At 43.3% G+C, this 125,991-nt stretch overlaps 4 protein-coding genes, 1 long non-coding RNA gene and 1 pseudogene across 7 annotated transcripts; 1 reads left to right on the forward strand and 5 right to left on the reverse strand.

Moving 5' to 3' along the window:
* Positions 1-5,468: 5,468 nt before the first annotated feature.
* On the reverse strand, positions 5,469-49,273 carry LOC115143011 (transforming acidic coiled-coil-containing protein 1-like). 3 transcript variants are annotated; one of them, XM_029682966.2, is made up of 13 exons: positions 49,124-49,273; positions 24,708-24,811; positions 17,643-19,014; positions 16,020-16,080; positions 15,198-15,390; positions 12,048-12,100; positions 10,902-11,042; positions 10,481-10,557; positions 10,284-10,327; positions 9,896-10,062; positions 9,070-9,176; positions 7,893-8,013; positions 5,469-7,626 (listed from the first exon to the last, which is right to left on the reverse strand). In XM_029682966.2, exons 3-13 carry the CDS (start codon positions 18,983-18,985, stop codon positions 7,558-7,560), a joined length of 2,376 nt encoding a protein of 791 aa, XP_029538826.1. In that variant the 5' UTR covers positions 18,986-19,014; positions 24,708-24,811; positions 49,124-49,273; the 3' UTR covers positions 5,469-7,557. The 3 variants fall into 3 exon arrangements, with proteins under 3 accessions (XP_029538826.1, XP_029538825.1, XP_029538824.1); XM_029682965.2 differs by lacking the exon at positions 49,124-49,273 and adding an exon at positions 36,024-36,320; XM_029682964.2 differs by lacking the exon at positions 49,124-49,273 and adding an exon at positions 27,566-28,175.
* A 349-nt stretch (positions 49,274-49,622) lies between these two features.
* On the reverse strand, positions 49,623-55,565 carry LOC115143675 (phospholipase DDHD2-like). Its single transcript, XM_029684150.2, has 15 exons — positions 55,374-55,565; positions 54,881-54,970; positions 54,589-54,712; positions 54,228-54,317; positions 53,855-53,996; positions 53,485-53,693; positions 53,141-53,202; positions 52,900-53,028; positions 52,726-52,815; positions 52,310-52,456; positions 51,697-51,852; positions 51,486-51,591; positions 51,093-51,251; positions 50,345-50,504; positions 49,623-50,238 (listed from the first exon to the last, which is right to left on the reverse strand). The coding sequence occupies exons 1-15, from the start codon at positions 55,545-55,547 to the stop codon at positions 50,172-50,174; spliced, it is 1,905 nt and encodes a 634-aa protein (XP_029540010.1). The 5' UTR covers positions 55,548-55,565; the 3' UTR covers positions 49,623-50,171.
* Positions 55,566-55,922: 357 nt separating this feature from the next.
* Positions 55,923-56,824, reverse strand: LOC115143676 (uncharacterized). The gene is made up of 3 exons (XR_003865692.2): positions 56,588-56,824; positions 56,202-56,282; positions 55,923-56,075 (listed from the first exon to the last, which is right to left on the reverse strand). It is a non-coding gene; the product is annotated as an uncharacterized LOC115143676 (long non-coding RNA).
* A 5,166-nt stretch (positions 56,825-61,990) lies between these two features.
* On the forward strand, positions 61,991-75,276 carry LOC135560222 (LETM1 domain-containing protein LETM2, mitochondrial-like; annotated as a pseudogene).
* A 13,753-nt stretch (positions 75,277-89,029) lies between these two features.
* On the reverse strand, positions 89,030-99,698 carry LOC115143012 (voltage-gated hydrogen channel 1-like). The gene is made up of 6 exons (XM_029682967.2): positions 99,295-99,698; positions 92,682-92,907; positions 92,313-92,417; positions 91,758-91,989; positions 91,438-91,550; positions 89,030-91,295 (listed from the first exon to the last, which is right to left on the reverse strand). The coding sequence occupies exons 2-6, from the start codon at positions 92,856-92,858 to the stop codon at positions 91,239-91,241; spliced, it is 684 nt and encodes a 227-aa protein (XP_029538827.2). The 5' UTR covers positions 92,859-92,907; positions 99,295-99,698; the 3' UTR covers positions 89,030-91,238.
* A 20,248-nt stretch (positions 99,699-119,946) lies between these two features.
* LOC115143678 (beta-crystallin B3-like) lies at positions 119,947-124,050 on the reverse strand. Its single transcript, XM_029684151.2, has 6 exons — positions 123,924-124,050; positions 123,509-123,590; positions 122,804-122,922; positions 121,209-121,341; positions 120,561-120,703; positions 119,947-120,400 (listed from the first exon to the last, which is right to left on the reverse strand). Exons 2-6 carry the CDS (start codon positions 123,581-123,583, stop codon positions 120,103-120,105), a joined length of 768 nt encoding a protein of 255 aa, XP_029540011.2. The 5' UTR covers positions 123,584-123,590; positions 123,924-124,050; the 3' UTR covers positions 119,947-120,102.
* Positions 124,051-125,991: the final 1,941 nt, after the last annotated feature.

Genomic DNA, 125,991 nt, shown 5'->3' on the forward strand with positions numbered 1-125,991 from the left:
TTGCTCAGGGGCAGAACAACAGATTTTTACCTTGTCAGCTCAGGGATACGATCCAGCAACCTTTCGGTTACTGGCCCGGACACTGCCTCTGATGAGTCTCTGTGGGGTTGAGAGAAGACGGGGCACTGCCTCTAAGATGAATCTCTCAGGGGAACATGACACTAACACAAAAGCTAAAAGGTGGGAGGAAAGGGAGAGAGTGAGTGAGTGCGTGCATGCATGCATGGGTGGGTGCATGCATGGGTGGGTGCATGCGTGAGTACACTGTAGCATTAATGCTCCGAGAGTGTATATTACATCATCATTAGACAGAATAGACTAGAGACTGAAGGTCTGACTCTGTTGTGTTGAAGCCCAATCCGGCTGGAAAGACGAGACTCCCCTCTACCCAGCTGTGCTCCCATGAAGAGTAACCAGTCTATGAAACTTCCATTTAAATTCAGCAAGAAAGACATATCTACCAAACAGAGGTACAATAACTATATCTTAAAATACAGGACATGATCATAGGCACATATGATATTTATTTACCTGTGTGTGTGTGTGTCCAGGTACTGTATGTACAGAGTAAGATGTATAATCTCATGTTTTTTCCACAGAGACCAACAGCAGAGATCAGAGTCAGATATTCCCAGTGGTCGGTCTGCCCAGCATCACACACACCTGGCCTTTATATAGTAAGAGTGAGATGATGTATATTGGTCTTGATTACCTCAGTTCTACAATATGTTGAAATAACTTGTGTTCCTTCGATCTGAACTTTTACATTTTGTGTGTTCAGTCACTTGGAGAGAATGTCATCACATTTGCGAGGAATGAGCTGAGTTCAGATCACCCAGAATTATTTTGAAGTCAGAGAGAGAACGAGGAAATGGTGGACGCTGATGATGAGAAGCAGACTTTTGTGAAGACTTTCAGCTTGAAATCCTGAATTACAGTACATAAAATCTCTGGTAACGGATGTCCTCTACATTGTTTGAATCCCAGCCCAGATATGTTCTTGCTATTGCTTTAATTCCTTGATGTTAGTAATGTAAATATTTCCCTTTGTTGAACATTTATTTGTCAAATGTCGATACAGTATGAGTGAACTCATTTAAACTAAGTAGACTTTACATCACAGATGTAGCTTAAACATGCACACTAATTCGTCTAATTAAAAATAAACATTTATCACAGGTTCAATTCATCCCAAAGGTGTGTGAAGGGGTTGAGGTCATGGCTCTGTGCAGGCCAGTCAAGTTCTTCCACACTGATCTCGACAAACCATTTCTGTATGGACCTCGCTTTGTGCCCGGGGGCATTGTCATGCTGAAACAGGAAAAGTCCTTCCCGAAACTGTTGCCACAAGGTTGGAAGCACAGAATCATCTAGAATGTCAGTGTCTGGTTTAGCGTTGAGATTTCCCTTCACTGGAACTAAGGGGCCTAGCCCGAACCATGAAAAACAGCCCCAGACCATTATTCTTCATCCACCAAACGTTACAATTGGCACTATGCATTGGGGCAGGTAGCATTCCCCTGGCATCCGCCAAACTCAGATTTGTCCGTCGGATGGTGCCAGATGGGCACAGGGAGGGGCACAGGGAGGTAAAAGTGGAGGGTTCTTTTGTGGTGATGCAGGGGAGGGTTATAGGGCTGGATGTCACGATAAGGGATTGTACATTTAGATTAGTGGTGGTGTATGGGCCACAGGTGGTGGTAGACAGGAGGGAGATGGTGGACTGTCTGACGCCCCTGTGTGTCACAAATAGGAAATTAGTGATAGGGGGGGATTTTAATACAGATTTAGGAATAGGGGGGGATAGCAGTGCAGGCGCCATCACCGGGCTAATGGCTTGCCATGGTCTGGTTGATGGTGGCCTGCACACTACTCCGAAAATGGCCGGTCCTACATGGCGCAACTCCAGGGGGGTTGCGCGGAGGCTCGACTATATTTTTGTACCCAGGTCTTTGGGTAAGTTGTCTGGGCGGCTGTTGCCTGTTTTCTTTTCGGATCATGACGGGGTGCTCCTGCAGGTGGGGTCGCCAGTCTGCCTCTTTGGTAGGGGGTACTGGAAGTTAGATCGGGATGTGCTGGAGGAGCAGGCTTTTGTTGACAGGTTTTATGGTTTCTTTTGGAGGCTTGAAGGCCTCCGGTCCATGTGCGAGGGGGTGTTAGAGTGGTGGGAATTAGTTAAGGTGAGGATTAGGGCTTTTATAATAGGGTATTGCAAGAGGAAAAAAAGGGAGGAGAGGAGGGAGGTGGATCGTAACCAAAGGTTAATTGAACTCGAGTACGAGGCAGGCAACCTCGGCGGGTCGTTTCACTGGGAGAGATCCGCAACCCTAAAGGCGCAGCTCAGGGAGTTGCAGGAGCGGAAGGCTCGAGTTTTCCTGGAGCGTGCGCATAGTGGCTTTCTAGAACACAATGAGACTTGTTCTGCTATGTTCTTTAAGTCGGTTAGGGCCAGACAGAGTAGGAAGGTAATGCATGGCGTTAGGGAAGAAAATGGTAGTATAGTTAGAAAACCAGAGGAAATGGTCAGGGTGACAACTGATCATTTCCAAGGTTTATTTAAGGAAAGGGAAATAGATGTAGAGCAGGGAAATGTGTTTTCAGAACACTTGTCCAGGCGGTTGCCGGAGGACATTAGAGAAGTGATGGAGGCCCAGATGTCACTAGAAGAGGTTGAGAGCGCTCTTAGGAGGATGGGAAAAGGGAAGGTGCCTGGGATGGATGGGCTGCCGGCTGAGTTTTATCTCAAGTTTTGGGGTATACTTGGACCAGTGGTCCTCAAAGTCTTGAAGGCCATCCTTGAGACGGGGGTCCCGGTCTCATCAATGGCTGTTGGTGTGCTGTCACTTTTATATAAGAAGGGGGAAGTAACAGACCTTGGCAACTGGCGGCCGTTGACCATGCTGTGTGTAGATTACAAGCTACTTGCAAAGGTTTTAGCAGACCGGTTGTGCACAGCCCTTCCCTACGTCGTCCATGAGGATCAGACGTGCGGGGTAGAGGGCCGCTCTATTAGATGGAACCTACAGTTAATCAGGGACTCCATCGCTTGGGTTGAAGATAGAGGACTGCCTTTAATGGTAGCAGCGCTAGATAAGGCAAAAGCCTTTGATCGCGTGAATAGATATTTTCTATTCAGAGTGTTAGGTCGATTAGGATTTGGGGAGAAGTTCATAGGATGGATTCGTACATTATATGTCGGAGCGGGGTGCCGAGTTAGTGTAAATAGTCACTTGGGTGACGTTTTTGACCTCTCGTCTGGGGTCAGGCAGGGGTGCCCACTCTCGGCTCTCCTCTTCGTTCTGTACATGGAGCCTCTGGGGGCTGCCATTAGGGCAGACACAGGGGTGGAAGGCTTGTTGATCCCTGGAAGTGGTGGGCTGCGTGTTAAGATGACGCAGTACGCCGACGACACTTCCTTGCTGCTGTGCAAGGACTCGTGCCTGACAAGGTCCCTTGCCATCATTGGGGATTTCACCCGAGCGTCGGGAGCGGTTCTGAACCATGCAAAGTCTTCCGTTAAGTTTTTCGGAAGATGGCGCGGTAGAACGGATGTGCCCGGGGGGTTATCTCTCTGTGAGGGGGCCCTGAGGATTCGCAGGGTCCATTTTGAGACCTCCGGCTCAGCGACGCTAAACTGGAACATGGGTATCGCAGTGGTACAGAGGAAGCTAGCGATGTGGAAGGCTAGGTATTTGTCTTTTATGGGCAAGGTCCTGGTCCTAAAGGTGGATGTGTTGCCGTCTCTTTTATATTTGGCGTACATCTACCCATTGCCGGATTGTCTGAGGAGGCCTCTAGTGAGGCTTGTGTTTCAGTTCATGTGGGGTGGCAGGTACGAGTGGGTCGCAAGGGAACGCATGCTCTGTCCCATCGGGGAGGGAGGTAGGGGGGTACCACATCTCCCCCTCAAGCTGGACGCAATTTTTGTTTCTTTCTTGTTAACGGAGCTTGCTCATCCAGTGATACACCCATCCGGTTACCTCCTGCGGGTGTTCTTCTCGTATCAGGCGAGAAGCGTAATGGTGTGGTCTAACACGGGTCCTCAGGCGGAACAGCTGCCGTGGCACTTTGGCCATGCGGCCAAGTGGCTGCATGCGCACCCTGAGGTTGAAGTTGCCCGAGTAGGTTTAGATCACAGGCACCTGTAGGAGGAGGTCAGACAGGCAGGGAGTCCGGCGCCTGTAGTGGGCATCTCGGCAGTGGTCTGGGAGGGAGTGCAGGCGCGGGGTCTGGACAACAGGCTCAAGGACCTGAATTGGTTGAGCCTCCACAAGTGCTTGCTGGTACGTTCCATCATGTACCGGCATAGTTTGGCGCAATCCCCCACCTGTCCAAGATCCTCTTGTGGCAGGGAGGAGACTGTGCGCCATGCCTTTTGGGACTGTGCCGTTGCCGGAGTAGTATGGGCTAGAGGCACAGGTGTTGTTAGGTTTGGTAAGGGGGGATTTTGTATTGATGTGGGCCAGGTTAGAGAGAGGTGTAGGGAGAGCGAGAGGGACGGATAGGGACAGGTTTCTGCTCTGGCTTCTCATGAGTCTCTTTAAACGGGGGCTGTGGGAAGCAAGGCAGAACATGGTGAAGACAGGGAGAGATTGGGGGGTGGAAGGGATAGTGAGGAGGGTGGAAGGAGATTTGAGGGGGAGGATGAAGAGGGAGGAGAGGAAGTGGGGGCAGCATGCTGCCCGGGAGAGGTGGAAGGGGGGTTTAGGGCTGGGTGTCATTAAGATTTGTAAGGGGATAGATTAGGGACAGGGAGATAGGGAAAGGTAGTTTGTAGGATGACAGGGAGGGAAGATGCTCCCCTGAGGTTTTGTTTGGGGTTTTTGTTTAGTTAAATTAAAATACCATTATTGGAGTATGAATGAAAATTATGAGTTGTAAAGAATGAATGGTATTGAATGTAATAAATTATTTTTTCTTTACTGTGAATGTGTCACGCCCTGGTCTTAGTATTCTGTGTTCTCTTTATTATTTTGGTTAGGCCAGGGTGTGACATGGGTGATTTATGTGGTTTCTTTTGTCTAGAGGTTTTGTAGTTTATGGGATTGTGTTTAGTTAAGTATTCTAGGTAAGTCTATGGTTGCCTGGAGTGGTTCTCAATCAGAGGCAGGTGGTTATCGTTGTCTCTGATTGGGAACCATATTTAGGCAGCCATATTCTTTAGGTCTCTTGTGGGTGATTGTTCCTGTCTCTGTGTTTTGCACCAGTTAGGACTGTTTTCGGTTTTCCACGGTTTCTTGTTTTGTATAAGTATATTGTTCACGTTATCATCTTTATTAAAGATGTTTATAAATAACCATGCTGTATTTTGGTCCTCCTCTCTTTCACCAGAAGAAAACCGTAACAGAATGTGATCTCGATGAACGTCAGGGAAATTGCCTTTAGGCACATCGGCTGTGCAGTGCGCTACTCAATAGAGTGCCTCGAATTGAAATCCCAGCCTAAAAGTTTTACTGAAGTAAAACAAGTTCACAATAATGATCACTTTTATTCAGGAAATGCCTTCTGCACAAAATATATATATATCAATCAGTAAACATCATAGAATCTGTGCACGTATCGTTCCTCCACTTTACAAATACTGTATGAACAATCCAATAAAATTATATTATTTTCATACAATATAAAATGTACACATACTGCAGTGATAGAATGACAAGCAACTTCAAAGTCAGACCTTTAAGTCATGATACCTCCTCCTGAAGCCCCTTTATTTGGCACAATAATAACATTTGGCAGTTGAAGGTACTGATGAGGATGATGATGATGATTCATGAAACAGGTAGGATAAGGCAATGGCTCCCAAACTATGACTCAGGTAGGTAGCACCTAAGTGGGCTTGGGGACAGTTCCTTGTCCACATACTGTACTGTAGGTCCTTGTAGACCTAAAGGTTGAAATGAACCAGTCCGATACATTGCCATAACATTAAAGGAACTAGTCGTTGTGCTGTTTAGCCACCAGCTAGCTTTTTGTTCGCTCTGAGAACATCTGAACAAGAATCCACATCTGCATTAGTATATAGTTTACACATATGTCATAATCTGTCATAATATTTAGCGTTTTCTGGAAATGTTATTCTCAGAGCCTACAACATTAACAGTGATGGGCTTTGAGGGCAAGGGAATGATTTGGCAACTCTAGTATTATGGAGATGGTAGAAAATATTTGTCCTGTTTTCCAAAGGTCTTGTAGAGTAACTGTGGCTGCACTGTAGAAAGCCAAGCTTACAACCACAGCTCCCTATGCTGTGTGTAGCTAAAGGAAAGATGAAAACAAAACATGTCAGTTTCAAACGATTCTTAAACCGAGCAAAAGTCCAATTATAAACAGGATATGTCACTACTCCGTTGATGGATTTGTTAAGATATTCTTGTCATAGTGCTCTTTTGTTCAGCTACATGAGCTAAGGGGTAAGACACAAGGAATATGGATTAAAGCCTATATTGTCGATATAACAAAACATATTTGTTCAAACAACAAATACAGTAACAAGAGTTTTTCCAAATAATGTTGCATTGTTAATACAGAAAACCAAGCACCTCCTCCAGACATGTGGTGATAACAGACATGCGCAAACAAAGATACTTTAACATATGCTGTACACATGAAACACGTGTGCTTTGCCTTCAAACTATAATAATAATGAATAGGGGTATATAGAGTATATCTCATGGAGCTACATAAAAGATCTAGAGCATCGACCACAAACTGCAGTTTGAAGTTGATATCAAATAACAAGAAGCTACATAGTTATTCAAATAAATGTGCAATCCCTTGATCTATAAAAAAAAAAAAAAAAGGTATACTAGCATACCGCTATAAGCATGTCCTACCTAAAGAAAGGTACAAAACAATAGAAGATAAAAATGAGAGTAGATCGAAACGGTAACTCTATAAAACGAAAAATGGATCGCTCTCCATCTCTAGTAGTTACTAGAATAGCAGCAGAATGATTGTGTAAAGTCTAAACCCGTGGAACGAGAGCCACCAACTGATTGATTGTTGATCTCTTTCCCTGTATCAGCAGAAGAATGTCCCCCAAACCCTTCCTGGATCACACGTCTCTGTCTCTTTCTTCAAAACTGATAATCCATGATGTGGAACATACTTTACAAACACACCCCACAGTACGCAACGCAACAGGTTACAAGCAGATCCCTCACATAGCCCCACGACAGGGAGAAATCGACAGTAATGTCCATACTATGCTTTATTTATGCAAAAGTTACGATTTGGCACTACATGCCTATAACAGCTGCACATGCACATTACAATTTGCCACATCAATACTTCAATTGATCATAACAAACATATACTCATAGCTGTTTCGCAGTTTATTTGTTCCATTCGAGAGACAACGGGTGAATACTGACGTCACTCCCTGTGTGTGTGTATAAGTAATAATAGCAGAGACGGGTTCAGATTGTGTTGATGTGTGGACAGTCGTTTACTAGTGGTGGGGATGGTTAGGCCTTGGCTGCAAAGGTAAGGCAGAGCGGAGAGATGTTGGTGGAACAGTACATCCAAGAACTCCAAAGTTCCTGATATCAGGTATCAGTCTAATGTTCCGAGCTTTGCTATTAGTTCGTCGCAGATTTTCGTGAGTTCCTCAATTTCTTGGTTCTGTGAAGAATAGAGAGATAGGCAGAGATTGTTCAATCAAAGATTCAGCATTTGAATAGTTTTTTTGTGACTAACAAATGCGACATCATGAAACACTTCCTGGTCGAAATGCGCCATCTTGTGCCTCTCATTGGGAGCCATTGATAACAAACAGAATTCTTGTATCCAATTATTATTTTACTATCAATGATTCCTACTGACACATTATCCCTTAGGGATAAAGTCAAGCCAAGTCAAGTCAATTTAACTAATGTCAAGTCAAGTACCTTCTGATGGAGGGCTCTCTCCAAAGAGTCCACCTTCATCTGCTCCTTCCTCAGGCTGGCATGAAGAGCCACACTCTCTGAGTCGGCCCTGGAGCGCACTTGGGCGATATCTTCATTTGCTCTGCAACACAGCAGAGAGTGGAACATTAAAGAAAGAAAAGAAAGAAAAATAGAAGACCTCACAAAGAAATGAGAGAGTGAACCATTGAAAGAGAGCAGAGCGCTAAGAACCTTGGCGTGATCCTGGACAACACCCTGTCGTTCTCAACTAACATCAAGGCGGTGGCCCGTTCTTGTAGGTTCATGCTCTACAACATCCGCAGAGTACGACCCTGCCTCACACAGGAAGCAGCGCAGGTCCTAATCCAGGCACTTGTCATCTCCCGTCTGGATTACTGCAACTCGCTGTTGGCTGGGCTCCCTGCCTGTGCCATTAAACCCCTACAACTCATCCAGAACGCCGCAGCCCGTCTGGTGTTCAACCTTCCCAAGTTCTCTCACGTCACCCCGCTCCTCCGCTCTCTCCACTGGCTTCCAGTTGAAGCTCGCATCCGCTACAAGACCATGGTGCTTGCCTACGGAGCTGTGAGGGGAACGGCACCTCAGTACCTCCAGGCTCTGATCAGGCCCTACACCCAAACAAGGGCACTGCGTTCATCCACCTCTGGCCTGCTCGCCTCCCTACCACTGAGGAAGTACAGTTCCCGCGCAGCCCAGTCAAAACTGTTCGCTGCTCTGGCCCCCCAATGGTGGAACAAACTCCCTCACGACGCCAGGACAGCGGAGTCAATCACCACCTTCCGGAGACACCTGAAACCCCACCTCTTTCAGGAATACCTAGGATAGGATAAAGTAATCCTTCTCACCCCCTTAAAAGATTTAGATGCACTATTGTAAAGTGGCTGTTCCACTGGATGTCTTAAGGTGAACGCACCAATTTGTAAGTCGCTCTGGATAAGAGCGTCTGCTAAATGACTTAAATGTAATGTAAATGTAAAGATAATGTCGCTCGCCTCAAAAGTACATAGTAGCCAAATGAACAATAGACTAGATAAAGTGATATATTTATATTTAACATGATCAGATATTTAACATTGAGACATTTACCGTCTCAATCCCTAGAGTCAAGACTCAAATCAAAGCAGTCTAGATACAAGAAATACTGAACTATCGTTACTTGTCTAGTTTTTCCTCTGCGTGGATCTTGAGTGTGTGGTATCTCTGTTCTTCCTGTCTGACGCGGACCAGGTACTCCTGGGCACACTTCTTCAGCACCTCTTCATTCTGCACACAGACAGACAGACAGACAGACAGACAGACAGACAGACAGACAGACAGACAGACAGACAGACAGACAGACAGACAGACAGACAGACAGACAGACAGACAGACAGACAGACAGACAGACAGACAGACAGACAGACAGACAGACAGACAGACAGACAAACAGACAGACAGAAAAAAAAACGGAGAATTTAATAACATTGTATCTCCATTACAGATAGTAATTTTGTTCGCAACAGTCCGATACAGAAAAAACAGTGACGCTAATAATACCATTTCATCCCATTAATAAGTGCTTTTCCAAACATAAAAGGACTCTGCACATCATAACATCAACAAAAGAATAAAAACAGGAAGTACAAAAGGTTAAGTACAACGTCTAGTTTTGATTTACATTTGGTTGCGTTGTCATCTAACGCGATTCAATGTGAAATCAACAACAAAACATTGCCATGTCATTGGATTTAAGTTAAAAGGTTGGACGAAAAAAATATGAAATTCCCTTACGTTGAATACTTTTAGAAAATCCACTTAGTTTCCAAGGTTGATTCAATGTCATCACATCATTTTTGGGGGTTGAAATGACGTGAAAACAACATTAATTAAACCAGTTTTTGCCCAATGGGTCACTTCTTCAACAGAACCTCTCTAGTCTTAATCTAACCTTACACTCACATTCTTTAACCTTCTCTCTAGTCTAGTGTTAACACGTAGCCTACCTTCTTAAAGCCTTCCAGGACGGTCTTCATGTTCTCGTAGCGTCTGAAGAGGTCAGAGAGTGAGCGCTCCACGGAGTTGAGGTCAGCCAGGGCCTGGTCCCGCTCCAGGATCACCTGCTGGACGCTCTTCTGGGAGCCCAGGACACTCCTCTTGTGCTGCTCGTCCTCTGTAAAGGTCACAGGTCAGACAGTTGAGGGACATCCAAACAAGGGTGTGTCTCAAAAGTCTAAATCGGCTTGTTATTATCATCTAGTTCCATGGATTTGCACTGATGTGGAATTAAATGGGCTGGTGAAAGCCATAAGCTGGTAGACATCCACCATATTGCTTTCACCTCTCCCATGATTTCATATCAGTGCAGATAAAATGAACTCCTCAAGAACTTACCAATCATCTGTGCAACGGTTTTCTCGTACTCTGCCACTATTTTCCTACAAGAGACAGATAAACACAGGAGAGATATAAATAAAAATGAAAAGGTTTCTTTTCAGTCTAAAAGGTTTCTTGTGAGTTTGTCTCTGCTATATTCTAAATATGATTATCTTTGAATTATGGCAAACTAAAGCAACAGCGCCATATAATACCTCATCTCTAACACCTCTATGTGGCTTTCTTCATACTTTCTCTTCCATTCATTGGCTTCTATCTCTTTAGTAATTATCTGTTGGGGAGAAAACACTCTGGGGTTAGAAGAGGCTTGACAGCCAGGCATCCATTTGCTTGCTACTTGTTGATTATTTAAGCATGTTTACTATTGTATAATTTAACAGAAGCACTGTAGTGTGTGTTCAGTGTTACAGTGACAGTCTGCGATCAAGGAACTAAGCCTTTAGCTCAAAGGACTAGCTTGGTGTTAGCTAGGTTGTGTTCATTAGGGCAGGCAACGAAAAATGTTTGTTTTTTTAACAAAAAATGTGTGTTTTATTATTAGTCAAAGTAGTCCCTCTCTATTTCCGTTTGGTGCCTAATGATCACGACCCAGGTTTAATCAGTCAGTTACTGTACCTCCTCTCTGATCAAGGTGAGCACTGCTGCTTTGTCCATCTCACTTTGCGATATGGTCTCCAGGGAGGAAGGACTGCCTTTATCATCATGACCCTCACAGCCAATCAACTTTGGCTCTGGGGTGATTGACAGCTCTTCACTCTGTAGATACCAAGGACAAAACATGTCAGTCTGAGCTCTAATGCAAACTGGCTTCTATTGACAAATGATGACAACTAACAAATCAAAAGACCTAAGCCAGGGATGGGTAACTGTCTGCCCGTGTACCGCATAGGCCCTCTTTTTAAGGCACACGGATCAATTTCCAAAAATGGGGCCCTCGACCACAATGTATTTTGGGGTAGAGGTCTCAACTTACTGTTGAGAGTTAAAATAGTAGAATACCAAAGGTGCAAATTCGAAATTTGGTTGTGCATCAGCAGTTTTTCTCTTGTTATGTTAGTCACTGACAGTCACTCAATTAGCCTTGTCAGCTAACAATTTTTAGATTGGTAAGTTAGTCTAGACAGCTTTCTAAAATAGTAATCATGGCCAAATGCTGACCGGGCATGCAGGGCACGTGCCCAGGGGCCCTGACCTTGGGGGGCTCCCCATTGATTTTGCAAGTCACTCTCACTCAGATATCATACTGACATGGCATAAGTCATGGCAAAATGTGTAGAATTAGTTTTATCTCTACCTCGTGGAAAAAGTATTATAATTGCATGAAATTTGTTAAAACAGTTCCAAATGTTCTCTCTGTCCCATGGGAAAATGTGTTGAATTGCAGAAAATGTGTTTTAAAACGACAAAATGTTCTTTACACCCCATGGCAAACTATGTAGAATTGAAAGAAATGCTACATTTCTCTCCGTCGTCAAGAAGAGGCCCAGTAAAATGATTTGTCGGCTAGCTGGGAGGACCCCCCCAACCAAATCTTGCTTAGGGCCCCCAAAAGGCTTAGAACCGTCCTTGGCTATTGGTATAATGCATTTAGTTAGGAGAGTTAAGTAGTTTAAATGCACAAATGGATTGATTGCATTGTATGTCTGGGTATGGATGAGGGTACGCTGACCCACGAGCCACTACGGCCCCTCATGACGAGTTCAAATTCTTTGTGGCCTCACCCCCATCAAAGGTGGCCAGCCCTGATCTAAGCCTACTTACCGAAGTGCAAATGTCTTTCTCATCCATACAGTGTGTTATCCTCGCCTGTGGACCTGAGGGGGAAAAAATAAATATTGAATCAGGGGATGGAGATGGAAAGTCATTTTACTCAACACTTGATTTTCAATGGCCAATAGGTGGCAGTAAAACCTAATGTGAGATTCAACAATCCAAGAGGCTCTCCAGAAGCTGCTTTTAGGCTTTGTCTAGGACTGCTTCTTGCATTTAGCTGTTTGTTTTCTTTCCCCTTTAAGCATAGTCCCTTTGACTATGACTATTGGATACTTTGACTACTGATTATTGGATAAATCTAAAACCGGGATTCACAAGCTTTTCACTCATGTCCCCCTTCCATCGTTGGGGAACATCGTGTACATCTTATATGTGTTCATGTGATATCTGAGTGACTCAAACATTACAACAAAATCAATGGGCAAAAAAAAACTAGCTAAAAAATGGGCTAGTTGATCTGGACAAGTTCAAAATACTGTAGCTCTCTAAGGTCTGCAATGACTAACACGACAAGAGGAAAACTGCTTATGTACTACCCAGTTTCGAAATTGCACCTAGTGCATTTTACTATTATAACGTTCAAGAGTAAGTTGAAAGCCCGAATGAGTTCCTTAAAAAAGGAACTCAGCTAATAATATAACTAAACTCAATCACTGTTAGCGAAACAGACAGTTCTGAACAACGCATGCCTGAGCGGGCAGACTTTTAGGGTCTCACGGCTACACATATACTGCAATGTAAACTTGCGAACTTGTCAAGCCTCGAGCGCTACCTTCAGAGGGAGCGCACAACACCCGGCCTACAGTTGCCCCCCTTTAAGCAGGGCTGTGTAAACAGAATTGTCTCGTTGAGCCAACACTCTTACAGTGATAGCATAGCAATGTTTTTGAAACAGCTAAAAATGTACAGACATTTTCCTTAATTTTGAGACTTTGAACCTGTTTATTTTCTGCTTGACTGCACTGAGCTACTGAGGTCCAAACAAGAAGTAACTCTCCGGGGAATTATCAGCATTTTCACAATTTGCTTGGATCTCACAATGACTTCCATGATATTGATAAAATGAAACCTGGTTTGTTCTGAGATAACTTTAATACGGTACCTAGTGTAAGCCAAAGAGCTCACATCTAGCAATGGTTCAGCTAAACGTCAGCTACAGCTAGCACGTTTAAGTGAGGATGCAGAACATATTTTGTTTCGCTAACTGGCTAGCTAATGTTACCTTGCTGTGTAGCCTATATTATAATAGCATATGCATGACACTGTATGATAGCTTTACTGTACTTTTCTATTCGTATGGGTGGGTAGCTGAGGAACCCCCGACTCTGTTCTCTTATATTGAGGTGGGGTTGAGTTTTGATAACTGGTCGTGGGATTTGCTAGCAACAAAATTGAGTCACAATCAGTAGATTTCTGTTTTTAAAAAACAATACATTCTGAATACGCTTCACTGAACTTATGTTTGTCCTGTACAACTTGCAGTCCTTCCGCGGCGTGCTGAAATTCATATTTCTAATCAAAATCATTTAACGAATACAACCACCGACTTTTTAATCGTTGCTCGTGCTACGTAAATGACCCTAACTATTAACCTTAATCATAACCCTACCATAACCATTACCTAACCTCAACCCTTACATTAACCATTTAACATTTCAACTTCAATGGGGTAGGGACATCCCAAGGACCCAATTGAATCTTAGTTTACGTAGTACGCGCAATGAGGAAAAAGCGCTAAAAGCTTTTAAGAATTGACTGATGGTGACTCAAATGTTGTTGATAACAAATCCCACGACCATAAGAGAACGGAGTTGATGGTTCCTCAGCTAGGGAGGGGTAAACATTCATTATTTGATGCGAATTTAATGTGTATGGATGAGAAAATAAACCCCTTGATTGTCTGCACCTGCTTGTGGATTGTCACATTATTCAATATTGTAGCCTAATGTGTTTTAGAAGAAAAATTGCTTGGATTGTTAAATCGTTTGTGCTTCCTGGCTTCTGTGATATTTACGGTCAATTTGCGCTGCGGACCAAGAATGTCACGTTGCCAGCGACAACGAAAGGTAAGGCAAATGTGAAATATGAAGTGAAAATTGGAAATCTCTTTCGCCAATCTGGTCCTCAGACTCTCCTTAATCTCGTAATGTGAATAGAGCCTATAGAGTAAACCCAATCAGCTATGTTTCTTCTTTCTTTGCGCTGGAAAAATGCAATTCTACTACACTTTATATGACTTGAATGCAAAAAAATCTACAGCCTACGAAAAGGGGAGACACAAATTGTACAATATGACGTCTATCTAGCCTAGAGGAGGACATTATTGTCCCCCCCCAAAACATTCCAGTGGTACTGATCCAATGATAAAGACAGTGAATATGCTTGCACTCGGGGGGATATGGCCAATGATCTTCACTGGTGCCAATAAATTGTGTTGCTCAATTGGGAGTTGAGAATTTTGATACCCAGAGACCGATTCGTCTATTCTTTGTCTTCTCTTTTCAGCAATAGCCATTTGCTTTTTAAACTGTTTTTCCTATTTTGAAATATTGCGATAGGCCAGGGTCTATTTAATTGCTTTTCTGACAGCTGCAACTCAACAATCAGCTATTTGCTGCGCGCTTAAAATGATTCACAGCTCATTTTAAAAAGAAGCTAATGATTCTCTGTGGCCAAATCATGCTCTCTGGTGTAGTATTTTCAAAGTTTGCATTTATTTCTGTATAGGCACGAGTAATTATATCGCTAATTTGGGCAGATTTAAATCCATTTACTTTAATGGAAGCTTATCTTCCCCTAGGCTATTGGACGTGTCACCTGTGCCGACATCAATGTGAAAGTGACCTGTGCATAAAACAGCTGGCCTCGAGGCTTACAAGGCCAAGTTCAACGCTGACTGACAAAGCAAACTGTCTCTGGTTTCTAAAAGTAAGAGAAATGCATGCAGGCTGGCAGCTTCTCTCCGAACGATGCTCTTGCATGGTCCTAAGGCCATCTAATATGCTAAACAGCCTTTACATTTTAATCGGGACTGGAATGATTTGCGTCTACTTATGTGTAGCCTACTTGTACATTTTTTTTGGTCTTGAGCTAGCCATACCCAACTGACGCCCCTGCCTGAGAGCAAAACAAATTTACCATCCAGCAGCGCCTGGCTTTTGACATTGGATGGGTTGGCTGGGCCTTTGGCACATGCTGAGTCTTCCTCCACCTCGGCCTCCTTCTTGGCTTTCTGGCCCATGATGCCACTGCAAGCCAACTTTTCCTCATCGGTGGCATGGCGAACACGGCGGGGCATTCCTTGAACCTGGGACACCACCGCATCCTCTTCCTGTAAACAAGAGAATGCAGTGCCAGCGTGCTGTCAGTCTAGAAGACTCTATAGAGGAAGATAGAACACTGATGTGATGGTACTAACTGTCATTACCGTATTCAATTCAATGTATTCCATCTGATAGGCGGTGAAGATCATTCTATAATTAAATCCATAATCTGTAAAATGTGCATACTGTACCCTCGGAGAATAAGTCCACCAACAAAAAAATCAAACAATGCAGCAATATTCCAAGGTGCATTCTATATGCATTTCAACATGCAAATAGTACTTGATTTCTCTGATATTATATATTTTTTTGTTTTGTTTTTCAAAGCGTTACATTTGGGGGTCACTTGAAGTAGTTTTGATAGTCTATTGAAGTACAATGGAGGTCAAAAGACTTGATGGCACACGGCCTCTATAAACAGTGCTGAGAGATGGGTAATGCTTCTGTCAACGCGCCAGGGTTGTACTGCAGTGCTAGAGACACACTGATGAGTGTGTGAGAAAGGGAAAGGCACTGGTCAGCATGAGAGAGAGAAGTGTATGTGTGTGTAAATGAGATGAGGTAACCTACTGAGTAATAACAATTGCAGTGACACTGCAGCAAGGTTATATTCAGCTGATATTGCACACACACACACCTGATTGCAGACATCCAGGACCAGGGACTGGTTTTCATACTTCTTCACCTTACAAGAATTCCTATAGGAAGAACACAGGCAGAGGATTTGTGAATAAAAAATATAGCATTGGTTATTGGGGCAATCAGCCAAGATGACATGTTTACTTGACATGTAATTGTTCAGGACAGGTATCTAATAAATAGCTGTTGTCTAAATATGGATTATACTGTAAACACTACAGGTCCCATTGGTCTTGTCAGTGATGCACACCACAACACTGTTAAAAATCCTATGCTGATTGAAATCTGCTATTTAACTTTGCAAAGAGTAACAAGGCAACCGTTCAGGAAATAGCCAACTAGCTAATTAATCTTTGTTTTTCAAGGAGGGTTTCACGTGCCAACAAGCAGGAGTGCAAGTCACTAAAAGCATCTTCATTGAGCTCTCATCATGACAACACTGAGCTCTCATCATGACAACACTGAGCTCTCATCATGACAACATTGAGCTCTCATCATAACAACACTGAGCTCTCATCATAACAACACTGAGCTCTCATCATGACAACACTGAGCTCTCATCATGACAACACTGAGCTCTCATCATGACAACACTGAGCTCTCATCATGACAACACTGAGCTCTCATCATGACAACACTGAGCTCTCATCATGACAACACTGAGCTCTCATCATAACAACACTGAGCTCTCATCATGACAACACTGAGCTCTCATCATGACAACACTGAGCTCTCATCATGACAACACTGAGCTCTCATCATGACAACACTGAGCTCTCATCATGACAACACTGAGCTCTCATCATGACAACACTGAGCTCTCATCATAACAACACTGAGCTCTCATCATAACAACACTGAGCTCTCATCATGACAACACTGAGCTCTCATCATGACAACACTGAGCTCTCATCATGACAACACTGAGCTCTCATCATGACAACACTGAGCTCTCATCATAACAACACATGCAATGGGACAGAAAGCAAAGACGGCATACCAAGCGAGAGATTGAGTGGTGGAAGAGCGAGTACTACTTACAATAGAAAACAGAGAAACTTCACTTGTTCAGTGGTCCTGAGGCGAACAAACACAAGGTGGAAGGAGAAGCAGAGAAGGGGTGCATGATAGACAGACAGTAGAGGTTGGTTGGGTAGATGGGAGGGAGGGAGGGGGTACAGCGGTGGCACAGAGAGCATTTTGGGAATGAAGGATGAAAGAGAGAGAGAAGGAGGAGTGAGTAGAGGTGTTCTGCTCAGCATTAGAGATGGAGTTAGGTTTCTAGGGGGCTGGCTAGAGGGCTGAGGGTTTGGCAGCGGGCGACTGACCCAAACATTAGGATGCCAGTGACTTCGCAAAAGGCAAAAAAAAAAAAGAGATCCAGTAACTGCAGCACCATCTAAAACTAGTTTAAACTAGTGTGAAAACCACAAAGGAAGGCTTGATATCACATACTGTAGGATAACGACAAGGACGACAATTTCATGTTTTTCTTCTTGCTAGGACAAAACACATTTCTGGATACAGAATTACCCTGAAGAAGGCTACACTAGTGGTGGAACACAACGCATGGTTTGGGTTGACGTGCTGAAACGCCAAGCTGTGGGTGTAGCAGACTTACTTGATGATCCTGTCCTTGCTTTTCTTTGGAGGCTGGCGCGTTTTCTTCTCCTCCTCCAGGGGGCGATCCAGCTTTGGTTTCACTGCTTCCTCTGCTGGCCTCTCAGGGGTATCCTGAGAAGTTGGGTTTTCACTGCCCAGGGCTTTAGATGGCTTAAAGGGTTCAGCTGAGTCGTCAAAGTTCTGAGGATCAAAGCTGTAGGATTCTTTAGGAAGAACTGAGGAACTGCTCATTTTGCAACCACCAGCCCCAAAGGGGTTAAAATTAGGGTCATCCCACTGGTTGGGGTCATACTTATAAGTTGACTTGGGAATTGGAACGTCATCCAAACTTAAGGAGGCACCTGGCACGGAAAGCAGTTCAGAAGCGGTTTCTGAAACTGGCTCTGCTACCGGTTCAGCTACAACTGGTTCGGGTGTCGGCATCGGGGCAGGTGCAGTCGTTGTTGCTTTGGCCTTTGGTTTCTTGGTGGCGAGCTTGCTGCCAGGCTTTTTACCCAGCCTCCTTGGCTGTGTTTTTGTTACCTCGCCTGCCTCGTCTAACCCAAACTCCATCTTCACAGGCTTGGGCTCTTTGACCTCCTCAACCTCCATTTTAAGTGAGGAACTAGTCCCACAAAGCGGTGGAGAAGAGCTACGTACAGGTAAAGGCTCCAGTTTGGGAAAGGAGCTACTTAAAGGTAGCGTCTCAAGTGTGGGCAGGGCATCAGCTGCAAAAGCTGGGGGGGAGTTCTGTATCTTGGAGCCTCCAGTGGCGAACGGGTTAAAGCTGTCGTCAAACTGGTCCGGGTCGAAGTTGTAGCTAGCCTTAGGGATTGTGATGATGTCAATGTCCCCGTCCCCCTGTGTGCTAGCATCGCTCAGGGCTCCCTTTATCTTCAGGGAAGGGGGCTTGGTTTTAGTGGTTTTAGGGATTTTAGTGAGTTTGGCCTGCGGTTCAGAGATGGTCTCAATGGGGTGTCCATTACAAACTGGCTCTGTGCTGCTGGACAGTGGCCTCTCTTCCTCGGGTTGACCTAGGTCCAGAGAAGTAGCCAGTGGCTTCTCCTCAGGTAGGCCTAAGTCCAGAGAGGTAGCATTTGGCCTCTCATCGGGTAGACCTAAGTTCAGAGCAGGACTGGTCATTGCTTCTCCATTGGCATGTGCTGGTGGGTCTGCTGTGGAGGGTTGAACCTCGGTAGTGTCTGTGTTGGGAAGCATTTGGGGCCCTTTTTTAGGGTCCATGGGGGCCTCTTCCTTAGGGTTCACGGGGGCCTCCTCCTCAGGAGCCAAGGGGGGCTCAGCCTGGCCCATGTTCTGGTTAAAGAGGCTATGAACTGGATCCCCGGCTAGGCCAGACACCATCAGCTGTTCATCCTCCTCCTCCAGGGTATCTGGTGAAAGCAGGAGAGAGGATACAAAAAGTTGACTCAAAAACCAGTAGTAGCTGCCAGAAAAATATATATTTTTAAACGTAGCCACAAATGCAAAAGACGACGATCAAAAATGTAATTTGGAGTGTGATGTAATTTCAACAAAAAAGCCTTCTCAAGGCAGGTTGCAACAAATATTAAGAGATGATAATATTCCTTGGTTGCTACCAATCTCACAGTAACATAAAGTTGCATCTATTTCCATGGTTACGCTTTTTTTTAAAGGCCTAATAACATAACGATACATTTGCTTGTACTAGGAAAATGTAATAAGGGAATATGGAAAAGCCTTAACAGGTCAGATTGAGAGTGTATGTCTTGAGGGAGCTGTTGCTGTTGTTGATTTTGCAACACTGCCCAGAGGAATGTACAAATGTTTCCTGATGGCCGTCATCATCACAGTTTTCATGCAACAGTCTGTTGCTAAGAGACAGGGGGCAGCAAAGGCCCTAGTTTATTTATATTCAGTGGAGTGGAAGAATTAATATGCTACAGTGTTTAATGCAGCGTTGATTCTCTTATTCAAAATATTTAGAGCTAATCATCACTAAGCAAAGTCAAATCTTTCCATCAGTATGCTTATGTACATGTGAATGGGTGTGGTGTGTGTGTGTGTGTGTGTGGACAGAGAGAACAAGAGAGGGCCGCAGAGAGAGGTACAGTATATAGGATCTTGATTTGAGCCAGTTTGCTACAGTAGGAAAATAATCCTGCAGCAACAGGAAATGTGAATTATTATGTAGATTATAAATAATGGACATTATTGAAGGGGTTGATACATTTTTCATAAGGCAAAATTAAGTCTGAAAAGTGGAAAATGAAATGAAGATCCTACATCTGTACAGCTTGGACAGAGCAGATCTGATTAACTGCTCCATAGTCAGTTCATCAAAGTTCAGATCCCTGTACCCAGGAATTCAAGGTTAAGTTATTTAATCCATATTTAGTGGAGATGGTGAACATGGCTATATTGCTATATTATCAAGAGAGAACACCTATTTCTGATAAGAAGATTTTCTGTAGTGTCATCACTTTTCAGTCTCTATTAGGCCATTATTAAGTTCGGTCCTGATACTGCAATAATACTAAGACTAACTCTCACTGGACAGAAGTACTTTTGTACTCATTTGATACAAATACTCATAGTATAAAGGAAAATACAGTCATATATTTGATAATATACGTTATACTTATTGTCGGCACTAGGGTTTTTAGTTCAACCCTAAAACAATATAGCAGTCGCTTCTTTTCCTGCAGTAGCCAAATGCAGCACTAAGGACCTAAAGTAGAACAAGACTAGACAGTAGGGCAAGACAATACATTCCCCAAGTTAAGAGTTGTTATATAAGCTCTCTCACCAGGTCTGAACACTGGCAATCAACTTTCTCTTATTTAAGACCAAACAAAAGCTGGTTTTATCGGTAAGGCAGTGGGTTATGGCATGAATTTTGACAGCCTATCCAGTCGTGATGCATGGAACAACAGTAGCCTAATGTGCTTTTGGTGCCTGTATACTTTGTATTTAGAAACATAAAAAACGAATGAATGCGATCTGATTTGTAAGATGGTTCCGGTATGTTCATAAAACATAGGCCTATTTGGGAGCAGTACAACGTGAGTGGACATTTCTCTTTACATTGGATCTTTGTCCTGCTACTGTGAAAAGTTTGGATGTGTGTAAAACCCTCCATAGTCTGCCCTGTTTTAATATTATATGCCCACAGGGAGAAATGATGGTGCTTGTAAATTTACAGTAGGCCTAGCCCCTATATCAGAGCGAATGCTTGTGCATTCATCAAAACCCAGTCCTTTCGCAAGTGCGCCGATAATTATGATAGGGAAAATAGCAGAAATATTCCTGACACACCCCTGCTTAGATTAGCCGTTACGTTAGGTTGTTAAAATAGAGCCCATACCGTTTTTAGTTTGAAAGAAAATGTCCTGCAATTTTTAGCATTTTGCCATTGGGCGGAGAGAACATTTAGCAATTTTATAACTCATTTCATGCAATTTGACTTGTTTTGCCATGGGGCGGAGAAAAATGTGCAGTTTACAACTAACCACATTCTTAAATTGCACCACATTTTTAAATTGCACCACTCCTGGGAGGAGTGTGGGATTTATAGATGTATAGACATTATTTCTGTCTATAAACCCTACAACATTCTTTTACTTGACTTATTGCCAGAGATAGTTAAGTATTCAGAGAGTAGGACAAACAACAAGGTTATTTTTGTGTACACTACTAAACGTCTCTAAAAGTACCTGCAGCTTCATCCTAGCCTGTTGCCAGGTCTGTTTGTGCTGTCTTGCCAACTCATATGGTCTTTATTGGAAAGACAGCACAAACAGATCTGGGACCATTAGCAAAGCAGCACAAACAAATCCTGGAACAGGCTAGCTTCATGCTGCCAAGAACAGTCCCTTCAAAACGGGCCAGTGAGCTAGAGTTCAATCTTCTCCACAGCTGGCTGCGTGAGGAAGAGGAAGAGTGAGGAAACATCAGGAGAATGTTTGTGGTTGTGGAATAGAACTGAAGACAACTCCCTCGGTGCGTGCTGCCAGCGAATGCAGCCTTCTCAGACTCCGCGGCTCACGAACGACACTTTCACTACCCCAGGCCTGAGCAAACAAAGATAGCCTGGACACATACTAGGCTGTGCTACGCAATCCCACTCAAAGCAATTTGAGACCCCTTGCTTTTACAGTCCCATATCAAAACACAGTGGAGTGAACCGAAACAAAGCTCTCAGAGACGAAGAAATACTTATTAAAAGTAACTTTGACAGAGTGAAAAGCAGCACGGCTGTCCAACTAAACTACGCCTCCTCAAATACTTCCAAACCAGCCTGAAATCCAACGGGTATGTGGTTGCATTGCATGCACTCTCTATGAGTTTTGAGACCATCTAAATTATCGCCAACATATACTGGACATCATACAATAACAGGGTTTGAAATGAAGTGTTTCAAGTATATTCAAGTAGGTTCCTTCAAAATATTGGGACTGGGAGTAATATGGAAACCACTGTTGCTTCACTGAGTTGTAATGGGGCTCATAGATCCAAACCGGATCAATATATTGGAGATATTTCTAGATCCCTCACAGGGTAAGTCACTCTCATGACTTGAAACCCCTCCCACAGACAATTGAAAACAAAGAGGAGCAACTGCTTTTGTTCACGGCTGACCTCCCGAATTCCATAGTCCAAAGTAGAGGTCGACCGATTATGATTTTTCAACGCCGATACCGATTATTGGAGGACCAAAAAAGCAGATACCGATTAATCAGCTGATTTTTAAAAAACATTTATTTGTAATAATGACAATTACAACAATACTGAATGAACACTTATTTTCAATTTAGCCTCAAAGAAATAATGAAACATTTTCAATTTGGTTTAAATAATGCAAAAACAAAGTGTTGGAGAAGAAAGTAAAAGTGCAATATGTGCAATGTAAGAAAGCTAACGTTTAAGTTCCTTGCGCAGAACATGAGAACATATGAAAGCTGGTGGTTCCTTTTAACACGAGTCTTCAATATTCCCAGGTAAGAAGTTTTAGGTTGTAGTTATTATAGGAATTATAGGACTATTTCCCTCTATACAGGAACTTTAGTATTGCCAGTGTAACAGTATAGCTTCTGTCCCTCGCCTCAAACCAGGAACACAATGACAAGAGCCACCCTCGAAGCAGCGTTAACCATGCAGAGCAAGGGAAACAACCACCCCAAGGCTCAGAGCGAGTGACGTTTGAAACCCTATTAGCACGCGCTAACTAGCCAGCCATTTCACTTCGGTTACACCAGCCTCATCTCGGGAGTTGATAGGCTTGAAGTCATAAACAGCGCAATGCTTGACGCACAACGAAGAGCTGCTGGCAAAACTCATGAAAGTGCTGTTTGAATGAATGTTTACGCCTGCTTCTGCCCACCACCGCCCAGTCAGATACTTAGATACTTGTATGCTTGTATGCTTGTATGCTCAGTCAGATTATATGCAACCCAGGACACGCTAGATAATATCTAGTAATATCATCAACCATGTGTAGTTAACTAGTGATTATGATTGATTGATTGTTTTTTATAAGATAAGTTTAATGCTAGCTAGCAACTTACCTTGGCTTACTGCATTCGCGTAACAGGCAGTCAGTCTCCTTGTGGAGTGCAACGGTCGTTATTGCGTTGGACTTGTTAACCGTAAGTTTGCAAGATTGTATCCCCCGAGCTGACAAGGTGAAAATCTGTCGTTCTGCCCCTGAATGAGGCAGTTAACCCACCGTTCCTAGGCCGTCATTGAAAATAAGAATGTGTTCTTAACTGACTTGCCTAGTTAAATAAAGATGAAATAAAGGTGTAAAAAAATGACTGATTTCCGATTATTATGAAAACTTGAAATCGGCCGTAATTAATCAGCCATTCCGATTAATCGGTCGACCTCTAGTCCAAAGCAAATTCTTATGCAGGCCGTGATCCAGTTCTCTACCCTTCTCCAATGTTAACATTTCATTTGAGCCACACATGCTATTGTTTTGGAGTGGCCTACCTAAGATTGACCTGAATGGCAAATATAAGTCCTGTATTCAGCCGATGACTTCCCACTGGGCACAGACGTCAATTCACAGTCTATTCTGCGTTGGTTCAAGGTAAAGTGATTGAAATTATGTGGCAACAACGTTGATTCAACCAGTGGGTGCCCAGTGGGTTCTCTCTCACAACTAGCGTTAATTGTTGGTGTGAATAAGGTAATTGTGTAGTTTAATATCAAGCTTTAAGTGCTGTGTAACTTTAATGGTCTTTGTGAATGTCTAACAGTCCGATGCATACCTAGAGAAGTACGGTAGGCAAACAAAGCACATCTGTCTTCAGTTACAGCGGCAAGGTACACTTCCCTCCGTTTGGCCACATGTCAGACGGAACATAGTTAAAATAGCTTTACAGTAGGCGCAGTTTAATCTAATGCAGTAGCAATCCTTTGAGAGCAAATGCAATCTGCAGTTTCAGTTGAGAAAACATTATTGATCGACATCAAAAGGTCTGAAGGACTAATCTACTTGATTCCACCAAACACTGTATTTTGTTTAATGAAAACAGCATATTGAAAACCACGTCTGAGGTGACTGTTAAAAGTTGAAGCACCACGATAGCGCGCGCGCACACAAACACGCCACACACACACACACACACACACACGGTTCCCCACAGGAAGTGCAAGACAGAGAGACACAATCTCTCTTGTTGCCATGGAAACTCCAAAGGAAGCCAGCCAGCTAATGCATTCTCTACACGTGAGTGTCAGTCAGTGGTGCGTGGGTGTGGGAGTGAACTGAAGTGGTGGTTGGGGTGTGTGGTAGGCCATGCCATGTACTGTAGATGTTGTGAGGGACAATTTGTGCTATAATATCCCAACAATATCCCTTACTGTGAAGCTGCTCTGTGTGGTATGTCATTATGATATAGTTGTATGATGTCATGTTGCTGTTTTTGTTGCTGACTCACATGCCAAAAGTAATTGCCCTTTGGGGATAGATAATATTCATTCATTTTAATTTTGTTGTTGACCTTAATGAAATACGTGCAAGTTATTTTCAGCATGTTTTGTGCCTACTTCTCTCTTTCTGTCCTTGTGTGTTGAAGGCAAGCAGCAGTGCTCTCACCTGCTCTGTCAGTGGCAAGGTTCTCCAGCTCTCCTGGGACACTGAGTGGAGCGTGGACAGGACTCTGAGCCTCTGGGGTCGCAAAGTGGCCCTCTGAGTCCGAACTGGAAGAGAGAAAGAGAGAGAGAAACATAAAGAGAGAGGTAGATGAGTTTGGTCATACCACTAGAATATCTGGAAATACAAACTATTGTGAAAATATCATTCTAGTATGTGTACTAATGTAGATGTTCTAGTATGTGTACTAGTGTAGATGTTCTAGTATGTGTACTAGTGCAGATGTTCCAGTGTAGATGTTCTAGTATGTGTACTAGTGCAGATGTTCTAGTGTGTGTACTAGTGCAGATGTTCTAGTGTGTGTACTAGTGCAGATGTTCTAGTGTGTGTACTAGTACAGATGTTCTAGTATGTGTAGATGTTCTAGTATGTGTACTAGTGTAGATGTTCTAGTATGTGTAGATGTTCAGGTATGTGTACTAGTGTAGATATTCTAGTATGTGTACTAGTGCAGATGTTCTACTTGCACATTCATCTTCTGCACATCTACCATTCCAGTGTTTAATTGCTATATTGTAATTACTTCGCCACCATGGCCTATGTATTGCCTTTACCTCCCTTATCCTACCTCATTTGCACATGCTGTTTATAGATTTTTTTCTACTGTATTATTGACGGTATGTTTGTTTATTCCATGTGTAACTCTGTGTTGTATGTGTCGAACTGCTTTGCTTTATCTTGGCCAGGTCGCAGTTGCAAATGAGAACTTGTTCTCAACTAGCCTACCTGGTTAAATAAAGGTGATTAAAATGTGTACTAGTGCAGATGTTCTAGTATGTGTACTAGTGCAGATGTTCTAGTATGTGTACTAGTGCAGATGTTCTAGTATGTGTACTAGTGCAGATGTCCTAGTATGTGTACTAGTGCAGATGTCCTAGTATGTGTACTAGTGCAGATGTCCTAGTATGTGTACTAGTGCAGATGTCCTAGTATGTGTACTAGTGCAGATGTCCTAGTATGTGTAGATGTTCTAGTATGTGTACTAGTGCAGATGTTCTAGTATGTGTACTAGTGCAGATGTCCTAGTATGTGTACTAGTGCAGATGTCCTAGTATGTGTACTAGTGCAGATGTCCTAGTATGTGTACTAGTGCAGATGTCCTAATATGTGTACTACTGTAGACGTCCTAGTATGTGTACTACTGTAGATGTTCTAGTATGTGTACTAGTGTAGATGTTCTAGTATGTGTACTAGTGCAGATGTTCTTGTATGTGTACTAGTGTAGATGTTCTAGTGTAGATGTTCTAGTATGTGTAGATGTTGTAGTATGTGTACTAGTGTATATGTTCTAGGATGCGTACTAGTGCAGATGTCCTAGTATGTGTACTAGTGCAGATGTCCTAGTATGTGTACTAGTGCAGATGTCCTAGTATGTGTACTAGTGCAGATGTCCTAGTATGTGTACTAGTGCAGATGTCCTAGTATGTGTACTAGTGCAGATGTCCTAGTATGTGTACTAGTGCAGATGTCCTAGTATGTGTACTAGTGCAGATGTCCTAGTATGTGCAGATGTTCTTGTATGTGTACTAGTGTAGATGTTCTAGTGTAGATGTTGTAGTATGTGTAGATGTTGTAGTATGTGTACTAGTGCAGATGTCCTAGTATGCATACTAGTGCAGATGTCCTAGTATGTGTACTAGTGCAGATGTCCTAGTATGTGTACTAGTGCAGATGTCCTAGTATGTGTACTAGTGCAGATGTCCTAGTATGTGTACTAGTGCAGATGTTCTAGTATGTGTACTAGTGTAGATGTTCTAGTATGTGTACTAGTGCAGATGTTCTAGTATGTGTACTCATTCAATGCAATGCGTTTGCATATCTGTCATGTGCAAAAACCAGTTGGCTACAACTGATAAACAACCCACAGTAGTATCTGTGAGATCCAATGTTGTGCTATAGGTATAGCAATTAAACACTGCTATAAAAACATATATTGCACGATCATCTCTCTCCATCGGTATCACAAAGTCGTGAGTGATAACACAATCATCAAAGGCAGGATAGTGTTTTGCCCCAACAAGGAACAGGAGACAGAGGGCACATTGTGTGCTATACATCACTTGTTGTACCTGTCTGCGGTGCTGGGGAATAACAAAGTACCTGAGGCATTGTGAAATACTTCCAACAAACGTCACACACGCACACATTAACCAGTAAGCCTCTAAAACAACAACAGGCATGTCTGTTTGGAAGAACCACATAGTAGAACAAAATGGTGTAATGGTCAAATGCATTCTCTCTCTCTCTCTCTCTCTCTCTCATTCCCCCTTTACGCTTTGATCACAGCGTCATTGCATTTTGGTACGCCAGAAGTACATTTATTTCCAATGAAACGCTGTGTTTTCCTTGCAGCATCGTGTTGCAGTGTGTTCGTTGTGGTGTATACGTTGGATTTATCGAACGTATGTGTCAAACTGTATGCGTAGGCGTCATTACAGAAATGAACTTTTGTTGCACACATATCCAGATGATGCTGCCTACCATTTTGCGCCACAACACTGTTGGTGTGATTGAAACATTAGAACAACACCGACTCACAAACCCCACAGGTGGAAAGGCAAAGCAGGTGCCACTCTCCCCCTCCTTCCCCCATATGACACCCCCGCTCCTCCTCCTTCCCCCATATGACACCCCCCCTCCCCCTCCTTCCCCCATATGACACCCCCTCTCACCCTCCTTCCCCAATATGACACTCCCTCACCCCATCCTTCCCCCATATGACGCCCCTCTCCCCTCCAGCTGCATTGTGGGTCTCACTTGGAATGCTTCAAGGCTCCAATGTAGCCAGCAAACACACTCGCCTGCACCCTTGAGATCCATCTTCCTCCTCTTCCTCTCGCTTCCCTCCAAGGGGCAGCCGTCCATCCTCCTCCTTCACCCCCTGGCCCTCCTCCTCTTCACTGTCCTCTCCCTCCCCTGCTCCCCGGACTGCCGTCCACGTCCACTTGGCCCAAGACACGGGCGACAGCCAAGACATCCTCCTTGGCACTGTTTTCGGCTTCCTCCCTTGGTCTGAATAGCGTAGACACTATCTTCTTGTGTTGTGTCTAGATAGACAAAATCCGTTCTGTAGTGTCTGAATAGACCCTTGTTTCTATCTTCTTCTCTCCCTCTTAAAGATGGCAAAATAAACCACCAGTTGTTCTTCACATCTTAGTAGTAGCTCCTCCTGGCTGTTCTCTTCTTCATGTTAGTCAGTTTCCCCTGAAGGCGTTCCTTCCACTCGGCTGTTGATGTTCTGTTTGGCAACCTTTTCTCAGAGGCTTCCAGTGCTCTAGTCTTCTCTTGCTCCGTCTCACCCTCTCTCTTACTGTCTGTCACGCTCCCTCTCTCTCTGCCTCTGTGGCAGTCAGAATACCACAGCAATGATCTGCTGGCTTCCAGAGTGCTGCCTAGCTCGCACTCTCACTCTCCCCCATGCTGTCTACATCAGGGCCAGTCCACTGTGAAAGAACATGGGGGAGAAAGGAAGCTTGCATCTTCAAAAGATTGCTGTGCTCCCTGGGCCAGTGAGTGTGGCGGCCCCTGTGGTGACAGAGTGGTAGCTCCCAGTCAGGCAGCTGTTCCACTCATGCAAAAAGCAGAAGAGGGAAAACGAACTGGGGCTGAGGAGAGTCTGGTGTTGCAGAGTGGTGGAGTCGGTGGAGCTTCACGTTTTACAGCGCAGAGGGTTTTGGAATGTGGTCTCCCAAGCTCCCCGCCATCAGGCTGTTTAACCGTTAACCGTTTCCCTCCTCCTCTGACCCGACAAGGCGGCAACAGCCAGCCATGCATGACTGGACCAGACCGGGGAAACCTGTTCTTTCTCATAGCCCCCAGTTCCTCCCTGGTTCACAGACTCAATGGCCCCCTTGCCACTCTCTGGCTCATTGTCCCAATAGTCACCGATTCTCTTCTTTTCCTCATTTCCTTTGAATGCTATTTTCCTTTCCTAATTTCCCTAGGAAATGTTCCTGTCCTTCATGAACGCTGACATGAAAAGGTCTTCATTGGCAAAATAAATCGGCCGAATTCTGACCCTATCTTTTCTTAGCCTATCGGTAATGAGCGTTGGGCCAGTAACCAAAATGTCGCTGGTTCGAATCCACGAGCCGGCAATGTGCAAAAATCTGCCGTTCTGCCCTTGAGCAAGGTAGTGAACAACAACTGTTCCCTAGGAGCCGATGACGTGGAAGTCGATTAAGGCAGCCCCTCCGCACCTCTCTGATTCAGAGGGGTTGGGTTAAATGAGGAAGACACATTTCGGTTGAATGCATTTAGTTGTGCAACTGACTAGGTATCCTCTTTCCCTTCCCTTCCCTCAAGCCAATCAATTGTCACCAAGAAAAGGAGACGAAGCCATTTTAAATGATTGGGACACAACCTCACTGATACCACTGATGGCTGCTTGAAGAGCCTGGGGATGCTAGCTGTTTGTTCCCCTCCAGTGATTTATGCTCAAGCTGACATCAATCATTATGCTTCAGTTAAAGAACCACGAGAGCGCAGCCTGTCCATTGTAGAAGAGAAAAACTTGTTTACCCAGAATTCTTTCCACCATGGAGAGGGTGAAGGCTCTCTCTAGTTGAGGTTTTTGCCGTCTGGTTTGAAGATGTGCTTGAGAAAGGGAGCTCCAACTTCTAACTCAGAATAAAACAATTGATAATATATATCATTCTATTGTGTTTTCCTACATTGGAGAGTTATTGGTGATTCTATCAATGTTGTATTTCTGATCAGTTTTCCAGGTATTTTCCATTGTTGTTACATTAAAAGACTAATAAGCCTTAGCAAACTCTCAAAAGTGTTTGTTGTCTGAAATACCCGTCTTGACAACATGCTGTCTCCTACCGACTACTACTGCAGTGAGGAAATGAGGTGAGGGGGGTGTAAGAACAGTTCAACCCAAAAAGCAGGAACAGGTCAAAGTGATCCAGAGAGAGTTGTGACACATGGTGACCCAGGTTTGTACAGCATTCAGATACATGTACCGCTCACGGCCACCAGAGATCCACATTATCGCCTAATCTACACCAGTCAATGAGATTCAGTCAAAACTGCCCAACTGAACAGCCTGTCCAAAGCGTTGAACTAAATTTAGCGATAAATCATATACATATTAGCATACCTCTAATCATACTATTCCTTCAATAACGTTCATCAGCATCAAAGCAAAAAATAATTGAGGTTAACCGCATACACGTCACACATGGCCACTTCACTGCTTTATTACGAAACATCAAAAACGGATCGTTTGATTGAAATGCTAAGGCTGTGCTTGTTCATTCTAGTATAAAGACGACAGCCATACACATCAATGAAAATGGTGAGGCAATGGTCTGCGGGGCACATGGGCCCCGTTCCAAACAGGATGCTACCCAGTCTTGTAAGGTATGCTGCTGTTACCTGCTTGTCCACTACTGCTGCTCAGGAGGATCTGAGACTGACGTTCTGTTATGAAACCCGACGAGAGCTACATAGACATGCTTCCTATTTCAAACACACACCGAAAGTTATGAAGCTGAGGAAAACAGAAACCACACGCCACTGAAATGAGCAGTTACGAAATCATGTCCCACTTTAAACGAACAATATCTGTTGAGGCTTAAGGAAGCTGTCGTAAAGCTTTCATAAAGCCTGTAGAATAACTAAGGACTGCTGACAGTGGCAATTAGATTAGAGATTAGAAAACTTTTATTGTCCATTTAAGTTTACACTAAATGGAAAATTGTATTTGGTGTTCTGGCTCACATTAAAAGGAATTGAAGTAGTAATCTGAAGATTGCGGCTGGTGTCTGTTCACAGCTACCATCTACTGTTGTGCCCTTGAGCAAAGCACTTCATCCCAAAGTTGGGAAAGACAGATGATACACTTGGAGACAAAGTACTAGTCTAATATATTCAAGAAACCTGTTTAAAAAAACACAACTTTCCTCAACTTTTTGGGGGATTTCTAAACTATTCAAAGAAGGGAGTGTAGTGTGTGTGTGTGTGTGTGTTTGTTGTGTGTGTGTTTGTTGTGTATCTAATTGGCTGAAGGGTGTTTCCAGTGGAGCAGACCAGACCCTAGCTATTAAAGCTCCAGACAGGTTCCACCCAGCCTGCAGCCACTGGCCTGGCTTCATCTGTTAGATCCCTTTGTTGCTGTTGGGGAGGCAGGGGAATAAAGGTGGACGCTTCTATATGTGAGGAATTTCAACAAGCCAGTTTCAATGGGGGAGTGGCCTGACTACCGTCTGACTCCAGATGTATGGGTGAAAGGGATCCTCTCTGAGACAACAGTGAGCCAAATACAGACAGACAGACAGACAGTGTAAAGAAGACAGCAAAGGAATATAACACATCCCCTAACACGTTGTCTCACTGTCTCACCAAGGCACGTCCTCACTGACCTCAGCAACATCTCACTTGTTTCTGCTTTTCTCATCACAGATGTCACCAACAAAAACCCATCTATGTTGAGTCTTGATGTCAGTCTTACTGAACATCCAATAACAACAACAACCTGGTATAGCAGGCCTTGCACAACAGCCCAGCCTGTTAACATCGTGTCTCCAGTGAGCCCAGATGGGAGGAACATTAACAAGCGTTCAGAAGTCCTCTTTGGCTGCATGCCCTCGTGTGCTACTTCCTTTGTCCTCTTTTACCAAACAGGTCGGGAACTTAGATTGAGATGTCCGTTAGTTAGGGAGGTGAATACATCTGCAACACAGATAACACTCGTTCGTTAACACATACACACAGGCATGTTTGGGAGACGCCCAACTCTCTCTTTCTCTGATCTTGCCACCCACTCAAACAGGTTCACTCACTCTTTCATTTACACACACAAACAATGCTTGCATTCGTAGTGGGGTTTTGTATTAGGCCGCCCCTCTGTCTGCCCTCACTGGTGCTATTTCTGTCTCCAGGCAGAGGGAAGGTCTGTTATGTAAGGCAGGGCCCTTATTTCCCACTTCTCCACTGCAGTCACAGTCATGTCCTCCACTTTACTAAGTCTTTTTTTCTCTCCAAACTTCTCATGATGGGAACTTTGTAGCTGCTTGGTGTGATTCACGGTATTCATAAGGGGATGTGACCTCTCTCTGTCTCTGAGAAAGAGTGAGAACAAGAGAGAGGGAGAGACAGGATAATAATATGTAACACATTTTATATGTATTTTATTAGTTTATACCAGCACCTGCTGGCTGTTGTAAGCCCCTATTTTGCATAGGCATATGGGGAAGTGACTCTATTTTGAGCGCAGTGATAATGATGATTATTCTTTTCTCCCACAGCACATGATGCACCTGTCCAAAAACCTGGCAGGGAAAATCACCACCCACTGCACAACACAGGCCTCAGAACACAACATCTTATAACAGTTATCTCAGGTGTCTGTATCAAAACATTTGCCTACTAGTTTTCTTTTCTTCATATATTGTTAGAGAGTTGTAAAAAAAAAATGGGTGAAATGTAGGTCGTTTTTCTAGTCTACACAGTTTGAGGAAGTGGAGGAGACCACATCCGCCTACAGACATGACTATGTGTGTGTTGACATCTAAACTGCTATCCAATCATGACTTGAGGCAGACCAACCACCTTTCCGGTTTATGCCTCCGTCTGTTCTATCAGCCATGTGTCTACCTAGTATGTAAGGTTACATTTAGCCTGGTCCCAGATCTGTTTCTGTCGTCTTCCAACTCAAAATCAAATCAAATTTGATTTGTCACGTGCACCGAATACAGCTGTTTGTACCATGTTTTGTGCTGCTACCATGTTGTGTTGCTACCATGCTGTGTTGTCATGTGTTGCTGCCTTGCTCTGTTGTAGTGTGGTTTGTCCTATATTTACAATGTTATTTAAAATATATATATTATTTAATCCCAGCCCCCGTCCCCGCAGGACTTTTGGTAGGCCGCCATTGTAAATAAGAATTTGTTCTTAACTGACTTGTCTAGTTAAATAAAGGTTAAATCAAATTAAAAATTAAAAACTGGTGTAGACTTTACCGTGAAATGCTGCTAGGGTCATTGTCACACCAGCACAAACTGATCTGGGACAAGCCATGCTATGGGCCCTGGTGGTCAAAAGTAGTGAACTACAGGTATATAGGGAATGGGGTGCCATTTTGGATGAAACCTAAATACGATAAGCCTTGTACAGTCTCCCCATGGAAAATCACCTTCGTGTGATGAGAGAGCCATCTGGTGGCAGAAACAGTTCTGATTCTGCTCCAGTGGCCTCTACCCCAATTCTGTGGCTGACCTGAATTGCATTTCTGTTTACCTCTTTAATAATATACAGCTATATGGAATCATATCTATGATACTGTATGTGAATGTGGTAAATCATACAACAGTCTCAAATAAGGTTGTTTTTGGTTTCACGCTGTCGCACTTCACTAGTCTTGTGATGTATCCACTCAGCTATTTGGAACAAAATTGAGAACGGAGGTGGTTATCAAGTGTTGCACTTGAGAAATACATTTGCTAAATCACCACAGTGAGTCCTGTAAGAACCAGGCCGTGGGTGTGCTTGTATGGATATTGGAACATAGCCAAGGTCTTGAGCACCTATATGCAGTGTGACTGGTGTTATCCCAGCCAGCCCTGCCCAATCCAGGACACTGTGTGTGGCAAATGCTGAGAGGACAAAGTCCTATCTGATGTGACAGCACACACAGATACTTCCTGTCTGATGTGACCCATGTTTGCAATGCTTTTATAGTGGGAGCCGATGCATTTTTTTTTTTTACCTGAGTAAACACCAGGGAATCAAATGATAGGCATATCCTGTTTTAGAAGGATAGTTCAGCTCACCCAGGGTAACATCTGACTTGTTGTATAAATTGGGTCAACTATCCATGTAGTAAAGCCTTTTAGATGATACAGCAATAAGTCACCACAGCTTGAGTTTAGTAAAGTATTAGCGGCTATCTTTATGTATTGGTGATTGGTCAAAAAAAATAAATACAGTTACATATCACAATATTATTTTTGGCAGATATTATATCAATATTTGACTCGATTTGTAAAACAATATATACTCTACATTTTTAATTTTTTTGTTGCTACTGTAGTTAGCGTTAGCTAGCGCTAGTCGGCTGTACCTGCGCCCAAACGCCGAAATTGTTCATCCTATAAGCTTGTATCTGCATTTTATTTTTTAAATTGTAAGCCAACATGCTTTCAGCACTTTTATTTCCCAGACTGACCTAAACTCGTTGTCTCATGCTCTCTCTTGTCTCTCTAAAGCAGACATATAGCGAGCAATCTGTTTGGAACATCAAGTCGCAATAGAATCGCAGTATCGAATCGCAATACGATATAGAATCGTGAGGATCGTGAGAATCGCAATACATACCGCATCTGCACCTAAGCATAGTGATTAATATCATATCGTGAGGTCTCTGGCAGTTCCCAGCCCCGCAACAGTATTTATAAGATTGACCGTAGAAAGTGGAAGAACCTGACACACAGCAGGAACATAAGGTCCCCTGTGGCAGAAGATTCAGAAGGAAAGGTCCACCTTTTCTCAATGTCCCCCCCCCCCTTCAGAGCCTGAATTAGATCAGCTAACCGGGTTTACAGGACTTTCTATAGTAGAACTTCTGTTGATACACAAATTACTTATTTTAATCAAGAGTGATCGACACTAAACTTCCAACTGCCACATTCATCACATGCAATTAGCTGAGCACCTTATGGATTCAACACTGTGATCGGATATGGATCTATCTAACCTAGTCAATCAGTAACAGCTTACCACAATATTGATCTATGGTAGCCCACTGAACTAAAGCCTTGGGAGCCAACACAACTCTTCGGGTCTCAGGCAAGGTTTATTCATAAAACGAGCAAGGTTCCCAGACACCTCCATTACACAAACAGTAATGCAGCATGTATTTATCTTCTAGTGTGAGGTACAGTTTACTGTATTGGTAAAAGCATGAGGGTCAAATGCACCCATTACGTTCGCTGTCTCATCTACTATTGAGACGGCATAGCCATAGAAATAGAATTACAGTACATTGACTTGAATGTGGGATTCTCTATTCTATTAATTCTATTTCTGTGGGTATAACCTGCAGGGGGCAGAGTGGTCCCCTTTAAGAGGGACAACTCCTCATATAAACATTGATAGTACCGGGGGGACTAGAGGAAACCCGGAAGCTACTGAAGCTAAATGTTCCTTTCGTCAACAAAACATGACGAGACAACTGAGGGTCTCTGTTTCAATCAACAACCGTAAAATGACAAATCTCAGTTCTTGGAGATGAGTACATGCGCACGCATGCACACACACACACACACACACACACAAACAAACACAAACAGGCAAGGATTTACTAGAGGGTACAGTAGACAAACATGCTTGACACTGTACATTTCCAGGCTGTTTGAAGCCTTATCATTGAGTGAGTGAGGGTGTGTGAATATTTGCATGTGTGTGCAAGAGCTTGTCTGAACAGAACATTCATTCACACTAGTATTAAACACATGGAGGTGACAACTCACTGCATACACTGACTGTTTGCTTATAGTTTAAGCTTATAATACACAGTATAACTCTTATAATACACAGTGTAACTCTTATAATACACAGTATAACTTGTATAATAAACAGTATAACTCGTATAATACACAGCAAAACTCCTATATTACACAGCATAACTCCTATATTACACAGCATAACTCCTATATTACACAGCATAACTCCTATATTACACAGCATAACAAGCAACTGATCGCCATCCATTTCCCACAGCTACCTTGTCATTATATGTATCAATCGATTTGAATAATAAGACACATAACTAGCAAAGACTGTATCGTTACGTTACACTATCAATCCGTAAAATATAGCATAGTGACGATATTGTTATACTGTAATAGTTTAAATGTAGACATTGATTAGCTAAAGTCTCCCCGACACAAAGAATATACTATGTTTTAAGATACTTCCTTTGTGGTCAACAAACACTGTGACAGGTCACAAATGCATCATAGCCTATTCATAGCTTCTTCCCTCGTCAGGCCACAACAAAGTTGACAAACCAGAACATCCAAGTACACCGTCAATTCCGCCTACAAGACGCCACAACTTCTGACAAACAATAGCTCCTGAAACATTCAGCATGAATATCATTGACCCAATAGCTCATCTAAAATAGTCCACTCCACAACTGAGTGAGGCCATTTTGACACGCCTCTGTAGAAGTACTGTTATTAGACAGTTGTCAAACTTCCATTGCTGTTACTGTATGTACAGGTATTAGAGAACAATTACTTCACTCACATGTTACTTGTCTTCCTCTTGGTTGAGTTTGCTGCCCCTCCAGTCTTCTTCTGTTGGGACTGAGAGCCCCCCATGTTGACAGCAGCTTTCTTTACCCCTCTGAGGGAACTGGGTCTTTACCTGTCTGTCTGTAAGTCTATACAAGTGCGTGCTCCTTTTAAGTGTGCACGTGTGTGGGTGTGGGTCATCCCAGGTCAAGTTAGCCAGCGTACTGTCCCATCCGTGTTTCTCTCACTACTGCTGCAGTGAATGACGCTGCAATGTCCATCTGAAACAGCCCTGATATCCTGCCAGGCTCTCTCTTCTGGCCTAAGCCTCCTCCCTCCCACAGACTTATTGCTCCCTCATTCCCTCCCTTTACTTCTTTCTTTTTCTCCCTGTCCCCTCCTCCTTCACCTCACGCACACACACACACGCAAACACCAGGGAACAGACTGTGGTAAACATTCGACTGGGAGTTATTGCACACTATACTAAATCCAGGTGGGGACAATCAAGGAAGGAGGCTAGAAGGTACAGTACGTAAACCAGGTCAAGTTTCTTCGTCATAAAGTGATGTCATGTGGGGATAACCCAGATTGCGTCCTAAATGGCACCCCATTCCCTATACTATAGTGTACTACTACTATAGTGTCCTATCCATATGGCTCTGTTCAAAATTAGAAGACCATATTAAGGAATAGGGGTTCCATTTGGGACTCAGCCCCAGATAGCAGGCACACAACAACTCATTAGAGCAAACAGGACTCTGCTTGATGTCACGACATGGTGTTACTTGCTCAACAGGTTGAACCAGAAGTAAGGATGGATGGTTCCATGTTTAGACTCAAATCTAAATGTCAACAGCAGTCCAGTCATTCAAAGCATTACAGTTAGGGAGTGAATGGAATTTATTACATGGAGAAAATCGGACTTCTCTGAAATGAAAATGGATGACCCTACCTTGAGAAAAACATACAAATATATTTGACCTAAACCCTCCCTGAACGCTTGAAAAAAAATACAATCGACCCATCCCCTATACCCAAAATAATCATTAGAAACCAAGTGGATAGCAGAGGAGATGTATACCGTTTACCCTCACTTCCGGGACAGACCAGAGCTTTAGATATGCAGTTTTAGAAACTGTTCTCCGTCCTGTAAACATTCCATGGCAACGCAGACATTTTAATAGCACACAGGGCTGCAGGCCAGAAGGTTGTGGGTTCGTAGACCACCGTGGACAAGAGCAGGGGTGGAAAGATCTCCTTTATATTAAGAGCATTGCATGAATCTATCATTGTATTTGCAGGTCAATCGGGGGAAAAAAAACTTTTATAAACATTTCATGCAATTCTACACAATTGTACATATTAGCAGAATATGTTTTTAATACCCCACAAATTACCAAAATTACAGGTTAAGAATGGACAGAGAGATAGGCCTGTGTTCATCTTATCTTATTTCTCCAATGCTAAATCAGTGTGTATTGTTTGCAAACGAAATTGTCCCTGTTTGGAAATAATTAAATCTGAGACGTCATTATGAATCTGAGCATGGTACATTCAAGAGTTAGGCCTACCTTTCCACTCCAGACAGAGTAGGCCTACCTTTCCACTCCAGACAGAGTAGGCATACCTTTCCACTCCAGACAGAGTAGGCCTACCTTTCCACTCCAGACAGTATACCTACCTTTCCACTCCAGACAGTAGGCCTACTTTTCCACCCCAGACAGAGTAGGCCTACTTTCCACTCCAGACAGTATACCGACCTTTCCACTCCAGACAGTAGGCCTACCTTTCCACTCCAGACAGAGTAGGCCTACCTTTCCACTCCAGACAGTAGGCCTACCTTTCCACCCCAGACAGAGTAGGCCAACCTTTTCCACTCCAGACAGTATACCTACCTTTCCACTCCAGACAGTATACCTACCTTTCCACTCCAGACAGTAGGCCTACTTTTCCACTACAGACAGAGAAGGCCTACCTTTCCACTCCAGACAGAGTAGGACTACCTTTCCACTCCAGACAGAGTAGGCCTACCTTTCCACTCCAGACAGAGTAGGCATACCTGTCCACTACAGACAGAGAAGGCCTACCTTTCCACTCCAGACAGAGTAGGACTACCTTTCCACTCCAGACAGAGTAGGCCTACCTTTCCACTCCAGACAGTAGGCCTACCTTTCCACCCCAGACAGAGTAGGCCTACCTTTCCACTCCAGACAGTAGGCCTACCTTTCCACTCCAGACAGATACCTACCTTTCCACTCCAGACAGAGATGGCCTACCTTTCCACTCCAGACAGAGAAGGCCTACCTTTCCACTCCAGACAGTATACCTACCTTTCCACTCCAGACAGTAGGCCTACCTTTCCACTCCAGACAGAGTAGGCCTACCTTTCCACTCCAGACAGAGTAGGCCTACCTTTCCACTCCAGACAGAGTAGGCATACCTGTCCACTACAGACAGAGAAGGCCTACCTTTCCACTCCAGACAGAGTAGGACTACCTTTCCACTCCAGACAGAGTAGGCCTACCTTTCCACTCCAGACAGAGTAGGCATACCTGTCCACTCCAGACAGAGTAGGCCTACCTTTCCACTGCAGACAGAGTAGGCCTACCTTTCCACTCCAGACAGAGAAGGCCTACCTTTCCACTCCAGACAGAGATGGCCTACCTTTCCACTCCAGACAGAGAAGGCCTACCTTTCCACTCCAGACAGTATACCTACCTTTCCACTCCAGACAGTAGGCCTACCTTTCCACTCCAGACAGAGTAGGCCTACCTTTCCACTCCAGACAGTAGGCCTACCTTTCCACCCCAGACAGAGTAGGCCTACCTTTTCCACTCCAGACAGTATACCTACCTTTCCACTCCAGACAGTATACCTACCGTTCCACTCCAGACAGTATACCTACCTTTCCACTCCAGACAGTAGGCCTACTTTTCCACCCCAGACAGAGTAGGCCTACCTTTCCACTCCAGACAGAGAAGGCCTACCTTTCCACTTCAGACAGAGAAGGCCTACCTTTCCACTCCAGACAGAGTAGGCCTACCTTTCCACTCCAGACAGAGTAGGCCTACCTTTCCACTCCAGACAGTAGGCCTACCTTTCCACCCCAGACAGAGTAGGCCTACCTTTTCCACTCCAGACAGTATACCTACCTTTCCACTCCAGACAGTAGGCCTACTTTTCCACCCCAGACAGAGTAGGCCTACCTTTCCACTCCAGACAGAGAAGGCCTACCTTTCCACTCCAAACAGAGAAGGCCTACCTTTCCACTACAGACAGAGAAGGCCTACCTTTCCACTCCAGACAGAGAAGGCCTACCTTTCCACTCCAGACAGAGTAGGCCTACCTTTCCACTCCAGACAGAGTAGGCCTACCTTTCCACTCCAGACAGAGTAGGCATACCTGTCCACTCCAGACAGAGTAGGCCTACCTTTCTACTCCAGACAGAGTAGGCCTACCTTTCCACTCCAGACAGAGAAGGCCTACCTTTCCACTCCAGACACAGATGACCTACCTTTCCACTCCAGACAGAGAAGGCCTACCTTTCCACTCCAGACAGAGTAGGCCTACCTTTCCACTCCAGAGAGTAGGTCTACCTTTCCACTCCAGACAGTAGGCCTACCTTTCCACCCCAGACAGAGTAGGCCTACCTTTTCCACTCCAGACAGTATACCTACCTTTCCACTCCAGACAGTATACCTACCTTTCCACTCCAGACAGTAGGCCTACTTTTCCACCCCAGACAGAGTAGGCCTACCTTTCCACTCCAGACAGAGAAGGCCTACCTTTCCACTTCAGACAGAGAAGGCCTACCTTTCCACTCCAGACAGAGAAGGCCTACCTTTCCATTCCAGACAGAGTAGGCCTACCTTTCCATTCCAGACAGAGTAGGCCTACCTTTCCACTCCAGACAGAGTAGGCCTACCTTTCCACTCCAGACAGAGATGGCCTACCTTTCCACTCCAGACAGAGAAGGCCTACCTTTCCACTCCAGACAGAGTAGGCCTACCCTTCCACTCCAGACAGAGTAGGACTACCTTTCCACTCCAGACAGAGTAGGCCTACCTTTCCGTAGGCCTACCTTTCCACTCCAGACAGAGTAGGCCTACCCTTCCACTCCAGACAGAGTAGGACTACCTTTCCACACCAGACAGAGTATGACTACCTTTCCACTCCAGACAGAGAAGGCCTACCTTTCCACTCCAGACAGAGTAGGCCTACCTTTCCACTCCAGACAGAGTAGGCATACCTGTCCACTCCAGACAGAGTAGGCCTACCTTTCTACTCCAGACAGAGTAGGCCTACCTTTCCACTCCAGACAGAGAAGGCCTACCTTTCCACTCCAGACAGAGTAGGCCTACCTTTCCACTCCAGAGAGTAGGTCTACCTTTCCACTCCAGACAGTAGGCCTACCTTTCCACCCCAGACAGAGTAGGCCTACCTTTTCCACTCCAGACAGTATACCTACCTTTCCACTCCAGACAGTATACCTACCTTTCCACTCCAGACAGTAGGCCTACTTTTCCACCCCAGACAGAGTAGGCCTACCTTTCCACTCCAGACAGAGAAGGCCTACCTTTCCACTTCAGACAGAGAAGGCCTACCTTTCCACTCCAGACAGAGAAGGCCTACCTTTCCACTACAGACAGAGAAGGCCTACCTTTCCACTCCAGACAGAGTAGGACTACCTTTCCACACCAGACAGAGTATGACTACCTTTCCACTCCAGACAGAGAAGGCCTACCTTTCCAATCCAGACAGAGAAGGCCTACCTTTCCACTACAGACAGAGAAGGCCTACCTTTCCACTCCAGACAGAGTAGGACTACCTTTCCACTCCAGACAGTGTAGGCCTACCTTTCCACTCCAGACAGAGTAGGCATACCTGTCCACTCCAGACAGAGTAGGCCTACCTTTCCACTCCAGACAGAGTAGGCCTACCTTTCCACTCCAGACAGAGTAGGCATACCTGTCCACTCCAGACAGAGTAGGCCTACCTTTCCACTCCAGACAGAGAAGGCCTACCTTTCCACTCCAGACAGAGATGGCCTACCTTTCCACTCCAGACAGAGAAGGCCTACCTTTCCACTCCAGACAGAGAAGGCCTACCTTTCCACTCCAGACAGAGAAGGCCTACCTTTCCACTCCAGACAGAGTAGGCCTACCTTTCCACTCCAGCCAGAGTAGGCCTACCTTTCCACTCCAGACAGAGTAGGCCTACCTTTCCACTCCAGACAGAGTAGGCCTACCTGTCCACTCCAGACAGAGTAGGCCTACCTTTCCACTCCAGACAGAGTAGGCCTACCTTTCCACTCCAGATAGAGTAGGCCTACCTTTCCACACCAGACAGAGTAGGTCTACCTTTCCACACCAGACAGAGTAGGCCTACCTTTCCACTACAGACAGAGAAGGCCTACCTTTCCACTCCAGACAGAGAAGGCCTACCTTTCCACTCCAGACAGAGTAGGCCTACCTTTCCACTCCAGCCAGAGTAGGCCTACCTTTCCACTCCAGACAGAGTAGGCCTACCTTTCCACTCCAGACAGAGTAGGCCTACCTTTCCACTCCAGACAGAGTAGGCCTACCTGTCCACTCCAGACAGAGTAGGCCTACCTTTCCACTCCAGACAGAGTAGGCCTACCTTTCCACTCCAGATAGAGTAGGCCTACCTTTCCACACCAGACAGAGTAGGTCTACCTTTCCACACCAGACAGAGTAGGCCTACCTTTCCACTCCAGACAGAGTAGGCCTACCTTTCCACTCCAGACAGAGTAGGCCTACCTTTCCACTCCAGACAGTAGGCCTACCTTTCCACCTCAGACAGAGTAGGCCTACCTTTCCACCCCAGACAGAGTAGGCCTACCTTTCCACTCCAGACAGTAGAGCTACCTTTCCACCCCAGACAGAGTAGGCCTACCTTTCCACTCCAGACAGTAAGCCTACCTTTCCACCCCAGACAGAGTAGGCCTTACCAATGCAGAAAAATGCCAACTTTAACTGCTGGCTACTCTTCTTCCATGGCTTAACCCAACGAGAGGTCACAAGTGTTTCACTGAAAGCTGTCTGTGTTTAAACATCTTCTACTGAGCAGAAAGTGAATAGCTTAATCAATTGATAGTGACAGAATTAGATTACCTCCCAAGCCAAGTCATGTTTTTGTCTCCTTGGCTATAGAAGGTTGTAGCTCAGCCTCTGAATGAAAAGAAAGGAAACAACGATATCCCCATATGCATCGGAGTGACATCTTACGTGGGTATTTTACAGCTTGTTTCTAGCATAAAGCATCACGGACCAACGCGCTGTTATAGATCACTTTATATCATCAGATCTGTTTTATTTTCTTCACAAGCTAACAAGGGATAGGCCTGTGCTTTTAGCCATTTTCTTAGGCCTAAGCCATACCAGCTCAATTCGAGTCTTGATTTTAACATAACAGCCCTACACTGACATGGAGCCAGGCTATTTCAAGACTACATGGTGGATGGAGGAATTGACCGACAAATCCATGGATATAGCAGCCTATAGCCTAATGAAGACGATGAACTGAATTATACCTACTCGATTTTGCCTACTTGCAGCACCATGAGCTGTCCATTTCCTATTGATTGTGCCATGGCTACCGCTTCAAGTTTCAGCACCACAATGTAAGTTACTTGAATCTGGCTTATTGCAAGGTCAGTAACTCTGATGAATAGATCATGGGCAAGAAACATGTTGTTTTTAATCAAATCAATTGTAGCAAGCTATCAAAGTTGACCTCTGGTCCTCCTTCGCAACTTCACGCTCCCCTTCTCAAACTGAAGAGAAAATAGGCCATAGGCTAGTCTGCGCACAAGGTCTAATCATTTAAAAGAAAATCGAAAGAGACCTTTGACTCTTCTCCTGAACTGCCACTGTAGCCCTACACAGCACAGCTATAGGTTAAGCAGCACACAAAAACGTTTTTGATTAGCAAGAGCAGAGCAGGCCGGGGCTCAGGGTTGGAATATCCAGTGCCGTGTGTAATGCAACCTACTTTAATTTACACCATCCCAGCAGCTATCTTAGAAATGGAACCTTGCTCTGTGCTTCTCCCAGCATGCACTTCGTAGCCTATAGGCTATGGGATCATTTGATTGTGACCACACTAAATAGCCTATAGTCGCTGATATATAGCCTAATAAGCAACTAATTCTAAAACACTGAGAAATATTGAAATGTCATCAATCACAAATGACATGACCCTCCCCTGGACTAGTTTGTTTTTTAAATACCCAAACCCTCCCCTTGATTGAAATTGAAAAGGCATGACCCTCCCCCGTTTCCCTCCATTTTCCTCCATGTCCATTTCGATCCATCCCTTATCAGGGAGTGATTATCTGACCAAAATGCATCGCATGCAATTCCTGCAATGCGATTGCGAGTTGTGGTACTTAGAACCCCGTTGGAATAGATGCTTTTCCCATCTATTTCAAATGTTACGGTACTTTTTTGCACAGATATGTGCTCTTTAGCGTGAACAAAAAATACGTGTTAGCATACAGTAAGACAAACGACGCAACTTGGTGTGACAAGGAGAAGACATATGTAACACAAGATGTACTTCCTTTCTTACAGTTATGAACCCACACTGGATCAATGGCATGAATAAAACCAATACCTCATATCTGTTTGTCAAAGAACCATGGGAAAACTTTAAGGCAACTTTGTTTCAGGATTCAAGCTCACACGAGCCAGCAAAAACAGGTTCCGCTGCACACACTGACTAATCCTTTCAGTTGCTTTTAATTTACCACAGCATAATGCTTCATTTCAGATTAACAGTCTATCTGGCAGGGTTGGGCAGACAAATCCTGTTGAACACAATCAGTTTAGAAAGTGAATTAATTCTATTAATTCATGAAGAGCCCTTGTGGGAACAATGGGTAGTGTTAATTCAATCAATTCATGAATTCATCAGTAGTTTCAAGTGTCAGAAAATACAAAACACAGGGTTTGAGATTAAGGGGTGCCCTATTGCCTGAGGCGAGTGACCTGAGTGGTCACGCAAGTTGAGACTGCTCCGTGTTTGCCCCATTGGGTCTGTGATTTTTTGTTTACTGATAACAACCAAGATGAAGTAAGTCTGGTCGTCTTCCAGCTACTTTGTATTTTCGTGCAAACGATCATAATCATCGGGCAACCCAAAAATGACCTTTCAGACCTTAATGTCAATCCCTGAAAACATTAGCACGATTTCCTTAGCACTGTAACAACATTGCCACAATGCTGCTCCGGTGACCTGTGCATAATAACAAAGGTCAAAGTGAGGTCACTGTCACATTGTAGTCATAAATACCAGACACCTCTCTATCACACACACACGCACACACGCACGCACACACACACCTAGCCATCTCTACTGTACGGATTGCATACTAGAGATGCATAGCTAGCCATTAAAGGTAAAAAATCTCTGCTACAGACATACCTAACCATGTTTCCTATAGACACTACCTATCAGAGATACAGTAAGAAGAAGAACGCATCTTCATTGACCAATAATAGCACCATGGTAGGAGGACTATTTGTCTGTGCAGTTCGTCCCAATACCGATGACAAAGATAGCCTTTTAGCACACGGCAAGGCATTGCCACCTCGCCACCTTGCTTTCACAGAACAATTAGAATTATTTTCAAAGAAGCTCAATGATCTTCATAGATCATATTCACGTTCAGTTACATGTTTAAGAACATCAAATCAAACACTGCTTGAAATGAATTTGCTTAAACTTTTTATCCATCCATCCATTTGAGAATCGATTTAGTGAAACGTTATTTTACTGTAATCAGTTCGGGACTGTGTTATTACATATAGCGGCATTAAACAGGTTGACAAGAAATGTCAGCAAAGACTACGTATGAATGAACAGCCTGACATCTAGTGGTAAACTAAGATAAATGGCATTGTTTTTTAGGTCTATATACAGTTATGGACACAGTCTATTTTACAATCGTTTTATTTTGTTTGTTTTTAACTCTTGTCTTTCCTCTACCCCTCCCATATATTTATGATGTCCATCCATTTTGATTTCTATTTGTCATATCTTTCAAACTGTGCTCTTTCAAAAAAGTTCAGAACCTATGTACTTTTTTACAGACACCGTATGTTTTACATTAGTTATCTTGTTGTTATTAGCCCCAACCTTCAGCTCCGTTCAAACATTGTTGGTAGTTGTTACAGGCATGACATGATTTCCCAAGGTTTGTCATCAAGATCTTCAACATCTTAATTACAGAACGTTTTTTACACTTTATAGTGTACTTGCTTTTAGGGACGTTGACTCCCCTCCTCATACAGTCGGCCTATTTGCCACGATGGAACTAATAATGACCACTAGTGTGGGTCTAGTGTGACATCATGTTAAAGGGATCCAAATCCATTCCGTACGTGTTTAAAGGTGTTATGATGGGGAGGTTACTAGGCAACCTCACACACAGACCAGACACATCTGGTGTAGGCCTACAGTACATCCTGGCCAGGGGCAGTGACAGTGCAGTCTTACTCAGCATTTCCATTGCGAGGCAGGGGACCATGAGCAATGCGTGGATGTGAAACAGCACAGTGTTGATTCAACGTCTCCCTAGCACTTCCTACTCAACAAATGATAACTCACCCACATCAGCGCAGCCAAACTGCTAGGGGAAACACTTAAAAACAACACGCTCCTGAAGTCCCTTCCACAACCACAAGTCTATAAATGGCAGGGTCATGGTAGTCTGGGAATCTCTCCCTGTAGCTCCCTTTTCTAATAGTGCCTGCTCACATATTACAATGATTCTTTTATAATACTGATCACATAATCCATTGTTATCCCCTAGTGTTACTCAACAGGGTAGGCCTCATGAGCTCAATATAAATGGATTACATTAAATGGGATTCCTTCACCTCCCAAGATAACTTCTACATTCCAGTTCTCCAAAATGGGAACATTTGTGGGAATTTCTTTTGATTCCCAGAAACCGCAGCTTGCTTCCATTCCACATGTGAAAGAGCGGACTGGGGCTGTACCTAAAACTATTATGTGCCGTCAAATCCTTACTTCCTCCAGCCATGTTTCCTCAATTCCTCTCAAAGCCCATTGGAGGAGAGGATCCCCCCTCTGACCTCCTTCAATGAGCTTTGATAGGAATTCAGAAAGAAAATGACGGAGGAAGAAAAGCTTTGGCATTTAGTAACATTTTCAGACACAGCCATATGTTGGCTGCTCCTGCCCATTTAACCCCCACTTCCTGTTCAGCTGAGCCTCAGCCTCTGCCTGGGGTGTGTCTGAGAGTGACCTCATCTTCCTTCCAGCTCTGAGGGCCTCAGAAATGCCAAAAACACTACAGCACATGATGCAATGTGAATGCAAGTTCGAGGCAACCAGTAAGCCAAAATGTATTGTTTCTATGAGTTCCTCACCCGTATGTATTCATTCAGTCATGTAACTGAAAGAAAACACATGGAAGGAAATGAACGTTCCAGCACGCTGGTTGTCAGTTTTTGACCCTCCGTCTGAGCTGTGCTCTTTCTGGGATATACGCTGTTTTTGTGAGCGTTGAAGGAGGATTGTGTGTGTGTGTGTCAGTGTATGTGAGTGTGTGTGAGCGTGTGTAAGCCCTGAGTAGCACCCTGTTCACTTCAGACAGACTTTACATTGCCTTATGTATAGTGCTGTGTGTGTACGGTTGAGCCTTGCCTTGTGTTGGCTACTGGAACGTTGGTCATTGGTCAACAAGTGGAAAATCTGTGGAAAGAATTTCCTGTTGATAGACAATATCCACAATAAATCGAATGATTAATCAAACTATGTGAGAATCACATTTTGAGAAAAGCAAATACACTGTTGTGTTGTGTGTGCGTGTATGTGTACACGCGAAAGTGAAATCCTTGACCAAAACCCAGGTTTAGAACCCCTCTACATTGTTCAGATAGAGTGATAATGTCACTCTATCCCCCAGTCCTCTTATTAGCTCCCATACTTCAAAGAATCTCAAGCTAACTGCCCTTACATGAAGTCACCTTTCAGTCAGATGGGTTTTTCTTACTAGCAGGATTGAAACAGTGCAGCCTGGCTGTGTTAGCCTAGAATTCAATCAAACCTGTCATGCAGAAACCTAAGCCACTGCACTCAAACATGAACTAATGGTGTTAGGTAAATAATGGGCTGCCCCCACAAAAAGCTGGTTCAGACTTTTTCATTTCACAGCTTTCCTTTTTCATCCAAATAAAGGAAAGCATTTCAAGTGTGTTTAATTAGAGCAGGGATGAATTATCCCGTGGTTGAAAAAGACTTACATAAACACAATACAAACACGTGTTAGAAAAGTCGAAAACAACAGGCTTACGGGCATGAAAAAGTACAAACTAGCAGTGCTCACACATGATCCACGACACCGGCTGTGGTGTCAGCTCAGCTAGTTGTTTCCAGAGTTAAAGAGCTTTATAACATAGCCAGACTCTCACACTGTAAGAGTGAAAGAAAGTCATTAAAAGGATAAATGCTTGAATAGTAATATCCTCCCTTGCCAGAACCCCCATCTAGACAGTTATAATGCAGAGTTTTGGAAAATTATGAATTACATGTGATTCAAGCAGAATGGACAGGCTACAAAAAGAAGAATGATTCAGTGGAAGACATATTTTGCTCTCATTGAGGCTCATTCCTCGGGGACTACTGATAACCTATATATTATAGAAATAACAAGATATTTGCATGTGAAAATGTAACGTGATGCATTTGCTCCATTGATTCCCCTATGTGGTTGCACTTTACTTGAACCTATGTTATATGGGCTACAAAAAAACTGTTATGATCATGACACAACAAATGAACAGTCATGACTGGCCAACTTGTGTGATCTTATGCTAACTGACTTTACATGGTCATAATAGCCTACTTTCAATAAAACACAACTATATATCCAACAATAAACTACAGGGCCTGTGTGAGTCCATGTATGATTCATAGGAAACTTGAACAGATTAGACTATGGTTTCAAATCACGTTTTAAAAATGAATTGCTCTCATGGAACGTTACTCTATAAGTGGATATTGCGATTAACGTAAACTCACCCCATTCCGTACAAATGATGCAACCGCAACATTCAAACGAGGCTACAAAGAAAACTAATGGGACTGTAGCGACTGTGTTGACTTCAAAATCGGGGGTGTGAACTAGGTTTCTATTCCAAGCGTTGATCGACATGGTAATGGCTCTATAGTATTGGAGAAAAGTTGAAAAATCTGACCCTCCGTTACATTGTGACGTGTCATGTCGTAACGTACAGCACGCATAAAGCAACTATCTCTGTCTTACAATCTCTCTCCACCAGGTGTGGCACTTCTCTCATCCTTTAAAAACAAGAAATGGACAGTGACGGGGGTAAGGGGGGAATACCTAGTCATTTTTTGCGTCATCACTGCAAGCGATCATCATTCTACAAGCTGCTGTTTACTTCTAAGGTCACTTTAGCATCCTCAAATTCGACACAAACCTTCAAATAGGTATGTAATGACACATTATATAAACTCTTTATAGTGTTTTATTTACATTTTAGAGGCGATAAGGTGATAAGTTGGACAGATCGAGTGAAAAAAAGCAATTTTCCCACACAACATCTCTCCTTCTCACTATCACGCATTAGTTTCTCTTCACCACCCGCCATTTTTAAAAAGACCCGATGGGGCTCATTGCCTGCTTGAATTATGCAGAAACGGGCAGCGTTTAGGTCATGTAATTGATTCTGTTGGAAAGGGGAGAAATTGTGCTTTACAATGCTATTGACAATACAGTTGATCTGGAAGTATTACGTTTTTGGGGCGCTAAAATAAGGGCAATTGTACGGACCAAGGCGATGTACGAGTTTACGTTATAGCCTAGTCTTTGGTGTTAAATAACTTTTAAAGCAAAATTATACTTCAAAATGTAATATAATTAATATTCCAAATTTGTTATGTGATCTTACATTTTAGTAGATACCATCACGATACATAACACAACGGTATCACTATCGATCTAACAGTATAGCGCGTTACATTTTTACAGGCAAAAACAGTCAACACAGAGCTGGCGATTATAGCCAATAGTCCAAAAGTTAAATGTCCTACCTTTCCCGTGAATTTGCCGGATAAATCCGCAACCCAACTTTCAAGAGACGTCAAAGATGGTGTTATGAAGTTATTTTCTTCACTATGAAAACGTTCCTTGCAAAGCACGATGTGATGGGCAGTCCAATGTCCCAACGCGTTCTTCCAAGAGAACTGCCCTGTGGCGTATATTCCACGCGGTGGGTGACGCGGATAAATGGGAAATTAACTTTCTGGCGGCTATGTGCCAGGAATGTGACTTAAAGACACAGTCGGTTAATGTACGACATGAATCTTACAGATAGGAACACAATGCGTGGTCACCTCTCTTGGGAGAGCAAGGCTAAATAGGCAACAGTGTGGCATGGAGTCTACAGTAGCTATTAGATAAGCCTATTGGCTGCAGAAAACAGTCAAATCCTTGCAGGATGTATTTCTGTTGTTCATAATTTGCTGAAAGTAAACAGACACACACACGTGCTAAATTGCAACTAGGACATGGTCCAGCAAAAAGTGTGAATAAGCAGAATAGCAGCTTTAATTAAAAGTTGGTCACAGTTTCCATATTTGTAAACAAATTAGAACAAGCCCATAATCCTACAGTACATTTTAAATGCATTATTATGCAAACAGTTCATTAGGTATCTACCAAAAATAACAGTTTATGTAAATTTGCCATCTCCAGATCAAATCACAATTCAGATTAAAAATCACCATTTATTCAAAGTGCATTTACCAGAAGCCTCAATACACTTGACAGAAAAATAAATACAAATGAAGCCATAAAAATGTGATGCATCCAGAGTCTCCTCTAGTAGATACACAACTCAAAAGATCCATCCTTTACATCAGGGATGGGCAACTCCAGTCCTCCTGGGCCTGATTGGCCTCACACTTTTTCTCCATCCCTAGCAAACACAGCTGACTAATCAAATTGCATTCTAAACCGAATATCATGATTAGGTGTTTATTGGAGTCAGGTGTGTTAGCTGGGGCAAAACTGTGACACTGATCAGGCCCCCGAGGACTGGAATTGCCCACCCCTGCTTTACATGGACATTCGGAGAAGCTAGAGAAGGATTCCCTTCCCCTCATAGATTTCTCTCAAAAGCAGCAACACGGTATCCTCAGAATCCCTGAAACACACAAGAAAACATGAGATACTGCAGAAAGCTAAAGAAAACATGTAAGCTTGTTCAATACAGCATGAGTCAGAGTCAACACTAGCTCAGTTGTTATTACCAGTAGCAGAGATGGCTCTGGATGGCAAACAGATACTCATTGAAGCTCTCTAGGGGTTTCTCTTGAAGGACGTAATCAAACCGACGTCCACCATTCAACATTCCAAAACTGATATTCTTCATCTCTGTAGGTGAGACGGTACCGTTTTGGGCCCTACTATCTGGAAAAGAGTATTGATGGAACATTCCGCTAACACCGTTCAAATGTTATTGTCTCCTTTTTGTCTTTAGGACAGCTGTTTTTAGTCAAGACTTTTGTGTTTTTAACGTAATATGTAATTGTTGTGCTGTATGTGTGTTTATAGTTTTGTTTAACATTGTGTTAGTGTATGTAAGTTGTTTTGTCTGAAACATTGTTCCCCCTGCTGCTATTGGACCAGGTCTCTCTTGGAAAAGAGATGTTATCTCAATGAGAAAAACCTGTATTAATAAAAGGTCAAATAAAAAATAAAGGGACATTTGGTTGCAGGCAGTGGTAACATGATAATACTCATAGTACATACAAAAAACATGTCACACAAAGGACAAATTACACCGAAAAAATAATTATATTACATTAAGTTGCTTTTAAAGGCCTACCTGTTTAGTAATGCTGTAATTACTAGAGTAACAACAGTGGAATTTGTTTTAGGGAATATGAAGAATAAAGTAATGCATGTATGGAAAACCATTGCACATGGTTCCTAATAAATGAGTGAATAAATTAATGAGCGAACTAAAGTAATAAATAAATGAGACCAGTCTCTCACCTTCTGACTCCTGAGGTGGCAGTGCAGCTGTGGTTCCTACACTGGCCACTGGGGGCAGTGTGTTGACTGGTAGCGTGGTGAGGGTCTGCCACACGTCACGCAGAGTACTGATGGAGAGCAGCAGATCTGAGCTGACTCGCTTCAAGCTGTCTTTCAGCTCTGGGGGACACAATGTCAACACAGGGTCACTGCATGGGAGCACAAGGTGAATGAAAGTTTCCACACGCTCATTGGATAGCAACGATGTAGGTCAGTGTTTTAAATGATCAGGCAGGTCAGAGCTTTAGTAATGCTCGCTTAGGGTCTTAACAAAAAGCTCATGACATATGGGGCTACCATATCTTGAAATGTTTCTGTAATGTTCAGATCAAAGCTTCACGCCTCAGGTCTCACCGAGATGCATCCTCTTCCTGCCCTTGTGATGTGGGATTAGCATTGGGGGCAGGTCCACCCCTGGAGTCACCACCATGGGCTCAATCCTGAAGGCCACCGGGTCAAACTGCAAGGAGGAAAAACACATTGTCAGGTCATTATGAATATTCATGGCTTTGATTGACTTTAGCTCCAATAAGCATTTTTACTAACATATGATCCATAAACATACTGGATGGAAGATGTTGTAGAAGCTCTTGCAGGTGGGGAGGCTGTATTTGGGGTCGATCCTCTTCAGGCCGCGCACCGTTAGGAACATCCCTATAGGAGAACCCAAGGCAAAGAAGGCCTGCGGCTGGAAGGCCAGCTGAGGGTACACAATGGACACCTGGGCAGGAAGGGCAGGGGTACATGATTAATACTAATTCAGTATGCTCCATGTATAAATTCTGATATATTTCTTCACTTTCTGGAACTAAGCATGGATATCAAAACTCACCAACATTTTACAATTTTATTTAATTCCTTTAGATTTTCAGTTGTAATAACTGCATCAAGACATTCTATTAAATATATTCTCTTTAATCCATAATTTGGCTTAGAGTGCTATTTTTGTGTTGTTTGTTGTTTAAATCATCTGTTCACTGGGTTTTGTACACAAAATAATGTATACTTTTTAGCCAGTAATTCTGAAAGTTGTGCTCACGAGCCATAAGAGGTCCCCAAAGATGGTGTACTACTTCACAAATGTGCAGATATGTGCACCATGGCATTGCTCTCTCTCGCTCCACTGTATGTGCATGTGTACATGTTACAGTATGCAGTCACTGCTGTTGTTTGTTTACCTGGCCAATGCCAATGTCAAAGTACTTGTAATCCACTGGGCTGGTGGAGGGGGCGTCTGAGAGGAGCGTTGGTTGTTCTTGGACCTGGGAATACACACCTGGAACGCCAGGAACTGGCTGGGACGTTCCTGTCCTGGATTCCTGCTTCTGGGCCGAAGGATGGATGTATAGATTAGATAGCTCCAATAACAATCTAAACAATATAACTTCATCAGGCTGCTGGTTTCAGCTTGCAGCCCATTTACAAACAGTTAGGATGGAATATCGTCAGGGTTAAGACTACAGATGGATAGGAAGCTACGCACAATAGATCCAATAGACTGGAATGTCAGATCAAAGAAGCTTGGGGAAAATTTCACATGATGGCTATGTTTGACAATGAATGGTACCATTTGGAAGTGGATAGGATTTCATACCTCTCTCCATCTCTTCAACAAGCACATGATCTTCTTGCGAGGCCCCAAGGGTATTCCCAAGTCCTTCAAGTCTGTCTCCGAACAGAGAGTCTAGTCAATAGACAGAGGACACACACAGAGTTAGAAAGTCACAGACACACACACACACACACACACACACACACACACACTTACCAGTGATTCTAAGTCCATTTGCTCCTTTGTAAGCATTTGGAAAAACTTGCCCAATCCGAAATTCCTAAGTGTTTCCTCAAAGCTCTCAAAGTTAATGGAGGTTGCTTCACTTGGGCTGCTGACGCTACTCTGAAGCAGAAGAAATATAGGATCAACATTGAGCTAATCAGAATAAATATGCTGGTGGTTGTGGCCATGGCCAAAATGTAGCTGTACATTTTGTCAGTTGCCTACTACTTACTATCTTTTCATCTGTGTTATGTATTTCTTGATTTGTCAGAAGGTCAAAGAGGATCAGAGAACCTAGAACATTCATATTAATAAAGAATATGAATTATTATAATGGTTATTAATACTACACTCCTAGAAAAAAAGGTACTATCTGGAACCAAAAAGGGTTCTTCAGCTCTACCCATAGGAGAACCCTTTGAAGAACCCTTTTTGGTTCCAGGTAGAACCCTTTACAGAGGGTTCTACACATATCCCAAAAGAGTTCTACGTGGTAACCAAAAAGGGTTCCCCTATGGGGACAGCTGAAGAGTGCAGTCAGAAGAAAGAGTTAGAAGAGGTCTATGAGGTACTGACCCAGACTGTGTCCAGTCAGTGACACTGCACCAGTGAATTGTGGGTGGCGCTGAAGGAATAAGTGGTGGAGGCGGTTGATCTCTGAGGCCACGGTGTCTATGATGGTCTTGCAGTAGGTGGGGCTGTTGTAGAAGAACAGGTCCAGCACCGTGCCGTTGCTGAACTGACGCAGACGACTGATGCTGGGCAGTGTGATCCTCTGGATATCCCTGGTGGTAAGAGGAAGTTAAGAATGATTGTATTAGTGTGTTTGTGTGCGTGCCATTCTTTTGTGTGAAAAACCACAAAACCCAGATAACAGACGATTTAAACAACAATCAACACAAAAACAGCACTCAAAGCCAAATGATGGAACAGTCCAAGGCCTTACTCATCCACCCCAGTGGCGTCCCCATGCAGCACCCGGTGCCAGTTGATTGGAATGAACTCCACGCGGCCCATGTGGGTGCCATCTTGGCTCTGCTTGAAGTGACTGCTCAGCAGGCTGAGTGAAGCATCGCGGAAATCATTCACTACAGGCGGTAGAGAGTGCTTTAGTATGTTTATGATATGCTTTGGCATATTGGTACAGTTAACTGGTAGGCCTTTTGTTTCAAGTAATATGGTCATCTTAACCTATCAAGTCTGCATTAATCATTGTATGGGAATGTCTGTGAGAAAAAAATGAATTGTGAAAAAGGGAAAAAGCAGAGTGCAGGTAAAGGTAAAGTTTTAGAGGTAGGGGTCAAAGGTTATACACACACCACATTCAACGACCCCACGCAGCTGGATGTCACAGGCCGGTCCAACGCCATGTACCATGAAGACAAGGTGGTCGACTTGGTAAGGCTCTCCTGAATGACCAACAACACAAATAGGGTCTACTGTGTAAGGAATTGTAATTTGGTGTCATGTAAATACCAACGTGCACATGGTCCAATGCATTGGATGCTCCACAACTTGAGTTCTCTGTAAACAATGCAATATCCATTGTTCAGGCCAATTCCCAGTACTGTTTGCATGAAACACAAATAGAAGTACAGTACAGGTGTGACAACCTCACACAGAGGTGTAGAAATCAAAGCCCATTGTGAAGATGTAGGCCTATACATTTGTGGGCTTTACCTTCAGGTATCTCTATTGAAATACCCTCCAGCCCCCTTTTGACGGTCCTGGGTCGACTTTGCTCAGAGGCAGAGGGGAAGCTTATCCAGTACTTCGAGGGGATTGTCTGTTGCTGTGTCATAAGCTAATGGAGACAGAGCAAGGATTAGAAACTTTGTTGCATTTTATTTTACAGTCCAATATTTGCATCTCTACAGACAAACCATGCAAGTACTAGTGACAGTAAGATAGTGTCACTAAGATATACTGTGCTTCTGTACATGTCAGTTATGGATGGGAGAGGGGGTCATACCATACGGCTGTGCAACACCACCGTTTCTCCAGTGGGGAATTCTAACTTCCTCGTCCAGTCATTCAGCGTCACTGATATCATGTAAGCCTCCTGTGAATACAGTGATACAAATGTAACGGACCCTGGTCTCCTGCACTCCAGGCATTAGCCCCGGGAGGTAACACAAGTATTGGGTTATGTGGTTGACCAAGGTTCAAACCCGGTCAGTCATACTGTATATGTTATTGACAATATTACCAAGCTTTGATTGACAGATTAACAAGGTCATTACCAATCCGCAGTATACCCCTTTCAGACGGTAGAAAGAAGTAAATACTGGCCCCGCAAAACTATGGTACAAAGATAAACACCAAGGTATCAAGGTAGATATTGTATCAATATGTAATGATTGGCATTTGTGTGTGTCCGATATGGCACCTATATAGTGCACTTCTATTGTCCAGGCCCTGTATACTATATAGGGAACACGTTGTCGTTTCAGACTGTGTCCTACCTCCAGAATGAGACTGGTGTGCTCTGGGTAAGGGGTGTAGGAGATATCCTTGTCTCCTTTGTGGAACCAGGAGCAGCGCCTGACCTCCGAGGGGGGCTGCTCCCAGTACACCGCGTAACGCCGCCTCTCCTTCAGCCTCACATCGAAACGCCTACCCTCTGTGGCTACTACCATCTCCTCCACCCCACGGGTCTCCCCTGTTAGGAGCAAACCCACAATTATGATATGGTTATAGTCATCTTTATCATTGCTATTATCATCAGGGATCACTCATTACATCCCATGTCTGATTGAACAGCACAGCCCAAATGAACAAAACCATAACACTCCACATTACAGCAAAAGTTGTAATTACATAGTATGGTAACAAGTTATAATTAATAACAATGAAAACATTACTTGCCTAGATAGTCCTTAATTTCAGTGTAACTATATTCTTGTTTCGGGGTAATACATCCCACATAATATGGTGCTATAGTACAAAGGGGCAACAATACAATAAATATTTGTATTATTTGTAAAAGTATGATGAATTGTCTCATGCCATGTTTGTGTGCCTCTTCCAGCCTTGGTGAGTCCTCCCTGCTGAAAGGAAACCAGGAGTCTTTACAGTCCACCTGCTGCTCGCAGTGGAACCAATGGTGCTCCACCGGCTCATATACACCTTCTATCATACCATTCATGGCAGCTAGATAAGAGAAGCTAGGAAAAAGTGGAAGTGAATAGAACAGAACATAATTCTTTAGATTTTCTCTATAGGGAACATTCATATGTGTCGTCTGCTTTTAAATTAAATAAATATAGAAAGAGATAAAGAGAGAAGCTCACCTACTGTCTGGCTACTGTATGAGGATGGAGGGGTAATTTGAGAGGCTCAGGTTGATCACCCAGGCAGCTTTAACGGACCACCTGGGAGGCACAAACAGCATTTCTAATATTTACATATTCATCTGATGCTAAGTTTCAGGGAAGATATCATTGTTTTAGATGCTAGCTAAGAGCTGGCAATTGGATATTTTGTATCCTTGAAATACAAGAAACACAGCAAGCCGATGTTTCTGTCCTATCCGTGGATAGACGGTGCTGAGTAAAAACATACCATCTCTTAACATACTGGGAATGTTTGCTAGGAGTGAATATCGTGAATTCCTCTCATACTATTGAAACTCACATTCTTTAAAAGTAGAGAGCTGGCATCAGAAATAGCTACATACCTTCAATGTACAGCTAATGTTATAGTATGAGACTCCATCAAATATGGCAGTTCCTCCTGAGTGGATCTCTCTGTTGAAAGTTGCAAATAGACGTCCTTGAAATATATCCAAATCCAAAAGCATTTAGATATGGTTGAAGGCAACAACAAAAACAGCACGGTTTGTTAAGTTTTCCAACAAGGGAATTTCCTCTGATTGACTTCACACTTTGCAAGCTTGTCTCAACACTCATGTGTTCTGAATAACTTCACTGGTTTAGTGACTCAGAGTGGGATCAAAGGTCAATTCCAATCACGATGAAGAGGTGTGGGGAAATAGCAACACAACAGTAGGCCTGTAGGCTATAATCACAGAAGAGAGAAAGTACCCAAATCTCTCTAACAATGGTGTTTTAACTCATTAATAATAATTTGCTAATTTGGTTCCAATCTTAGAGTGGGGAATGGAAACACATGCAAAGTTTTACATGACTATCGCTTTATCACATAAAGATAAGCAATAATGTCCGTCTTTGACACTTTAACTTCAGTCAGTCCACATCTACACCGTAGTAAAATCTAAATCAGATGTACAACACACATGTTGTATGTATGGAGTAAAGTTTAAAAGGTGCTTGCCAACTGAATGGTCCTGATAATTTAAGACAAGGGGTCAGTGGGTTCTGCTTTCCATTAATCATCTCTTACATAGGACAATGTTCCACCTGTGTGGCATACTGTGCATAGACATGGAATCACCAGATCAGAAACATTGATATTATTTAGCATCTAGAAATGCAACCCTGTCTTTACCTCTTGCAATATACTGCACAGATTAAGTTGGGAGAGTGGGCTACTTGTTGTTGATGGTTAGGGGTGAGACCATAAAGTCTTTGTTGACTTGCAGTCTCTCCCCTCCTATAGACAACTTAAGGCAATAAACAATTTCACAAATTATTGACATTTTGAAGAACTAAGATAAGTTTGCTTTTACATGAAAAGCTCATATCTACTTACTGATAGCCCATGGACATGTCTAAGAGAATGTTTATGTTTGTGCTTTTCTTTTAAACATCCTGAAAAGCCGACACGGAGTTGTCTGGTCTCTTCAACCAACGCCGCATCAATAACATTGTACGGATTGTAATTCCTAATTAATACATTTACATTTACATTACATTTAAGTCATTTAGCAGACGCTCTTATCCAGAGCGACTTACAAATTGGTGCGTTCACCTTAAGACATCCAGTGGAACAGCCACTTTACAATAGTGCATCTAAATCTTTTAAGGGGGGGGGGGGGGTGAGAAGGATTACTTTATCCTATCCTAGATATTCCTGAAAGAGTATACATACGAAATACATACGAAACGAAATATCATACTGTAATGAAACAGCAGGGAGCAGGTCTCGAACCCTCGACCTTTGAGCCCGAGTTCCGGCGCGCTATCCACTGTGCCGCAAAAGCATGCTCGTGTGGCAGAGTCGATTTCCGCGCTTATAAACCCAGGGTCGTTACACTACTCCCTCCTTTCAAAGAGCGCGTCCTCGCACTAGATTGTCGTGGATGCAAGTCTACCCTTGATCATGACTCTCAGTTCCATTACATTACACATAAGAGTAATTGGAAGAAGACGTAGCTTTTGAGATAGGGGTATCTGTTGCTGACAATTGATTTATGCCATAGAATGAGTTGGTGTTTCTGTACTGTGAGGTACCATGGAGATAAGAGCCTTGACTTAGGGTCCAAACTCTGTACAATAAGAACAGTCTTCATAGCAAATGCTGTCTGGCTGGAGGATACTCATTTCTCAAATATCAAGTCTCCCCTGTGACCCATTCCACACATCTGTTTATCATGTAGACTAAGGGAGTGTGTCTTTGCCATATAAAATATCTTTGTATTCTTTGTGTCTGGGCCCTCAACCCAACAGTCAATAGTGTTGTGTCAACCAGGCATCGTTATTGCAGAGCACTCACATCATTCATTTATGTGTGTGGCGTGAACTGCTTTCCTTATTAATAAGGTTTGCATAAAGTAATATTCTGATTGGTGATTGACCCTGTCTCTACTCATTATTGATTAGAATTTCCACGTTTTGTTGGAACAAAAATCAAAAATTTGGACTCATCAGACCAAAGGACAGATTTCCACCGGTCTAATGTCCATTGCTCGTGTTTCTTGTCCCAAGCAAGTCTCTACTTATTATTGGTGTTCTTCGGGAGTTGTTTCTTTGCAACAATTTTACCATGAATGCCTGATTCACACAGTCTGCTCTGAAAAGTTGATGTTGAGATGTCTGTTACTTGAAATCTGTGAAGCATTTATTTGGGCGGCACCTAATTGTCGATATCTGGGGCTGGGAACTCTAATGAACGTATCCTTTGCAGCAGAGGTAACTCTGGGTCTTCCTTTCCTGTGGCGGTCCTCATGAGAACCAGTTTCATCATTGCGCTTGATGGTTTTTGCGACTGCACTTGAAGAAATGTTCAAATTTCAAAAACAATTCCGGATTGACTGACCTTCATGTCTTAAAGTAATAGAGGACTAACATTTCTCTTTGCTTATTCTTTCCATAATATCGACTTGGTCTTTTACCAAATCTTCTGTATACCCCCCCCCTACCTGGTCACAACAAGCAACACCCACCCATAGCACGCACTCCAGCAGGTATATTGCACTGGTCATCCCCAAAGCCAACACTTCCTTTGGCCGCCTTTCCTTCCAGTTATCTGCTGCCAATGACAGGAACGAATTGCAAAAATCTCTGAAGCTGGAGTATGATTTTTCCCTCTCTAACTTTGTTATTACTTACCCTCTTGCTCTTTTGCACCCCAGTATCTCTACTTACACATCATCATCTGCACATATATTACTCCAGTATTAATGCTAAATTGTAATTATTTTTGCCTCTATATCCTATTTATTGCCTACCTCCCTACTCTGCTACATTTGCATGCACTATACATAGATCTTTCTATTTTTTTTATTTTGTGTTATTGACTGTACATTTGTTTGTGTAACTCTGTGTTGTTGATTTTGTCGCACTGCTATGCTTTATCTTGGCCAGGTCGCAGTTGTAAATGAGAACCTGTTCTCAACTTGCCTACCTGGTTAAATGAAGGTGAAATAAAAAATAAAAATAAATAAACAACATAACTGATTGGCTCAAACGCATAAAGAAGGAAAGAAATTCCACAAATGAACTTTTAACAAGGCACACCTGTTAATTGAAATGCATTCCAGGTGACTACCTCATGAAGCTGGTTGAGAGAATACCAAGAGTTTAACACTTTAACACTTTGATTTAACACTTTTTTGGTTACTACATGATTTCATATGTGTTATTTCATAGTTTTGATGTCTTCAATATTATATTATTCTACAATGTAGAAAACAGTTTAAAAAATGAAGAAAAACCCTGGAATGAGTAGGTGTGTCAAAATGTTTTGACTGATACTGTAGATACAGTTGAAGTCGGAAGTTTACATACACTTAGGTTGGAGCCATTAAAACTTGTTTTTCCACCACTCCACAAATGTCTTGTTAACAAACTATAGTTTTGGTAAGTTGGTTAGGACATCTACTTTGTGCATGTGTAACAGTATAACTTTAGTCCGTCCCCTCGCCCATACCCGGGCTCGAACCAGGGACCCTCTGCACACATCAACAACTGACACCCATGAAGCATCATTACCCATAGCTCATTGGTACCACGTTCATCTGTACAAACAATAGTACACAAGTATAAACACCATGGGACCACGCAGCCGTCATACCGCTCAGGAAGGAGACGCGTTCTGTCTCCTACGTGCTTCTACACCTGCATTGCTTGCTGTTTGGGGTTTTAGGCTGGGTTTCTGTACAGCACTTTGAGATATCAGCTGAAGTACGAAGGGCTATATAAAAATACATTTGATTTGATTTGATCCTAGAGATGAAAGTACTTTGGTGCGAAAAGTGCAAATCAATTCCAGAACAACAGCAAAGGACCTTGTGAAGATGTTGGAGGAAACCGGTACAAAAGTATCTATATCCACATTAAAACGAGTCCTATATAGATATAACCTGAAAGGCAGCTCAGCAAGGAAGAAGCCAATGCTCCAAACCCGCCATAAAATAGCCAGACTACGTTTTGCAACTGCACAAACGCAGTCAGGAAGTTAAAGCTTGGTAGCAAATGGGTCTTTCAAATGGACAATGACCCCAAGCATTCTTCCAAAGTTGTGTCAAAATGGCTTAAGGACAAAAAAGTCAAGGTATTGGAGTGGCCATCACAAAGCCCTGACCTCAATCCCATAGAAAATGTGTGTGCAGAACTGAAGAAGTGTGTGCGAGCAAGGAGGCCTACAAACCTGACTCAGTTACACCAGCTCTGTCAGGAGGAATGGGCCAAAATTCACCCAACTTATTGTGGGAAGGTTGTGGAAGGCAACCCACAACGTATGACCCAAGTTATACAATTTAAAGGCAATGCTACCAAATATTAATTGAGTGTATGTAAACTTCTGACCCCCTGGGAATGTGATGAAAGAAATAAAAGCTGAAATAAATCATTCTCTCTACTATTATTCTGACATTACACATTCTTAAAATAAAGTGGTGATCCTAACTGACCTAAAACAGGGAATTTTTACTTGGATTAAATGTCAGGAATTGTGAAAAGTTTAAATGTATTTGGCTAAGGTGTATGTAAACTTCCCGACTTCAACTGTAGATATATTTATACATAAATATATGGCTGCGGATATGTATTACTCTATATTTTGTTTTGTATTATGTTATCTATAACAGGAAACATTATACAATGTTGTATGTTATGAAATGCTTTTATATCTACAGTTTATCTACAGTTTTCTAGGAGCACCAGTGCACCTAGAAAAATTAAGGATTTAAACTTGTATCTCTATTTTTCATTGTGCTCCTAAATTTCTTTGTGAGTGCCTACATTTTTTATCGTAGGTGCTCCTTGTTTAATTTTTTTTTTAAATTAAAAAAAATAAAGTAAAAAGTCAACGTAGAGCCCTGTTTTGGTTGTCTACTTCTTATTGGTTATGCATGTTTAATTTATTTTGATGTTTTATTCCAATATATTCATTAGTATATTTGGATACATTTGCATTTACAATGCCAATCTGACAATATTGGACTAATAATTGACATGTTTTTGTTAGGGATCCTATGTATTGTCCAAAAGGCCCAACTGTGCCATTCTCCCATCCACGGCATGCATTCGCTACCTATCAGATGTCTCTAACTACACTGCCCTACAATCACACGCTCCCAGGCCCATTTTATACGGATGTACCTCAAACTACCGGTGGCGCCATGGCTGCGTTCCAGTTCGCATTCTTCATGAGTCCTGCGCAAGGTTCAAGGAAGTTAAGGCCTCTCTAGCTGAAACTTCCCCGTCCCCAGCAGAGAATAGAGTCCCAGTCCCCACTGCCACATCCTCGCAGGCTGCCCCTACTCAAACATTCCCCAGACTGAGTGGTAGCGCCTAAATCAATTGGGCAGAGAGTAGCGGACGAACTAAAGCACTACTATCATGGATGTCGGTTGCTTGGGATTGACACGAACATCGGATGGTGTGGAGGTTACTACACGGCCAACCACTCACGAGGAGAGAGCGCAGAAAGGTAAGGCAACTTAATCCAGAGGTACCTTCTATGCACACCTCTGTATTGATACTCATGGAAAGGTTAGAGAATTGAGTGGAGTGATTCTCTGGCTGTCAGCCTGTTGCCTGTTGATGTACTATTAGCCCTATCACTACAGTCGTGTAACTGTTGCCAATATGCAGTCGAAAGCTGCGGAGCAACTACCGGTATGTCACCTATGGGCGATTGCGCCGTTATGGCCCGAAATATATATTTTTTGTATTGCAGATTTGTTCTGGCAATTCTCACAAAGAAACATAATTGGGAGGAAGGGTGTTTAACATTCTTTTTACATTTGTATCGTGATGAAAGTGTCCCTTTCAGGCCCTTTTTAGACCTATACATGCCTCTTGTAAGACCCTATGATCCGTGAAACATACATGGTATAGACACCATCTGGGTGTCATGAAACTCCTTAATAGTGTGCTTTAAAATATGTAGTATGTCTATATTCTGAAAAAAAATATAATAATTCACATTAATTTATTCATATCTCATAAGTACCCTTTTTAATTTAGAAAAAAATAAATCAATTCTTTGGGACTATATACTCTTCATCCAGCACATCAAATTTTCAGAGTGGGTTTGATTTGATTTGGATCTCTTTTAGTCCCCATTTGGACGAATCTTCCAAAAGTCCTTAAACATTAAAATACAATTTATAATATGAACACATTTTCACATATAACACACTATTACAAACATACATAATATACTAACACAATGACCCAATAAATACTCAATCTAAATAATATTGATTCTTCATCTACTATAGTCCCACAACATTTCTATGTATTATATTTAAATTGTTTTAAAATCATGTTGTAACGGCCGTTGTTGGTGGAAGAAGGTGAGGACCAAAGCGCAGCATCGTATGTGTTCATGATGTTAATATTTCATGAATCAAACTGAACACTGAAATACAAAACCACAAAGTGAAAGAACGAAACAACAACGAAACAGTCCTGTCTGGTGAAGGTACGGTCTCCGGCCTGCAAAACCTGAACCTATAGGGGTGGGTGTCTGTCCGCGGTGGCGGCTCTGGCACGGGACATGGACCCCACTCCACCATAGTCTTTGCCCGCCTCTTTACCCGCCTCCGTGGCCTCTTCTCTCCGGCAGCTCCGGAGTGACGGGAGATTCCGGCAGCACCGGAGTAACCAGATGCGCTGAGCCGGCTTCGTGGCACCTGGCTCGATGCCCACTCTAGCCCGGCCGATATGAGGCGCTGCTATGTAACGCACCGGGCTATGCCTGCGCACCGGGGACACCGTGCGCCGATCGGCAAAACACGGTGCCTGCCTGGTCCACCTCTCTCCACGGTAAGCACAGGGAGTTGGCTCAGGTCTCCTACCTGACTTAGCCACAATCCCCGTGTGTCCCCCCCAAAAAATGTTTGGGGCTGCCTCTCGTCCCAGCCGCGTTGCCGTGCTAGCTCCTCATAATGCCGCCTCTCGGCTTTGGCTGCCTCCAGCTTTGCCTTGGAGCGGCGATATTCTACCGGCTGTACCCAGGGTCCCTTGCCATCCAAGATCTCCTCCCAAGTCTTGAACCCACTGCTCCTGGGTACCACGCTGCTTGGTCCGGTTGTGGTGGGTGATTCTGTAACGGTCGTTGTTGGTGGAAGAAGAGGATGACCAATGCGCAGCGTGGTAAGTGTTCATGATGTAAATATTTAATGAATCAAACGGAACACTGAAATACAAAACAACAAAGTGAAAGAACGAAACAACAACAAAACAGTCCTGTCTGGTGAAGACACACAACAGAAAATAATCACCCACAACTCAAGGGTGAAAACAGGCTGCCTAAGTATGGTTCTCAATCAGGTACAACGATTGACAGCTGCCTCTGATTGAGAACCATACCAGGCCAAACACAGAAATACCAAATCATAGAAAAATTATCATAGACAACCCACCCAACTCACGCCCTGACCATACTAAAACAAAGACATAACAAAAGAACTAAGGTCAGAACGTGACACATGTTTAATTGAAAGGTTTCTAGTTTGCTCAGTTAATTTATTCAATTTCTTTATTGCTCTAAATCGAAATGTTATTTTGCCTATTTCTCTTTTCTGTCTGGATAACGCATAGATGGTGGACAATCTATTCCTAGTATTTACGGAATGTCTGTCTCTTACCAACTGAATCGTTGTGAATAGAACTTGGCCGTTTTAAATTATGTATATTCTGAAATAAAATAAGCATGTTTTTTTCAATTATCCTGTCGATTGATTTTTCCTGGTAAATATTTAGCTATCCTTCTGATTATGCATGCTGTTTTCATATTTTCTTTTACATAGATTAGTTATTTGAGACGATAAGCAGTTGTCTAGCTGCACTCCCAATAGTTTGGTTTCTGCCACTTCTTCAATTTGTACTCCTCCCAAACTTAATTGTATCCCATGCTGTTTTGGCCTTTTTCTAGGTGAACAGACCAACATAACTTTGGTTTTCTTGATGTTTAAAACAAGTTTGTTTTGGCAAACCCACTCCCTGATATTCTCCAAATCTCCTTGTATAGATTTACATTACATTTACATTACATTTAAGTCATTTAGCAGACGCTCTTATCCAGAGCGACTTACAAATTGGTGCGTTCACCTTAAGACATCCAGTGGAACAGCCACTTTACAATAGTGCATCTAAATCTTTTAAGGGGGGGTGAGAAGGATTACTTTATCCTATCCTAGGTATTCCTGAAAGAGGTGGGGTTTCAGGTGTCTCCGGAAGGTGGTGATTGACTCCGCTGTCCTGGCGTCGTGAGGGAGTTTGTTCCACCATTGGGGGGCCAGAGCAGCGAACAGTTTTGACTGGGCTGCGCGGGAACTGTACTTCCTCAGTGGTAGGGAGGCGAGCAGGCCAGAGGTGGATGAACGCAGTGCCCTTGTTTGGGTGTAGGGCCTGATCAGAGCCTGGAGGTACTGAGGTGCCGTTCCCCTCACAGCTCCGTAGGCAAGCACCATGGTCTTGTAGCGGATGCGAGCTTCAACTGGAAGCCAGTGGAGAGAGCGGAGGAGCGGGGTGACGTGAGAGAACTTGGGAAGGTTGAACACCAGACGGGCAGCGGCGTTCTGGATGAGTTGTAGGGGTTTAATGGCACAGGCAGGGAGCCCAGCCAACAGCGAGTTGCAGTAATCCAGACGGGAGATGACAAGTGCCTGGATTAGGACCTGCGCTGCTTCCTGTGTGAGGCAGGGTCGTACTCTGCGGATGTTGTAGAGCATGAACCTACAAGAACGGGCCACCGCCTTGATGTTAGTTGAGAACGACAGGGTGTTGTCCAGGATCACGCCAAGGTTCTTAGCGCTCTGGGAGGAGGACACAATGGAGTTGTCAACCGTGATGGCGAGATCATGGAACGGGCAGTCCTTCCCCGGGAGGAAGAGCAGCTCCGTCTTGCCGAGGTTCAGCTTGAGGTGGTGATCCGTCATCCACACTGATATGTCTGCCAGACATGCAGAGATGCGATTCGCCACCTGGTCATCAGAAGGGGGAAAGGAGAAGATTATTTTTTGTCGTCTGCATAGCAATGATAGGAGAGACCATGTGAGGTTATGACAGAGCCAAGTGACTTGGTGTATAGCGAGAATAGGAGAGGGCCTAGAACAGAGCCCTGGGGGACGCCAGTGGTGAGAGCGCGTGGTGAGGAGACAGATTCTCGCCACGCCACCTGGTAGGAGCGACCTGTCAGGTAGGACGCAATCCAAGCGTGGGCCGCGCCGGAGATGCCCAACTCGGAGAGGGTGGAGAGGAGGATCTGATGGTTCACAGTATCGAAGGCAGCCGATAGGTCTAGAAGGATGAGAGCAGAGGAGAGAGAGTTAGCTTTAGCAGTGCGGAGGGCCTCCGTGATACAGAGAAGAGCAGTCTCAGTTGAATGACTAGTCTTGAAACCTGACTGATTTGGATCAAGAAGGTCATTCTGAGAGAGATAGCGGGAGAGCTGGCCAAGGACGGCACGTTCAAGAGTTTTGGAGAGAAAAGAAAGAAGGGATACTGGTCTGTAGTTGTTGACATCGGAGGGATCGAGTGTAGGTTTTTCAGAAGGGGTGCAACTCTCGCTCTCTTGAAGACAGAAGGGACGTAGCCAGCGGTCAGGGATGTTGATGAGCGAGGTGAGGTAAGGGAGAAGGTCTCCGGAAATGGTCTGGAGAAGAGAGGAGGGAATAGGGTCAAGCGGGCAGGTTGTTGGGCGGCCGGCCGTCACAAGACGCGAGATTTCATCTGGAGAGAGAGGGGAGAAAGAGGTCAGAGCACAGGGTAGGGCAGTGTGAGCAGAACCAGCGGTGTCGTTTGACTTAGCAAACGAGGATCGGATGTCGTCGACCTTCTTTTCAAAATGGTTGACGAAGTCATCTGTAGAGAGGGAGGAGGGGGGATTCAGGAGGGAGGAGAAGGTGGCAAAGAGCTTCCTAGGGTTAGAGGCAGATGCTTGGAATTTAGAGTGGTAGAAAGTGGCTTTAGCAGCAGAGACAGAAGAGGAAAATGTAGAGAGGAGGGAGTGAAAGGATGCCAGGTCCGCAGGGAGCCGAGTTTTCCTCCATTTCCGCTCGGCTGCCCGGAGCCCTGTTCTGTGAGCTCGCAATGAGTCGTCGAGCCACGGAGCAGGAGGGGAGGACCGAGCCGGCCTGGAGGATAGGGGACATAGAGAATCAAGGGATGCAGAAAGGGAGGAGAGGAGGGTTGAGGAGGCAGAATCAGGAGATAGGTTGGAGAAGGTTTGAGCAGAGGGAAGAGATGATAGGATGGAAGAGGAGAGAGTAGCTTATATTATATAGCTTGCTGTACCTGTTTAACTGCTGCATAAATTGTAGTATCATCTGCAAATATAGAAGCTTTAGTTTCAGCTAAGGCATAGGGAAGATCGTTGGTATATATTAAATAAAGAAGTGGCCCAAGGCAGCTGCCCTGCGGTATTCCACAGTTTATCACATGAGGGGAAGAGAATGAACCATTGATATAGGTGGTCTATTTCCTGTCAGTTAGATATGACTGTACCCAATTCAATGCTACCTCCTTAAAACCATAATGCATTAATTTTGTCAAAATTATTTCATGATCCACTAAATCAAATGCTGCACTGAAATCTAAAAATAGTACACCCACAAAACTGCCATTATCCATAGCATTGAGCCACTGGTCAGTCATGTCAACCAATGCAGTGGTAGTGAAATGGTTTTTATGATAAGCATGCTGATTGGCTGTAATCAGATAATTATTTTCCATGTACTCCCACATTTGTCTACTCACAATACCCTCCAATATCTTACTGAGTGTAGGGAGTAGACTAATTGGTTGACTATAGGCAGGAGTAATGGGTTCTTTGCAGTCTTTCGGAATTGGACACAGTTTCGCATGCTTCCATACATTTGCAAACATCCCCTTTTCAAGTGACCAATTAAATATGTATTTCAGTGGAACTGCAATCTGGGGAGCAGCACAGTGAAGCAAAAAATTGTCCATAAGACCATAACCTGTAGATGTACCATCAGGTAAAGAGTTCAATAGGTTTAACACCTCCTCCACTGACACCGTTTGTAGACTAAAAGAGCAGATCTTGATGATCCAATGGATCATCAATCCATTGGACAATAGCTTGTTTGGAAGAAAATTTGGATGAAAATCTTCTTTGTAAAAAAATCTGCAAAATGATTGGCAATATCAACTGGTTTTGTTATTATTCTCCCGTCAACCTCCACACTAGATGGGCATGATGAGATAGCTGTACCAAGTAAGCCCTTAACTGTGTTCCATACCTTTTTAGAATCGTTTTTACAATCAATAAACGCATCGTTGTAAAATAACTTTTTTTTCTTTCGATTCAATTTAACTGCATAATTAGGTCATGTTCTATAATTCTGTTCATCAATTTCTAATTTTGATTTGGCTGCTAAGACTTTTGCCATATTTCTTTGAGAAAAAGCCTCACACAGTTCATCATCAATCCATGGAGATGGACGGGCACCAACTGTTCTCTTTCTTATAGGGGCGTGATGGTCCATTACCTCAGTGAGCAAATCAATAAAACATTCTGTATCGTGATTTAAATCATCCTCTAGATAAATCAGCTCCCAGGGTACAGCAGCCAAATCATTTTGAAATAGCTCATGATTAAATGTTTAACATTTTATTTTGACCACAATCCTAGGGGGTTTCTTTGGAACCTTGGTGTTCATGGTTATGGACACAATATTATGGTATGTCCAGCCCACTAGCATTGATCTGGCTTTTGAGCATTGCAATGGTATATTGCAGAAAATCAGACCAATGCATGTGTCTGAACGATGACCCAACTTTTAATTGAAGATCTAGTAGTATCATTAACCATTTGTTTCAAACCACAGTTCTTGGCATATCTCATCAATTTTGTTCTATTCGAATGATTGTGATCCTTCCAATTTATATTAAAATGACCCAAGATAAATACATCTCTGTTGGTATCTGTGGCCTGGTCAAACCCAGTACATAAGTCATCCAGATAGGACACCTTAGAGCTATGTGGTCTATACACACATCCTACCAATATGGGTGCCTGGTGAGGAAGATGTACTTGAGCCCATAGTGCCTCTATTTGACATACATTAAGATCATCCCTCCTCTTAAAAGGTATATGATTCTGAATATACAGTGCTACACCCCCACCATTCCTATTCCTGTCCCTTCTCAGTAGACTATATCCTTGAATGTTCATTTGCCCATCATTTACAGATGCATCTAAATGCGTTTCGGTCAAAGCCAAAATATGAATATTATTTATGTTGACCAAGTTAAAAACCTCATGTATTTTGTTAGGAAGGCTACATACATTAGCCTGAGCTATATGCAACCCTTTCCTTATCAAGTGAAGATCAATAGAGCATGTATTCGTTATAGTTGAAGTTGTCATGGTACACTACAACACACAAACTCAGATTTGAATGAAATTAAATTAAAATAGCCAGGGAGTTACTCCAGAGTCCCGATACAATTGCCCGTTGATATAAAGTTTATCCATCACCATGGAGACTCGTTGATTCAGGCAACGCTTTTCCTTCATGATGGGATATACTCTTTTTCTGCTGCTTGAAGAAATGATGAATGATATACATAGAAATTGATGTACTTGTAGAGTATGTGATGTACTTGTAGTGTATATTGTTTTTAAATTATCTGTCTAAAAAATGAACTAAATCTAAAAGGGTACGTTTGAGATACCAATATAGTTTAGGGCCGTGCTGGCATGGAATCGCCCCTACAGTGAGGCAAAAAAAGTATTTAGTCAGCCACCAATTGTGCAAGTTCTCCCACTTAAAAAGATGAGAGAGGCCTGTAATTTTCATCATAGGTACACTTCAACTATGACAGACAAAATGGGAAACAAAAATCCAGAAAATCACATTGTAGGATTTTTAATTAATTTATTTGCAAATTATGGTGGAAAATAAGTGTTTGGTCAATAACAAAAGTTTCTCAATACTTTGTTATATATCCTTTGTTGGCAATGACAGAGGTCAAACGTTTTCTGTAAGTCTTCACAAGGTTTTCACACACTGTTGCTGGTATTTTGGCCCATTCCTCCATGCAGATCTCCTCTAGAGCAGTGATGTTTTGGGGCTGTTGCTGGGCAACACGGACTTTCAACTCCCTCCAAAGATTTTCTATGGGGTTGAGATCTGGAGATGGCTAGGCCACTCCAGGACCTTGAAATGCTTCTTACGAAGCCACTCCTTCGTTGCCCGGGCGGTGTGTTTGGGATCATTGTCATGCTGAAAGACCCAGCCACGTTTTATCTTCAATGCCCTTGCTGATGGAAGGAGGTTTTCACTCAAAATCTCACGATACAAGGCCCCATTCATTCTTTCCTTTACACGGATCAGTCGTCCTGGTCCCTTTGCAGAAAAACAGCCCCAAAGCATGATGTTTCCACCCCCATGCTTCACAGTAGGTGAGTTGAGTTTTTACCAAAAAGTTATATTTTGGTTTCATCTGACCATATGACATTCTCCCAATCTTTTTCTGGATCATCCAAATGCTCTCTAGCAAACTTCAGACGGGCCTGGACATGTACTGGCTTAAGCAGGGGGACACGTCTGGCACTGCAGGATTTGAGTCCCTGGTGGCGTAGTGTGTTACTGATGGTAGGCTTTGTTACTTTGGTCCCAGCTCTCTGCAGGTCATTCACTAGGTCCCCGCGTGTGGTTCTGGGATTTTTGCTCACCGTTCTTGTGATCATTTTGACCCCACAGGGTGAGATCTTGCGTGGAGCCCCAGATCGAGGGAGATTATCAGTGGTCTTGTATGTCTTCCATTTCCTAATAATTGCTCCCACAGTTGATTTCTTCAAACCAAGCTGCTTACCTATTGCAGATTCAGTCTTCCCAGCCTGGTGCAGGTCTACAATTTTGTTTCTGGTGTCCTTTGACAGCTCTTGGCCATAGTAGAGTTTGGAGTGTGACTGTTTGAGGTTGTGGACAGGTGTCTTTTATACTGATAACAAGTTCAAACAGGTGCCATTAATAGAGGTGTAACGAGTGGAGGACAGAGGAGCCTCTTAAAGAATGAGGTCTGTGAGAGGTCTGTGAGATCCGGAAATCTTGACCAAATACTTATTTTCCACCATAATTTGCAAATAAATTCATTTAAAATCCTACAATGTGATTTTCTGGATTTTTTTCTCATTTTGTCTGTCATAGTTGAAGTGTACCTAAGATGAAAATTAGAGGCCTCTCTTATCTTTTTAAGTGGGATAACTTGCACAATTGGTGGCTGGCTAAATACTTTTTTGCCCCACTGTATGTGACCTCCATTTATCAACCTTGTAAATTGAGTGACTGTTAAGATTAGTGACAAACACCTGGCTATTTGTCAGTACATGGCTTTGTTTTTACAGTGCAAATCAGAGCCATTTATGTAACTGTATTTTTTTTTTTGTGAATCTTATGAAACTGTATAACTAGGCCATGTGTCACTGCCGGATCACACAAGGGTGTTAGGCGTCGTTGTTCTTTTTCTGCCGGCCAGCCGGAACATGTTGGCAGAGTACGGTTCTGTAATATCTCTCTAGATGATTTCCACAGAAGGCGTGGCAGCCATGAGTGTGTCAGAGCTGCAGGTGGCGTGTCGTAGCCGGGGAATGAAGTCACTGGGGCTGACGACCGAGCAACTCATACAGCAACTGCAATAGGTACGTCGTCCTCCTCTAACTCTCCAACCTAAACTGCCCCTCACCCACACATAACTGCCTGTATGTGAAAGGAATGCTGCTGGGTTAACCTGTCTCAAGTTTCATTCCAAGTTAAAGACTCCCTCCAGCTATTTAAAAATAAAAATCCTGTTGAAAAACAATTTCCCAAGTATAAATACAGTAATGTACATTAAGGGTATACAAATAGGTTTTCAACTATATATATGTGTGTGTGTGTGTGTGTGTGTGTGTGTGTGTGTGTGTGTGTGTGTGTGTGTGTGTGTGTGTGTGTGTGTGTATATATATATGTAGAACAAGTATTTGATACACTGCCGATTTTGCAGGTTATCAAATACTTTTTCTCCCCACTGTATATCTATACATATATATATATATATATATATACATATATATATATATACTATATATATATATATACACACACACTGAACATGTGTTTGTGTGTGTGTAATTGTATTTATTTATTTTACACAACTGCAAACTTCAAGGAGTTGGCCATTCAAGGAGTTTGCAGGGGTTGGTCTGATGGGTTATTCATTGCCATCTTCAATGACATAGATGACAACAACCACATAAAACAGACAATGACAACCAGGGACAACCATGCTCTAGCAAGTAGTAACTTCTGTCTGTCTCTCTTCTGTCAGTGGTTGGCTCTTCACCTGAAGGAGAATGTTCCTCCATCTCTCCTGCTGCTGTCCCATGCCATGTACCAGACCGACCTCACACCCAAGTCCTCTGTCATCCTCCCCATCGTCAAACTGGAGGTAAGGGTCTGAAGTTGGCAACTATAGCAAGGGTTATGATCAATACAACCGCTTACGTCAGGGCCAAAAAAGAAAGGGTGATGGCATCATCCATAAAAGACCGCAGCAACAACATATTATGAATTCATATTGGTCTTATGTGTTAAAAAAGCTGACATGAGTCGTATTTTGCAGGTGCCTCAATATAAACATAGTTTTCACTTACAGAAAGCATCTTCTGTGAATGTTTTCTTGACCACTCCTTTTCTCTGACAAACTGGGATTGACAGTAGTGTACTAAATGGAGGAAATAGTACTGGAAGGTTGTATAATGGTTATTTTAGGCACACTGTGCCCTGAAACATGTGACTCCTTAAAGAGAATGTTTCACCTGAGGAGAAAGGGCAAGTCATGTTGCTGACAAGGCAAAACTAGAGATGTATTTTTTTCTGTAAATGCTCTCAACAACCTTCCTAGATGAGAATGCCTCAGAGTAGACCGTTGCTAAGTAATCTGCCACAATAAGACCAATGGCAAAGTGTTGAGCTATAGTTATGTAATGGCTACATTACCAGGCGCAACTGTATTGTGGCATCATCCACTCCTTCTGCTAACTCTAAAATGACCCAATGCCCTAATCAACCAGTAGACCGAGCAACTGAAGGCTAAATTCAACATTGAATTGACCCCCTCTTTTCTTGTTCTTCCCTGCAGCAAGTCGCCGCCCCCTCTCCCGCAGAGATCGAGGCCCCTGTCAAAGACAAGTCCGTGTCTGCGTCACTAGAAGTCCTGGTGGACTCTGCCCCCATTATCATGGACAGGAAGGTACATGCTGGACGCACTTCTAAATTGCACGGTCAACGGGGTCCACTTCCATTCAGTCCATTTCTGTCTTTATTGATGGGGATTGATTGTTTCTGTTGATGTGGATGCTTCTTCTCTAAGAAAAACACCAGGAGAACTTCCTAGCAGTGTTTGTTGCGCGGCAGTAACGTTTTCTGATTCCCAAATTAGGAAATGAAATCCCAAATCAAAAAGTGCAAGCATACAGACACACTGACACCACCCCCACATTTCCTTATTCTTAGAATCCCTTCTTTCTCCAGGTGGAGAGAGTTTTGGATAAAGCCAGGATTGTGGAATCGAAGATGGCGTCACCAGAAGCTCAGTTAATACATGTAAGTTTGAGTGGGGGATGTTTCATTCCATGGTTTTGTGTACAAAGTTTTTGGAAAGAAAGTGATACAGGAGCAGAAGGTAGGCAAGTCCAAGGGACATTCAGTGGGCTTTGTAATGGCCCTTTGGTTAGAGTCCACCCTTATCTGTTGTATTTCACAAAGCTGCATCAATATGTTAGCTACTCTTTTTGGAAGTAATGATTTGTTATATACCATTACATTTCAAGTTTAGATTTTCTGCTGTTCTCACTGATAATTTTCATTAACATCTATTAATATCTAGTCAACCTAATGGTTCTTGAATAGAACATACTTGCCTTAGCTCTTTGCGATTTTGCTCATATTATCTATCCTCCATTTTCAGGCAAAAAGTGCTGAGTTGGCTGCCAATGCCTACTCTACTGGGTCCCACACTCACTAGCTGCATAGACTGCCGAAGGAAGCTGCAATCCCAACCCCCATTTCCCCTTTCACTTCTGGTTTAGGGAAGAAATCGTGGCACACTTTTTAGTCAAGTAAACCAAGGAAAGGATGAGAGAGCTACACAGTTGGAGGCGGACATGGCTTGCTACTTGTCATCCAAAAGGACGAGTCTAATCCCAAGAAACGACAATGGAGAAGAAGTGAGAGGGTCACTTTAAATGTATTGCTTCCTTCATCGTCTGAACTGTTAATTTGCTGCACTCCATCTGGCGGGATATTGCTCATGTGTTTACAGTTGTAAGATCTGTATCATATCAGTATTTTTTTAACTCTGGATCAGAACATAATGTTCTGTGATTTGAACTACGGTTAACATTGCACTGTAACGGCAGCGCATCCTTTGTATAATATCATGTTTAATAGAATCACCAGTCTCATCATTTATGCTAGCTAAATGGTATCCTGTACATTTTTTTATTTGTTGAATGTATGATATGGAAATACGTGCTTCTGCTTTGTGCAGTCCACTGGGCTATACTCTAAGCTTAGTCTAAGGGGCGTCAGTCTTACTACAGTTTTATGAAGACAAAATTATGGGATGTTCCTGTTATTGGTTGGCGAACACATTGTTAATGGTAAGCTTGATGTTATTAGAATTTTCCCTCATACAGGGGAATATAATGTTCACTCCTCTGGGACATTTTCGTTAGCCTGCTAGCTGCTACTACGTTGCCAGGTTACTATGTACGCCAGGTCTGCGTATTGGCTAAACCTGCAGTCTGAATCAAAATGGGTTTTATATTTTGGGTTTGCTTTATTTAAAGGGGTAACATGATATGCTGTGTACCATGTAGATAAATACCTTAAAAAATATAGTTTTTAAAATCATAATATAAAAAACATTTATTTCAAAAATGTTATATATAGAAAAATACGTGTAAATATCAATAAGTCACTATAAAACAACCCATTTATTTTATTAACCTTTCTGCAATTCAATTCCAAGTTTGTAAATGGCCTAAAACATGTGGGACTCAAAAGTTTAGTTGATAAATTGGCAATGCTTTTAATTCGGGGAGAAACACTTGTCCAATTGCCCTTTAGGTTTAGATGTGTATAATTTATTTGAAGTTAGTCAGAAGTAAAATGTAATTTTTTTCTCACCTATTATTACAACTATGGAAAGCCACCAACTCAATGTCTGCTTCCCCAAGGGCTCAAAAACAGACCTTTTGTCAAACAGTTTTTATATATTCTTTCTTTTTGGTGTTTAGTTTTTAAATGTAATTTTCAGCCTATGAGGCAAAAGGTGCTTGTTCCATTTAACTCAATACCTCGGGATCTCAAGTATAGACTTCCAGAGAGTTTTAACTTGTGATTTTCTACCTCAAGTGAATTACAGTCAGAAATGGTACAATCTTCAGTTTTCTGATCGATAAGAAGCTTACATGCCTCCAGTAAAATGGAAGATGTTTAGTTGCAATATTAAAAGTACCATTTCAGTCAACAAACCTATGTCCTACTTTATTGTCTTAAAGGAAGCATCTTGATGCTGTTACTCAACTGATCCAAATAGCAATCTCAGACATTAACATAATGACATCTTCTCAAAAATAGATTTGCACTGATTGGCTTTGTAAATTGTGGATCTTTGTCTGGAGAACACATTTCTTAGATGGTGGTCTTAGAAAAATGATCCCTCTTTTTGGTCATTGACATATAGTGTAGTAATACATATCCACAGCCATATATTTATGTATAAATATATCTACAGTTCAAGTGGGAAGTTTACATACACCTTAGCCAAATACACTGCTCAAAAAAATAAAGGGAACACTAAAATAACACATCCTAGATCTGAATGAATGAAATATACTTATTAAATACTTTTTTCTTTACATAGTTGAATGTGCTGACAACAAAATCACACAAAAATTATCAATGGAAATCAAATTTATCAACCCATGGAGGTCTGGATTTGGAGTCACACTCAAAATTAAAGTGGAAAACCACACTACAGGCTGATCCAACTTTGATGTAATGTCCTTAAAACAAGTCAAAATGAGGCTCAGTAGTGTGTGTGGCCTCCATGTGCCTGTATGACCTCCCTACAACGTCTGGGCATGGTCCTGATGAGGTGGCGGATGGTCTCCTGAGGGATCTACTCCCAGACCTGGACTAAAGCATCCATCAACTCCTGGACAGTCTGTGGTGGATGGAGCGAGACATGATGTCCCAGATGTGCTCAATTGGATTCAGGTCTGGGGAACGGGCGGGCCAGTCCATAGCATCAATGCCTTCCTCTTGCAGGAACTGCTGACACACACTATCGTCTCACAAGGGGTCTGAGGATCTCATCTCAGTACCTAATGGCAGTCAGGCTACCTCTGGCGAGCACATGGAGGGCTGTGCGGCCCCCCAAAGAAATGCCACCCCACCTCATGACTGACCCACCGCCAAACCGGTCATTCTGGAGGATGTTGCAGGCAGCAGAACATTCTCCACGGCGTCTCCAGACTCTGTCACGTCTGTCACGTGCTCAGTGTGAACCTGCTTTCATCTGTGAAGAGCACAGGGCGCCAGTGGCGAATTTGCCAATCTTGGTGTTCTCTGGCAAATGCCAAACATCCTGCACGGTGTTGGGCTGTAAGCACAACCCCCACCTGTGGACGTCGGGCCCTCATACCACCCTCATGGAGTCTGTTTCTGACTGTTTGAGCAGACACATGCACATTTGTGGCCTGCTGGAGGTCATTTCGCAGGGCTCTGGCAGTGCTCCTCCTGCTCCTCCTTGCACAAAGGCGGAGGTAGCGGTCCTGCTGCTGGGTTGTTGCCCTCCTACGGCCTCCTCCACGTCTCCTGATGAATTTGGCCTGTCTCCTGGTAGCGCCTCCATGTTCTGAACACTACGCTGACAGACACAGCAAACCTTCTTGCCACAGCTCGCATTGATGTCCCATCCTGGATGAGCTGCACTACCTGAGCCACGTGTGTGCATTGTAGACTCCGTCTTATGCTACCACTAGAGTGAAAGCACCGCCAGCATTCAAAAGTGACCAAAACATCAGCCAGGAAGCATAGGAACTGAGAAGTGGTCTGTGGTCCCCATCTGCAGAACCACTCCTTTATTGGGGGTGTCTTGCTAATTGCCTATAATTTCCACCTGTTGTTTATTCCATTTGCACAACAGCATGTGAAATTTATTGTCAATCAGTGTTGCTTCCTAAGTGGACAGTTTGATTTCACAGAAGTGTGATTGACTTGGAGTTACTTTGTGTTGTTTAAGTGTTCCCTTTATTTTTTTGAGCGGTGTACATTTAAACTCAGTTTTTCACAATTCCTGACATTTAATCAAAGTAAAAATTCCCTGTCTTAGGTCAGTTAAGATCACCACTTTATTTTAAGTATGTGAAATGTCCGAATAATAGTAGAGAGAATGATTTATTTCAGCTTTTATTTCTTTCGTCACATTCCCAGTGGGTCAGAAGTTTACATACACTCAATTAGTATTTGGTAGCATTGACTTTAAATTGTTTAACTTGGGCCAAATGTTGCGGGTAGCCTTACACAAGCTTCCCACAATAAGTTGGGTGAAGTTTTTCCCATTCCTCCTGACAGAGCTGGTGTAACTGAGTCAAGTTTGTAGGCCTCCTTGCTCGCACACACTTTTTCAGTTCTACACACAAATGTTCTATAGGATTGAGGTCAGGGCTTTGTGATGGCCACTCCAATACCTTGACTTTTTTGTCCTTTAGCCATTTTGCCAAAACTTTAGAAATATGCTTGGGGTCATTGTCCATTTGGAAGACCCATTTGCGACCAAGCTTTAACTTCCTGACTGATGTCTTGAGATGTTGCTTCAATATATCCACATAATTTTTCCTGCCTCATGATGCCATCTATTTTGTGAAGTGCACCAGCCCCTCCTGCAGCAAAGCACCCCCACAACATGATGCTGCCACCCCCGTGCTTCACAGTTGGGATGGTGTTCTTCTGCTTGCAAACCTCCCCCTTTTTCCTCCAACCATAATGATAGTCAGTTTTTTTTTATTTTTATCAGACCATCAGACATTTCTCCAAAAAGTCTGATCTTTGTCCCCATGTGCAGTTGCAAACCATAGTCTGGCATTTTTATGGCAGTTTTGGAGCATTGGCTTCTTCCTTGCTGAGCGGCCTTTCAGGTTATGTCTATATAGGACTCGTTTTACTGTGGATATAGATACTTTTGTACCGGTTTACTCCAGCATCTTCATAAGATCCTTTGCTGTTGTTCTGGGAATGATTTGCACTTTTCGCACCAAAGTATGTTCATCTCTAGGAGACAGAACGCGTCTCCTTCCTAAGCGGTATGACGTGGTACCTTCAGGCATTTGGAAATTGCTCCTAAGGATGAACCAGACTTGACAGGTCTACAATTTATTTTCTGAGGTCTTGGCTGTTTTCTTTTGATTTTCCCATGATGTCAAGCAAAGCAAAGAGGCACTGAGTTTGAAGGTAGGCCTTGATACATCCACAGGTACACCTCCTATTGACTCAAATGATGTCAATTAGCCTATCAGAAGCTTCTAAAGCCATGACATAATTTTCTGGAATTGTCCAAGCTGTTTAAAGACAGAGTCAATTTAGTGTATGTAAACTTCTGACCCACTGGAATTGTGATTCAGTGTATTATAATTGAAATAATCTGTCTGTAAACAATTGTTGGAACATTGACTTGTGTCATGCACAAAGTAGATGTCCTAACTGACTTGCCAAAACTATAGTTTGTTAACAAGAAATTTGTGGAGTGGTTGAAAAACAAGTTTTATTGTCTCGATCCTAAGTGTATGACTTCAACTGTATGTCCAGCAGGAGGTTAACCTAGACATCTTCTGCATAGAGTCAACTGAGAGTTTAATAGGCCTTGATATACAGTGCCTTCAAAAAGTATTCACACCCCTTTACTTTTCCACATTTTCCAAAAAGTATTTTATTTTTTTATGTAATGTTTCTTACGTTGTTAGCATGGAAAATGTTTTGTGTTATTTCATACAGCCGGGAAGAACTATTGGATATCAGAGCGACAGTAAATCACCAGCACTACCAGCATTACCACCAGGAATATGACTTACCCGAAGTGGACCCTTTGTTCACACGCCCCAGGTCAATTGAACTGATTCCAGAGGCCGACCCAAAACAATGCCAGTGGAGAAGAGGTACTCAGAGTGGTCTTCTAGTCTGACTGAGGAGGCATGCACACCAACCAAACCACTGCATCCGAGTACATTACTCACTAATGTTCAGTCTCTGGATAATAGAGTTGACGAGTTCAGGGTGAACGTTTCTTTCTAGAGAGTCATCAGGGATTGTAACATACTCTGTTTCACGGAAACATGGCTCTCTCGGGATATACGGTCCAACCAGTTGGGTTCTCAGTTCAAGAAGAAGGGCTGGGGTGTATGTTTCATGATTAACGACTCATGGTGTTATTGTGATAACATACAGGAACTCAAGTCCTTTTGTTCACCCAACCTAGAATACCTCACAATCAAATGCTGACCGGATTATCTCCCAACATAATTTTCTTTGTTTATAATCACAGCCATGTATATCCTCCCTCAAGCCGATACCACGACGGCCCTCAAAGAACTTCACTGGACTTTATGAAAACTGGAAACCATATATCATGAGGCAACATTTATTGTAGCTGAGGATTTTAACAAAGCAAATTTGATAAAAAGGCTGCCGAAGTTCTATCAACATATCGACTGTAGTACTCACGCTGCTAAAACATTCGATCAGTGTTACTCCAACTTCCGGGATGCCTGCAAGGCCCTCTCCCGCCCTCCTTTCGGCAAATCTGACCACGACTCAATTTTGCTCCTCCCTTCCTATAGGCAGAGACTCAAACAGGAAGTACCCATGCTAAGGACTATTCAACGTTGGTCTGACCAATCAGAATCCACGCTTCAAGATTGTTTTTATCAGGCAGACTGGGATATGTTCCAGGTAGCTTCCCAGAATAATATCGACGAATATACCGATACGGTGACTGAGTTTATCAGGAAGTGTATAGGAGATGTTGCACCCTCTGTGACTATTAAAACCTACCCTAATCAGAAACTGTGGATAGATGGCAGCATTCGCGCAAAACTGAAAACCCGAACCACTGCATTTAACCATGGCAAGGTGACTGGGAATATGGATGAATGCGAACAGTGTAGTTATTCCCTCCGCAAGGCAATCAAACAGGCAAAATGTCAGTATAGAGACAAAGTGGAGTCGCAATTCAACGGCTCAAACACAAGGCGTATGTGGCAGGGTCTACAGACAATCACGGACTACAAAAGGAAAACCAGACACGTCGCGGACACCCATGAATTGCTTCCGGACAAGCTAAACATCTTCGCCCACTTTGAGGATACCACAATACCACTGACACTGCCTGCTACCAAGGACTGTGGGCTCTCCTTCTCTGTGGCCAACGTGAGTACATCATTTAAACGTGTTAACCCTCGCAAGGCTTTCGGCCCAGACGGCATCCCTGGCGCGTCCTGAGCATGCACAGACCAGCTGGCTTGTGTGTTTGCGGATATATTAAATCTCTCGCTATCTGTCTTCAGTCCCCAAATGCTTCAAGATGGCCACCATCATTCCTGTACCCAAGAAAGCAAAGGTAACTGAACTAAATGACTTCTGTCTTCAATAAGTGCTTTGAGAGACTAGTCAAGGATCATATCACCTCTAGCCTAGTGGTTAGAGCATTGGACTAGTAACCGAAAGTAACCGAAAGGTTGCAAGTTCAAATCTCCGAGTTGACAAGGTACAAAATCTGTCGTTCTGCCCCTGAACAGGCAGTTAACCCACTGTTCCTAGGCCGTCATTGAAAATAAGAATTTGTTCTTAACTGACTTGCCTAGTAAAATAAAGGTAAATAAAATAAATACCTTACCTGTCAACCTAGACCCACTTGAATTTGCATACCGCCCCAATAGATCCACAGACGATGCAATCACCATCACACTGCCCTATCCCATCTGGACAATAGAAATACCTATGTAAGAATGCTGTACATTGAATATAGCTCAGCATTCAATACCATAATACTCTCCAAGCTCAACATTAAGCTCGAGGCCCTGGGTCTTAACCCCGCCCTGTGCAACTTGGTCCTGGACTTCCTGACGGGCTGCCCCCAGGTGGTGAAGGTAGGAAACAACACCTCCACTTCGCTGATCCTCAACACTTGGGCCCAACAAGGGTGTGTGCTCAGCCCCTCCTGTACTCTCTGTTCCCCCATGACTGCGTAGCCAAGCATGACTCCAACTCAATCATCAAGTTTGTAGACGACACAACAGTAGTGGGCTTGATTACCAACAATGACGTGACAGCCTACAGGGAGGAGGTGAGGGTTATGGGAGTGTGGTGCTATGAAAATAACCTCTCACTCAACATCAACAAAACAAAGGGGATGATCGTGGACTTCAGGAAACAGCAGAGGGAGCACCCCCCTATCCACATCGACGGGACCGCAGTGGAGAAGGTGGAAAGCTTAAAATTCATCGCCGTACACATCACTGACAAACTGAAATGGTCCACCCACACAGACAGTGTGGTGAAGAAGGTGCAACAGTGCCTCTTCATCCTCAGGAGGCTGAAAAAATTTGGTTTGGCACCTAAAACCCTCAAACTTTTACAGATGCACAATTGAGAGCATCCTGTCAGGCTGTATCACCGCCTGGTACGGCAACTGCACCACCCGCAACCACAGGGCTCTCCAGAGGGTAGTGCGGTCTGACCAAAGAATCACTGGAGGCAAACTACCTGCTCTCCAGGTCACCTACAGCACCCGATATCACAGGAAGGCCAAAAAGATCATCAAGGACTTCAACCACCCGAACCACTGCCTGTTCACCACGCTAACAGCCAGAAGTCGAGGTCAGTACCGGTGCATCGAAGCTGGGACCGAGAGAAGCTGTTTTTCAGTCTTTCTCAAGTCCATCAGACTGTTGAATAGCCATCACTAGCACAGAGGCTGCTACCTATATACATAGACTTGAAATCACTGGCCACTTTAATAAATGGAACACGAGTCAATTTAATAATGTTTATGTATCTTGCATTACTGATCTCATATGTATATACTGTATTCTATACTATTCTACTGTATCTTAGTCTATGCCGCTCAGACATTGCTCGTCTTATATTGTATATTCTTAATTCCATTCCTTAGATTTGTGTCTATTGGGTATATGTTGTGAAACTGTTAGATATTACTTCTTAGATATTACTGCACTGTTGGAGCTAGAAACACAAGAATTTAGCTACGTCTGTAATAATATCTGCTAAACTCGTGTGTGTGACCAATAAAATTTTATTTGATTTATTGCAGCATTGTTGGACATTATTATGCTGCCTTGGCAGATTTCTATTGTAAAGTGTAAAGCTCACACTCATGGACATGATGTTTCCCAAGGCAATGTCAGGGCTGATGCAGCTGCTAAGACAGTTGTTCTTGCAAACCCTAAGGGAATGTGCCTACAGACAGTTTCAGTTCCTTTTTCTGACTTAGTTACTGTAAATGGTGTGGCTGCCTTACAAGATGCTACTGATAACAAAATGAAATGGTAACGGACTGGGTATAATTGTAAACTACATGATGATGGCGTATGGAGGCACCAGAGCGGTCGCCTAGTGGCTCCCCCCAGTTTGTTGGTTTACCTCGGATGCATGTGTGTGTTGCATGTGTCCAAAGGGGGGAATGGAAAGTTCTTGTAGAAAAGAATGGTACACACCCAAATCTATTACAATCACCGCACAAATCTGTGCCCATTGTCTAAGTTGTCAAAAACACAGAAAACCAAGTATCAACCTCTGTCTAGCCTACCAGTCCCCTGTGGCCCTTTAGTAAACATTTTAGAAGCCTCTTGGACCTAGACTTGGAACTCTGGTACCGCTTGCCATGCGGTAGCAGAGAGAACAGTCTATGACTAGGGTGGCTGGAATCTTTCACAATTTTTAGGGCCTTCCTCTGACACCGCCTGGTATAGAGGTCCTGGATGGCAGGAAGCTTGGCCCCGGTGATGTACTGGGCTGTACGCACTACCCTCTGTAAAGCCTTGCAGTCGGAGGCCGAGCAGTTGCCATACCAGGCAGTGATGCAACCCATCAGGATGCTCTCAAGGACCCATGCCAAATCATTTCACTCTCCTGAGGGGGAATAGGTTTTGTCGTACCCTCTTCACGACTGTCTTGGTGTGCTTGGACCATGTTAGTTTGTTGGGGATGTGGATGCTGTTACGGATACAGGTATCCTGTGTGTGTGTGTGTGTATTTATTTTCTCACCTCCTAATAGGTGGCATCATTCCCCAATCAGTCATCAATCAGTCGCTAATCAGAAGACACACATCCTCCTGTTTCCAATACCCTATCACATTCCCTTTCCCTTGGCTTAAACATCATGTCTGTTGTTTGCTCGAGAGCTCAATCTCTCTTTCAATGCCATGTCTGTAGATCTCTTGTTTGGTTTTGCAACTACATGTCACTTTGTCCCCACCTGTGATTATTGGTTTTGTTATGGTGTTTGTTTGACGGTGGGAAAAGGGGGTACCAAGATAAGTCGCCCATGAGCATACATTACCCGTAGGAATACATTGTATAAAAACACTATATATACTGTATTTTTTATTTATGTTAGTTAGTTAGCTGTTGGTGAAGTAAGCTAGTCTAGCTTAGGTCTTTTTGGATACTTATTATTTCTTTCCTTGGGTCCAGCTCAGCCCCTTTTCCTGCTCCCCATTACCGTGTGTTTTCCAATAAACCCTGAGGGTTTGACTGTAATTTAGTTGTCTGTGGTTATTTCGTTCTCACTCTTACTTTTTCACTATTATAATTTGCATGAGTCATGTTACGGGTCTCGTTACCATCCCCCCTAGACTGTCGGGCCAAAAGGGATTCGTAACAGATGCCAAGGAACTTGAAGCTCTCAACCTGCTCCACTACAGCCCATTCGATGAGAATGGGGGCATGCTTGGTCCTCCTTTTCCTGTAGTCTACAGTCATCTCATTTGTCTTGATCACATTGAGGGAGAGGTTGTTGTCCTTGCACCACATGGTCAGGTCTCTGACCTCCTCCCTATAGGCTGTCTCATTGTTGCGGGTGATCAGGCCTACCACTGTTGTACATCAGCAGACTTAATGATGGTGTTGGAGTCGTGCCTGGCCGTGCAGTCATGAGTAAACAGGGAGTACAGGAGGGGACTAAGCATGCACCCCTGAGGGGCCCCCGTGTTGAGGATCAGCGTGGCGGATGTGTTGTTACCTACCCTTACCACCTGGGGTCGGCCCATCAGGAAGTCCGGAATCCAGTTGCAGAGGGAGGTGTTTAGTCCCAGAGTCCTTAACTTAGCAATGAGCTTTGAGGGCACTATGGTGTTGAACGCTGAGCTGTAGTCAATGAATAGCATTCTCACATAGGTGTTCTTTTTGTCCAGGTGTGAAAGGGCAGTGTGGAGTGCAATAGAGATAATGGTGTTGATGTGAGCCATGACCAGCCTTTCATGGCTACAGACGTGTGCTACAGGTCGGTAGTCATTTAGGCAGGTTACAATAGTATTCTTGGGGACAGGGACATGTTGGTATTACAGACTCAGACAGGGAGAGGTTGAAAATGTCAGTGAAGACACTTCCCAGTTGAGTACACTTCCTGGTAATCCGTGTGGCCCTGCGGCCTTGTGATTGTTAACCTGTTTAAAGGTCTTACTCACATTGGCTGGCTACGGTGTTTACAGGTTGGTTATGTGGTCACTAGTAGTGAGCTGGTCAACTGTTTGTTCACCCTCCCGAAATTGCTAATAACCCATCCGTAACTGCCCAACTATATGATAAAGTGAAAATCTGAGGGCTGCACCCAACTCTAACCCGCGCTGTAGGTTATACAGTCAGATATGGCAGAAATATTTTTTTACAGGGGGGCCTGATTATTTTTTTTGTGCCTAATTCAGACATGTTTCTGCTTATAATTTCAGACATTTTTAGTCAACTTGTTGTCAGGACTTCTAGACGTAGTGGGTGGAGGAGTCAGGCGCAGAGAGCAGGGTAGTTAGATACGTGGATATATTTATTCCCAAAGCAACAGAGTATCGGTCAATGCCACAAACACGGGCGTTAAAAGACCCAGTCCTAAACAAACAGGACGAAACGGTTCGGGAAATAAAATCCACAAAAATCACACACACCAATAACAGAAAAACAAGCCCGCACAAAAGCCGGCGGGCCTACCAGATTTAAATAGCCCAAAACTAAAACCTAAACAAGAAACAGGTGCAACTAATCAGACAACACTAAATGAAACAGAAAAGGGGATCGGTGGCAGCTAGTAGGCCGGCGACGACGACTGCCGAGTGCCGCCCGAACAGGAAGAGGCACCATCTTCGGCGGAATTCGTGACACTTGTGTATAATTAGATACATACAACTTCTGTCATTACAGTACATTGCACTAAAAGACTAAATAAACTCTCGCTTACCAGAATGTCATAAATTATAGAATGAATGCTTCACTTTAGTTAAACATTTCTCTGTTATCTCTGCTTCTTTCGCTGAGCTTTTTTTTTGTTAGTACATTTCCAAATGATATTTGTTTAACTGGTTGTAAGGGAATAGAAAGCTAATGACCCAACATGTTGCTGGTTTCTGATAAGATTTCAGAATGAACCTGGAAGAATCCATTGAAGGGTTGAGGTAAACTGTCTGGGAGGTATGAGTATTTGTAGATGCAATTGCACAGTTGGTGTACATTAATGTCATAAATAGACAAGATATTAGGATTCTTAAACAAAGGTGCAGATGGAGCCAGGTAATTAGAGGTGGCTAGTCTTGCAAATGTATTTTGTATGATTAATCATTTGTGTAGGTTGGAGGCATGTGTTCTGGCTCAGACAATATTTATTGTAAATGAGATATGAATAAATTAAGCAATAATATAGAGTTAGGAAGCAAGCCTAATGAACCAAACCACTAATCTTTCTGATGATACCAACACATTTCATCACTTTGCTGCAGACAAATGTAATATCTTTCCCGGATAACTTTTCATTAATTACAACTCTGAGGAATCTAGTGGATGTGACTTGTTCCATTACATTTCCACCAATTGAGATTCTGGCTCTTTTAAACTTTAATTATTATTATTTTTTACAATATTTCTTATTCTTACAAGTGAATAGAATGAAGTTGGATTTTTAACATTTTAAAGATCATTTTGTTTATCTGGAATCATTCACAAAATGTGTCCATGCCTGAGTTGGCTTCATTAATTAGTGAATAAATATTATTGTGTGATAAAATCAAATTGGTATCATCACCAAATAGAATGAGAAGTACAGTAGAAGACACAGCACCAAGGTCATTGATATATATTAGGAATAACAAAGGTCCAATTATCGAACCCTGTGGCACGACACAGGATATCTTGGCCCTGGTAGATGCACAGCCGTTTGCATAAATAAACTATATAACCAATTATATGTATAATCATGAAAACGTAATAATGCAATGTAGAAAGTAATATTTCATGATCAACTGTGTCAAACGCTTTGGATAATACTACCAAATACTAATTGAGTGTATGTAAACTTCTGACCCACTAGGAATGTGATGAAATAAATCATTCTCTCATTCTCTCTACTATTGACATATCTGACATTTCACATTCTTAAAATAATGTGGTGGTCCTAACTGACCTAAGACAGGGAATATTTACTCTGATTAAATGTCAGGAATTGTGAAAAACTGAGTTTAAACGTATTTGGCTAAGGTGTACGTAAACTTCTGACTTCAACTGTATCATTTCACTTGGACATTATGGGGTATTGTGTGTAGGCCAGTGACCCAAAAAAATCTAAATCAAATCCATTTTTTAAATTCTGTAACACTGCAAAATGTTGCAAAATGAAATGGATGTGAATACTTTCTGAAGGCACTGTAGATGTTGCTGTTATCCCATATACAGTGGTTTAGTTGTACTTTCTTTGTTTATAAAGCATAATGGTAACTTGAAAAAAAAGCTTGTTTTCAATGAGATACTGAGACAACGACCATTACATTAAACATACACCAATGATAACACAAAGTAATAGATGAACCCTATCAGTCCCTAGAACCCAGCAAAAATGTATTTATCTGCATGTCCAGCCCTTGTATTTAGCCTCACAATGAAGTGTTTTACCATTTTCTTTTCAGGACAACCAACACACAACAATTTTACATAAACAGTTGCATCCATGAGTTTTAATGTTTGGATTTGACATGCCCAATGTAATATTGATTGTACCACATTGTTTGTATAGTGCTCTTTATAGAAACATTTGTCACTAAGTGCTTAAAAACAACCCTTAGCAAACACATCAATCTAACTTTATCAGTTTGTATTTGTTTAACACTTTTTACTAGTGCTTAAAAGCAACCACAGTACACATCATTGCTAAGTGTCTGACTTACTGATTGTAGGTCGCTATGGAAAAGTGTCTGCTAAATGACCGTAATGTAAATGTAGTCCAAAGTCATTATTTACCCTGTCATGGAACAATAGATTCCATAGAGATTGTAAGCTACTGTTAAAGCCTTGATAGATTCCCTCCAATCAACAGTAGCTGCATTGTCTTAAACATGTTGCCAAGTGATGGCACAATAGAGTCCATCTTCCAGACCTCTGGTCAGTGTCATGACACCTTTATGCAACACCCTACATATGTTTTATTGCCAGTTTTCCCTTTCCTCGGGCATTACTCTCTGGAGGCAGCCATGTCATGTCAGTCACCAGCTCCATGACCTTCTTACCTGTCTGCAGCCACCCGGCCAGGCAACAAGGCCTGGCCCACTATCAACGCCAAGCTGCCTTACGACTTCTTCCTTTTTGTGTAAACGACCAATAGACGGAAGAGAGGGCAGGTACGGTGTTTTCGGAAAGTATTCAGACCCCTTCCCCAGGTTACAGCCTAATTTAAAATCCTCAAATCTACACACAATACCCAATAATGATTAAGTGAAAACAGGTTTTTAAAAGATGTTTAAAAATAAAAAACAGAAATACCTGATTTACATCATTATTTAGACTCTTTGCTATGAGACTTGAAATTTAGCTCAGGTGCATCCTGTTTCCATTGATCATCCTTGAGATGTCCCTCCACTTGATTGGAGTCCACCTGTGGTAAATTCAATTGATGGAAATTATTTGGAAAGGTACTCACCTGTCTATATATAAGGTACCACAGTTGACAGTGCATGTCAGAGCGAAAAGCAAGCCATGAGGTCGAAGGAATTGTCCGTAACGCTCCAAGACAGGATTGTGTTGAGGCACAGATCTGGGGAAGGGTACCAAAAAATGTCTGCAGCATTGAAGGTCCCCAAGAACAGTGACCTCAATCATTCTTAAATGGAAGAAGTTTGGAAGCACCAAGACCCTTCCTAGAGCCTACCGCCCAGCCAAACTGAGCAATCGATGGAGAAAGGCCTTGGTCAGGGAGGTGACCAAGAACCCGATGGTTCCCCGAGTTCCTCTGTGGAGATGGGAGAATCTTCCAGGTTAGCCATCTCTGCAGCACTTCACCAATCATGCCTTTCTGGTAGAGTGGCCAGACGGAAGCCAATCCTCAGTGAAAGGCACATGACAGCCCGCTTGGAGTTTGCTAAAAGGCACCTAAAGGACTCTCAGACCATGAGAAACAAGATTCTCTGGTCTGATAAACCAAGATTGAACTCCTTGGCATGAATACCAAGCATCACGTCTGGAGGAAGCCTGGCACCATCCCTATGGTGGTGGCAGCATCATGCTGTGGGGATGTTTTTCAGTGGCAGGGACTGCGAGACTAGTCAGGACCGAGGGAAAGATGAACGAAGCAAAGTGCAGAGAGATCCTTGATGAAAACCTGCTCAGGACCTCAGACTAGGGAGACGGTTCACCTTCCAACAGGACAACGACTCTAAGCACACAGCCCAAGACAACGCAGGAGTGGCTTCGGGACAAGTCTCTGAATGTCCTTGAGTGGCCGAGCCAGAGCCCAAACTTAAACCCGAACGAACATCTCGAGACCTAAAAATAGCTGTACAGCGACGCTTCCCATCCAACCTGACAGAGCTTGAGAGGATCTGCAGAGAAGAATGTGGGAAACTTCCCAAATACAGATGTGCCAAGCTTGTAGCGTCATACCCAAGAAGACTCAAGGCTGTAATCCCTGCCAGAGGTGCTTCAACAAAGTACTGAGTTAAGGGTCTGAATACTTATGTAAATACTGTTAGCAAATACCTTCGTTTTTATTCATTTGTACATAGTTAAACTTTTTTTCTAATAAAATGTCATATTTTCAGTGATTCATATTTGTATTGTCTTTACATAGCAGGCAACAGTGGTATTCAGAAAAACAGCCAGATGCTACATTCATTACAGGGTCTTATTTACAACAAATTAGATGACAATTCATTGCTTATTTGAATACAGGCATAGCACATACAAATCCATACATTTTGATACAAATATCAAATGTAACTTTGTATTGCAAAGCAGGAAACTGGCATATGATATGAATCCTACTAATCAATTCAAATCAGCTTGAATATGCAGATAATGGTTGGAAGGTTGACCTTACATTGGCTCATGATGTGGAATCCACAGTTGAAGTCGGAAGTTTACATACACTTGGGTTGGAGTAATAGTTTTTCAACCAGTCCACATATTTCTTGTTAACGAACTATAGTTTGGGCAAGTCAGTTAGGACATCTACTTTGTGCATGACACAAGTAATTTTTCCAACAACTGTTTACAGATTATTTCACTTATAATTCACTGTATCAATTCCAGTGGGTCAGAAGTTTACATACGCTAAGTTGACTGTGCCTTTAAACAGCTTGGAAAATTCCATAAAATGTCATGGCTAGAAGCTTTTGATAGGCTAATTGACATCATTTGAGTCAATTGGAAGGGTACCTGTGGATATATTTCAAGGCCTACCTTCAAACTCTGTGCCTCTTTGCTTGACATCATGGGAAAATCAAAAGAAATCAGCCAAGACCTCCACAAGTCTCTCCACAAGTTTCCAAACGCCTGAAGGTACCACGTTCATCTGTACAAACAATAGTACGCAAGTATAAACACGCAGCCGTCATACCGCTCAGGAAGTAGACGCGTTCTGTCTCCTAGAGATGAACATTTAGTGCGAAAAGTGCAAATCAATCCCAGAACAGCAAAGGACGTTGCTGAGGACCTTGTGAAGATGCTGGAGGAAACCGGTACAAAAGTATCTAAATCCACAGTAAAATGAGTCCTATATCGACATAACCTGAGAGGCTGCTCAGCAAGGAAGCAACCACTGCTCCAAAACCACCATAAAAATGCCAGACTACAGTATACAAATGCACATGGGGACAAAGATTGTACTTTTTGGAGAAATGTCCTCTGGTCTGATGAAACAAAAATAGAACTGTTTGCCCATATTGACCATTGTTATGTTTGGAGGAAAAAGGGGGAGGCTTGCAAGCCAAAGAACACCATTCCAACTGTGAAGCATGGGGGTGACAGCATCATGTTGTGGGTGTGCTTTGCTGCAGGAGGGTCTGGTGCACTTCACAAAATAGATGGCATCATGAGGAAAGAAAGTTATGTGGATATATTGAAGCAACATCTCAAGACATAAGTCAGGAAGTTAAAGCTTGGTCGCAAATGGGTGTTCTAAATGGACAATGACCCCAAACATAGTTGCAAAATGGCTTAGAGATGAACATACTTTAGTGTGAAAAAGCCCAGACCTCAATCTTATAGAATATTTGTGGGCAGAACTGAAAAAGCATGTGTCGAGCAAGGAGGCCTACAAACCTGACTCAGTTACACCAGCTCTGTCAGGAGGAATGGGCCAAAATTCACCCAACTTATTGTGGGAAGCTTGTGGAAGGCTTGACCCAAGTTAAACTATTTAAAGGCAATGCTACCAAATACTAATTTAATGCATGTAAACTTCTGACCCACTGGGAATGTGATGAAAGAAATAAAAGCTTAAATAAATCATTCTCTCTACTATTATTCTGACATTTCACATTCTTAAAATAAAGTGGTGATCCTAACTAACCTAAGACAGGGAATTTTTACTTGGATTAAATGTCAGGAATTGTGAAAAACTGAGTTTAAATGCATTTAGCTAAGGTGTATGTAAACTTTCAACCTCAATTGTATCTAGCCTGAGTGCCAGTGTGTTATCATACCAACTTATTTTCACTCATTGTCATGCCAAAAGTTTGGCTTGACAATAACAACAATTGAGTTGGCAAGAGTACAAACGGCTCTAGGACCAGGCTAGTAACTCAGTGTAAGCTCCTGTCATTGTGGAATTACTTACTGAAATGGTGTATGGATGGTGAACACTATTTAGAATATAGCCTTGTTTATTGAACAATTCCAATGACACTATAAGTGGATAATGAAAAATGGCATCATATTCCTCTTCCTGCATCAGAACTCAATTTTATGCTGTCGGAGGAGAGCTCGTAGTTTACTGTTCTCTTTTTCCTAAAAAAAAGGGGGAAAGAGATTGAAGGGTGGGTTAAAACCGGGTTTGTTGACTGATGCTCTTCATAAGATGTAGAATCTAAACGCCTTAACAGGTCTCGGGCAGGTGGTGTTTTGGGTTCCCAGGGGCTGCCCAACTCACCATCTTGCCATTGTGCTCTTGTAGGTCGTTAACTTGCTGGACCAGGTGATCGTTGCTCTCCTTCAGCGTTTGAACTTCGCGATCGGCCCTTGACTTCACAGACACCAGGATTCCTGGGTGGTGGAAGAAAACATGTCATGTTGGACACAAACCCATTCTGTGACATTGGTGACATAGCTAGCTACTGTATGTGACATAAAATGTTGTGTTCATTAGGGCAAGCTTTAACATGTTTCACAATGGAAACCATAAAATTTGTGTTTGTTATTGGACATGTCCAGGGAGTGCCTAATGAACATGACCAGTGGGGGATCTCTCACCGTTGACGATCCTGGCCACCCTCCAGAGCCTGAGGAGGATCAGGAGGCCCATGCCGTCAAAGGCATCTTCACTGGCGATATACACAATGTCCAGGATGAAGGACACAATCACCACCAGCCCATCAAACACCTCAAACTTGTGATGGAAGAACTCCAGCCGGTAGGCAAAGAGCTTTCCAGCCAGCTCCACCATGAAGAAGGTGAGAAGAGCCAGACTCAGGTAGTGGAAGATCTGGTGAATTGGGAAAGGACAGAGGAGGAGTTGTAAGAAGGTTTGGGTCACGCATTTCTTGATCCGTGTGCCAAATGGCAACCTATTCCCTAAATTTAACTAGGCACGTCAGTTAAGAACACATTCTTATTTTACGACAGCCTACCCCGGGCAAACTTTCCCCAAACCCGGACGACGCTGGGCCGATTGTGCGCCGCCCTATGGGACTCCCAATCCCGGCCAGTTGTCATACAGCCCGGAATCGAACCAGGGTATGTAGTGACGCCTCTAGCACCGAGATGCACTGCCTTAGACCACTACGCCACTCAGTGGACATATCTCACCTGAGGAGCAACGTGCCCATGCTCCAACTTGATGATTGACAGGTCAATCAGTAGCTCGCCCAGCACAAAGAATGCATCCAGGATGACCAGGCATACCACAGCTATCTAGACCAAAAGGCAAACACTCAACATCAAAGACCAACTCCATAGCGATCCAAACCACAGTGAAACACCCAACATCAGTAAAGACCAACCTTCTGACAGTGTACAACAAGAGAAGGGGAGTGAATTTACTGTCACATTTGCAGCCTAGACTGAGAAACACACATTCCCCATCCACAGTTGACATTTGATTTGAGCAAAGGTAACATTGACTAACTGTGTTGGATAGATAGTATGAGCATTGCCTACTCCACTCATATTCCATACCTGGAATCTGTCTGAGCTGTAGAGTCTCTTCAGGGAGTCTCTGAAGGTGACTTGTAAGTGGGGCAGCTGTCCTGTGGCTGGTCCCGTCTCCTCTCTAGCCTCATGCAGCCCCTCATTGTGCCAATGGGCTATGTGGTCATCACCCACCGTGGTGAAATGCCTCAGGTACTTGGACATGGTGCTGCAGGGGGGTGGGGTGGCCCACCACAAAGAGACTGTGGTTTTCCTGGTTAGAAGTTAACTGAACGTTAAATGCCAAAGCTATCAAATGTCACAAGTTTGTCTGAAGTACAATAACTCAATAGCCCTAGTGTTTATCTAAGGTTTTCATTTCCTAACATTGACATTGTTAGTTTAACCAATTTACTAGCATTAACAAGGTTCATATCATCCCCAGCATGTTGATTAGGCGTTGGGATACATATTATAACCCTCGAATTTTCATATACACAAAGAATAGACAGCCTATTGCAACTTATGACCGACTGCTCTAACAGTAATTCATTGTACTGTACAATACGAGTATACTTCTACTTTTAAACATTACAAAAGCATGCAAGATGTCAACAAACCAAACCCTTTGACTCAGTCAATCACCACCTTCCGGAGACACCTGAAACCCCACCTCTTTAAGGAATACCTAGGATAGGATAAAGTAATCCTTCTCCCCCTCCCCCCTTAAAAGACCTAGATGCACTATTGTAAAGTGGCTGTTCCACTGGATGTCATAAGGTGAAAGCACCAATTTGTAAGTCGCTCTGGATAAGAGCGTCTGCTAAATGACTTAAATGTAAATGTAAATGTAAGATGCAAGTGAACTGTGTGGCCAACCTACGTTGAATTTCTTAAGAAAATCTAGACCAATAGATTTTATCATTACAATAAATAATTGTTTTATTTATTTTGTCAAAAAGCTTTAATACATTTAGTGATAATGGTCAACAAATGGTTTTAACAATGTAACAAGTGTAAAATAGTAGGCTAATAATAAGCATATGTCAACAATTCTATAGCCTGGTCCAAGATGTAGGAGAGGGGGTGACCTCGACAATTTATTGTTAAAATGAGAGGCTGCCTGGATCTTTAATTTAAGGACTTTGCTCCCTTCGGTCTCAACATAGACTTTGATCTGAAGCCATTCTTGTGATTGTTGTCATTTTGCTATTCATTGTAAATGTTTGTAGGCTTATGTAGCCAAATTGTATCTATGATCGTACGCTATCCATTCATGTTTTTTGTATGCTATTTTAAAATATGAGAATTAACCAATGATATCAGGCCACACCCGGCCATGATTACAGACACCTGTATGTGTGTCTTTTGACACTATATAAATGAGTCACCCCGCAATGTTTGTCATTGTACCCTGATGAAGACAGCTTGTCTGTCGAAATGTTGGACATAAACATTTCTGCATTTGAGCTCCTAGTGTGTGTGGCTCTCCTTTATTTTCCAAGATCTGTTTGTGTCATGTCAACTCCTTGTCATGCCAGAGCCCTATACTACAAATCAAATCAAATTGTATTTGTCATATTGGCCAAATACAACTGGTGTAGTCTTTACCGTGAAATGCTTGCTTACGAGCCATTCCCAACGATGCAGTTTAAAAATAATAACAAATTGTAACACAAGAAGAATAAAATACACAAGAATGGAGCTATATACCAGTACTATATACCAGTACCAGATCAAGGTGCAGAGGTACGAGTTATTTTAGGTAGATATGTACATGAAGGCAGGTAGATACAGTGGGGCAAAAAAAGTATTTAGTCAATAACAAAAGTTTATCTCAATACTCAATGTTATATACCCTTTGTTGGCAATGACAGAGGTCAAACGTTTTCTGTAAGTCTTCACAAGGTTTTCACACACTGTTGCTGGTATTTTGGCCCATTCCTCCATGCAGATCTCCTCTAGAGCAGTGATGTTTTGGGGCTGTTGCTGGGCAACACGGACTTTCAACTCCCTCCAAATATTTTTTATGGGGTTGAGATCTGGAGACTGGCTAGGCCACTCCAGGACCTTGAAATGCTTCTTACGAAGCTACTCCTTCGTTGCCCGGGCGGTGTGTTTGGGATCATTGTCATGCTGAAAGACCCAGCCACGTTTCATCTTCAATGCCTTTGCTGATGGAAGGAGGTTTTCACTCAAAATCTCACGATACATGGCCCTATTCATTCTTTCCTTTACACGGATCAGTTGTCCTGGTCCCTTTGCAGAGAAACAGCCCCAAAGCATGATGTTCCCACCCCCATGCTTCACAGTAGGTATGGTGTTCTTTGGATGCAACTCAGCATTCTTTGTCCTCCAAACACGACGAGTTGAGTTTTTACCAAAAAGTTATATTTTGGTTTCATCTGACCATATGACATTCTCCCAATCTTCTTCTGGATCATCCAAATGCTCTCTAGCAAACTTCAGACGGGCCTGGACATGTACTGGCTTAAGCAGGGGGACACGTCTGGCACTGCAGGATTTGAGTCCCTGGCGGCGTAGTGTGTTACTGATGGTAGGCTTTCTTACTTTGGTCCCAGCTCTCTGCACATCATTCACTTGGTCCCCCCGTGTGGTTCTGGGATTTTTGCTCACTGTTCTTGTGATTATTTTGACCCCACGGGGTGAGATCTTGCGTGGAGCCCCAGATCGAGGGAGATTATCAGTGGTCTTGTATGTCTTCCATTTCCTAATAATTGCTCCCACAGTTGATTTCTTCAAAACAAGCTGCTTACCTATTGCAGATTCAGTCTTCCCAGCTTGGTGCAGGTCTACAATTTTGTTTCTGGTGTCCTTTGACAGCTCTTTGGTCTTGGCCATAGTGGAGTTTGGATAGTGACTGTTTGAGGTTGTGGACAGGTGTCTTTTATACCGATAACAAGTTCAAACAGGTGCCATTAATACAGGTAACGAGTGGAGGACAGAGGAGCCTCTTAAAGAAGAAGTTACAGGTCTGTGAGAGCCAGAAATCTTGCTTGTTTGTAGGTGACCAAACACTTATTTTCCACCATAATTTGCAAATAAATTCACTAAAAATCCTACGTCATTTTCTGGATTTTTTTTTCTCATTTTATCTGTCATAGTTGAAGTGTACCTATGATGAAAATTACAGGCCTCTCATCTTTTTAAGTGGGAGAACTTGCACAATTGGTGGCTGACTAAATACTTTTTGCCCCACTGTATGTACAGTCGTGGCCAAAAGTTGAGAATGACACAAATATTAATTTTCAAAGTCTACTGCCTTAGTTTGTATGATGGCAATTTGCATATACTCCAGAATGTTATGAAGAGTGATCAGATGAATTGCAAAGTCCCTCTTTGCCATGCAAATTAACTGAATCCCCAAAAACATTTCCACTGCATTTCATCCCTGCCACAAAAGACCAGCTGACATCATGTCAGTGATTCTCAAATTAACACAGGTGTGAGTGTTGACGAGGACAAGGCTGGAGATCACTCGGTCATGCTGATTGAGTTTGATTAACAGACTGGAAGCTTCAAAAGGAATCATTGTTCTTCCTCTGTCAATCATGGTTACCTGCAAGGAAACATGTGCCTTCATCATTGCTCTGCACAAAAAGGGCTTCACAGGCAAGGACATTGCTGCCAGTAAGATTGCACCTAAACAACCATTTATTGGCTCATCAAGAACTTCAAGGAGAGCGGTTCAATTGTTGTGAAGAAGGCTTCAGGGCACCCAAGAAAGTCCAGACAGATGAAAACTACATTTTACGGAACAACGTGGACTGTGAAGAGACAGACCGACAGACACATAATCACACATGCACTCTACACACGTAAAGCCCAACCCTCCCCTAACCTGGACGACGCTGGGCAAATTGTGCGCCGTCCCATGGGTCTCCCAGTCGCAGTTAAGACTGGCAGCCACTGCTAGCGCATTCGTTTTAAAGTCAAATTGAGATTCCAAAACCCTTCTATGGATGGTATGTCTATGGCCACAATGCAACAAGCTGTTCCACATGTAGAAGAAGGAGCGATAGCCGTGGGAAAATGATGCTTGTGCATTGATAATCACACAACAAGATGCCCATTAACAATAAGTATTCAAATAAAGCCTACTTTCTGATGAATTTGCAAGATAACTTGTATTTCATTTTGACACAAATGAAAATGTGGCACGGACTTGTCCCATGGGTTGTTGATGTTCCGGCATTCCACTAGCTCCTGTGTTTCTCAAACTCTGTCCTCGGGACCACAAGGGGGTGTATGTTTGGTTTTTGCCCTAGCACCACAAAACTGATTCAAATCAACTAATCATCAAGCTTTGATAATTTGAATCAGCTGTGTAGTGTTAGGGCAAAAACCAAAATGTGCTCAGAGTTTGGGAAATGCTGCTAGCCATTTGTAACGTGCACGCACAGTAAAAAGTGTGCTTGTGGCAGGTGGACGCAAGTATGGGGAACTGCATAGGCCTACTTGGGGTGTGTCTGAAAGTGAACATTGCAAAACAAGTGGGATCATCAATACCAGGGGGTGTGTGTCGAAACCTAACAATATTTTAGCTAAGCCAGTTAGGCAGAGTAGGATCATTAAGGTGGAAGGTTAGAAACAAACATAGCAGGTTAGGAGAATAAACGTAGCAGGTTCAAATCAAAGTTTATTGGTCGAGTACAGAGGTATGCAGATAACCCAGGTGCAGCAAAATGTTTGTGTTTCTATACTGAATAAAAAAATATAAAAACACAACATGCAACAATTTCAAAGATTTTACAGAGTAAATGTTCATAAGGAAATCAGTCGATTTAGGTCCAAATCTATCAATTTCACATGACTGGGAATACAGATATGAATCGGTTGGTCGCAGATACTTATTTTTAAAAGGTAGGGGTGTAGATCAGAAAAGCAGTACGTATCTAGTGCGCAGCGCGATATATCTCCTTCGCATAGAGTTGATCAGGCTGTTGATTGTGTGGAATGTTGTCCCACTCCTCTTCAATGGCTGTGCGAAGTTGCAGGATATTGTTGGGAACTGGAACACACGTCGATCCAGAGCACACCAAACATGCTCAATGGGTGATGTCTGGTATGCAGGCTATGGAAGAAATGGGACATTTTCAGCTTCTAGGGATTGTGTACAGGTCCTTACAACATGGGGCAGTGCATTATCATGCTGAACCATGAGGTGATGGCGGCGGATTAATGGCACGACAATGAGCCTCAGGATCTCATCATGGCATCTTTGTGAATTCAAATTGCCATCAATAAAATGCAATTGTGATTGTTGTCCGTAGCTTACGCCTGCCCATACCATAACCCCACCGCCACCATGGGGCACTCTGTTCACAACATTGACATCAGCAAACCGCTAACCCACACGCGGCTTGTGGTTGTGAGGCCGGTTAGACGTACTGACAAATTCTCTAAAAACTACGTCTTATGGTAGATAAATGAACATTTAATTCTCTGGCAACAACTCTGGTGCAAATTCCTGCAGGCCGCATGCCAATTGCATGCTCCCTCAAAACTTGATACATCTGCTGCATTGTGTTGTGTGACAAAACTGCACATTTTATAGTGGCCTTTTATTGTCCCCAGCACAAGGTGCAGGAACACAAGGATTTCGCTACACCAGTAATAACATCTACTAAATATGTGTATGCGACCATTACAATTTGATTTATTTGACCTTTGTAATGATCATACTGTTTAATCAGCTTCTTGATATACCACACCTGTCAGGTGGATGGATTAAGTTGGCAAAGAGAAATGCTTTAACAGGGATATAAACAAATGTGTGCACAAAGTTTAAGAGAAATACGTTTTTTTGTGCATATGGAAAATGTCTGGATGGGCTCCTTTTTTCAGATCATGAAACATGGGACCCATATTTTACGGTAATATTTGTGTTCAGTGGAGGTCCAACACTACAGTAATACACACAATCAAAAATAAGAAGCTGTTTGTCTGTCTCTAAGTCCCAGCTTTGATGCACCTGTACTGTCTCCGCCTTCTAGGCGGTAGCCGGGTGGGGTGAACAGGCCGTGAATCCGTAGAAAAGCAATATCTACCGTCGTAGTATGGATGAAGCCTGACCTGGAATGTTAAACTAAGTGAACCTGGCTAGTATTATAAAATCCTGAGTAGATCTAGTTTACTTCGTAGTATACCACTCCGGAGTGACAAGGCTTTGACATGATAACACAAACAGATCTGGGACCAGGCTATCAATTTGAGGCCACACGAGAAATGACACCACTCAGTCCACGGAGGACTGGAATTGCCACTCACTATTGTAGAACCATATAATGTGTTGGCAACAATGTTTCGGAATACTGAGCGACACTTGCGGGGAACGTCTAATCTACAGCTCAAACCCAGGCATCTTGAGGACAACTCGTGATTTCCTGCTGGTATAAAAAAAACAACGCCCGCTCTGCACTTTACACTATGTGCGAAATCAACTGAATTAACTGGCAATAATACATCGTTTATCATTCGTGTCATTCTTGAACTATTTACTTTAGAGTAGCGCCTTAAAATATGTTCATATCCACCAAAGAAATAGCCAGTTCACTAATATAATACCATCTGAGCAACACCAAATCCTATTGCAGTGTAAAGCGATAACCACCTTCAACAAATAAAGTATTTGTTTTACCTTAATGTAGACCTAGAGCTTTAATAGTTTATAGTCCCGTTGAAAAGTTGTTGATGTCCTCCGTTTTTCCCATAAAACCTTTGTCCTCAACTCCGCCTCTGTCTCAGAACCAGCGCATTCCAAGAGGAACGGCGCCCGTGTAGACGAAAGTTGACTGCATTAAATTTGGAACCGCACCGCCTCCCAGACTTGAGCCTGATATTCAAAGGCTATGTCGGCTCAAAACAAAAGTGATGTAGCCTAATTTACGCACGTGTATTAATGAGTAGGATGATGTGTTTTTCTTGCAAATGTGATTGCTTTTGATAAACGCTTTATCTGCCTTCCCAATGAAAACAAGTTTGAAAATGCAAAAATGTATTTTATGGAAAAGAGATGTATGTTTCTGAATGATCACCATGCTGCCTTGTTGACAAAATGACGGAGCAGCTCCCGATGACGTGATGGGCCATTGTCTAGTGGCATCACTAGGGCTGGGCTTCAGCCCCAAATGTTTTTTGATCGAGCAGGAACCTTTTGATGTTCCATAACCACACATCACCAGTGGCAACCCGTCATCGGTGCGGCAGGGTAGGCTAGTGGTTAGAGCATTGGACTTTTTGCAAGTTCAAATCCCCGAGCTGACAAGGTACAAATCTGTTGTTCTGCCCCTGAACAGGCAGTTAACCCACTGTTCCTAGGCCGTCATTGAAGATAAGAATTTGTTTTTAACTGACTGAAGAAACACATCAACATTCAGGGCAGGTGGGGCAGAGCCACATGTTCTGAGCCCCACATTTTTAGCACAAATATATATATATTGGGGCCTTGCCTGTTCTGCATGTTATTTTGGCATTCATACTGTCACATATCAATTTGCAAACAATGTAAACATATATATATATCAGTTAATAAAGCCACATACATACATGGTCTCTTTTTTGTTTTCTTGAGTAAGGCAGCTCCAACATCCAGGTGTTTCAGCCTAGCTCAGTGCTTTCTGTGGTGGTGGGGCAAGCCAGCAGAAAATACGGAGCCTTGCGCCATGATTGGCTCAGTGTTCTGTCACTCATGGGGACATTACGTCACCGCCAAGTCTAAGGGGAGACCCTAAAAAATGATAGCCCCTTGGGTGCTGCCATAGAGTTACATTAGAAGTGCACGTCTAAGAGGGCTCAAGGTCATTGGCAGCAGACAAAATGAAGTCAAATCATGTTATATGTACTGTAGCTTTTAGTTGACTGATCATGTCAACATCATACTTTCAAAATCTTAGCTAGCAGTCATCATCATTAATCAAGTCGACAATCTACTGTCAAATCCCTTTTAATCCTTGTCACATGAAGAGAAACAATGAAGAGAAATTATAGATAAAACGTATCGGTGCTCATTACACAACAAGTAGGAGATCGCAAATTCCCCAATGAGTGGTTTAGAAGGAATCAGTGACAGTGGCTGTGTGGTCCCAAATCTTTTCCAAGTTTAAAATGATAAACATTCAACATTTGCCATGCTGTCAATGTGCTGCGCTCAAAACAACTGTTAACTCAGAACTGCGAAAACTTGACTTCAGTAAGTTCAAGAAAACTGGGAAGTCAGGAATAAATGAGCTCCCACTGGGAAATATGCTTTGAACGGTCATCCATCTCGGAATTGTAAATCCATCCTCTTTCTAGGGCTACGACTTGAAGATCAATGACATCATCATGATTCAACCTTGTTTTTTCTTTATGGTGCTGCATAAATTATGTAATATGCCAGGGAGATATGTATACTGTAGCTAAGAAAGTAATACTAAGTGTATGTTGTGTAGTAAGATGTTAGTAGCTTATGTGCATCACCCTAATAAGATGGTTTATTTGCCCCTCTTAATTTTGCCTGTTGTTCTAACTTGGTGGTCCACATGTAGCCTATAACCTGTTTTAGAGAAATGTAATAATTGAATATTGTAAGAGCTTCCATTGTCTGCTTATATGCCCCCCTTATTTATCCTACCGTGCTGACTTGGGGTACAGGGAGAACACTGTAAGAACGGCCCATGTTCTGAATTATGTCGCTGTACATTTCAAAAGTGCTAAACAAATAGTTATATTGACTACATCTGTCCTAGCTCGCTCATAAATGTCTTAATCGAAATTACGGATTGCCTTTTATCCGCTTGTCATCCCCTTATGCCATAGTTTGTACATCTTAATATTCATTAGAAACCACAATTATTTAAGCAAGACAGACATATCAACTATGTTGTTTTAAAGGCAGTAAATGAGGCTGAATTAACTGTTTCGCTACCAGACAAGGCTCCACTGATAGCCAGGTTTAGCAGTGGTAAGATGTTGAGACTGCTGTTGGGACAGCTTTGTGTAGGCCCTAACAGTTTGTGGGCACTGTTTGTTACCATTATAGTGAAATTCATGTATTGTTTAGTGTTGTGTTGTGTAGTGGCTTTGCTGGCATGCATCCCACTGTAAAAATGTTTTGCCCTACCAAGATTTACATGCTAAAATCGCCACTGCACATCACTTGCGCTATGCAGTATTTATTATGTTTTACTGACATATGTTAATGAGTAGCAGGCACTGCAAGAAGCCCCTGGAGTGATGCTGGGATTGGTTGAGATTTCACAATGCAGTGGACTGATCACATCCATTTACCCCTCCCCCACCCATACAACACTGGTTAGATGTCAATGTCATCACTCAGCAAAACGCCTCTGAGTCAGTATGGATATTTGGAACTTCTTCCAAAGAGTGGCAAAAAAAGAGCCATTGAATGAGGTGGAGAGGACAGAACATCCAGAAAGTCAAAGTGCAGCAGCAGCAGAGGTAGCCACAGGTTTGTGCCAATGATGTATACTGAACAAAAATATAAACTCAGCATGTAAAGTGTTGGTCCCATGCATTTTATCGATGGCAATTTTAATGAGATCCTGAGACCCATTGTCGGGCCATTCATCCGCCGCCATCACCGCATGTTTGAGCATGATAATGCATGGCTTCATGTTGCAAACGTGAGCATGCCCGATTATGAGCTGAAATAAAAGATCCTAGAAAATGACCAGATGCACAAAAAGCTTATTTCTCTCAAATTTTGTGCATTCAGAGAATCCATCCACCTGACAGATGTGGCATATCAAGAAACTGATTAAACAGCATGATCATTACACAGGTGCACCTTGTGCTGGGGGACAATAAAAGGCCACTCTAAAATGTGCAGTTTTGTCACGCAACACAATGCCCCAGTACGTCCAACTGGCCTTACAACCGCAGACCATGTGTAACCACGCCAGCCCAGGACCTCCACCTCCAGCTTCTTCACCTGCAGAATCATCTGAGACCAGCCACATGGACAGCTGATGAAACTGTGGGTTTGCAGAACCGAAGAATCTCTGTACAAACTGTCAGTAACCGTCTCAGGGAAGCTCACCTGCATGCTCTTCGTCCTCACCAGGGTCTTGACCTGACTTCAGTTTGGCGTTGTAACTGACTTCAGTGGGCAAATGCTCACCTTCCATGGCCACTGGAACGCTGGAATAGTGTGCTTTTCGCAGATGAATCCCAGTTTCAACTGTACCGGGCAGATGTCAGACAGCGTGCTTGGCGTCATGTGGGTGAGCGGTTTGCTGATGTCAACGTTGTGTATAGAGTGGCCCATGGTGGCGGTGGGGTTATGGTATGGGCAGGCATAAGCTACGGACAACAATTTTAATGAGATCCTGAGGCCCTTTGTGGTGCCATTCATCCGCTGCCGTCACCGGATGTTTCAGCACGATCTGTACACAATTCCTGGAAGCTGAAAATTTCCCAGTTCTTCCATGGCCTGCACACTCACCAGACCTGTCACCCATTGAGCATATTTGGGATGCTCTGGATTGACGTGTATGACAGCTTGTCCCAGTTCGGAGTAGAAGAACATTCCACAGGCCACAATCAACAGCCTGATCAAATCTATGCATATAAGATCAGATGCATATCTAAATTCCCAGTCATATGAAATCCATATATTAGGTCCTATTGAATTTTTCAATAGACTGAATTCCTTATATGTAACTCAGTAAAATCTTAGAACTTGTTGCATGCTGCATTTATAGTTTTGTTCAGTGTAAATAAGCTCTGGATTGTTGATGCTATGTATTGGCCATTGAAAGGCTTTGAAGATACCGGTCGGCCACATTGGCACTCCCCAGTAGGAGCGGCTGAATGGAATTCTGCAGTATTTCAATTAAATGTTTTAAGGACAAAATGCATGTATTTTTTTGTTGTAGTGGGGACAGTAAAATTTGTAAACTCAACAAATTATACTATACTCCCCATCCCGGATCCGGGAGTGTAATCATCGACTGACACTAATTAGCATAACGCAACGGACATAAATATTACTAGAAAATATTCCTATTCATGAAAACCACAAGTGAAATATACTGAGACACAGCATAGCCTTTTGTTAATCATCCTGTCATCTCAGATTTTCAAAATATGCTTTACAGCCAAAGCACGACAAGCATTTGTGTAAGTTTATCGATAGCCTAGCATAGCATTATTACCAGCTAGCAGCAGGTAACTTGGTCACGAAAATCAGAAAAGCAATCAAATTAAATCGTTTACCTTTGATGAGCTTCGGATGTTTTCATTCACGAGACTCCCAGTTAGATAGCCAATGTTAATTTTTTCCAAAAATATTATTTTTGTAGGCGAAATAGCTCTGTTTGTTCTTCACGTTTGGCTGAGAAATCGTTTGGCTGAGAAATCATTTCCGGTCATGAAAACGCCAAAAAATATTCTAAATTAGCTCCATAATATCCCACGCTACCCACGCTACGTCATTTCCGGTCACAACTTGCAGGCTTGTTTTCGAGTTGCTGTGCGTTTTGTTGCCAACCTATTTTGCTACCTGACAACTTTACGGTTTTCACTTTTTAATTACCGTTCATATATTTATTTATTTTTTCCTCAACTTTTTCACTCCGGACGCTTTATCTGGACACGATTCGTCAGGACCTCCAACAGCCGAAGCTAAGTAGTAACATTAACATGATGCCTTCTAATTGCAGCCGCTGTGCTCGCCTTACGGCGAGGATAGCTGTACTGCAAGCCCAGCTTCAGACGCAATCGTTAGGCAAGGGTAATTTCAGTGTAGGAAAGGATGAAACAGCGTCTGTGCCACCAGTAAGGACAGATAGTAGTATAAATCCCCTGGCACAGTCCCCGCAGCCGGACAATTTTCTCACGGTTAATGGAAGGAAATGCTGTAGGAACGCTCAACCGGTGTTGCTCATTCAGCCGACAGAAACTTTCAACCGGTTTTCCCCATTAAGCAGCGGTACTCCTCCCGTTACGGGGTCTGAGACTCCGAAGCTTCCCACCATTAGCTCTGACAAATTGAAAACTCTAGTCATTGGCGACTCCATTACCCGCAGTATTAGACTTAAAGCGAATCATCCAGAGATCATACACTGTTTACCCGGGGGCAGGGCTACCGACGTTAAGGCTAATCTGAAGATGGTGCTGGCTAAAGCTAAAACTGGCGAGTGTAGAGAGTATAGAGATATTGTTATCCACGTCGGCACCAACGATGTTAGGATGAAACAGTCAGAGATCACCAAGCGCAACATAGCTTCTGCGTACATATCAGCTAGAAAGATGTGTCGGCATCGAGTAATTGTCTCTGGCCCCCTCCCAGTTAGGGGGAGTGATGAGCTCTACAGCAGAGTCTCACAACTCAATCGCTGGTTGAAAACTGTTTTCTGCCCCTCCCAAAAGATAGAATTTGTAGATAATTGGCCCTCTTTCTGGGACTCACCCACAAACAGGACCCAGCCTGACCTGCTGAGGAGTGACGGACTCCATCCTAGCTGGAGGGGTGCTCTCATCTTATCTACCAACATAGACAGGGCTCTAACTCCTCTAGCTCCACAATGAAATAGGGTGCAGGCCAGGCAGCAGGCTATTAGCCAGCCTGCCAGCATAGTGGAGTCTGCCACTAGCATAGTCAGTGTAGTCAGCTCAGCTATCACCATTGAGACCGTGTCTGTGCCTCGACCTAGGTTGGGCAAAACTAAACATGGCGGTGTTCGCCTTAGCAATCTCACTAGGATAAAGACCACCTCCATTCCTGTCATTACTGAAAGAGATCATGATACCTCACATCTCAAAATAGGGCTACTTAATGTTAGATCCCTTACTTCAAAGGCAATTATAGTCAATGAACTAATCACTGATCATAATCTTGATGTGATTGGCCTGACTGAAACATGGCTTAAGCCTGATGAATTTACTGTGTTAAATGAGGCCTCACCTCCTGGCTACACTAGTGACCATATCCCCCGTGCATCCCGCAAAGGCGGAGGTGTTGCTAACATTTACGATAGCAAATTTCAATTTACAAAAAAAAAAATGACGTTTTTCGTCTTTTGAGCTTCTAGTCATGAAATCTATGCAGCCTACTCAATCACTTTTTATAGCTACTGTTTACAGGCCTCCTGGGCCATATACAGCGTTTCTCACTGAGTTCCCTGAATTCCTATCGGACCTTGTAGTCATTGCAGATAATATTCTAATCTTTGGTGACTTTAATATTCACATGGAAAAGTCCACAGAACCACTCCAAAAGGCTTTCGGAGCCATCATCGACTCAGTGGGTTTTGTCCAACATGTCTCTGGACCCACTCACTGTCACAGTCATACGCTGGACCTAGTTTTGTCCCATGGAATAAATGTTGTGGATCTTAATGTTTTTCCTCATAATCCTGGACTATCGGACCACCATTTTATTACGTTTGCAATTGCAACAAATAATCTGCTCAGACCCCAACCAAGGAACATCAAAAGTCGTGCTATAAATTCACAGACAACACAAAGATTCCTTGATGCCCTTCCAGACTCCCTCTGTCTACCCAAGGACGCCAGAGGACAAAAATCCGTTAACCACCTAACTGAGGATCTCAATTTAACCTTGCGCAATACCCTAGATGCAGTTGCACCCCTAAAAACTAAAAAAATGTCTCATAAGAAACTAGCTCTCTGGTACACAGAAAATACCCGAGCTCTGAAGCAAGCTTCCAGAAAATTGGAACGGAAATGGCGCCACACCAAACTGGAAGTCTTCGACTAGCTTGGAAGGACGGTACCGTGCAGTACCGAAGAGCCCTTACTGCTGCTCGATCATCCTATTTTTCTAACTTAATTGAGGAAAATAAGAACAATCCGAAATTCCTTTTTGATACTGTCGCAAAGCTAACTAAAAAGCAGCATTCCCCAAGAGAGGATGACTTTCACTTCTTTGAGGAAAAGATTATGATTATTAGAAAGCAAATTACGGACTCCTCTTTAAACCTGCGTATTCCTCCAAACCTCAGTTGTCCTGAGTCTGCACAACTCTGCCAGGACCTAGGATCAAGAGAGACGCTCAAGTCTTTTAGTACTATATCTCTTGACACAATGATGAAAATAATCATGGCCTCTAAACCTTCAAGCTGCATACTGGACCCTATTCCAACTAAACTACTGAAAGAGCTGCTTCCTGTGCTTGGCCCTCCTATGTTGAACATAATAAACGGCTCTCTATCCACTGGATGTGTACCAAACTCACTAAAAGTGGCAGTAATAAAGCCTCTCTTGAAAAAGCCAAACCTTGACCCAGAAAATATAAAAAACTATCGGCCTATATTGAATCTTCCATTCCTCTCAAAAATTTTAGAGAAGGCTGTTGCGCAGCAACTCACTGCCTTCCTGAAGACAAACAATGTATACGAAATGCTTCAGTCTGGTTTTAGACCCCATCATAGCACTGAGACGGCACTTGTGAAGGTGGTAAATGACATTTTAATGGCATCGGACCGAGGCTCTGCATCTGTCCTCGTGCTCCTAGACCTTAGTGCTGCTTTTGATACCATCGATCACCACATTCTTTTGGAGAGATTGGAAACCAAAATTGGTCTACACGGACATGTTCTGGCCTGGTTTAGATCTTATCTGTCGGAAAGATATCAGTTTGTCTCTGTGAATGGTTTGTCCTCTGACAAATCAACTGTAAATTTCGGTGTTCCTCAAGGTTCTGTTTTAGGACCACTATTGTTTTCACTATATATTTTACCTCTTGGGGATGTTATTCGAAAACATAATGTAAACTTTCACTGCTATGCGGATGACACACAGCTGTACATTTCAATGAAACATGGTGAAGCCCCAAAATTGCCCTCGCTAGAAGCATGTGTTTCAGACATAAGGAAGTGGATGGCTGCAAACTTTCTACTATTAAACTCGGACAAAACAGAGATGCTTGTTCTAGGTCCCAAGAAACAAAGAGATCTTCTGTTGAATCTGACAATTAATCTTAATGGTTGTACAGTCGTCTCAAATAAAACTGTGAAGGACCTCGGCGTTACTCTGGACCCTGATCTCTCTTTTGAAGAACATATCAAGACCATTTCGAGGACAGCTTTTTTCCATCTACGTAACATTGCAAAAATCAGAAACTTTCTGTCCAAAAATGATGCAGAAAAATTAATCCATGCTTTTGTCACTTCTAGGTTAGACTACGGCAATGCTCTATTTTCCGGCTACCCGGATAAAGCACTAAATAAACTTCAGTTAGTGCTAAATACGGCTGCTAGAATCCTGACTAGAACCAACAAATTTGATCATATTACTCCAGTGCTAGCCTCTCTACACTGGCTTCCTGTCAAAGCAAGGGCTGATTTCAAGGTTTTACTGCTAACCTACAAAGCATTACATGGGCTTGCTCCTACCTATCTCTCTGATTTGGTCCTGCCATACATACCTACACGTACGCTACGGTCACAAGACGCAGGACTCCTAATTGTCCCTAGAATTTCTAAGCAAACAGCTGGAGGCAGGGCTTTCTCCTATAGAGCTCCATTTTTATGGAACGGTCTGCCTACCCATGTCAGAGACGCAAACTCGGTCTCAACCTTTAAGTCTTTACTGAGGACTCATCTCTTCAGTGGGTCATATGATTGAGTGTAGTCTGGCCCAGGAGTGGGAAGGTGAACGGAAAGGCTCTGGAGCAACGAACCGCCCTTGCTGTCTCTGCCTGGCCGGTTCCCCTCTTTCCACTGGGATTCTTTGCCTCTAACCCTATTGCAGGGGCTGAGTCACTGGCTTACTGGGGCTCTCTCATGCCGTCCCTGGGGGGGGTGCGTCACCTGGGTGGGTTGATTCACTGTTGTGGTCAGCCTGTCTGGGTTGGTGCCCCCCCTTGGGTTGTGCCGTGGCGGAGATCTTTGTGGGCTATACTCGGCCTTGTCTCAGGATGGTAAGTTGGTGGTTGAAGATATCCCTCTAGTGGTGTGGGGGCTGTGCTTTGGCAAAGTGGGTGGGGTTATATCCTTCCTGTTTGGCCCTGTCCGGGGGTGTCCTCGGATGGGGCCACAGTGTCTCCTGACCCCTCCTGTCTCAGCCTCCAGTATTTATGCTGCAGTAGTTTATGTGTCGGGGGGCTAGGGTCAGTTTGTTATATCTGGAGTACTTCTCCTGTCCTATTCGGTGTCCTGTGTGAATCTAAGTGTGCGTTCTCTAATTCTCTCCTTCTCTCTTTCTTTCTCTTTCTCGGAGGACCTGAGCCCTAGGACCATGCCCCAGGACTACCTGACATGATGACTCCTTGCTGTCCCCAGTCCACCTGGCCATGCTGCTGCTCCAGTTTCAACTGGCCTGGGCCCTAGGACCATGTCCCAGGACTACCTGACATGATGACTCCTTGCTGTCCCCAGTCCACCTGGCCATGCTGCTGCTCCAGTTTCAACTGTTCTGCCTCACTATTATTCAACCATGCTGGTCATTTATGAACATTTGAACATCTTGGCCACGTTCTGTTATAATCTCCACCCGGCACAGCCAGAAGAGGACTGGACACCCCACATATGCTCTCTCTAATTCTCTCTTTCTTTCTCTCTCTCGGAGGACCTGAGCCCTAGGACCGTGCCCCAGGACTACCTGACATGATGACTCCTTGCTGTCCCCAGTCCACCTGACTGTGCTGCTGCTCCAGTTTCAACTGTTCTGCCTTATTATTATTCGACCATGCTGGTCATTTATGAACATTTGAACATCTTGGTCATGTTCTGTTATAATCTCTACCCGGCACAGCCAGAAGAGGACTGGCCACCCCACATAGCCTGGTTCCTCTCTAGGTTTCTTCCTAGGTTTTGGCCTTTCTAGGGAGTTTTTCCTAGCCACCGTGCTTTTACACCTGCATTGTTTGCTGTTTGGGGTTTTAGGCTGGGTTTCTGTACAGCACTTTGAGATATCAGCTGATGTACGAAGGGCTATATAAATACATTTGATTTGATTTGATTTGATATCGACAGAAACATGGCAAACGTTGTTTATAATCAATCTTCAAGGTGTTTTTCAAATATCTCTTCAATAATATATCCACCGGGACAATTGGTTATTCAGTAGGACCGATTGGAAAAATGGCTACCTCTGTATTTTACGCGAGAATCACTCTGAGAGCCATCAGGTGACCACTTACACAATGTAGCCGCTTACGGGTAAAACTACGTCACAATGCTGTAGACACCTTGGGGAATACGTAGAAAAAGTAATCTGGTTGATAGCCCATTCACTGCTCAATAGGGACGCATTGGAACGCAGAGTTTTCAAAACATGAGGCACTTCCGGATTGGATTTTTCTCAGGCTTTCGCCTGCAATATCAGTTCTGTTATATTCACAGACAATATTTTTACAGTTTTGGAAACTTTAGAGTGTTTTCTATCCTAAGCTGTCAAGTATATGCATATTCTAGCATCTTGTCCTAACAAAATATCACGTTTACTTTGGGTACGTTATTTTTCCAAAAATGAAAATACTGCCCCCTAATCACAACAGGTTTTTAAGGGAAGTTTTCATATTGTAAAAATATATATATGTATGTTTAGCTCACATAATATAATTTCAAAGTATGCATTAAGGTGTTTGTATTATAATACATGTGTCAAAAACAAATTTAGACATTTAATAAATGCATTTCTATAGCATTTCTATAGCTTCCAAAATATTTTTTTATGGTGGTGGAGTGCCAAGATGGAGGCATGGGGGCTTCAACACTGTGAACCCAAACGGTCATCTAGTGTGTATATATAAATGATTGGTTTGTGCAGGGTTTGGTGTAGCTAACTAGCTTGTCTCCCCACCATAAGGGTTGGCTAATGCTAATAAACTAGCGTTAGCGCTCAGCATCCTTAAACAGCTATTGTGTCAGAGTTATTTAACAGTATATTTAGTGAATGGGAAAGCTAAGGATATTTATATAAGTCATGATATTAGAAAGTGTTTATTTCCAGCGAGTGTATTTGATGGATTTCATTTCTGAAGCTAGCTTGGCCACTTCGGTAGCTACTGGCTAGCTAGGTAGCTGAGACAGAAGAAATGATAGAACGTTTTTCTGACTGGAGCACATATCTTCTGACAATGACGCAGTGCCCCCCTGTGGATTGAAGCTGAACTTTACTACAACATTATATTTAACGCTTTTTAAAATTAGCAATGTTGATGTGATAGAACTGACCAAATTAAATGAATCATAGAGGTCTTATAACCTATTCCGTACCGCACGGAAAGGGGTACCAGAACGCCAAGTCTAGGTCCAAAAGGCTTCTACCCCCAAGCCATAAGAGTCCTGAATAGCTAATCAAATGGCTACACAGACTATTTGCATTGTCTTTCTTCTTTTTACGCTGCTGCTACTCTCTGTTATTATCTATGTATAGTCACTTTAACTCTGCCTACATGTACATATTACCTCAAATACCTCAACTAACCGCTGCCCCCGCACATTGACACTGTACCGGTACACCCTGTATATAGCCTCGCTACTGTTATTTTACTTCTGCTCTTTAATTATTTTTTACTTAATACATATTGTATTAATAATAATAAATAATAATTATTAATAATAATAATAAATAATATTGTTGGTTAAGGGTTTGTAAGTAAGCATTTCACTGTAGGTCTACACCTGTTGTATTCGGTGCACGTGACAAATACAATTAGATTTGATTTGATTCCATATAGGCTATGTAAGTATTTGTAAAGACTGAAAATATTTAATTGTGCTTTTTTTTGTATTACTTTTTATTCACTTGGCTACTTACTTTGTATTGTTGCATTCTCGAGTGGTTAACCTGCAGGTTAGCATTTCATTGCACTGTGCACGCCATGTATATCATGTGTATATAATAAACTTGGGGAGGGAAGCCAGAAACATAATAATATTTTTTTATTTACAATGACGGGTTTGACAGCCTACCCCGGCCAAAGCCTAACCCGGATGACGCTGGGCCAATTGTGTGCCGCCATATGGGACACCCAATCACGGCCGGTTGTGATACAGCCTGGAATCGAACCAGGGTCTGTAGTGATACCTTTGGCATTGAGACACATTGCCCTATACCGCTGCGCCACTCGGGAGCCCAAAAGGATTGCGCCGCCCGGGAATCGAACCCGGGTCAAAAAAATGGGAATCTTCCATGATACCACTACCAAACCAACCACATTAGCTAATAGACATCGGCTGGTAGAACTCATGTTATGAAATTAATCATAGCAGTCTTATAACTCCATTCTACAGGTATGTTTTCCGCTCATGTCTCTAACACATTCCAAACAGGACAGATAAGAAGCTACATAGTCGTATCTGTCCTGTTTGGAGTTGTGTTGCACTGTTATGTGAACACTTACATTTTTCTTTACAGTTGAGTTGCCCTGGTCAAGTTCGTATACAGTAACTTTAAAGAGCATCTGCCCCTAGAAAACGTCTCATCTAGAAAAAAGCCTATGTGGCATCGATATAAGTAAGAAACATTTATTCTAGTGTCAAAATTGACTACAAAGTGTAAATAGGATAATTTTGGTCATAAAGTCAACTCGTCCAAAACTGAGTTTTGTGAGACTTGTGGTCGTGACTGCATTACAATGTAAATTAATGTTGGGTTTGTTTCAATAATGCCCACATGCCTATAGCTGGCAGCACACAAGTAAATATTTTATTTATTTATTTTATTGAACCTTTATTTAACTCCTGCGGGGATGGAGGCCTGGGATTAAAAAATGCTATAAAAAATACAATATAAATATAGGACAAAACACACATCACAATGAGACACAACACTACATAAAGAGAGACCTAACACAACAACATAACAGCAAAACATGACAACACAGCATGGTAGCAACACAACATGACAACAACATGGTAGCACCACAACATGGTAGCAGCACAAAAACATGGTACAAACATTATTGAGCAAAGTCAACAGCACAAAGGTCAAGAAGGTAGAGACAACAATACATCATACAAAGCAGCCACAACTGTCGTAAGGGTGTCCATGATTGAATGTTCGAATGAAGAGATTGAGATAAAACTGTCCAGTTTGAGTGTTTGTTGCAGCTTGGTCCAGTCACTAGCTGCAGCAAACTGAAAAGGGGAGCGACCCAGAGATGTGTGTGCTTTGGAGACCTTTAACAGAATGTGACTGGCAGAATGGGTGTTGTATGTGGAGAATGAGGGCCGCAGTAGATATCTCAGATAGGGGGGAGTGAGGCCTAAGAGGGTTTTTATAAATAAGCATCAACCAGTGGGTTTTGTGACGGATGTACAGAGATGACCAGTTTACAAAGGAGTATAGAGTGCAGTGATGAAATCATCATCGTGCAGCTGCATGCCGCCTGATCATAATGCCTGTGGTAAATTTGGGTTGGCTTTGGATACCCCTATGGGGCTAGTTAGGGACCATCTGTAAATTGCAAAATGTACATGGAACAATGTTAAAATTCCAATAGCTCCAAAATGCATTACTTAAACACCTCAAACCAACTATAAATTGTAAAAAATTATATACAAATATTGAAATAATTTAATGAGGAATTAAAGGTGTGCAACGTGAAAATATTGTCTTGTTTACTTTGTGTAATTTATTGACGGTCCATAACTAGCCCCGGACATAGGCTATCCAAAGTCAGTCAAGTCGCACACCAGCCAATTGGCTAAATAATTTGGCTAACTCTTCTCACCTGTAAACAAACACACGGGAAACTCACATCTAACCACACCCCAAAACCAACTCACATCTGAATTCAGTCATGGCTGCTAGCATTTCTTAAACAACCAAATCTAAAATGAGGCCAAATCAGGAAGTGCAGTCGCCCTTTAAAACAAACTAATGGCATGTTGCACCTCTACCTTGTTACCATTCAGATGAGCCAAGGAGGAGGACAGATGAGAACAGCAGGCCGGTGGAGCACTTAGAACAACAGCAGCCAGGGGCGCCATAGTAGGGTAGAGGATGATTTGGGTGACCCAGACACAAGCCCAAAACAAAATAAGCTACCCCAGTATCCCCTTGATCGTTTTGGATTGCTAAACTTAAGAGACACACCAGACAAGAAAAAGAGACAGCAACAGAAAAATAGGATATGATAGAGAGAGACAGGAGAAGAACAGAACGGGCCATAACAGAAGACGATAGACAAAGGACACAGTAACAAACAAGAACCTGAGACGGCAATGTACAAGACACAGACAGCAACAGACAAGACAGAGAAAGTGACAGAAGAGGGCAGATGGAGATAGAACAGAGGTGGACTGAGCACACAGTAGACTGTCACTTCAAACTTCTCTATAGATTCTAATTAATTTTATTGGCACAAATTATAAGAGGTGAAATACAGACAGTGAAAAAGTAAAACACGGTTTACGAATAATTTGCAGGTGAGGTGAAGAAGCCTGTAAAATTATTATTAAAACCTGTCTGGCAATTCTCCCGCTGTGTTCTCTCATCATCGAGCTGCAGCCCTCCTCCTTCCACTCTGACCGTTCAAAGATTACGTACCTCATCACGCTGATGTCTGGGAGGGCTCTCGCCTGGGCTACGGCCATGTGGGAACAACAGTCGGCCATATGCTTCAATCTGGAGGAGTTCATGGCAGAGGTGAAGAAGGTTTTTGATTCTCCATTGTCCGGGAGAGAGGCTGCAAGGAAGTTACTCCAGCTTCGGGAAGACTCCTGCAGTGTGGTAGACTATGCTGTGGATTTTCGCACGATGGCAGCTGAGAGTGCCTGGACCCCGGAATCATGTTCCTGCACGGAATATCGGAAGAGGTTAAGGACGAACTAGCAGCCCGGGAACTACGGACGGATTTCGACTCACTCATCCGCTGACCCTCCGGATTGACTGGCGGCTACGGAAACGTAGGATTCCTCCTCGCCTCCAAGGCATCCCGAAAGTCCCCGATGTCTCCGTTGCTGAGAGGACCCGAGGCTACCCGAGTTCCCCCGAGAGTCTCCGAAGTCTGCCGATTCACCTCAGCCGATGCAACTAGGCAGAGCTAGGCTGTCCCCAGCTGAACGTCTACACCGGCTTCACACGAATACCACTCTCATCAACCATACGAGTGTTAGGGAACCACAGCGAGGCTATCCAATTCCTGCTGATTAAGTCTCCTCAGGTTCCCGTGGTATTGGGATTATCTTGGCTCCAGCGACACAATCCCCTTATTGACTGGACTGCTGGTGCCATCATGGGCTGGAGCCCATTCTGCCATGCCAATTGCCTGAAGTCAGCGCAGCCTGCCCCGGGACGTCTTCCAGTGGGCTCGGAGGTTGCCCCGGACTTCACCGTCATTCCCTCGGAGTACCAGGACCTCCGGGAGGTTTTCCATAAAGCCTGGGCCACTTCACTTCCTCCGCACTGACCCTATGACTGCAGGATCGACCTTCTCCTAGGCATCACACCACCCCTGGGATGACTGTACTCTCTGTCGGATCTGGAGACCAAGGCTATGGAGACCTACATCGAAGACTCCCTAGCCGCAGGGTGTATTGGTCTTTCAGCCTCCTCTACTAGCGGAGGGCTTTTCTTTGTGGAGAAGAAGGACAAAACCCTGCGCACGTGTATTGACTACCAGGGCCTCAACGACATCATGGTGAAGAACCACTACCCGGTACCACTCATCACCTCGGCCTTCGAGCCGCTCCAGGGGACCACTGTTTTCTCGAAGTTGGACCTGCGTAACGCCTACCACCTAGTGTGGATACGGGAGTGGGACGAGCGGACTGCACTCATCTCTCCCAAAGTTCCATTCTCGTGGTCCCCAGCTGCTGACCGGGCATTCTGGGATCTCAAGCACTGCTTCACCACAGCTCCCATATTGATTTATCCTGACCCGTCCCGTCAGTTCGTGGTGGAGGTCGATGCTTCGGATGTCGGAGTGGGGGCTGTCCTGTCCCAGCATTCTGCCCTGGACCTCAAGCTACATCCCTAAGCCCTCTTCTCCCATCGCCTCAACGCGATGTAGAGGAATTACGATGTGGGGAGTCATGAGCTTATCACGGTGAAGATGGCGTTGGAGAAGTGGAGACACTGGTTGGATGGGGCGGAACATCTGTTCATTGTTTGGACGGATCACAAGAACCTGGAATATCTCCACACCGCCAAGGTTCTCAATTCCAGGCAAGCTAGGTCACTCGGTTTAACTTCTCCCTCTCCTACCCTCCCTCTCCTCTCCTCCTTTACATCCAAGAATATCAAGCCGGATGCGCTGTCACACCGCTATAGCCCCCCATCTACACCCTCGGATCCCGAAACCATCCTTCCCACCTCGTGCCTGGTGCCTGGTGACGGGGGAGGGGGGGCAGATAACCAGAGTGTTTGTGCCTGACTCTGTTCGTTCCTCAGGCCTTGGAGTGGACCCACTCCTCCAGGCTTGCCTGCCAACCAGGCTCCCATCAAAACCTGGCCTTTGTGCGGTAATGCTTTTGGTGGCCTACCTTGGTCCTGGACATCTCCGCATTTGGTGCCGCCTGCACAGTCTGTGCGCAGAACAAGCCTCCTCAGCAAGCTATGGCTGGTCTCCTTAAACTGCTGCCTGTCCCTCACCGTACCTGGTCTCACATATCCCTGGACTTCATCACGGGTCTTCGCCCGTCTGATGGCAACACCACCATCCTGACAGTAGTGGACCTGTTTTCCAAAGCCGCCCATTTCCTTCCTCTCCCCAAGCTGCCCTCTGCCAAAGAGACGGCCCAGCATGTATTCCAAATCCGTGGACTCCTGGTGGACATGGTCTCCGACCGGGGTCCTCCGTTCTTGTCCCGGTTCTGGAAGGTGTTCTGCACACTCATTGGGTCGTTGGCCAGCCTGTCATCCGGGTTCCACCCTCAGTCCAACGGCCAGTCGGAGCGAGCCAATCAAGACCTGGAGGCGACTCTTCGCTGCCTTGTCTCTGCCAACCACACCTCCTGGAGCCAGCAACTTGTGCGGGTTGAATACACCCGCAATACCCTCCCCTGCTCTGCCACTGGGCTCTCACCTTTTGAGTGTTCACTGGGTTATCAGCCCCAGATCTTCCCAGAACAAGAGGAAGAGGTCGACATACCCTCAGCCTAGATGTTTGTCCGCCGCTGTTGCCGTACCTGGAAGAGAGCCCGGTCGGCTCTTCTCAAGACCACTTCCAGGTATCGACAACAAGCGGACCGCCACCGGACTGGCATCGTCCCCGGCTGTCCACTCAAGACCTGCCCCTCTGGTTGGAATCCTGCAAACTTTCCCCCTGCTTTATTGGCCCTTTCCCTATCTCCAATATTATTAGCCCCTCTGCTGTTCATATTCTGTTGCCCTACACCCTCCGTTTACATCCCACTTTTCATGTGTCTAGGATTAAACCTATGTATCACAGCCCATTGTCTCCTGTTTCTAGGCTCACCCCTCTTCCCCATCTCATCGAAGGCCAATCGGCATACACGTTGAGGTGCCTCCTGAAGGTTCATCCTCGGGGCAGGGGATTCCAGTACCTGGTTGAAGGTTATGGGGTTATGGCCCGGACGGTTATGGCCCGGAGGAGAGGTGCTGGGTCCCCGCCAGGGACATCCTAGACCCAGGCCTCATCGCTGAATTCCAACGCTGGCACCCCGGTCAACCAGGTATGCGCCTAGGTAGGACGCCAGGTGACGCCCCTAGAGGGGGAGGGGGGTACTGTCACACCCTGATCTGTTTCACCTGTCTTTGGGCTTGTCTCTACCCCCCTCCATGTGTCTCCCATCTTCCCCGTTATCCCCAGTGTACTTCTACCTGTGTTGTCTGTTTGTCTGTTGCCAGTTTGTTTTGTTTCGTCAAGCCTACCAGTGGTTTTTACCATGCTCCTGTCTGTCTCTAGTTCCTGTTTTCTATCTTTCCTGGTTTTTGACCATTCTTCCTGCCTTGACCCGGAGCCTGCCTGTCGTTCTGTATCTTTAGGACTCTGCTCTGGACTATTGACCTCTGCCTGCCCTTGACCTGTTGTTTGCCTGCCCCCCTGTTTTTATAATAAACTTTTGTTACTTTGAAACTGTCTGCATCTGGGTCTTCTCCTGAGCCTTGAGAGGAGAGAGGCAGAGAAGGGGTGGGCACACTGCTCTATGTATTCTAATTACTGCAGAGTGTGTGTGTGCATGTCTGTGTGTGTGTTTGGGTACTGTGGGATTGTTTGATCAGTTTGGCTCATTGGACAGGTCATAGTCTATGTTTGAAGTTGGTTAGTGGTTTTTGACAATACACTGTAAATGTACCTGTTCGAGAGTAGAGAGTGCTCCAGAGTAGAGGAGACCCACAGTAGCAACTATAATTGAGTACGGGCAGTGTCTGCTGTGGAAGGTGCAAGTTACCTGAAAAATATCTAATCTCTCAATGTTCTAATCTTTCAATCTTCATCTTAAAGTGCACCAATTTCATTCATTTAGCTGTTGAAATTCTTTCTCTCTTTTTTCTGCTGGGGGAGAATGTCCCCGGACCCCCCTAGTGGCTTTGGGCTAAGCCCCAAATGTCTTCAAATCCTACAAAAGCCCCTGCCATTGCTTGGATCAACCCGGGTCAGCATAAAATAACTCCCTAATTGAAAAAGCCATCCCATCTTCTGGGGCATATGCTGCTTTCATAACGAAGTGAGAAGGTGGTAATTACTCTTTGTGAACTCATAAATACCAGTTGGATGCATTCACGTGCTTGGACTTGTTGAGAAACACCGCTTGGCTATTGGCCAGCGTCATCCATAACTAAAAGTACAGATATCATTATTTTTAACAAATTATAGTTCTCAAAAACCATATTAATAGTTTTCATTGTATAAATAATATTTTGTTGTTCCATTTAACTGCTGAAAAGGCTGTTATTGAAGTCCTTTCCTTAGTAGGTGTTGTCAGAGGTCAGCATGTGGGAGAAATAGGAGCTCATGGATGATAGACGAGTTCCCCACTTGTGATTATCAGTTGGAGGGGCGTTCAAGTTGGTTATGAATGTAGCAATAGACCTTTGCAGCTTATTCTGCACAGTGTCGGAAAGTCCTTAGAATACATGAAAAGGGAATTGTCCCCCACGATGAAATCAGGGAGGGGACTATGGATCTGTCTCTGTACATTTGTACGAACGAACGTTAGTCGCATACAGTATCTGTAAGCACTGGCCCGATTGTGACACAACTTTGGTGAATGATGCATCTAGCCATAGAGATCCGGTATTTACAAAATTACACTGATTGGCCAGATGATGGCGCTATAACACAAGATTGAAAATGCAAGCTTTGGAAGGTCACGCCCCTCACCACGTTTGACCTTAAAGTCATGAAATTTGGTACATAGGTCCCTCTACTCACAATGAACACATTTGCCTCAGGGACCCATAAGTTCTGCCACGATGGATTTTTCGTCATTTAGAATTTTGTGAAAAACAACTCTACTCTTCTGTCATCAAATGACCGATCTGCATTAAACTTGATGTGTGGCATCTATGGAGAAAGGTCTCCAAACACACCATTTTTCAGACTAGTAGCTAAAACAGCATGGCTGCTATTGACCAGTAAACATTCATGTGGGCATGGTCTGGCGCAAATCAATATAAATCAGTCAGTATATTCGTATTGTAACAACATTTGGTACACAAGTTGCAAACACTGTAAAGACTCAACATATGCAAGAACGTTCATATCGACCACACGGTGGCGCTATAATACGGGCACATGTTTATAGCTCTTGATCTGGCGATATCTCACACAGCACTGGCCCGATTTTGACAAAACTTGAGTGAATGAAGCTTGTTGGCATAGAGATCCTTCATTTACAAAATGACACTGATTAGGGGGGTGCTGCATCATTCGTGGGGGCCAGCATGTTTACTGTTGCCTTGTTGGTTACTGATTTCCTATTTTGGGTTTTGTAAAGGATCTAAGTCATGTGTTGATGATTATAATAAAACAAATGTGTGCACTATGTCATGACTCATGTTCCAATACACTCTTGAAGACATTAGTGCTTACTCAAATCTCAAATCACAGAAAACTACAAGGTGTACTGTACCTGTTGACCGGTGCATGTAACATTTCAATGGAATGTCCCGTAGTCTACATGAACTTTGTTAGGTGAAAGTGCATACTTTTTATGGTGATAATAAATTTGAATGTTTTATTTAGTCTTGGACGTCTCCTAGACACTCAACTCAACTTCCCATGCAAGTTGATATCTTCTGATTCCATGTTACCATCTACTGGTCAGCACCATTAACCAAATATTATTTCTGCTATTGTATGATGTTGGCACACTAAATAATATTATTCTGACAACCTCAGAGAAGTTTTCATAGCAACTCCGTAAGAGGGACTGACAAAAACATCCAGTTGGGTCAAACCAAATCGGGTTCAAAGCCTTTATTATTTCCACCCCAGACACATAGGTAAGTCAGTGATGGTTACTTCACTTCCGAGTTCGTCGTTTCTTGCTGACCCTCTGTGACGAGGAGGTGAGGTTCGGTGGAGCCCTGGATGGATGGGAGGCCCGGATTTGGCTACTTAGGGGGCCTGGGGCCACAGCCACTCTCTTTCAGCTGGTGCCAGTGGCGTTAGGGGGGCAGGTGGTGTGGGGTTGGGTGCGGGGGTGGGTGCGGGGTTGGGTGCGGGGGTGGGTGCGGGGATGGGTGTGGGGGTGGGGGCAATGAAGCAGCCTCTCTTGTGCCACTGCATGTCACGCACGCGTCGGACGGACTGGATCTGAGGTGTTGATGCTCCCCAGTCATTCCAGTGCTTGTAGTCTCCATGCTCAAAGATGTACTGGCGGCCCCTGTAGCCTGGGAACATGTAGCCCACCCACCTAGGGAGGGCAAGGGGACATACAGCTATAATGACATTTATGGAACAGAATCGGTTGAAATTCAGAGCCATATTTGCATGAGAGATAACCTTGCAGTAACCTAGCTGTAGACAGATACTGTATGCCTGATCTCAATGATGTGTAAAGGTGTTGAACTTACGCTCCATTCGTAGCCTTGATGCTGGCCACGCGGTCCTGAAAGCCATGGACCCACAGGCTGGGGACGTCGTCATCCACAATCTCCATCTTCCTCCCGGCGAAGCCTGGGTTCTCGAACAGGTGGAGTTTGTGATCCGCACTGTCCTGGGCAGGAACAGGAATGGGTGGTGGTTACACTATGTTTTCATGTCTGCTGTTTACTTGGTGTTTACTTTTAAGGAAGGTAGCTACTACTCCAGGGCTGGTAGCCCTATTTAGAAAAGTGCAGTTTCAAATAACTAAATAATGATCAAATAAATACTTTTGGTGGCTCGGGAGCACAAATCATTTGGTACAAATAGGTTTCTTATGTGGAATTCTGTTAACTTAGGAAACAAAAGGGATTTGCCCTTTAGCTCGACAGGTTAGTCTTATCTCATTGACATGACAGTTGGATGCCTGTCCACTGTAGGTTGCTATGGTCAGTAGGCTACATCCTTATATACTATACGTAGATTATGTGTAAATAATTTTGGCTAAATTCTGTCTGTGTATTCTGTTTATTGTAAGGGGTTGTCAGCGCCATTGCACCATGTCAGATTCCTGGTACATGTAAATATACCCAGTTAAAGGATGATGATTCTAATTATAGGTACAGAGATATACTGACCACTTTGAGTGGCCTGAGGGACAGCAGGTAGTTATTAGTCTGGCTGTTGGTCCAGGTGCTCCAACGAGGATACTCGCCCTTCTCCAGCAAAAACTGCTCCCCGCCAAATGCCTGGCGCTCAAATGCCACCCAGCTGAGAACACAAAGGTAATTACGCTTTACCAATTTCTTGTACATAAACAGTAGTAGTGAGATAGTAGGAGAGACCAGGGTTGGTTGTCACACTTTTTACTCTTGTGTGTTTCTCTCAGCAGCAGTATATCTTACAAGACTCTTTTAGGAGAAAGACCAAGGTCTTGGGTTGAAACTGGGACCTTTTTTTGATCATTATCTTGTTTCAACATGCAGTTATAAGGCATCAAACGAACTCTGTCCACTTGTGACAACCAGCCCCATCGCGGGGTTGGTTGTCACAGTATGGGGTTGGTTGTCACAATGTTTGCTAGTAACGTATTGCTTTTGTGACAGGGAATGAAGCAATATAGCCAACAGTCTTAGAAGTAGCCAAGCCTTTCTTCGATAGAATGATATTCCTAACAAACTTCAGCGTTTTATGCCTTGAGAATAATATCCCACTGTGCACACCTCGTCATTTCAACTTGGAGAATTGGGTAATATTTGGTTGATACGTTGATCAATGTGATTACAACTTTTTTTCACCCACTCAAAAAGTTGAAAGTTTGTTGAATTCCCAATGTGTTACCACTATGCTTTTAACCATCTAAAAGCACATCCAAATTCTCACAATAGCACATTGGTAACAGACAGTGACAAATCTCAAAGATAAGCAGGGCCTGGATGGAAAACCGCAGGGTAGTTGTAGATAGATAAACTCTCCAGTAGGAGGTGCTGCCCAGCCTATTGCTTTTTTATTTTAGTGGATATTACATTGAAGATCTGACGTTGTTTCAAAGGTACAAATTCAACATATTTTATGCAAGGTTGTCAATGTTGAAATTGGTTACCATGATGACATAATCCTATGGTTAAAATGGTAACCTCAAAACATTATTTTTTTCAAATCCATCCCCAACCACCGCCCAATGCTAATGAATATGTTAGTTACCACATGGCTTGGCCTAGGAACTCAGAAATTGGTTTGAAATATAGCGTTCCCTTTCCTCTTTTCAAAAAACACAATTGTTCATGGATACTTCCATAATAAACATTTACAAAGAACAAACCAATATATATTTTTACTTTCACCTATGAAAAACACAAATTCTCCTAACCTCAATGTTTTATCATGCTGACATGAATTGACCAGGTGGATGAGTCATTTCAAATAGTTCAGAGATTTTAACCTTAAAATTAATACACAGCACCATTTAGATTAGCACTGTGAAAACCAACCCATGAGCAACCAACCTTGATCTTCCCTGCATGAAAGGTAATTGATAAGAACTGTGATCAAAATGTATACACAGTTGAATAAGAATGGAATTTCATTGTCTAGAGACTGAAGTTGGATTCATAAATGTTTTAACATTTTAATACGGGCAGTGTTGGAGAGTATTGGAGAGACAGGTAAACAGGAAGGGGGCAAGAGTGAGGCATGATGGAAAATGTAGAAAATCAATATTGGTGACACTTACGGTCCTGATTCCACGATGATAGATCCCACCTTCTCACATCCCTTTTCGATCACATTCTTACACTCTGCAGACAGCTCCACTTTCTTCCCACAGAAGTTCTCAAACTCAAACACCACCACCTACAAGATAAGTCAGGAAGAGGCATGGGTCAATGGTAAGTAATTACATTAGTACAAAATAGGCTTAACGACAACATTAACATAGGCAGAAACTGCATGAAGATTGCACAGTTGTAATTTAACAATGTGTTGTACTATACTGCCGTGTTATTGTGTGTTATTTTGCTTATGTCATTGTAAATACATACTAGTAGTATCAGTGACATTTCATAAAAAGTCAGACCAAGTGAATCTTAGGCTAAGATATAATAAGATTATAATAAGGTCCAACGGATGTCGGGCACCTTGTAGCTCTAGGGTGAATTTTTCCCTACAAAAAGAAAGAAGGTGCTCCCTAGAACCATAAAGGATTGTTCAATTGTCTCCATAGGAGAACCCTCTGAATATAACTATTTTTGGTTCCATGAGGATGCCCTTTTGCTAAAACAAGGTTCTACGTGGAACCCTTTTACCACTAAAAGATTCTAAGAATACGCTGTTTCACCACCAAAGGATAGTAGGTACAGAACTAAGATCAGCTTTTAGTGGGGAAAATACAAAATTGACCCAAGATCAGCGTCTAGAGGCAACTTCACACTCCACCCACCTTGTAGGTGGCTCCTGCCCCTCCTTGGCTCTTTCCAGCTGCCAGCTGCTCCGGTGCACCCTGCTGCTCTGACATGTTCCCTCTGCATTCCAAAGAAAAGTTGACTAACGGAATAGTAACTTCATGATGGAGAAGAAGCCACTGTTTGCCCGAGATGTTGGTTTTTACCCATTACATTATTGTTTGACCATCTACATTCCAAAACATTCTTACATAAAAAAAAATCATACACATTCTGATTCCACAAAGGGACTTTTACGCTTGACACATTGATGCATATTCAGTTCCAGGTAAAATAACAGTGCATACATGGTTATGGAGAGAGATAAATGGGGATAATTGAAAACAGCAAGAGTTGCAGCACAAGACAGACAGTCAGAGCACCAAGGAAAGAGAGAGATCTGTCTATTTTTACCTGGATGGCTTGTGCTTCACTGCACCACGTACGAGCCACACTCTCTCCGTTTTTCCTTGTTTTCTTTTTTCTCTTTCTCTCCCTCTTTCTGTCTCTGTATGAGGGTGTGTGAGTGTGGAGGCCTGGTGAGAAGGCACTAGGAGCCAGGGGGGTATTTATGGTTTATAAATGGCACACAGCAGCAAAAAAAAACAGGGGCGGGTGATGCTGTTGATGCAGCAAGTCTGTCACTCGCATTGTGTCCATCACATTGCCTCTCAATAGGGCTGCGTGCCCTCGGTCGGGGTATATTGGCACCCGCTTCCACCCGGGCCGACCACGCTCACGCTGCCACCCTGCCAGTGGCCGATGGTGGGCACACACAGACAGCGAGCCAAGAGGATTGAGCGAGATCAACTCCACTCAGCACTACTGGCCACACCCAACTGCCCATCTGTCTGTCCAGCTTTCCATCCGTCCGCCTGTCCACTGCCCCGCCGTCTCACCCGCACTTTCTGCTTTCTATTGTTGCTTTCTATTTTACTCTCCTTCGTCTTCTTCTACCTTCACTCCTCCCTCGTGCATTTTATGACTTCATTTTCATCACTCCTCTTTTTACTTTCAGTCCTTTCTTCATCCTTTTAAGTTTCTTTCCTCCTGCCCTTTTTCTCTCCTTGCATCCCACTATTCACCTCTTTCTCTAATCTATGTGTGACACTCTCCAATGCACCAGGTGTCAGTACTATATCAGTAGGATCCCAGTCAAACATCTGTCTTTGCCCTGCAAACCCTGAAAAATCTTCTTACAAGCCTCCCTTGACGCACTGGACATTTTCGCAAGCGCACTTTCCAGGGAGAATCTGGAGAAGGCCTTCCTTACTATATAGTAAGTTGAAGTTGCCTCTAGACGCTGATCTTGGGTCAATTTTGTATTTTCCCCACTAAAAGCTGATCTTAGTTCTGTACCTACTATCCTTTGGTGGTGAAACAGCGTATTCTTAGAATATTTTAGTGGTAAAAGGGTAGTAATCATATTGTCTATTGACACCTGGTGCATGGAACCAACATGCTCCTATCACACACTTTTTGGTAGCACTTTGCTTGACACCCAGTGTCATGACACGTTATGATACGGTCATAACCATGTCATAATATGGCGTAACAGCTGACATAACCCTGTTATAATAAGGTCATAATACTGTCATGACACATAGTTAGACCTGTTGTGACATATATTGCATACTTTTATGGCTGGTTATGACACCTACATAAGAGTGTAAAAACCCACAAAACCTACCTCGGTAGTTGTTTTAAGGCTGGTTATGACACCTACATAAGTGTTTCAAAATGCACAAAACCTACCACACAAGGCAAGACATTTCATTAGACTGCGTGTCAACAGTATGTTTATGTTATACAGTACCAGTCAAAAGTTTGGACACACCTACTCATGCAAGGGTTTTTCTTTATATTTTACTATTTTCTATATTGTAGAATAATAGTGAAGACATCAAAACTATAAAACACATACGGAATCATGTAGTAATCTTCAAAGTGTTCATCTTCAAAGTTAGCCACCCTTTACTTTGATGACAGCATTGCAAACTCTTGGCATTCTCTCAACCAGCTTCATGAGTTAGTCACCTGGAATGCATTTCAATTAACAAGTGTGCCTTGTTAAAAGTTCATTTGTGGAACTTCTTTCCTTCTTAATGTGTTTGAGCAAATCAGTTGTGTTGTGACTAGGTAGGGTTGGGATACAGAAGATAGCCCTATTTGGTAAAAGACTAAGTCCATATTATGTCAAGAACTGTTCAAAAAAGAAAAGAGAAATGACAGTCCATCATTACTTTAAAACATGAAGGTCAGTCAGTATGGAACATTTCAAGAACTTTGAACGTTTCTTCAAGTGCTGTCGCAAAGACCATTAAGCGCTGTAAGTTATCAGCCTCATAAATTTCAGCCCAAACAAATGCTTCACAGAGTTCAAGTAACAGACACATCTCAGCATCAACTGTTCAGAGGAGACTGCGTGAATCAGGCCTGCATGGTCGAATTGCTGCAAAGAATCCACTACTAAAGGACACCA

This window comes from Oncorhynchus nerka, linkage group LG15, assembly GCF_034236695.1.
Source record: "Oncorhynchus nerka isolate Pitt River linkage group LG15, Oner_Uvic_2.0, whole genome shotgun sequence".
In the NCBI taxonomy this organism is placed as follows: domain Eukaryota; kingdom Metazoa; phylum Chordata; class Actinopteri; order Salmoniformes; family Salmonidae; genus Oncorhynchus; species Oncorhynchus nerka.

What these genes read in the sequence shown, in the direction of transcription:
- LOC115143678 (XM_029684151.2), bottom strand. Translation starts at nt 123,583, where the DNA reads ATGTCAGAGCAGCAGGGTGCACCGGAGCAGCTGGCAGCTGGAAAGAGC. An exon ending in CCCTCAGGCCACTCAAAGTG is followed by an intron (nt 120,704 to 121,208) that starts GTCAGTATATCT and finishes GTTCCTGCCCAG; the next exon opens with GACAGTGCGGATCACAAACT. An exon ending in ATCAAGGCTACGAATGGAGC is followed by an intron (nt 120,401 to 120,560) that starts GTAAGTTCAACA and finishes TGCCCTCCCTAG; the next exon opens with GTGGGTGGGCTACATGTTCC.
- LOC115143675 (XM_029684150.2), bottom strand. Translation starts at nt 55,547, where the DNA reads ATGGTAGTAGCCACAGAGGGTAGGCGTTTCGATGTGAGGCTGAAGGAG. An exon ending in GACGCCACTGGGGTGGATGA is followed by an intron (nt 53,694 to 53,854) that starts GTAAGGCCTTGG and finishes TCTTACCACCAG; the next exon opens with GGATATCCAGAGGATCACAC. An exon ending in CAGGAAGAGGATGCATCTCG is followed by an intron (nt 51,252 to 51,485) that starts GTGAGACCTGAG and finishes TGTGTCCCCCAG; the next exon opens with AGCTGAAAGACAGCTTGAAG.
- LOC115143011 (XM_029682964.2), bottom strand. Translation starts at nt 27,741, where the DNA reads ATGTCTTGGCTGTCGCCCGTGTCTTGGGCCAAGTGGACGTGGACGGCA. An exon ending in CCTTGCCACTGACAGAGCAG is followed by an intron (nt 19,015 to 24,707) that starts GTGAGAGCACTG and finishes TGCTTTCACCAG; the next exon opens with ATACCCTGGAGGAGGAGGAT. An exon ending in AGAAAGACATTTGCACTTCG is followed by an intron (nt 11,043 to 12,047) that starts GTAAGTAGGCTT and finishes TGGTATCTACAG; the next exon opens with AGTGAAGAGCTGTCAATCAC.
- LOC115143012 (XM_029682967.2), bottom strand. Translation starts at nt 92,858, where the DNA reads ATGTCCAAGTACCTGAGGCATTTCACCACGGTGGGTGATGACCACATA. An exon ending in ACAGCTCAGACAGATTCCAG is followed by an intron (nt 92,418 to 92,681) that starts GTATGGAATATG and finishes CTTTTGGTCTAG; the next exon opens with ATAGCTGTGGTATGCCTGGT. An exon ending in AAGAGCACAATGGCAAGATG is followed by an intron (nt 91,296 to 91,437) that starts GTGAGTTGGGCA and finishes CCTTTTTTTTAG; the next exon opens with GAAAAAGAGAACAGTAAACT.